The sequence below is a fragment of the Nyctereutes procyonoides genome, unplaced genomic scaffold (genome assembly GCF_905146905.1).
Source record: "Nyctereutes procyonoides isolate TBG_1078 unplaced genomic scaffold, NYPRO_anot_genome, whole genome shotgun sequence".
NCBI lineage: Eukaryota > Metazoa > Chordata > Mammalia > Carnivora > Canidae > Nyctereutes > Nyctereutes procyonoides.
The window spans coordinates 17,625,447-17,769,625 of NW_026575042.1; the positions used below are offsets into that span (position 1 = coordinate 17,625,447).

The 144,179-nt window shown below is 41.0% G+C and overlaps 1 protein-coding gene across 3 annotated transcripts; it reads right to left on the minus strand.

The window, feature by feature from the left end:
* Nucleotides 1–32,219: 32,219 nt before the first annotated feature.
* Nucleotides 32,220–117,200, minus strand: LRRC3B (leucine rich repeat containing 3B). 3 transcript variants are annotated; one of them, XM_055321349.1, is made up of 2 exons: nucleotides 117,052–117,200; nucleotides 32,220–33,485 (listed from the first exon to the last, which is right to left on the minus strand). In XM_055321349.1, the coding sequence occupies exon 2, from the start codon at nucleotides 33,319–33,321 to the stop codon at nucleotides 32,542–32,544; it is 780 nt and encodes a 259-aa protein (XP_055177324.1). In that variant the 5' UTR covers nucleotides 33,322–33,485; nucleotides 117,052–117,200; the 3' UTR covers nucleotides 32,220–32,541. The 3 variants fall into 3 exon arrangements, with proteins under 3 accessions (XP_055177324.1, XP_055177326.1, XP_055177325.1); XM_055321351.1 differs by lacking the exon at nucleotides 117,052–117,200 and adding an exon at nucleotides 114,777–115,040; XM_055321350.1 differs by lacking the exon at nucleotides 117,052–117,200 and adding an exon at nucleotides 52,394–52,499.
* Between the last annotated feature and the right edge of the window lie 26,979 nt (nucleotides 117,201–144,179).

Genomic DNA, 144,179 nt, shown 5'->3' on the forward strand with positions numbered 1-144,179 from the left:
TATAAAACTAATTTCAAAAATGATACCTCTTTTTTACTTTTTTCCAAATGTTTGGCTAAATCTGAACCAGTTGTTCTTTTCACTCTCATAAAGATGCCATGATGGAGTACTCTTGGTCAAGGTTGTTAATTACCAACAACAGAATCCTCTATAGCTATTAATAAGAAAGGCATGAAATGGTATTAAGCAGTTCACTGAAATTCAGGCCCAGATGCTACTCTGAAGAAAAACAGAGTCAAATGGAACAAAGCATACCACGGAGCTCTCCACCAGACATATCACTGCTGATATCACCTACCAACAGCAATATGATGCCAAGGCCTGGACCTTAGAATGTTCCCTATGGTCCAACATAACCATAAAATGGCTTGCCAAAAAATGGCTCTTCCCAATATGAGGTATTGCTTCAATTTTCTCCTTTTTTTTCTAAGACAGGTGGGGTTGCATCTGTGTGATAAAATTTAAGCTTTCATGTGGATTTCTACCTTCCTGACAGTTTTAGAATATAATTTTACTTTGACAGATTCTATAGCTCAGGAAAGCAAGCTAGAACTTGTGTTTTAAACAATCTATAGTATGTGCCATAGGCTTCCCTCTTTGAAGTTTTTTTACCCTAAAAAATTAAGTATCCACTGAACATGTAAGGGAGTGTATTGGCATTCAATGCCAGGTCAATGGTAAAAATTACATGGAGCTTGACTCTGCCAGATCCACAATGATTCTGTGGCATCTCTGAAACTTTGGCCCCACACCAGAATATTCACCTTCATCTCAGTGCAACATCACATTTATCCCACTCCTGAGTTTCAGAAATCATGAGAAAGGTTTGTCTACAAATATTGTGGAATCTATGTCCTAGAGTGAGTGAGGCTAGTAGTTTGTGACAGTGCACATATTTGAAGTGTGTGTTCCTTTTCCCTCTGATCTCTTGTTGCCAGTGAGGACATGAATCAGGCTTGAAACCTGTCAGGAGCATGAAGGAGAAAAAAATCCTATTAATACACATTTAAAGAACACTCATACATTTACAAAGCATTTCTTCATTAATTCTTAAGAGTCTTAGGAGGTAGGCAGTTGAAAGGGAATGGAGGCATGATTGTCTGCCGTTTAAAGTCAGAGAAACAGGCTTATACTGAGTTGTCTGAAATTCATAAAGCTAGCAAAAAGCAAAACTAAAACTAAAACCCATATCTTTTGACTACAAGCTTAATGTTCTTTGGACCACCCAAATTTACATCATATTAAAGAGAAAAGGAGGCACCTGAAACACTTACTTGGAATCTTCTATGTGATAGGCACCATCTTGGATGTTTTTCATTTATTAACTTACATTGCTCAAAACACCTAGAATGGGTATTATTACAGTAAGGACACAATTCGGAATATCCTACAGATGCTAAATTCCACAGTCTGTATCACAGCCAGTCTTACCCAAAGGTTTTGATCTCTACTGAGGAATTTGCTCCCAGATTCCTAGTAAAAATAACTTGACCAGGATATGGAGAAGGAAAAGTAGAAATTCCAAGAAAATGCAAAAGAAGAAGAGAAACAGGAAGAATTGTTAACAAATCATCCAAAGATTGGTATCTGCCTGTGCTGGGCATATCAGCCTCAGGACTCATTCCCTGGGATAACTGCTTTCTTTGCTGACATTTCTTGTCCCACTGATTTCTGGAAGCTGGCACCATGATCTCAAGATGTGTGGGGAACTGAGTTATGGTGAGGCTTTTCCCATCTGTGCTAGTTCATTCTATTCACAGTTCCCTGCTACTGACCAGGTTTGTCACTAAGTTGCTTGAGTATAAAAGGAGGGGAATAAGCTAAACTTACCATTTGGGAACAATATTATTAAAATATGATGATACTTGTATATCTCTCTGATGCCTCAATTTGGGGACTTCTTCCATAAGTTAAATATTTCTTATCTGGCCCAATTCTCCTCTTGTGTATATACCAAAGAGAAGAATTGAAAACAAGTGTCTATACAAAACCTGTACATGTTCATAGCAGCATTATTACTAATAGCCAAAAATCAGAAACAACCAAAATGTCCATTGAATGATGAATGGACAAGCAATATGTGGTATATTCATGAAATGGAATGTTACTTAGTCATAACGAGAAATGAAGTACTGATATATGACATACTATAAATGGATGAGCCTTGAAAACATGCCCAGTGAAAGAAGCCCAACACACAAAAAATCACATATTGTATGATTCCATTTATATGAAATGTCCAAAACAGGCAAACCTATTGAGACAAATGTAGTTTAGCATTTGCTAGAGACTAGGGGAATGGGGTATGCTAAGTTGGGGATAACTGCTCTTGATTATGAGGATCATTTGGGGAGTGATAAAATGTTCTAGAATTATATAGTGGTGATGGATATACAACTCTATAAATATATTAAAAACCACTGAATTCCACTCTTAAAAAAGGTAAGCTTTATGGTATGTGATTATATCTCAATAAAGCTGTTATTTAAAAAAAATGTTGCATACAAAAAAAAAGAAATATCTAATTCCCCAGTTGCCTAATCATAGGGAATTCATCAAGCATATGGCTATAACCCTCTAGTGGCATTTAAGTGCTTGTCATCATCACATAGGATATACAGAATTCTTTTCAGAGAAGTCCATATTTTAAGTCTTAGGATAGTGAGGTAAAAATAAAGTCTTAATAAGATATGCTTTGGAAAAAGAAATCTGTGTCTTAGGATAGTGAGGTAAAAATAAAGTCTTAATAAGATATGCTTTGGAAAAAGAAATCTGTATATTTCTGTCAGCTTGTTTTGATTGAATTTAAATGGCTTGCTTTCAGAATTGTTCAAGGCTTAAGTATTCATTTATTCATCCAAAATATCTTCCTAGAGCAACTACTGTGTGCAGAACATAGAGGTAAGGGCTGTAGATTATTCAAAGAAGTACAAGACAAGGATAATGTTGGGATGCCATAAGGGAGATGCATGTGCCCACAGACTCCTAGAGGTTGGTCCTAGGTGTGGTGTTAGATGTAACTCCTACTCTGGCCACAGAAACCATTGCCAATTAGACTCTTCCCCACAGATTCCAAGGACTATAGTAGAAATCTTTATAGAGCCCTGATCCAGATAGACCTATCAGTCACTAAGCACAAATGTTGAAACTTACCTGAGGGTCAGATTCATCAACTTCCCTCATTAGTTCCAGGGACATTAATAGACTTATTCATAATTTCAAGGCTGGTCAGTGCTGACTTAGAACAAGAATTTAAATCTCCTGATCCCATGCTCTGTGCTTTTACCTGTGAAATGTTAAATATTAATCAATATAAAGTGAATAAAAGCAGGCATGTTAAGTGATACAGAACTTTAGAAGAGGAAAGACAAAAATGGGCCTATAGATTGAGAAGGCTTAATGGTACAGGGCTTGGAAAAATGAAAGGTGAAGAGAAAGCCATGCCAGGCCCCAGAAAATGCTTGAAAAAAAGACTCAAACTGAGGATGACCAAAACATTTGGGGGCGACATAGAGCATATTGCCAAATAGGAGATAGACCTTCAAGTGTGCCAACAGACTCCCTACCCTTCACAAATGCACTTGCTGCCTATTAGTACTTGAAAATTAATTTGAAGTTTTATGCATTTCCATTTCTTCCTAGGAGAAGCAGCACATTGTATTCCTTCATTTTCTAAGTATTTATGGAACACTTATAATATGCCAGGCTCTGGGCTTCCTTGGGCACTCAAAGAAGAAGGGGGGAAGAAAATCTCATGTCAGGTACTTATACAGAGAGACCAACATATATCACTGGTTTGGGGAACCTCAGGGTGAGAGTATTTACCTCTTGCCTTCTTTAGAATGGATTGTGTGTTGAGTGTGGGTGGGAGGAGAGAACATGAATGTAAGCTTCGGTTGGATTGTTGAGGGCATATAAAGTCAAAGTAATAAAATGGAACTTTATTTCATAAACTACAAGAACAGACAATGTCTTATGAACAGACAATCCATGACCTCCATTTAGGAAGAAGACTCCAGAATGATAGGCCTTTGTCTCTTGGTTTCATTGAGGGAATCCACTGACAGAGAAGACCATTTGTCTGGGATCACACTACTAATGAGTAGTTATAAGTAGGACCCAAGTGCCCTGATTTCTGGTCTTGCTTATATTATGCCCTTCACATTACTCCTTAAATGCCTGATGGTTTTTTTTTATAATTTTTTTAATTTATTTATGATAGTCACAGAGAGAGAGAGGAGAGAGGAGAGGCAGACGCAGGCAGAGGGAGAAGCAGGCTCATGCACCGGGAGCCCGAAGTGGGATTCGATCCCGAGTCTCCAGGATCACGCCCTGGGCCAAAGGCAGGCGCTAAACCGCTGCGCCACCCAGGGATCCCATGATGGTTTGTTTCCAAATTTGGCTGAGGGGCAATGTGTTCTAGACACGGCTGGATCTTATCTTCTCACCATCATGTCTATATACTTTCTTTTTTCCATCAAAGCAATTGGCTACAAACAGATAACAAATGAGTGAGCTCCCGAGGAGCTCTCATCACCACATGGTGCCACCTCAAACCCATAGCTTCTGTTTGCCTTAGAGAACCCTTTGGTTGGCAGTGTGCTGGGTCAGTATTCTAAGGGACCCAGTTGGGCATAGCGTGTTCGATGATGCTATTTGTCACTAATGTAAAGAAATGACTCCATATTGGGGGAGCAAGAACATACCTTGGTGCACATGTGCTGGGTTTTTGGTGAAGGAACACTTCCCACAGCTGTAATCATTTCTGCTGGTGTAAAAGAGGATTTTGTGGCCTGAGGTACGCTGGGCTCTTCCACTTCCTCTGGGGGCTCTGGTCCCATTGATCACTCTATCTAGTGGTGTATCCCCTTCAAGAATGACTGAAAGGCAGAATTTGCTGAAATCCTAATCCAAGCCCTTCAGGCAGAACTGAGAAACAACCATGAGACCCAGTTATCAAGTTAGCACAATTTAACGCAATTAAAAAATGTTCTCCCCTGGAGAGAAAAGTCAATCACTTTTTAAAGCAGCACAAGAATTCTGATGTAAAAATCAAGACTTGAGTAGGTGTTAGTTTCTGTGAGTCAAGTGTAGAGAGACCATGAATGAAGTCCAAATGGAAAGGATCACATAGCAATCTTTCAGAGGAACATGTTCTATCCATGGCCAGAACACTTGGGAATGGTGATAAAGAGTTTGACAGGAGTAGGGCAAATATGGAGTATGGGAAGGAGAGCATAGGGTGGCTTACTATAGATTCTGCAGCCATATGGAACCTGGGTATCACTTGGGCCCTTTCTTCCATCAGATATTTTGAAAAATGTGGCTTTCCTTGGAATCTCTGCAGATTCCCAGTCATAGTTCCTTCTGGCACCTTCCACTTTGATCTACTATGTTCAATTTAGACATTGCCTAACTCTAGCTCCTTTTTCAGTTCTACCCTCTGCCATCCTCAGGGCTTGTTGGAGGAAGCCGCCTATGCTTATTAGAGTTCTTTAAGATCCCAGGAGAAGGAGGGCCCATCTCATACCCCCCAACTCATGACACTGCCTGATGAACGCTTGGTCCATCCAACCTCCATGTATCCTACTTAGCCTCTTGTCACCTATGAGATTCCCTTCCCAGGAGATAATGGAGTCCACAGCCATGCCTGGCTGTAAGTAATAGGATGGTATACTAATATAAAATCAAAGAAACTGGCTTATTAAACAAAAAAGCCAAAAATTGGCTTCATTTTATTTGATGTAGGCGTTCATATTATCTCTCCCCTATCGTCAGGAAAGATCATTCTTTGTGATATAGTCAGTGACCTCACTCAGTCACTTCTATGCAGTGATTGACCCCAAAAGTAAATTATTAAGCAGGTAATTTTAACAATGTTTTGAAGCTGCCGTGGGATCATTTCTGAAACAAAACACGATACAAATGAATACACGAATTAATGAATGACATAAAGCTAAAACCTGAGGACTTCAACTCTCCTCCTTTACTTAATACCTGAATTTAAATGTCCAAGTTATCTTTTTAAAGTGAGAACAGGGGCCCTTGGGTGGCTCAGTCAGTTAAGCATCTGTTTTTGGTTCAGGTCATGATCCTGGGGTCCTGGGATTAAGCCCTAAACCAGGCTCTGTGTTTGGTGGGGAGCCTGCTTGTGACTTTCTTTCTGCCCCCCCCCTGCTTGTGCTCTCTCTCTCTCTCTCTCTCTCTCTCTCTGTCTCTCTCAAATAAATAAAATAAATCTTAAAAAAATAAGTGAGGTCAGTGTAACATACATTTCTATTTCTACTGTCTTTTCTCCTCCCCCACTTCCAAATGCACCATGACATGTATGAAAATGTTGATAGACTAGATACATGGAAACTAGTTCCAACAAGAATTCTGTCTAATATTTTACCATTTGTTGTTGGTCTGTGGTTGTTGTATATATTTTCTGTCCATACTATTTTGACAACTTTAACCCTTTTAGTACATTATGACATTTCCCCCACAATTCTGGGTACAAAAAGCAAAAGGTTTTCTCTGTATTTTAAACTCTTGGGGTGTTTATACAATTCAAAATTTAAGTAAGCTTCCTTTTTAAAAAGCCATCAGAAGATAACTGCTCTCCTTGTTCATATATTGGAGACCAGGTCCCACCTTTGTACTCTACATCAGAAACAGATTTTGCAAGGTGCTGGGAGTCCTGCTTTCCAAGGCTTTGGGTGTCTTCAAAGAGTTGCTCTTGATGGACCTAAGACCACCATAGTTAATTTCACTGCCAATAGGAGTGACTACAGTTTGGATTTACATGAATGATGTCCTCCTTATTACTTCACAAGAGAATGAGGCCCAGGGAACATTCCCTCAACAAATATTTATTCATTTTTAAAACAAACATTGACTCAGAGCCTAGTTTAAGCCAGACTCTGAGATTGGCACTGAGGACCAAAAAAATAAAAGTAGGTTTTATAGGATTAACAGGAATTAATGAGGAGAACAGAAGGGAAAACATCTTGAAGTGGCCAGACCAATTAATTTACTTCTTTACAAGCACCACTTCCACTTGGACCACAATACAATCATTCTCTCTTGCAAAGTTTCCCTCTATCATTCAGGAACATGATTGACTATGGGAGGAAACTTCTAGGGGGAAGGTATGTTCTATTTTTTCTCCCAAAGAGGTTTGCTTTGTAAGACTTGTCTCTTTGGGACAACTTTGTCCACTATTAAAGTATTTTTAACCAGTAGGCACAGGTTACAAAGCATCTATGTCAAGGCACTGAGATCCTGTCAAGTTGTCTTTCAATCATATGACATAAAGTAATTGGTCATTTTTCCTCTGGTACCACAGGACACGGACCTGGGAAAGAAATGCTTTTAGACTATTAAATAATTTTGACATAGTTTGGGATCCAAGCCTAGTAGTTAAGATTTTAGTTTGTTGTTGCATACAATTTTGAGTACTTTTCATAAATTTTTTCTCCTATTTCTTTTTTGGTATTCAAGCTTTTTGAAACTGGTATGTTTATCTAGAAATCAAGCAAGCACAAAGCTCAAATAGAAAACTGTGTTTGAGGTACCTGGGTGGCTCAGTGGTTGAGTGTCTGCCTTTGGCTCAGGTCGTGATCCTGGGGTTCTGGGATTGAGTCCCACATTAGGCTCCCCACAGGGAGCCTGCTTCTCCCTCCACCTGTCTCTGCATCTCTCTGTGTGTCTCTTATGAATAAATAAATAAAATCTTAAAAAAATAAAACTGCTTTTTATACCTATAAAGTGCAGGTACTTTATCATGAAAACTTGGGTTATTTTAAAACATTATTTCAAAATTCACAGGTTTGTTTTTAATAAACAGTTTGTGTTTATTGTACTTAGAAAAAGAAAAATTCTTAACTTGAAAAATGATGAGTTCCTTGTTCAACAAGCCCTTCTTAGGCACTACAGAGAATGTTTTTTGAATTTTTCCCTAAAGCATCAATTTTCTCTTTTGTCTACTGTAGTTAGCCTAGTTTTCCTTTGAGTTCACTCCTTTCCTAATCTGAGGAATGTGATTTGGACAAATTTGATCATACCAAACTCCAGAAGAAAGGTTCTGATTGGCTTAAGCCCTATAGCATATCCCATTCCATTCTCCATACCATATTGGTTCAAAGATGGGCAAGTGACTGAAACAGAAGAGGAGACTAGACATAGATGGACATAGATGTTTTTTTCTCTTTCCTGGAGCATATTCCCTCCTTTTCAGAATGCTATATGTTAGAGTAAGAGGTGTAGAATTATTGTACTCATTCTAAACCATAGCTGGAATTAAAACTAAACCACGAGAGGCAGAGTGAACAGACAGAAAGAAACTAAGTACTTGAAGACCATGTCCTTGCCTCTGGATCAAGCTTCATCTGCAGCTAGACTTATCCCTAGATTATTCAAATCTCCTTTACATTTATACCAACTTGGCTTGCATTTTCTACCACTTGCCAAATTAAAAAAAAAAGTCTAACTCATGCTCATGTCTCTTACATAATGGAAATGGGACCACATAGATAAACATAAAATAGTCTTTGACTTCAAATAATGAACAGAGATTTAAAGGAGAGAAAAAAAAAACATAGAGTGAGACAGTACAATGTGATAAGTGCTGGTATAAAATTAATAAGAGGATTTAGAGTAACACAATCAACATATTTAGTTGACAAGAATAACTCCTTCCAAAATGGTTTGGTATAGAGGGATATTGGCTGTAACTGACCCTGAATTGAACTATAACTTTTGGTGGAAGTTGATTATGGGTGTCAAATTCCATCAAGATGGATCTTTTTGGAGCTGACCACTTATTTTTCCTGGTGGATGACCTCCAGCTAAGTTATACCAATCTCTATCCTTTGACCACCTAGCCATCCTGTCAGAAGAATGCTGTAGAATAGAATTTCAGAAACCTCTCAAATGAAAGCAATTTGTCCCTGAGAGGGCATTATTTCTACAAGATTATCATAATTGCCGTAGATATTTTTCTTTCGAAAGAAAGTAGATCAATCTTTGTCCTCCCTAAAGTTTTAAAGTGATGAAAATCATCTAGAACTTTCACAGAAAAAAATAGAAAACTTCCCACCAGTCACTAGTTTCCATTCTCCCCCTTCATCTCCAGATCCAAAGAAGCTGAGAGGTCTTGAAGCATCCTATAACCAAAATGCCACATGCCATTGCAAAGGAGATAGTATTGCATGAGAAGAAGCTGTCTCTTTGAAAATTCAGAAAAAAAGGAGAACACAATTCTCTAGAAATTTCATATGGAATATGCGCTAGGGTGGCTTTGCAGAGAAGCAAAAGGGAAAAAGGAAAGATAGCTGGTAAAAGATAACAGAGCGGGAGGCTGAAAATAGAAAATGATAATGATACACATACTGAAAGGAAGTAATAGGGTAAAATAGGCGATTAGAGGCATAAAACATTTTTTTTTCAAATTGTATGCACTATTATAATGATGGCTACTCTTCCTTGATCTTATTTTTTCGTGCAGCAACATTTTTAAACAGGATAAAATGATTTTAATCGTGTAGCATGTTAGGCATCTTGATGGAAAGAGCTGCTTTTTGAGAATAAGGCAGCAAAACATTATGTGACAGAGAAAAGCTTTTATGAAAGGTTCCTTTTGTGTTGATTGAGGTTTTGCAAATCTGCCCCTAACAGGAGGATTTGCAGTTGGATTAGCCAGATCAACTTGCTGAGCCTAGGAATGGTTTCTTCTTCTAGCCTGATTTTTTTTTAAACAAAATGTTTAAACACAAACCCTACAATGTTCAAGTAGAATTTCTTGAATGTTGATTTAAAGGAGAAAAATTCAATGACTTGGACTCAAGTCTGGGCTTCAGTAAGATTTTTTTTTTTTTTTTAAAGGCTGGTGGATGGGTGAAGGGTTCACTATGAATTCCAGCGCAAATGGTACTGTTTCCAGAATTGTCTGACAGTGATTTTAAGGAAAGTAACTTTTTACAAATGGTTCTTAGCATCACTAAGAACTCACATGTGATAATAATGAGAAATAAAACGAAATAGGATCTCATTAAGAAACTGAACCTGAGCTTCCCTTGCATGGAATGAGTGAAGTATGAAAATGACAAGAAGAATGTTCAAAGTTTAAAATCCTTTCCCTTTTGATTTAGCTAAGATGCTATTTATAAGATGAGATGTTTCAGAAATTTGAGAAGACTTGGCTCCTCCTGCTCATCCAGGCCAGCACAAACCCTAGTCCACTCTGGAGCCCATTGGGTTGAGGGTGGAGGTTCAGCTCTAGTTATGTGGTTGAGATTCATGAGGGCTGTCATTAACTGAAAGGGGTGCATTCCACAAGCTGTGCCCTCACCTTTCTGCTGGAGGCAGAGCAGGAAAGGCAGTTCACTCCAACCCCTATCTCATGGTCCTGAGGCCCACCAGGTAGTACCATCGTCTGGGGTAAGGTGATACAGCTGATTTTCCAGAATGATTGGGTGGCTTCACCCACATAGCACATGCTGAAGCTTATGAAGCCCTAGGATATTCCATGGTCTATTCCAACATTTTTAACCCTGAACTGTCTTCTACATGCCATTATCTCCCAGTCAAATGACCCAGGTTTCCAAGGCTTTATTTTGCCTCTTATATTTTATTTCTCAGTCTCATTTTTTTTCCCCTTCAGTTTTACCTGTCATTCTTCAAACCTGATTGCGGTATCTGCCTGTCAATTACTCCAGCTGCCCTCTGGGACGTTCTACTTCCAAGGCTCTTGGTGACTCCTACCAACTGTAGCCCACTGTCTAGGTGGGACCTTGGGCCCATTTAGACCCTGCTTTTTTTTTTTTTTAGATGTATAGGTTTATAGCTAAAAGAGGATCTATGAAACTTGAATTCATCTTAAAATTATGTATTCTGCTGAGCATCTTTCCATGCTCCTACTCATAGCCATGATCCTACCTATAGCCTTCCTCACAAAGTGTCATCTAGCGCTGACCTGAAGGTCTCTAGCAGGTGAGGGACTCAATAGATATAATGAACTCTCAAACTGTGTGCACTATGGTGTTTTCTGAGCAATGCATTCCCCTTTGGGGCTGCTCTTTTCTGAGCCAGACCTGCCTCCTGATGAGTGACACCCAATGGCCTTGAGCCATCTTACCACAGCTTTACAAAATTAATTCCAACCCATTTCTGAATAAACGCTCTGCCCATATTTGAAAATCACAGCACAGCTTCCCCTAGGTTCTCCTCTTTTTCAAACTTAACCTTATTTATAGACTTGTTCAAATGGCACCCTCCCAAATATCTGTGTTTTGTTAATGTTCCTCTTGAGAACTTTGTCCCAGAGATGAACATGCTCCAGATGAAAACCAAGCAGTGAAGGAGAAGTAGACAAATATGGCTTTGGCTCTGGAGTCTATATTTTGTTTTATAGCTGATTACATTAGTTATAACTTCCTCAAGGCTAGATTATAAATTCATTAAGGCCAGAGACCCTGTCTGATTTTCTGTATGCATAGAGTCTAGCACTGGACTTGACCTAAGTTTTTTTAAATAATATTATGAATAAATGGCAGCAATGGTACCCTATTGACTTAATTTGCATTTACATTCAGCTAAGATATGCAATGTTTTACATTTATTACTCCTATTATAACAAATTCCCCTAACCTAAACTTGCACAATTAGTTTTTTTGGACCTAAGGTGTGGAATATTTTATTTATTATATTAGAAGGTTTTTAAAAGATTTTATCTGTTTATTCAACAGGAAGAAAGTGTGCGAGAGAAAAAACAAGCAGGGGAAATAATAAGGGGAGAGGGAGAGACGCCTAGTTGGTTCAGCAATTGAGCATCTGTCTTTGGATCAGGGCGTGATCCTGGAGTCCCAGGATCGAGTTCTACATTGGGTTTCCTCCACGGAGCCTGCTTCTCCCTCTGCCTATGTCTCTGCCTCTCTCTTTCTGTGTCTCTCATGAATAAATAAATAAAATCTTTAAAAAGAAAAGAAAGAGTGTGGTATTGAGAGGGGCACAGGTTTTTTTTTTTCCAGTTTCATTGAGCTATAATTGACACATGGCTTTGTAATAAAGGACACAACATAATGATTTGATAATGTATATATTGTGAAATGGTGAGTTTTTGTTTTTGTTTCTCTCTCTCTCTCTTTCATTCTCTGTCATCATCTGCAAGAGCACAGGGTCTTCTCCAAAATTCCTAAAGCAGTTACCGACTAGTATATATGCCCCCTGGTGGCTTTCTGACAAGAAAATAGATGAAAGCCTTGCTACTCTTTTTTTTAAATAATAAATTTATTTATTTATTTATTTTTATTTTTATTTTTTATTTTTTTTATAAATTTATTTTTTATCGGTGTTTAATTTGCCAACGTATAGAATAACACCCAGTGCTCATCCCGTCAAGTGTCCCCCTCAGTGCCTGTCACCCATTCACCCCCACCCCCACCCTCCTCCCCTTCCACCACCCCTAGTTCATTTCCCAGAGTTAGGAGTCTTTATGTTCTGTCTCCCTTTCTGATATTTCCCACACATTTCTTCTCCCTTCCCTCCTATTCCCTTTCACTATTATTTATATTCCCCAAATGAATGAGACCATATAATGTTTGTCCTTCTCCGATTGACTTATTTCACTCAGCATAATACCCTCCAGTTCCATCCACGTGGAAGCAAATGATGGGTATTTGTCGTTTCTAATGGCTGAGGAATATTCCATTGTATACATAAACCACATCTTCTTTATCCATTCATCTTTCGTTGGACACCGAGGCTCCTTCCACAGTTTGGCTATTGTGGACATTGCTGCTAGAAACATCGGGGTGCAGGTGTCCCGGTGTTTCATTGCATCTGTATCTTTGGGGTAAATTCCCAGCAGTGCAATTGCTGGATCGTAGGGCAGGTCTATTTTTAACTCTTTGAGGAACCTCCACACAGTTTTCCAGAGTGGCTGCACCATTTCACATTCCCACCAACAGTGCAAGAGGGTTCCCCTTTCTCCGCATCCTCTCCAACATTTGTGGTTTCCTGCCTTGTTAATGTTCCCCATTCTCACTGGTGTGAGGTGGTATCTCATTGTGGTTTTGATTTGTGTTTCCCTGATGGCAAGTGATGCAGAGCATTTTCTCATGTGCATGTGAAAGCCTTGCTACTCTTGAGTGTTGTCCATGGGCCGGCAGCATCAACGTTACCTGGGAGCCTGTTAGAAACACAGAATCATGAGCCCTAGCCCAGACTGACTGAGCTGGAGTCTGCATTTTATCAGCATCTACAGGTGAGTTTTCTGCCATAGTAAGCTGTGAGAAGCTCTTCAGCTATAGGAATAAGACTTGTAACAACCCAAGAAACTTCAAAAATACCATCCCTATAAAATTCTGATTTAATTAGTCTGATCTGTGATCTGAGTGGTGGGATTAAAAAAAAAAAGTCCCAGGTGATTCTGACTGTAGCTCAGTTTGAGAATCATTGCCATCAATAGTGTAGTTTCTTAACTCTGTGTGTGACCACAGGGCTGCCCCCAAACTCTCAAGTTTCTAAGGAATGAATCTGCACTTCCTAGGAGCTTCCTGACATGACAATGAACCTGTGCTGTGGTTCACAACCTTGATTTCACACTGGAATCACCTGGTCTGATGCCCGGGTCCCACCCATTAAAGTGTTGAGTTGTCTGGTCTGGGATGTTGCATAATCATCAAGACTTCTAAAGTTCCCCCAGGTGATTCTAACATGCAGCCAAGATCCAGACTCCCTGGATTTTCTAAAGGCCACCAAGCCCAGGACAGTTTGCCTGAGTCCCTCTTCCCTTCCTCCTTCTTACCCACCTCCTTTCCATGGAATTTCTCTAGATGCTGACAAGGCAGACCTGGTACAAAGACTTTTCTCCCTTTAGAGTAAGATGAGCATCCGTTGTTTAGGCCTCAGACTCATGGGGCCTGGCTAAAGGCATTGATTGCTTGGACAAGGTTTTCCATTTGCTACTTGACTTATTGGTCATCCTACATACCAGGCCCAAACCAATTTCCTCTATTTACTTTTTCACATTGATCCAGTCAGTTCTGTAACTGAAAACATAACTGGAATATTAACCACAGAAGAAACTCCTTCCTCCTCCTTTCCCTGCTCACAGGCTGGCCCTCTAACTATGATTTGTGGGAAGAGACATTGGCAGGTTGGAGGAAGTCAACATTCCTGTGTTTTCACTGGATACTTGGCCTCAGATAGAAGCTCCTCCCTGCCCGGTGCTGGTGTTGAGGATGCTATTTCTGCCCATTTGTGATCAGGAAGGAAGGAAATACCTTCTTCATTCAATAGAGGGCTTAAAAAGTCCCAAACTAAAGGGGTTTGAGGGATTACCCCAAAGAAGTAGAAGACTGAAGTAGGAGGATGAGTTTTTGGCAGCCTGCCCCGCAGCCACTTGTAGGTAATGTACATGGATCAGGTAATAAATACCCTGTACATCTCTGCAAGGAGGTGCCAGTGATGGACCTTCTCGTGACTTGTTTATTTTAATTTTCTTCCCACTTCCTAGTTTTCCCCATTAACACTATTTCATTCAAGTGTCTCCACTGTCCATGTTTTTTTCTTTTGGGAACCACTAGATTTACCAAGAATATAATCAAATCTGAGTCTCCATCTGTCTCTCCCCATGTCCTGTACAGCTCACGTTCTCGGGTATCAGTTGATAATGTCCTCTATCCTCTGCCTAGTTGCCATTGCTCTGGTTTTGGTGTCCAAGGCCCTGGCAGGGAGTGGGCCGAGCTTGGCTCCCAGGCACTCAGGGTGGGGAAATGGAAAAGTCTGGAAGGGAAGGATGAGAGAGTTTTATTCCAAGAAATGGATGGTTCTCTCCAGGCACATCCAAGTCCAAACCTGTCGCAATACTGCAAAGTTGAATTTCCTTCTTGGATTCTCAAATCTGGACAACTTGAAAAAAACCTATTTTTCATATCAATTTCACTTTTACTTTCTTTTTTATAAACCAGTAACTTGGCTTTATAATGACTGACAAGAAACTCACCGCTTTCCCTGAGATATATATATATATATATATATATATATATATATATATAAATCATCTCACATTACCATGACAATGAGACTTTCTAAACCCAAATCACAAATCCCTAAACCCTGAAAAGGCTCAGTCAATGCCACACGACATTAGTCATTTTGTTTTTTTTTTTTTTCACTGAAGAAAGGAATTTTACACTTCAGACTATTTGGAAATTATGAGATATTGAGGCAAATTCATCACACGTAAACAGATATTGTCAGTTTGGCTTAAAAATGAAGCCTCTATTTCAAATTAAAACTAGGGAACAGTGTGTGTGTGTGTGTGTGTGTGTGTGTATGTAGGTTAAAAATTGGTACTCAGAAGCTATTTACATCAATAATAAAACATTTTTAAAATATCAATATGTGGCTTGTGTCTTTCCTATCTACAATGCAGCGGGAACAATTTCACCAAAATACAAAAATTTATTTTATTCTGAAGGTTAGTGACTCTTTTTAGGTTGCTAAAGTGATTTTGTCCATTAATCCAGGCTTCTCAGACTACATTTCAACTTCTGGTTCTAATATTTTGACATAAAACCACACCCCAGAGTAAGAGAGAAAGAATTTGGCTTCAAATCTTTTCCTAAAAGCATGACTCTTGGTTTCCTATTTCTATAATGTGATTTTTTTTTTTGCCAGTTTGAAAGGTACCATTATTTTCGTTTAGTGATCATATTTTATGTCACATTTCAACTTCTGTGCCTCAGATATTTGTCACCTCAACATTGCTTTGTCAAGTCTTCATTACACCATGGCTTCCTTTTTATTCTGCACATAATGAAAAAGAATGTCAAGGGAAAACTGACACTTTTCATGAGTTTATCCTGAGGTAGGGCTTCATTTCCATTGTATCAATGATATTTTAGTATCACACTGAGTACACTAAATTTCACAGACGAGAATGTGCAAAACTGATAATGTTGCCCTTCAAAAGAAAGCTAAATGAGATAAAATTGCTCTCTCTTTTCACAAGAAATCCTTTGATTGAATTTGCATACTTGAGTATGACCATTTGTCATAAAAGCTCACAAGCATTTCCTGTAGGACAACATGTGCTTATTCATTTACATTTTTACTTGCTTCTTCTGAAAATAAGTTGTAAGAAACATGGAAGGTATTCTACAGAGAGAAAGCAGAAGCATCTGTTCACCCCCCTCTGCTCCCAGCTGACTCCATATTTTTGTCCCAGTCTCTTTTCAGACTCCTCTTATCCCCCATGCCCCCCCCCCACCTTCACGTAGCCATCACCAACTCTTTCCTCCCACATTGAGTTCCTTCTTGCTCTTTGATTCTGGATTTTGTCTCCTGAAATATACCATAGTCTACTTAAGCTTAGGGACCCTATTGATTACTTTATAATCCCTTACACTATTACCATGTGCTAGGTGCATAGTAACTTCATTCGACTTTGACATTCGTTCATTCAATCCATAATTCATTTAACTCATGTTTGTTGTGAGCCCTCTACATGTGAGGCATCACACCAAGTGCTATGAAGGCAACAAGGAACAATAGTCACTCTATCTTATTTAGTGAAATGGAAGAGCACTCGGGTGAAATGTTTCTTAGGAAGCAGTGGTAGCCAGCAACTGAGGATGTGAGATCTTCATTTCTGGCTTCCTAAGAGCTCTCAGAAGTCTTCTCTGGCATTCAAGCTTCTCCTCGCCCGCCAGATGTGAGTGTTCAGGCTCCTCACTGTCCAGGAAGCTCCCAGGGTGCCAAGACACGGCAAACACCTAGGATAAGTCTGTGCGTCATCCCACTGAGTTCACAGAGGGGCCAGACACCCTAGAAATGTTGAGAGAATTATAGTGACTATGGAACCTGACTTTCCATTCCTGTTTTCTTTATTTTATGGGCCACACTGAGCAGGAATCATACAGGCCAAAGGCTCCTTGGTTTCTTTCCAGCTGTGGTGCTCATTCCTCTCTCTTGGTCTCAGTGTCCAAATGTCAGCTCTGAGTAATAAAAGACAAAGAATGATCCCCTTTCTCCTTGGAGGAAAAACAATTTCAAGGAGATTCTAAGGGGCTGGAGAACAATGTTAAGGTTTATTTTTCTTGAAAATTATGCTATCATTTACCATTTGTTATTTGCATTGTGTTAAGTATTTGTTTTGATATCTCTTCACCACATTGCTAAGAGAGATTCCTGGACTAGGCATTGTTATGGCCATTTCTAAATTGTCGACCAAACACGAGACAGCCAACACTGAACAGGTAGGGTCAACAGTCGCTTACTAAGTACATATACACACACCCAGGGGAAGAGGACACTGCATGCCATGCAAGGTTACACAGGATTGTGTTTATGGACAGGGCAAAACACCAGCAGCTGTGGGAGGCAAGTTTTGAAGTATCAAGAGGTTGAAGTGCCCCTCAGTCCCATGGGAGGAAGTGATGGCTTGCTTGAATAATTCTGAGGGCCAGCAAAAAAACTGTAGCTCACTATTCAGGGTAAGCAAGGACTGTACCTGGTCCCCTAGACCAATGTTAAGCTCTAGGGGGGGATAAGAAGCCTTGTTGGCTAGGTGATCTTGCCCATGGGAGCAGAGTGTTAGGGAGGGGAACTAGTACTCAGGCCATTTGTATCCTTCCTCATTTTACCAGATGTCGAAGCAGGACACAATATTGAACCTTAATCTTAGGTCTTATATCTAGATATCATACCATGCACTTGACACAATATATCTCATTTCATCCAGGAGGCAGTTATTATTATTTCTCACCTTATAGCCAAAGAAACCTGAAGATCATAGTATTTAAGTCACTCTAGGTGATTCCTAGAAAATGGAAAATCCAGAATTCAAATTCTATCTTACTCTACAGCTGTGGCATATGCAGTGATTCGCCTTGTGAGGGACACTTTGCAAACCATAATAGGCCATACCTCCAATTAACAATGAATTTTAACACCAGGATGTGAATAAGAAAGTGAGATGGAAATTCTTGATTCTCTTGCCACATACTTATCTCTCAATGAGCTGCAGCTCCACTGATGGGAAGCTCTAGGTTACAGTGAGTACCTTCGTTCTTCAGCAAAGTGCTAATTATCTTGCAAAACCTCAACACATTTCATTCCCCATGGATTATATGTCCTTTGAGTTTTATGAATTGCTCAAGCCAATCTTGGGAAGATACTTTATAATAAAATATAGACACATGATTTGGCATGGTTCTAATCAATATTATATATAGTGATTTGGGGAGCTAAACAAAACGTTTACTGATACGCATGCCTACAGTCATTTGCCTTTATGTGAGAATCAAATTGATACATGAGGGATCCCTGGGTGGTGCAGTGGTTTAGCGCCTGCCTTTGGCCCAGGGCACGATCCTGGAGACCCGGGATCGAATCCCACGTTGGGCTCTCAGTGCATGGAGCCTGCTTCTCCCTCTGACTATGTCTCTGCCTCTCTCTCTCTCTCTCTCTCTCTGTGACTATCATAAATAAATAAAAATTTTAAAAAACTATCAAATTGATACATGAGGATGATGTTTTGTTATCAATGAAGGGTTTGCTCAAAGAATTTTTACAGTGGAAAGGTGTGGATTGTTTCTATGCACATCACACACATAGTGCATTTCCTTTTAAAATAAAGTCTGATCTCCAGGCTTAGAACACAGTAGGCCTAGTCTGTTTCTCCCCATCACTGTTGAGGGCCATTCACTTATAGTAGTCAGCAGAATCCTTGAGGACACTTTTTTGCTTATCCTTTTACCTGTAGATGTACTTTAAGGTTATTGCTTATGGATTGTAATGGTCAGCTATGGTTGCCATCATACTGTATACTGAACAAACTAAACATCTCAGTGGCTTAAAGGAGTGTTATGGATTGAATTGTGTCTCCTTAAAATCCATGTGTTGAGAGTCTGTCCACTTCTCCCCACACTGTGTTGGTTTGGGGAGGTAGGGCTTTGGGGGAGGTAATTAAGATTAGATGAGGTCATGAGGGAAAGTCCTCATAGATGTGATTGGTGCTATTATGAGAATCCTGAAAGAATGTGCTTCTTCTTGCTCTCTGCTATGTGAGGATACAACCAGAAGCTGGCTATCTGTGAACCAGGAAGTGGGATCTTACCAGACACCCAATCTGTTGGTGTCCTGATCTTGGACTTCCCAGACTCCAGGACTGTGAGAAATATTTGTTGTTTAAGCCAACCATTCTGTGATATTTTTGTTATAGCAGCCCGAATAGACTGAGACAAGGAGGAAACATTCTTATTTTTCTGGCTCACAGTTCTGAAAGTCAACAGGGGTGACTCTGCTTCAAGCTACCAGATAATCTGTTTGAGGAAGTTCCAGAAATCCATTTCATGGGTCTAGCATGCTCCTTAGCCCAGTAGCTGAGATATGCTTTTCTTATGGCAGGTAGCAGAAGCACAGGAGGGTGAGTGGAAGCAGTAGATGCCTCTTTGAGGCCTGGGCTCTGCTACTTCTGTCCAGAAAGAGGTATGAAAGTCCCTTGGCACTAGATAAGATGTGATAGGAGCATGGTTCGATCTATTACAGGAGCACTTGATTTTTTTAAAAAAATATTTTATTTATGTATTCATGGAAGACACACACAGAGAGAGAAAGAGGTAGAGACATAGGCAGAAGGAGAAGCAGGCTCCCTACAGGGAGACTGATGAGGACTCTACCCCAGGACCCTGGGATCACGACCTGAGACGAAGTCAGATGCTCAACTGCCAAGCCACCCAGGTGCCCTTGTTATAAGAGTATTTGTTGTTCCCCTATTGACTTTTGAAATTATACCTTTTATTCATATATATATATATATATATATATATATATATATATATATATATAAAGGTACTTCAAAATGTCATTTAATTTAGGTAGGGCTAAAGCTCTAGGGGGAGAAAAAAGACTAAAATAATACAGGATTACTCCATTCCCAAAGCTGCTACTTTTCTTACTTTTGATTTTTCTTTTTCAGATGAATCACAAAATTGTGTTTGGGAGACATCTCCCATGTTTAGGAAAAATTTACTGCATACTTTTTTCTCAAAGAAAAGAGTGTATGTTATGGCTAAAGTACCCAACCTGTCATAGAAATGAATGAAATTGGAACATTCATGAATTGGATTCAACATCTACCCATTATGTGATGTGATACATTATAATTTATTGTCTTAAATAAGTCCATTTACCTTGACTATAGCTATTAACTTCTTAAAAAGATTTTATTTATTTATTTGAGACAGAGAGTGAGAGAGGAGACGAACCAGGGGATGGCAGGGGGAGACCGAGAAGCAGACTCCCCACTGAGCAGGGAGCCCTATGCAGGACCCTGAAATTATGACCTTAAACCAAAGGCAGATGTTTAACCTGCTGGGCCACCCAGGCACCCCTATAGCTATTAACGCTTAAAATGGTTGGTAGATTTTCAGTACTGGCAAAGTACTGTAATCTAGGTGAAAACCAGAAATTCATGTAACTATTAAATTTCATAGTCTGTTACTTATGATGAACATGAGTTATTAAATCATGGCAGCTAGGTAAGACATACAAATGTTTAACTTTGATAAAATTCAATCAGGCAGAAATTAAAAATCAATTAAATGAGATGCACTCCAAACTAGAGGTCCTATTAACGGGGGTTAACGAGGTAGAAGAACCAGTGAGTGACATAGAAGACAAGTTGATGGCAAAGAGGGAAACTGAGGAAAAAAGAGACAAACAATTAAAAGATCATGAGGATAGATTAAGGGAAATAAGTGACAGCCTGAGGAAGAAAAATCTACGTTTAAAATTCAATGTCCCTTAATTTAAAAAATGTCCAGCTTCACCTTCCCATGCCGGGTGGTAGCTAACATCAGGCATGATGGCACTGATGGCTTGGAATGGGATATGGGATATTGATGCATACTGAAGTCATGGTCTCTGTTCTGTCTTACTGACTCAGGGACCCTGGTCACTCACTGAAGGTTCTTTTGGCATACATTCTGACTTGTAGAATGAGGATAATAATGATACATAATAAAAAAAAATAATGATACATAATGTTCTCAGGATTAGATGAAGTAAGCCAAGTGTTAATTATCATGATGATGGAAACACATGGACCGTGTCCTCCTGGCATAGAGCAGCATTGTGAAGCTACCTCGTGGCTATGTGGCCTCTGGTGTGGGATTGCTTGCACTGACATCCCTGCTGTACATGGGAGAAGGCATGACCTCATGTGAGTTATTGTCCCTCCTTATTTCAGTTCACTCATTTGTACATGAATCATAACAGTATCTACTTCAGAAGATCGCTCTGAAGAGTTACCAATAAAGTAATAATAGGTGCTTAAGTATGATCCCAGGCACATAGTAATCGCTCAATACATGTTATCAGGGCACCTGGGTGGCTCGGCGGTTGAGCATCTGGTTTCTTCTTTTTTTTTTTTAATTTTTATTTATTTATGATAGTCACACACAGAGAGAGAGAGAGAGAGAGAGAGGCAGAGACATAGGCAGAGGGAGAAGCAGGTTCCATGCACCAGGAGCCTGACGTGGGATTCGATCCTGGGTCTCCAGGATCGCGCCCTGGGCCAAAGGCAGGCGCTAAATCGCTGCGCCACCCAGGGATCCCAAGCATCTGGTTTCATCTCAGGTCGTGATCCCAGGGTCCTGGGGTAGAGTCCACATCAGGCTCCCTACAGGGAGCCTGCTTCTCCCTCTGCCTATGTCTCTATGTCTCTCATGAATAAATAAATAAAATCTTTAAAAAATACATGCTATCAGCTGAAGTGATTGTTTTCATTATTTTGTGGTATTATGTGTTAAGTTTCTGCAACACAAAAGGGTCCCAGAGAATATCTTGTGCCACTGAGTCTTAAAGACAATATACTTCATCTTATTTTTGACAACTAGACAATAAGTCTTTAATAATATAACATTTTTGATTGACCTTTTGGACTCCATGATGTGACATTTGAGTGGCATGGGAAAGCATATTCCAGATGTTTCCATCCACCCTGAAAGAATATCTCCTTTTGTGAGCTCAAGGCACAAGCACCTCATGCCCTAATCTCCTGAATAAAAGTGAGATTGTCCGGCCTCCTACAAAACAGTTCTCCACATATGCAGAGATGTGGGAGGAGCTAGAAGAACAGAGATTCCAGCTGATTACTTTTCAGGTCAAGGATTAGACAAGAAACTTAATAAGCCACATTAACGTGAACTGAGTTATTTCCCTGCAAGGTTGATAAGTGGTTGCAGTTTTTTATTTAAAGCTGTCATTAAAAGAGGTCTTCAAATAAAATGAACTTCATCCTTTTCTGACTACCAGAAGAAAAGATATGAGATCACTTAATCTGTGATGCAGTTGAAAGCAAACCTATTTTGGGCTACAACACGTTCAACCCACAGTGAAGCCATGTGGCCCGGCCAGAACAATTTGGTTAGGTTTTTTGAAGCTTCGTTAATTCCATGTATTTTCATTGAGGCCATTATTTTCATATATAATCCTTAAACGTTAGGCACAGAGAACAAAAGCGATTAACAGCTACCTTGACAGTGGTGAGGATGAGGAGGAGGAGGAAAAGGAAGAGGAGGAAGAAAAGTATGATGATGAAGAGAACAGCATGTAGTACATACCTGAACACATCTCCCAAACATCTCTCAAATCCACCTCTTTCTGGTTCAAATGCCCCAATCCCTGTCCAGGCCACTAGCTTTTTCCACATGAATTTAGTGCAACAAATACTTGAGTTCCTCATCTCTGATCATCCCTTGGCCCCACTGCAGCTTCTCCTGACCTCATCGGCCAGTCAGCTCTCAGAAATGCAAGGCTCTCACACCAGCTTGGAACTCTTCAAAGAATCTCCTAAGAGGCAGGGGAAGTTCTCAAGTATTCATGATAAGATAGGTGGGAACCTAGTGGAGTCAGGGGTCAGGAGGGGGTGGGGGGTGGGGAGCAAGAGATCATTCTGGAAAACTGGACAGGATTGGTCAAGGCATTATAGAGGGGAGGAAATAGGGAGCTGTTAAATGTGTCTGAACAAAATGCATACAATGTCCCTTTTATGTGGAATTTTGTATGTGTATGTACAGAGAGAGAGATGTCCAGAAGAAAGGTCAAAATGTTGAGCCATAACTTCTAAGTGGTGAGATTTGGAGGAATTTATATATTTCTTCTTCATGTCATTTAAATTACTCTCATTTTCTACATGATTCTGTATTCTCAAGTTTTTAAACATCGATATTATTTTTATCTTGCAAGCAAAATAAAGCAAGTCTTGTTTTTTGTTTTTGTTTTTGCTTTTTTTTCCAACCTCACCACAAGGTCAATTAAAACCCTGGGTTAATTGGGCCTCTCTACATGGTAGGCACTCGCTGACAGTAGCTGAATCTGTAGAACCACAAACTGTTTCCTAATAGGCCTCCCACAGTCGTGGCTTCTATGTTTCTTGCCTACAGAAGTCTTTGAGCCTCTTACTAGCTGAACCCCTTCCTGCTGGCTGAGGGGAGCCAGCTGTGTGCAGCAGCCACCAAATGGCAAGCCAATTCTAATTACAGTGTTTTTATTGCTCCCTGAAAGGTGAGAGGCAAGAGTCCTCATTTACCGGGCTGGTCAGAGTTTTCAGTGCCCCTAATCAGAGAAGTGATCATTGGATTGTAAACTGAGCTCATCTACTGTGAAATTACTGGAAAGAAATTGATAAAGCTTCCCATTTTTAGGACCTATTCTTAAGGACAATAATGTAATAGAGTAATCGAGATTGTGGCTCTGAGGAAATTCCTCAGGAAGCTGGGGCAGGAGATGGAGTAGGGATTGGGCTGTTATTACATACAGGGCACCCAAATAATTATATCACTCTTCCAATTAAGATGTTTTATTACCTATGGCCAATTTGCTCTTTAAAATAGTTGGAAATGAAGCACTGTCTGATCATTTATTCATTTTGTTTCTTTTGTTCTCATATATCTACATTGAAAAGTCCTCATTTCTCAGTTATTACACTGACTTTTCAGCATGGGGCATTTCCAGAGCAAAGAGTACATAGGTCCCTTTCAAAAGCAAAAGTGTCCCCAAACATTGAAGGCAATACAGAAAGATCCAGATATGGGGTGACATTAATTAATGGCATTTTCTAAAATTTTCTTACATTGCCTCCAAAGGAAACCTTCCAAAATGCTTCCTAGAAGTCAAGGGTTAATATAATGTATTAGACATCTAGGGCCACCATAACACCAGTCCACAGACTGGATATCTTAAACAACAGAAATGTATTTTCTCTCAGTTTTGGAAGTCCAACATCAAGGCGTCATCAGGTTTGGCTTCTTCTGAGGCCCCTCCCCTTGGCTTGCAGATGGCCACCTTGTTGCTGTGTCCTCACATGGCCTTTCCCCCTGGGCACATGCAGCTCTGGTGTCTCTCTGTGTCCTAATCTCTTCTTATAAGAACACCAGTCAGATTGGATTAGGACCCACTCTAAAGGCCTCATGTTCACTTAATTATTTCTTTAAAGTCCCTACCTCCAACACAGTCACCTTCTAAGATATAAGGATTAAGACTTCAACATACAATTTTTGAGGTGGACATATTCAGCCAATAGCATATGGCATCAATTGAAAAGAGTAAATGGAGAAAAAAAAATAAAGCACTAAAGTATTGCTTGTGGTTTTATAATGTCAGCAATAGTGATAATATTATCTGCCAACTTTGAGTACAGATGAATATGGGATTTTTTTTAACTCTAAAAAAAAAAAAAAAAAAAAAAACAAATGTCCCCTGGAACCAGATAATTACTCTTATTCTTAAAATTATCCAAGACCTCTCTCCAAAAGTGTTCATGCCTCATAAATGAGAAATGGATAGAGCACGGGCTTTGGTGTCAAGAGAACTTCTTCCAAGTCTGAGCTCTTTCAGTTATTACACAGAGATGCCTGGCCAGTCACTTAGCATCTCTGGGTTCCGGTACCCACATTTGGAAAATGATGCTCTCTATCATGCATCCAACGTTCTTTCTTTCTGTAGTGGGTGATGGGGTCACATGAGCAAAGGCCACTTGGGGGCTGTGGGATTCTGAGCTTGACCTTGCATTTGATCCTGAATCTTATTGATTAAGGCATCAGTTCCATAGCAAAAGATAATTGGGTATCAAACATTTTGGGCACACAAAAGCAAGGAGAAACAAATTATTTAAGAAAAAAAATCAGAACTTCAACAGTACTGAATGGGTAATGAGTCAGAAACAATTTCTAAATTTGAGGAGAATGTAAAAGGCAGCAAATAAACATAACCGTTTTCCTTGTGCCATTGTATGAAGCGTTTGAGGGGTCTTGAAGAAATACTTATAGTAAAATAGAAGCATGCAAATAATGCATTTGAAACAATCAGAATAACCGATTACTTACATGTGACAACAGGTGAAAAGCAGGGAATTAGACTGCAGCTGGATGGACCAGGACATCAGATACGGTCACTAAATTAAAAGTTCAGCCTTTTTTGTTTTTCCTTAATTTTCTGGCATGTGAGGCAAAAGACAGCAACTTTTAAGGGTTCAGATGACATTCATTGTCTGTGAGGGGACAGCTGTTCACTTTTGTATGGCAGCAAAGTTTTGCCAAGCATAACATCTGAGAAGAAATTTCCAGGGCAAAATGTTCTCTATGTTGGAGTTACCTGACAGGTCACCCTAGATCTCTCAGGAACAGAGGAGCCACCAAAAAATTCAGAGGCCAGAGCCCATCCTTCAAGGATTCCAGCTCAGCAGGTCTGAGTAAGGCAGTTATTTATATTGTTCAAAAGCTGTGTCAATCCATCCGATCATTAGCTGGGTTTGGAAAGCATTGGTGTAGGGTATACTCGGGGATCTCAGTTAAGGTTTTCCCAGTGAGCAGACAGTGAGACAAGGTTTTGAGTACAAAGTGTTTATTTAGAAGATGAAGGAAATTCAAATAGGGCAGTGGAGAAATAAGACAAGGGAGGAACAATAGCAAAGGAAGTGTGTCATGAAGCCCTTTGGCACAGTGGGCCAGTGGAGCTTCTTCATCCTGCTGGGCACAGAGTAGGGCACATGCTTCTAAGAGCAAGGGAGTTGGGTGTTTCTGCATCAAGTGCCCATTAGTCATGGGTTGAGGGTTGCTCCCAGAGGGTGGCGACTCCCTGGTATCCCCAACTTCCCATATGAGTGGCCGTGTGCTGTGGTAGCCAAGGTAAACCCTCACATAACTGCATGCAGGAAGTGCCAGTCGAAATTTGGTGGATGGACACAAATATGGTAGGATTGAGGTCAAATATAGTGGCCACAAAGCAGTGCCTGAGACACCGACCTCATTACCCTCCTGGTAGCAACTGTGGAACTGGTCACCATCCCCGTCCCGTGACCCAGAGCTATAGTCACATCTGCCCTGCCCAGGAGCATGGCTTACTTTACACATACACGGGATTTCAGAGCTGGCACAGAGGGATGGGTGGAAAATGGTGACAAGCCATTGCAGTCCCCAGACACTAGCCGCTGCTGCTACCTGGCTGAGTGAGCTAAGGCCTGCTGCTTCTTTGGTGCCTTTCTCTCCTGTGCAAATTAAGAAAAATGACTTGCCCTCTCTTTTCTTCATGTAGTACCGTGGGGCTTAAGACAAGACTTCATAAAACTAAAGGATGACACATAACCAGGTAGTGTGGCTTAGGTGAAGTGAAGGACTTTGCAGATAGCTGGACCTTGCTTGATACTGGGTGTTTGCTGTGGGGATTTGGGAGGAATACATTCAGAATCTCAGTTTCTTCATCAGTAAAATGGGAACAATGATAATACCTAGTCAGCAGGGCTGTCGTAAGAAGAAGGGAAGGTAGAAATGAAGCCTGGTCCCATGCCAGGTAAATGATAACTGTTGTTAGGGAAAGGGGATTTATTTGATAAAAGGCTCTTTATCTGTGACTTAGGTGTGCAGGGATTCTTCAGTTCAGGTTTTAAGGGGAAGCTAGGAGGTCTTGTGAATGGCTAAGTGCTGAGAATGGCAGTTTAGGTCAGTTTTGTTTGCTCCCCCAGGGCCTTCATTCAGGTAGTGCTCTCCCTGTTTTTTCTCTTTCATTCTTCATTTTACATTCTCCCCTTGTCACTGCAGCCAGGGAATTGGCAAGACAGTCTGTGAGGATGAAAGACTTTGAGAGCAGACCAGCATCTTTCATATATCTTTCTTCCAGAAGGAATGTGGACAAGCCCAAGGAAGCTGGATTTGTGTAAATTAGCCCCATCCCAGTCCCTGTGGGCCATTTTATTTTAAAATCTCTTCAACAATCAATGCCATTAGCTCAACAGATGGCTTGTTAATCTTTAGACCAACAGCCAGATTTTAAATTGCCTTCCATTTTGCAAATTCTTCTTGGAAGAAAAAAATAAATGTAATATAAGAGGAAAAAAAAATAGAATTTTGGTCCCAACCCAGACCGACCCACAGTGTATTCAGGCCTAACTTTTAAGGTCAGATTCAGCAAACTTTGGTCAGTTAGTTGATCATATATCTACAGGCAAAGAAAGTAAATACATTGATTCTTTTTTGAAAATAGTGAGCAAAATGCAGAACATTTGAGCACAGCTCTCAAACCTGATCAACTCAGTTGCCATTAGTGACAAGTGTGAATGTTTTCTCTGGACCTGCGACAGCCTTCAAAATACATCTGATAATTTCCCTGGAAATCCCAAACCTTGGCCATTACTAGATTAGATTACTGAAAGATTTCATTTTTAGTGCTCTCACTACCTGTTTTCCTGATGCTTTCAAGACCCAGTTCCCCACCATGCTATCTCAATGCACACATGGATGTGCACACGCACGCACACACACACACACACTTAAATAATTTATTTTAGCTTCTGGTTCTTTTAATGTTAAATAAGTTAGAGGCATAAAGTAGGGGTGGGTTTTCTTTTACTGTATCCCACCTCCCCGCCCCCGTGATACTGTTAGACTCTATGTCTGTTTTGTGGCCTCAAGATAATGATTTCCCTGAGCTAGTAGAAAGAAGTCCTAGACTTTAAGAAGAGCTGCCTGCCAGATCCACATGACCCACTAATTCATTTGGTGCATCTGGAACCATCCATAAGAGTGTGTGGCCAAATGATGAATTCAGGTCTTCCTTTTTCCTAAGTCCTGATTCACCTATTTGGATTTGGAAAAGGGTTGGGGAGGGCGTTTACAAATGTGTGGTAAATGAGTTTGCCTTTAGTCTGCTTTGTCTGGGTCAGATCAACCAACCTGAGGAATCAATGACATCACTTTGGGAAGCCAGGTTGATGAGAGCTCTGGAATTGGAGAAGAATATCAGGTAAAGGTAAAGACTTAGGCTCCTGACAGCAGGGCTGCACTTGACTGCTCTTGGGGCTTTATGCTGCTACTCAAGGAAATATGCTAATCAACCTTCCCTCCCCAGGAAGCTGCACCAAATGATTTTCTCCATCTTTCCCCTGAGAAGCCAGATCTTGCAGAGTGTTGAGCATGTTATCTGGGGGCTGTTTGTGAAAGGAAAACAGATGATCTCATCCTATCTTGAGGGAGCAAGAAGCTTTTTAGAATCACAGATATTCTTCATGACAACTCTGTGACAACGTAAGAACCTCAAGTGCCTTCTGAATCCTCAAAGACATTGCTGCTGATAGCCGGGACATCTATTGTTACACTGCCTGTTTCTTTGAAGACGGGAACAACGCATCAGGAGAGGCAGGTGGCGTCCTGTGAAGGACGTTAGGTGGAGAATATGGGCACACGCACGCAAATGTCCAGGGCTGACAGGTTTCCATTTCAGCACCTGTAAAATCAATGGGTGAGATCATCTCTAGGACTCTTCCAGCCCCGAGATTTTAGGAGTTCGCCTATTTCTAGTAACCTGGACATTTCATTAGGCAGAATTTTCCATTCTCTAGCTGTGCCAGATAGATGAGAGAACTTACTGAATGAATTGAATCTCGAGCCAATAAGGAAAACCTACCCACATCTCATACTGCCTTATGCTTGTTGATGTCAGAACAAGAGTCATTGTGGGTAATCATCAAAGGACGTAAAAAAGAACAACACGTACCTAGCAGAATTTGTATGTCAGTGCATTACGATCTGCCAAAGTGTTCTTGAAAGTCAAAGCTTCCATTACATAACTTTTTATCACTTTCTTAAAAATGTTCCAGTTGGGCTGGCATGTTTTATGATTTGTCTTGCTTCAGTGATAAGCACATTGTTAATGATTAGACCAAACTTCCCAGGTGTTTTTGAACGGAAGAGGCTGAGGTTGGCAGAGGGATGCCAAAGGAGGGGGTTGAACAGAGTAGCTGTTATTTAAAATATTTAAAAGGCAAAATGGCACATACACGCCTCGGATAATAGGATGATAGTGAATCTAAAAAATCTTACACTCCAAAATAGGTGGCTCTCCACGTATATAGATACGTACCAGGGTCAGAAACTTTAGCATATTGGATCAAAACCACTGTGGGTATTTTGGGGCTTTTTCTGAATAGCCAGCTGTGGGCCTTAGGAAGCCACTTCTTGGCATTGTGTGCTGTTGGTCCAGTAGGCAGAACATCCCTACAAGCTGATGAGAAGTGTGTTTCCTTCCACTTCTGGTCATGAAGGAGCCTGATAGACTGTTATTTGTTTGTTTGTTAAAGAATTAATTTTCTCCTCCAATGGCCTAACCACTCCAATTCATGGCAACCTAACTTAAAGTTGTCGGGTTTTTTTCTTTTTTTAAGATTTTATTTATTTATTCATGACAGACACAGAGAGAGAGAGAGAGAGAGAGGCAGAGACACAGGCAGAGGGAGAAGCAGGCTCCATGCAGGGAGCCCAATGCGAGACTCGATCCCGGGTCTCCAGGATCACACCCCTGGCCGAAGGCGGCTCTAAACCACTGGGCCAGCGGGGCTGCCCAAGTTGTCGTTTTTTTAAAGCACTCGCACTCACAGCACTATTAACAGAAAATCTACACATAAAATGTAGGCAGGGGAATGATTATTACCCTAGGATGCACTTCTTACCTCTTTGTATGCAGAGAGTTACAAACTCAAAAATGGGACATTGACATTGCCACCTCTGAACCAGTATGTGACTATAACACAACACTCTTCAGAGATTTTTTTTATAGGTACTTTCACTTGACTAATGCAATTGGCCATTAGGAAAACAAAAACAAAAACGAAAACAACTCTTATTAGTATGAATATAAAGGCTACTTTGGAAGAAGCAACCTGAAATGGATTATGTGATTTGCGAATGCTTTTCTAGAATGAATATGACTCATACACTGAAATAAACGCAATTAATTTTTTAAAGGATTATTTTAGCAATGCCTGGACTTTCCTATTCTTTAGGCGAATAAAAAGATACATTCAGTTAGGCATCTCTCTGTGGCAATACTTACAGATATATTAAAATGTTGTCCTCCAGGGGGCGTTAAATCTTCAGCAAAGCTCCAATTTCTCTGGAAGGCGTTCAAACCCAGTTAGCAAAATCAGACAGTCTGGCTTCTTTCTCACTGGGATGCAGAAGTGCTAGAGCCCATATTCTGAACTTCACATCTCTGACTTGCTGACGAGGCCAATCCCGTTGCCCTGGGGTATCTGCCAAGTGTAGCCTGGCCACGTTGCTGAATGTTCTACTGCAGGTCTTGGATTGGCCGACCCTCATGGTCCATGCCAATAACCTTTTAAGAGACCATTGATATGGATGGATACCATTGTGCTTTCCAAGGGCAGAAATATGATTCCTGGAGGCCGAAAGACAACCCAACATGGGTTGGAGAAGGCTCTGTGGGTCAAAATTGCGAAGGACCCATCCTTCCTACTTAAGCCCTGCAAAGGACTACTTTTGCTGTTACATGGTTAGAGACTATCACTTAGGAATCTGAAAACCTCCTGGTCTGGGAACTAGCAACTTCTGTATTAAAGTATTTGACTGTAAAGCAGTGCTGTATAGTGGTTAAGAGATGCGTAAGTTCTAAAATTGACCGACTGGATTTCAGTACCTACTGTACTCCTTTATATGGTCTAGGATCCTGAATTAATTACTGAAATTCCTGTGTCTCTGATCCCTCATTCACTAATAATTAATTATTAATTAATACGTGGATTGATTAATACAACCCAAAGAAAATACTTGGTGCTTTGTGAGTGCTCTATAAATTCTATTAATTATCTTTACTCCCAAGAATTGAGATTCCCCTTAATATGGCTCCAGCTTGGTCTCTCATTGCTCCCCTACACAAACTTCTATAGAATCATCCTAAATACCACCCTATGCTTTTACGTCTTTGCTCCATGTACCTTCCTTGACTATATCACTCTCTGATGAGATCTCATCCAAGTTCCAAGGGTTATCTGTAATGTCACCTCAAAAACAAACAAACAAACAAACACCCCACAATTCCTTACTCCAAGAACGAAATGAGCTTTCTCCTATCTCTGAACAGTAGCAGGGACACGATATCTTGATATATAGGTATATACATTTGTCAAAACTTATGAAACTGTACACTTAACATGGTGACATTTTTTAGCATCTAAATCATACCTCTACAGACCAACCCAGTAGGTACATAATGAGAAGATCTCAGCCTTCGGAGAAAGAAAGACTTGGTTCAAATTCAAGTTCTAGTACTTTCTACTTGGTAGGCCATTGAACTCCTTCCACCTGTAGTTTCCTCTAAATGGGCCAGTTGTCACGTTCTCCTTTTGTAGTGAGGGTTGAAAGACATAATAATTTTATAAAATGCCTTACACACAGTTGATGCTACACTACTGTTAGGACCTTCCTTTTCAGCATAACTATTTCTATGTTCGCCACATACCCCTGCCCACCAAAAGGTAACCTTGAGGATAGAATATGTTCTGTTTTTTTCCATGTTTCCAGTGTAGAATAAAAGTAGTGTGCTTAGCTGTTATCTTATAAATATATTTATATTTAAGTATTTATAACACAATAGCTAAACACACCAACTTTTGGACAGCAAACACCTAGCAGCATCTCAACTGAAGCCTCTGCAGGACGCCACACTGTGTATTATTACTCAGGTTTGCTAAGGCTCAGTACTTTAAAGTCTGATAGATACTTTCCTTGGTTGATAATTCAGCTATGGCTCCCCAGTGTACAGTAGGGCTTAATAACACATCTTTCATTATGATAGTTCTTTAGGTTCATAAAGGTTGCCTATTTCTCTCGAAAGCAATGGAATGGCCGTACCATTTTCTGAACCAATGAGTCACTCTGTTTTTCATGGTTCAAAGTTAAGCTTTTATTTGGTTTTAAATTAAAAAAATAAATTTCATTATTAAATAAGTGAGATGGATCTAACTTATGTTCAGATAGTAGCTTACTCAGGTTATACCACTGGGGGTACATTTCAGGGGTGGGTCACCTAAACTAAAATGAGTTGTTACGTCATCATGTTTGTTAAAAGTTCAACAGTGGCATAATTCAAAAGAAATGGAGATACAAAGTTTTAAATGTTTACAATGGATGGGAGAAGTAAACCACTTATTCTATTGCAACAGCAAACGAATCTCCTTCTCGGTGTCAGTCTGTCCAGACGCTATACCACAGTGCTAATGTCATCGGGCTCATCCGCTTTCTTCTGCCTGCTTGGCAGGGATTTCAAGTATTCAAGGTGTCTCCGGGCATCCTCCTGGTTTTGCCTCACATAATACACCACATAGGAGATCACCATGGTGAACCAGCCAAACATGGTGACCAGCATAGCATAATCGGTAGTCTTTTTCGGGAGGTTACAAAGGTCAGCATCATTGGCAGCATTGAGGAATGGTCTCCCGGCGTGTTCATCCAACACAGAAGTCTTACAGATCACATTATGGGCTGTCTCATGGTTGGATGCCATGCTCCTCAGAACTTGCTGGAGAGTACAGTCGCAGTGCCAGGGATTGTTGGCAATTCTGGCCCTGGCCTTCAGGTTATTGAAGGCATTTTTGTGCACGCTTTGAATCCGGTTGTCAGACAAGTCCAGAGTCTGCAAAGTTTCAGCTACTCCTTTGAAGGCATGCTCATCGATAAACTCAATGCCATTTTTGGACAAGTTGAGAACTCTTAGTTGATGGAGGTCCTTAAAAATCTCATTGGGGATAGAGGTGATCTGATTGGAGTCCAGATACAGTAAGACTGTTTCAGGAGGAAGATCTCTAGGTATTTCCTTGAGATTTGCATTGCTACAGGTGACATTTAAACCCCCAGAGGAAGAACAGAGACAGCCCTTGGGACACATACTGGCAGAATGAAAGCACAGTATCATAAGAACAAAACTTTGTAGGAGGAGACACATGGAGAGGGAACGGGTTAACCACAGGTCTACCAGATTCATGCTGGAATGTCAGCATAATCACAAGCCCATTCCTCATTCACTCCAACAAGCAAGCATGCCAACGGTTCCAGCCCTGTCCACACTGTTGATTTCCTTCTTGCTTGGTTCAAAAGGTTGCAACTAACACACGTGTCTCTTCATTATTCCTGTCCTTGCTTGGGTACCTAAAGGAAAGGGAAACAGATGCAATTAGCTCTTTTGCAGAGGGAGGTACATTGCAATTAAAAGTGCTCTCAGGCGTCTGGCATTCTACGTGGGTAGGAGAGTTGGTTATGTAGTTAATTTTCACCAACAGCACTGGGAGTTATCTGCATAATGGGAGTCTCATCCTCAAATCCCAGGTGTTGGGCAAAAGGACTGTCAGTATACGACAACATTTCCGAATTATGTTGCCTTGGTTTTAGTTGTACAGAATTACAGCAAACAGTCCAGATTTCTCTCATCTCTACTGGTCCTTTCAACATCCTGAACCCCTTCTAAATTAGACAGCAATAAAATTTAATTAGACCTTCCCCCCTTTCTACAGTAACAGATGCATTAGTGCAATTTAGACCTGCTCTTGAGCAGCAATGAGAAATAACACCAATATTTCATGGTTAATGACCATAGATAGCAATAATTGTCATGGCTTTTGAATGGATGTCCAGTTGGAATATTTTCTCTAAAGAAACATCTTACTTGAATTAAGAAATGAATAAATGCATTCCAACTTTCACAACAGACTATTGCTAGGGACTGAGAGACCAGAATCTCCAAAAGAGCTGTCTCCCTGATTCTCTGTTTTCTAAACAAACTATATTCTCCCCAGTAGATCTTTAGATATGACACACACCTCCAGGACTTTTTATTTTACTCATTTATTTATTCATTTTTAAGATTTTATTTAGGGGTGCCTGGGTGGCTCAGTTGGTTAAACATCTGCCTTCAGCTCAGGTCATAGTCTCAGGGTCCTGGGATCAAGCCCCACATCAACTTCCTGCTCAGTGGGGAGTCTGCTTTTCCCTCTCCCTCTCCTTCTGCTGTTCCCCTTGCTTGTGTTCTCTGGTGCTCATGTGCTCTCTCTCTCTCTCTCTCTCTCTCTCTCTCTATCTCTGTAAAATAAATAAATATAATCTTTTATTTGAGATTTTTTGAAATATTGAGATAAAATCTTTTATTTGAGAGAGAGAGAGAGAGAGAGAGCACAAACGGGAAGAGGAGCAGAGAGGAAGGGGGAGGAAAAGGGAGAGAATACCAAGAAGACTGTGCTGAGCAAAGAGCCCAACATGGGACTTGATCTCACAACCTTGAGACCATGACTGCTGAAAGGAAGAGTCTGATGCTGAACAGACTGAGCCACTCAGGCACCCCTTCAAGACTTTATAAGATATAAGAATTCAAATATATTGGCCTCTAAGACCTTCCCAATAGCCTATTTTTTCTCTCCAATCATATATATAAATAGTATATATTTAGTATATATATTATATATATATATATATATATATATATAATATTGTTGGACAGAGCTTCCAAAATGGCAAAAATTGGGACCAGTTCACTGAGGAGGTGAGTAGATTTTGAACAGATTATGTGATTCATCTGAGGTCAAATAGCTTGTAAGTGGTAGAGACAGGATTCAAGTCAAAGGCTTTGTTCTGACTTATTAATCTCCTAATTCTCTCCACTACCCCCACAGATCTCTCCCCATATCATCCGCTCTGTGAGAACAGTCAGTCAGAATCCAGGAAGCATTACTTGTTGTGATTTCTGATGCTGTTACATTGCAGCTCAAACCCAAATGGAGTACCCTATGGACTTCAATGGGGCTCCATGTCTGACTTCAGAGGGTCCTCTCTCAGGATTTGAGAAACAAGGAGAATGTACCTTCCTCTCATTTCAGTGAGCAACAAATCACTTTCTGCATGAGCAACAAATGACTCTCTGCAAACTTATCTTTTCTAAAGATCCCAGATGGATAAATACAGAGGGAAATGACTCCAAATGTTACCAAACTCACAGAAGAGAAGATTAATGTGAGCTGAAAACATAATGAACGGGGTTGTTAATCATGGAAAAAATGAGATTAGCACCAGCAGAATGGAGTGGATGTGCTTTTGGAATCCTGAGGCCCTTAAATGCCAGAGAATGCTAAAGAAGGACCCCTAGGCTTCTTAAGCCATCCATCAATAGCTCATTTCATTTGCAGTGAGTTTCCCTCCCTTCCATGTTTTCCTTCAAAAATGCATTGCATTATATTTGGGGACTCTAGTGACTGTCTAGATGGAGGAGAGGAAAAATAAACAGGTGTGGAGGTGAAGACACTCAGAGAAGAAAGAGGGTGGCAGAAGGATAAGGCAAAGGATGCTAGGATGAGAACATGAGAAGGACATAGGAAATGGGAGACACGGATGTAATTGGAGAAAATAAAAAGAGTCTATGAAATCAATCAACTCCCATCAATTGGGTATGTACCACCAGCCTAGATCCTGCTGAAAAGTGGTAAGCCTTCTCTGGAGGATACTCCACATTCCTCCGGAGATGGATTCAGAGTCTATCTGATGAAAAGTGTTCACCAATTTAGACTACAAGTTTCATGAGGGCAGGGTCTTGCTTCTGCCTCATGTAGAAACAACAGCAAACAATTAAAAAGTGAAAAGTACACTGTTTTGCCTCCCAGCTTTAATCCTTGTTAGTAATAGGCTCCTGGGCAAGTCATTTAACCTCTCTGAACCTCCTTTTCCTTATCTTTGTATAGAAATTATGAAAGAACCCAATTACAGAGTTGATTTGAAAATTATATGAGATGATCCACATAAAGCATTTATCCCAATGCCTAAAACGTAGTAAGAGTTCAATACTTGTTGGCTTCAGTTGCTATTATTATCCTAGATGCATTTTTAAATGCTACCATAGTTCTTGGCATTTGTAAGGGCTAAATAAATATTTATTGTATGAATGACCCAATAAAATATTGAAGAATCTAGCTGTGCTTTTTTTTCCCTATGGTGATTATTTTTATTTTTAATATAAACATTGGCTCATCCAATGTCTATTGGTTTTACATGTTGACATGTGGTCTTTGGAAAAAATAATGAAGGTAGGCTCTTAGTTGATGGAAGAAAGAATGGAACTTTTTTTTGGTAGGCTCCTTGAGACATAACCTTGGTTTCTCCAGAATGATCAGTCCATGGTCATGGATTTGGCTCAAACCAAGAAATGATTAGGATACATCTTGAGTTCTCTTTTTGAGATGGGATCCTTCATGCCCAAATGATCCACCTATACACTGAGGAGAATGCCTGTTAGGAACACAAATGCAAAATATCTTGCATTCAGAGAAGTTGGACTCAAACTAAGCATATCATTTTCTTTCTATGGTGTTTGATTAAAAGAGAAATAAAAGCTCTGGGACTGGCTAGATGATTGGGCTGCTATGACTCAGCCTCCAGAGCCTCCATACTCAGCCAGGACAAAGTAAGAAGAGATGCAAGAAGTAGAGAACTGAGCCCTTGGATGTCTAGGAAGCAGACAGCAAGAACCAAAGTTATTGAGTCAAGGTCATCTGCAGCCGGGAGGATGGAAGGACTGCCTCTCCACCCTATTATGCTGAAATACTATTTTCCAAAGGGATTACCAGCTTGATATTGTCTTAAATTGTGGGATAGGGGAGCCCGGGTGGTTCAGCGGTTTAGTGCCACCTTTGGCCCACGGTGTGATCCTGGAGACCCAGGATCGAGTCCCATGTCAGGCTCCCTGCATGGAGCCTGCTTCTCCCTCTGCCTGTGTCTCTGCCTCTCTCTTTCTCTGTCTTTCATGAATAAATAAATAAAATCTAAAAAAAAAAAAACACCAAAAACAAAAAACAAAAAACTGCGGGATAGGTCAATACAGGTTCTTGGAAAAGGAAGACATGAGGAGACGTGCCTCATAGGAAGAATGGTGGTATTCTTCTGACATCAGTTACCACCCAGCATAGTATAAAGATAAATAGCACCTAACTCTGAAACAAACATTCTAAACCCCAAACTCCCTCCTGCTCTGTTTCAGTTAGGTCTGCCCACAAATGCAAAGTAGCGAACAAACTATCCTGTTGGAAAAATCGAGTTCCTCCTTTCTAACTTCCAAAAGGGTATGTAGAACACAAAGAAGGGCTGGATCACACTGGTGATGGTAAGAATAAAAGCAGCATCACTGCCTGTCCTCCCAATAAGGAACCATACCAGAAAAGGGACAAAGCAAATTAAACAGCACTTTTTTCTATCTCTTGACTCTCCCCTCTGTACTTCTCAACTCTTACACTACCCTCTCCTCTTTCCCTCCTTCCATTCAAATATGTCTGGGGCAGGAAGCTACGGTATTTGAGTTGTGGTATTTAGGTAAGAGATGTGCTCCCAAAGAGGGTCACTTTATCCCCAGACCCATGACTTGCTCACATTTCCCTGTCATACAGGTATCTGAGTTATAGCAATTAATGCCTGGATTGGGTGGCAACTACCAAGTGCTGTTTTCCAAAAGAAAAAAAAAAAGTGCATTCAGTGGACTGCCTGAGAAGACAGATCTTTCGGTGGTTGATTAACAACTCTATCTTTGCTTCCTGTTCCTTTCTTCTCATCAGTAGGGGCCACTCAGGGACACTCAGGGCTTCTAACCCAAAGCTTTCATTAACTCTTCTGAGATAAGTGAGTCCACCGATTCAGGAAGAAATACCAGATACACCGATTTGTCCTGATTCCATTCCATGCAACTCTGCTACCAAAAAGGATTTGATTAAAAAGTACAACATTGCAACACAGGCCTTTCGATTTGGGAAGTAAAATTCAAATCACTGAGAAAAATACCAAACCTCATAAATTTTAAGGACTTGAAATTAAAACTTCCATATGGCAAAAAAGTAAGACAATACACAATACAAAAGGACTGATGATAAAATAAAGGATTGATTTCTTTAATATACAAGAAATTCTTGCAAAGGGATAAGAAACTGATCTAACAGAAAAATGGACAGAAAAATAATGTAGACAAATGACCAATAAATCATATGAAAAGGTCCTTGATCTCACTGACAGTAAAATAGATTCAAGTTAAAGTACCTAACATCTTGGTTAAAATGAGGAAGAATATCTACTTTCACTGAAGGCATAAAAACAAAGCACTCTCAAATACCCGATGAGGAGATACTTAGGGCACTCTTTTTGTATGAGCAATTTAGGAGTATCTATTCAAATTTTAAAATACAAGAATAAGTGAGACTGAATTATATTGATGTGAAGATCTCCAAAGATGACCTCAAAAAGCAGCTTGGAAAAAGAAGTTCTTCTAGCATTATCTTATTTGTGTAAAATTTTGAAAAGGGGGATGTAAATGTGCAAGTACAGGTATAGTATTTATATGTTTCCATATGCATGGATCATTTTTTTTTTTTTAGATTTTACTTATTTGAGAGAAAGAGAGAGAGGGAGAAGGAGCAGGGAGAGGGGCAAAGGGAGAGGGAAAAGTAGACTCCCCACCGGGCAGGGAGCCTGACATGGGGCTCGATCCTGGGACTCCAGGATCATGACCTGAACTGAGGGCAAATGCTTAACTGACTCAGTCACCCAGGTGCCCTGTATAGATCACTTTTGAAAAGATCTATATGGAAGAAAATGTATAAGAAACTATTAATAGTGGTTAACTAAGGACCAGAACTGGGGGGCTGACAGTGGGAGAGAAGAAACTGTCTTTTGATTTTATACCCTTCTGAAGAATTTAACTTTCTATTGTATAAAGGTGTTTTGTGTGTTTTTGCTTGCATAAAATTTTTTTAAAAAGTTAATACAGGAGGACCAGGGATTAACCGGCAAACCAATCTGAACATAATGTCCCAGAAGGTAACTTTTGAGTGCACAAGATATTTGGACAATGGTGGCCAAGAAGGTTGTGCAAATAACAAGACAATACATTTTAAAAAGCGGAACATGTTTCAACTGGAGAGACTCAATATGTAGAGGGACAAAGGTGAGACCATGTAACTTGAAATAGAACTCAAAGTCACAACTTGCTGCTACCAGTCCAGGGAGCCAAACTACAACCTCTGTGGCAATTGTCCCAACTCAGATCAATAACTGCCAGCTTCCCTAATTTTCATTCCTAATTTCCATTTAGGACTAACCAGGGAAAGCCATATCTGCTTCCCTCAGTAATCGCATATGATGCTCTGGCTCTAGCTAGTCTGCCTCCAGCTTTCCCCAAGCCAGCCAAGAGCCACCAATCAGCACTTCCGAAGCCTTTCATTTTCCCCACCATCAAGCTTTTCCACTCCCCTGTCTGTCTGTGAGTCTCCTCCGCCAAATGCAAGGGATGGTGGCTGGCTCCCTTACTATAGAAAGCTTGGAGAACATGGCCTTTGCTTGTTCTCATTTGGATTTCCATTTACTTCCGCAAAGACTACAGTTTGAGTGTATGATATTCTCAATGGAATATTCCTAAAATTAGCTTTATGACCTATTATAGAAATGATATAAGGATTTCTTTATATGCCAGATTTTCCAAAGACTAAGTATGGGTTGTATAAGACATCTGTGAGTATAATTCCAGACCAAAAAAATTAGAGGCCATTGGGATCTGAATAATTTAGGTGAATGAACTATATAGTCACTTTTCTCTACTGCTGCTCTTTGAGATCATGCTCATGGAGACAACATCTTAATTCGCCTGTTTAGCATGGAGTTCTTCATGAACTTTAGTTCAACCTTTCCATTCACAACCACCTCTTGCCACAAAAAGTCCACCCAGGCTTCAAACTGGGCATGCCTAAAAGTAAAATCATTTTCACCCTTCATCCCCACCCAACTACCTTCCTCCTCTCCTATAAACCACCTGTTCTTCCCTCCTGATTTGTTGAGAACAGTTTCCATTTCCATCTTCCTTCCCCCGCTTTTGTGTTTTGGGTCCCCACTGCCTCTTTCCTGTTCAAACCTCCAGCCTCTTGCTCCAAAAGGAAGCAAAAGCATCCTTTCTGGACTGCCCATGTGTGGCTTCCATCCTCCTTTCAAAGCCAGGTTAAAGTAACCATCAGACCATGGATTTCCACTGCTTGAAAAGCTCTAATGACCCCCTGTTGTTTATAACAATCCCCTTTCCCAATCCTTTGTCCCACTGCACTTCCTCACACAGGCACAGAAACCTGAGCTCAATAAACAGAGATCAGCAATTGCAAAGTTGATGATGAACAGCACTTTGTTCAACAAATATGAGATTTATCAGAAGGGGTCCCAGCTAAAGACCTCTATAGCTTGGAATCGCTTTCCTGCCAATGAAGATCTGGCCCAGGAGTCATTTAGGTGCTATCATCCTTTGGTTAAGGATATGAACTGATAAGGCTGATGGATATAGGAGGAACTGAGGATCCTTATATTTAGAAGGAGTTTAATCTGCTTGCAGACCCATAATTTTTAAAGTCAGGAGCTCCTGAAATCCCGAAACTATTGCTTTTGTAATTAAAGAGATCTGTTTATCTTTGCTACCAGCCCAGGAGTTTTCAGAGGGTAGAATCAATGTCTCACCCATTTTTATATTCTCTTATTGCCCATGGTAAGAATTTAATAAATATTTATTGAAATAATTAGGATCCATTCTCATTACATCATACAATAGCTATTGTTTACTCAGCATTTATTACATGCTGGGTATTTATTAAATGATGAACTCATCTAGCATGAATAATAGATGATAAAATTGAAGTTCTGACCAGATCCCTGATTAAATGGACATAGAATTCCAAAGTGAGGGGTCAAGTAGCCATGTGGAGATTAGCTGACAATGTTCTGTGAGTCTAACATGTATGTCTTTGCCCACTTTGAGGGTAAAAGACATCAGAATGCACCTATCATCAGGAGGCACCTATCCTATCACTGCCCCAAGGAGAGAAGAGAGTTATTACAGGATTCCTGGAACTGGGGTATAGTGCAGAATGTACTAGAATAAGAACAAGGTTGACCCATTATTTGGTGGCAAAGTGATATTTTGATGTGAGGGTGAACCTGCACTCCCAGAGTTTGCCAGAAAAGAGATAGAAAACTATTTCCTATGGGTCAGATATGGCCACCTGAGGAAGGAGATCCCCAGTGAAAAGTATCTCAGGTTCCTGCTCATGGTCCCATGGGATTCCTTGGTAGGGCAGGGGGACCTAAGCAACAAGAAACTGAAAGGTAGATGCTTAGATTTGCAGGGAGTGATCATCTGGAATATATCCACCACAGGGGTCAGGGGAGCCATATGGTTGGGGAGGGGGCATGAAAGAGCCCTTAGAGAGAAGCACCAGGTTTGCCTCACTCTACCTTCTAGTGAGCCTCTGAGAAGAGCAGCTGAAACCCAGTTCTGCTGAAGGCCTGGGAAAGGGGTGGGGGAGAGGGGCAGAGGGAGAAATCCAGCTACCCACCATACTCTTTCCCTTTCCTGTATGCCTGAAACACAGAAAAGGGGAGAATGGCCAGAGAGGAGATATCCAGCTACCCACCATGGTCTTTCCCTTTCTTTTATGCCTGAAACACAGAAAAGGGGAGAATGGCTGAATATTAAAGGAAATTCAGAGTATTGGCTAATCTCTTGAACTAGACATTTACATTCTCATATTCAATTTTTACTTTGATTTAAGTTATTTGAGTTTGTGACTATTATCTGAGATTGGACAAAATCATGGGGCTGACTGATGTGTTCTTGAGAGACTAGAGGAAGATGGTCACCTGCACAAACAGAGATTAAACGAATGGTTGGAAGCAGAAAGTGAGTTGCATTTTATTCATATGTCACCTTGTATAATCCTCAGTACCATCCTGACAGGTAGCAATTACAACCCTTGCCCAGATGAGCAAGTTGAAACATAAAGAGGTGATGTAACTTGACTACTTGTTATAGATGTTGAGTAGAAGAGGCACAGTCTGAACTCAAGTCCTTTGGCCTCCAGAGCTCATGTGGTCAAACATGGCACCACACACCTCTTTACAGATAAACTACCATACTTTTTCCCCTCCTTCTCAACTGATTCCATGAAGATGAGAAGCAAGGACCACAACACATTTTACACTGGGGAAGTATTACTGAAAAGGAAGACTAGCAGGATGAGAGGAGGGATGGAGAGAAGCTGACATATCGTTCTGAAAGGGTTCAGAACAAGTCTCCCCAGAAAGCACCACTCTGGCATGATGATTATTTTGAGCTGAAGAAAATCCAGTCCTAAAAGACTCAGAAAGAGCTTTATACTTCCCTCTCAACTGCCTCTAAGAGTTCAGATGGGCCAGGTTTAGGAAGAGAGCTACCACCAGAGGAAAGTACAAAGGGTATGGATTAGGGGTGGTGAGATGCGTGGAGATGGGCAGGGCCTGTTTGTTCAACTTCCTTCCTTTGTCCCATTGTCTCTGCATGGCACCACAAATTAGGTTTACTAAACATTCATTCTTCCCATCTTTCTGTGAATGGTCTTCCTTCCCTTAGAAGCCTCAGACCCCCATCCCCTTCATTTTAGCTCAGAATGGCACACACACCTCCACTGCCTGTTAGGGGGTCTCTCATTGTCTTTGTGGGGCTTGCTGTATGTAATTAAATTTGGTTTTCTCCTATTAATCTGTCTTCTGTCAATTTAGTTAACAGACCAGCCAAATGAACCTAGAAGCATTGAGAAAAAAATCCCCCCCTCCATAATTCTAAACCAAAAGCTCTAAAATTATATTTGCCTTGCATGTGTGAACTCTATTACATTAGATGCTTGTGGGGCAAGTCCATGGATATGTTCTCATTTAATTAACTCTAAATAGCCCTTTTGGATACACATGATAAACATCATTGGTCCTATTTTAGCACAATTGAGGAACTCAATGAATGGAGACACAGTTGGTTAGCAGAAGGACAGAACTTGGATCCTAGATGGCCTGCATAGTAGATCCCAGTCAACACTCATTGGTTTCTATATCTCCTTTACTCGCCAGCCCCGTTTTGATCTGGAGAGTCTGTAAACACAAGTACTGAGTTTTAATTTTTTTTTTATTTATTTATGATAGTCACACAGAGAGAGAGAGAGAGAGAGAGAGAGAGGCAGAGACACAGGCGAGGGAGAAGCAGGCTCCACGCACCGGGAGCCCGACGTGGGATTCGATCCGGGCCTCCAGGATCGCGCCCTGGGCCAAAGGCAGGCGCCAAACCGCTGTGCCACCCAGGGATCCCAAGTACTGAGTTTTAAATGCCAAATCAGTCCTCTGTTAACAGCTTCCTACAAACTCTGGGAAAGTCAAGAACAAGAAGAGAAATTTCTTTTCCCGTAAGAATCTCTTAAAGGCTACTCATACAAAACTTTTATCAAAATGATATGATATCCATCTGTCGCAGATCTCGGTAGTTCAGGCACTGCTTTTCTTCTTTTGAATTTATTTCACAAAATAATTTCTTTAAGCAAACCCTCAATTTATTGGGGAAAAGGAGAAAAAATGCCAACTCTTATGAACACATTGCCTCCTTTCTACATGATCTAATGCCCATGGATCTCCAGGTTGGATTCAAAAAATTCTTCCTATCTTTAAACCCATTGGAAAAACAGAGAAAAACAAAGAAATACACAAACAAAAACCACTTCTTTTTTTTTTTTTCTTGGACCTAGTATCTCTTTCTTTGTGGGACTAAACACAGAATAAAGAAAGATGACACTATGTCTTTGCAAACACCTGTATTTATTATTCAACATGCTGCAAGTTTATAGGGAGATTGAGTGGGAACCCATCCATCTCAGTTTCTTTCCGATTCTCTATTATTACTTCTCAGCAAGTGCCTATGACATTTAACAGTGAGTGCTTTGCAAGCTCTTAACACATAATCTACATAAATGTAGGCTCCCTAAAACTCACCAGGGTCCTGAGCCAACCTGAAAGCTGCTTTTAGAAAACACTAACTTATGGTGAATTCAGTTGCATTTCTGAATAGGATGGGTGACTGTTACCATTTTTTAAAAAACCTTGTTTTGCTTAACTTTATCCATTGACTTGGTGGGAAAAGTACAGGATGGAGATCCAAACCAAGATCTAGAAACTGGATTCAAAGCCCAGCTTCTGAGGAATGAATTCTGGGAATTTAGCAAATCACACATACTTCTAAGCCTATGTTATCCTAGAATAATCAATAACATCCACCTCGTTGGTCTCATAGTTATGAGGACAAAATAAAATATTGGAAATGTGCTTCAGAACTATCAATAGCCATTTAAAGATTACACTCTATTGTGGGTTTCAGTATTTGGCTGTTTTCCTATAATATCAGATCATTCTTTTTCCAGAGACATCATTGTTTTTTTCCTAAGCATAACAGACTGGGATATGATTCTCACATAACCTATAAGAGTATTTATGTCAAAATATATTTAACCTGCATCTAATCAAGAGGGAAAGATTTGACAAATCCAGAACTTGAGATACTTTGGCAAGGTGACTGATCAGAACTTTTCAGTCACTGAAAGGAATCAAAACAACAACAACAAACACACACACACACACAAAACCAAAAATAGTCTGTAGAACTATCACTGATTAAATAAAAAAGACATATGACAACTAAAGGAATGCAAAACACTGACTTATGAATGTGAAAAAAATGCTAGGAAAGAGATTATTGGGATAATTAGGGAAAATTTTGAATACGAACTCTATATTTGATATTATTGTATCAAATAAAAATTTCTTGGGCTTTTTATGATGTAAGTAGGAAGGGGAGACTCCTTGTTCTTAAGAGGCACATACTGAAGTATTTGGGGGTAAAGTGTCATGACAACTGCAACTTTCAAAATACCCAGGGAAAATAAAACTATGTTTTTATGTGGAAAGATAGAGACAAAGTGGCAAAAGTTTAACAACTGGCAAATGGAAAGTGATGAATATAAAAGTGTTCCAATCTTTCAATTTCCAGCTTCTCAAATGAAAATTTGGACAGGAAATTCTATACTTATAAAATAAACAATAACAAAAGAACTTCAAGAGAAAAGAAAGCCCTTCCTGATAAAGCAGGAGAGATTTAGGGATACTTATTAGAGTATGGCTTAACTCCTTTCAGTGACACAAAATAGAAACCCAAGGTGAAATGAGAAACAATTCTTTAAAATTGTATTTCATGTACCCCAAGACTACCAGAGGACTGGCACACCAGCAGATGATACCTGTAGTGTGGACCTGGTTTTAATTAGGTTGCACAGAGATCATGGCTTAGCCACTTACAAATTATGTACCTTCTTTATGCCACAGTCTTGTCAGTTGAACATGGGGTAATAGTCTCTCTCTCAAAGGAGTTTCATAAGGATTAACTGAGATAACACATATAAAACACTTAGAAAAGCTTCTGTTATGTGATAAAGTCTCCATGCGAGTTTACCATTACTGTCCTTTCTACGACAACTATTTTTGTTACTATCATCACCATCATCATCTTACAATTTGTCTTCTCTCTGCTAGGAGAGTGTAGGGCCAAAGTGTGACCCTATCCTTAATGTAATAAAGGGAATAACTCTGATGGTGGCTAACATTTCTTGGACATCGACTATGTGCAAAGCACTGGACAAAACACTTTACTTTGATGATGGAGAGAAATATTGCCCTAGGAGGGTTCATACCCTGAATATTTGGAGGGGTATGTGGTGACAAGTTGTGCAAACAAGAATTGCATTTGCACTTGATTTGTCTCAGGCTGTATAATATTACTACAGAGAAAGAGTCAATGCCAGCTAATATCTAATATAGGCAGAGATGAAAAAATGAATAATCCATAACTATCACTAGGATGGTTTTAGTTAATTAAAGAAATTCCCCTTGATTAAAACTATTCATGTCTTTAAGTAAATGAAAATGAATGGGTTATTATTTTCTTTGAATTGTATACTCTCCTATTTCCTTATACTCAGGTGCCATTTTCATTTTTGATAAGATCATTTAATATCATGATCCTTAAAGACCTTGAAAACCTAATGGCATGGTCAAAGAAAGGGCTGTGGAGTTATGTATGCCTAAGTTTGCCTAATTTTGTCATTCAACCACTTACTAGTTATGAATTAGTGCTAGCAACTTACTATTTATCAGTTTGTTTTTTTAGGGCATATTACTTAACACTGGGCCTCAATTTTTTTAATCTATAAAATGTGCATTATAATACTTAATTTCATGTGCTGTGGTAGGCTGTTTTCAAAAACAATTTCCATTATTCCCCATCCTGTATTATCCATGTCCTTTTGCAAGATAACCTTAAATTACTCCCATCAAGAAGTGGAGTCTAGTTGCACCTCGGCAGCTTGGTTGGTTAAGCCTCTATCTCTTGATTTTGGCTCGGGTCATGATCTCAGGGTTGTGAGACTGAGCCCAATGTTGGGCTTTGCACTCAGTGCAGAGTCTGCTTGAGATTCTCTCTCTCCCTTCCTTCCTCCTAAATACACACACACACACACACACACTCTCTCTCTCTCTCTCTCTATGTAAAATAAAATAAGATAAAATAAAAATGAAATCTATTTACCCCTTCCTTGAATCTAGGCTAGCTTCAGAACTTCTTTTGACCACAGATAAACCAAAAGTGACATTATGCCAGTTCCAAGCCTATGCTTCTCCAAAAAGCTATGCATGCTCTTTCTTTTGCTCTTGGAACCCTCCACCACCTCAAGCCACCATGTGAACAATCCTTTCCTAGTCTGCTGGATGATAAGCAATCAGATAAAAAAGGGGAGGGGCAGTTGTCCTAGTTGGGTCACTATAGCCTACACCTGTCCACACTTCCATCCTAGATCAACAGAGTCAACTTCTCTGACCTGCAGCTGACCACAGACTCATAGGAGATCCCAGCTAAGACCAGGAAAACCATTCAGCTTCCCATGAATTTGTAAGTAACACAAATGACATAGAGTTTGGGGGTGCTTGTTAGCTAAAAGTCAGTTGATACATATGACTATTTTAATAATTAAAAAATTAATATACATGTTTCTTATGACAACTGATTGATATTTGCTTAATGTATATATATACTAATAGAAGAGTATGCTTCTTAATAAAAGTATCATAGTGACATCATTCAAGAATATTATAATTACTCAGAGCTAAAGAATATCAGCAGTTACATTATCAATAGAAATCAAATTATGTAATTATATTTGCTAACTATAATAGCCAATGATATTTGATATTGTTATGGTAACCTCCAAGCAACCCAGAAAAACTGATACATAGATGGAAGATATCCATCCAATTCCTAGGTCAAATGTGAATAACACATTTTAATATTGTTGGCTCATATATTCCTAGTGCCCATCGCAATGGCCAGCATGAAGTCAGTGCTCTATTAGTGCAGCCAGTGGTTAGGAGCAAGGGCTCAGTCTGAACCCCAGTTTCCTTGCCTCTGTTTCCCCCTCTGCAAATGAAGTTAACAAAAGTATTTACTGCTTCTATTTTCAATAAGGATAAAAAGTGATATTATTTAGTGAACTACCTACATGGCACATAGTTGGTGCACAACAGATCTCAGTTATTTCTCTTTGTTGACTGATTTTTTTTTGTTTTAAACATATCCTGGACACAGAGCCTGTGTGGTAGTTCTGGGCATATGTGAGTAGCCATTCTAGCACTTGCTAGATCTCTCAGGCTCTCAGAAGCTATCCGGAAAACACATAGGCAAACATCAAAGAAACAACTACAAAGGAAGCAAAGTTTCTAGAGGTTCAGTGAAGAATTGAAATGTCATGTCTTAGCAATCGTGATGAAACAGAACTGAAATAAATAACATTTTATTAATTCAGGAGCTAGAACCGGCATGCAGACACTCTGAGGTTCTCACCTGTTGTTTGGTCTGCAAAAGATTTCCAACCAATGGAACCCACTCTCCCATGCACTGTCCTGAAGGGCAGAACCCAGAGGCTCCCCTTCCATTTTGCCCATTAACCCCTTAATGAGCCTGCCCAGACCTGGAACCTCAGATATTCTCACCAAATAATCTAGGCTGATGATCTGAGGCTGACACTGGGCTCTGATTTCAATTAAAGGTGAATAGAGAATTTATTTGTACTCAGATTATCCTTCCTTCTAGAACCTTAGGTTTTCCTTTCTAGAACTGCTGTCTTATCAAAGCAAGTAGAATTGCTGCCCCTCTGATCTGTTAGCAGAAACTAAGTGATGTATAAATCATCCCAATCTTCATGTAATTTGCCCTTGATTTCAGATTTAGATTCTTCATTTTTGTGAGGCTCTCTAATGTACAGTTTCAAATTTCATCTTCTCAGACCACCTGGGGATCAGTGAAGATACAAATTTCCTCATTTATTTTATCCTGTGATACGTATTTTTTAAGAAAACCAAAAACATCAACCATTTAAGTTTTCCCTAAAGAAGATGACAGAATGGAAAAACAAACCAGTATTCATAGAACAACAAAGTCATACAAAGAACTTGCCTGGATACTGTCGATGGCAATAATTCTAACAGGAGGATCATCAGGTAGGCTGTCTCCTGTTTACCTAATTATGCCGGTGGATGAAAGAGGCAGCCCAGGTCAGATCAATGGGTTGTATCTCGTCTAGAAATGTTCTTGCCTCTTCCTGTTCTCCACCTGAGCCCTTTATCTTTCCAGGTAAACATAGGCTTCTCTCAAATGTGAAAACAAAACAAAACACTTTCTTTTCATAGTAAAAAAAAAAAAAAAACAAAACAAAAACACAAAACAAAACAAAGCAAAAAAAAAAAAAAAGGAATCAGAACTGAGATCTATGGTTTTATCTTTTCCATACTGTGTAGTTCATTGAAATTGCACAGAGAAATGTGTAGCCTTGAGTTGGCTTGTTTTTCTTTTGGGAATCACCCGGAAAAATTAACAGCTACCCAGGGACTTAGCTCTTGTCAACAACTAACCAAATAAAACTTTCCAAACTCATTTAATTGTCTGCAGGATGCAGTAAGGCTTCCCTTATCTCCTTGCTCAGACATTATATGCCAGTTTAAGTAAAACTGAATTGGTATTCTCCATCTTAGCATTTATTCCATCTCAGTGAACCAACCAGCCACGTTAAGATAAGTAAAAAATAAATAAATAAATAAGGTAAGAATCAATCAGGTAAAGCTAATAAAGTTAAATAGAAAAGAGACAGCCATTCCCAGAAAAAGATAATATAAAATCCCATCTTGTCTCCTCTAAATGCTTGCACAATTAAAAAAAAAAAATAGGCCGACACAATATTGACATATTGTTACAAATTTCATTGTCTACAGGATGGTTTCAGGAATTGTGACTGAAAGCTATTGTATTAACCAATGCCTATACATGTTTAGCTCAAAAAATTTTGGTCAGGAGAGAATGTGTTATTTTTACTCAACCTGTTGGTTTGTTTTTTTTTTTTTTTTGCTTTGCACAGAATCTCAGGAGGTGATAACAGGAGGGGTGGTGAGGCCAAATGGTTGCCCTGATTCCCTGATTTAGTAATACTTGGTCTAAACACAAGTACACAGTCCCTTCACCACCACCCCACACCCAGGCTTTCTTTTCCTTTTCTTTCTTTCCACTTAGGCAATTCCTATAGTCACAGATGAAAGGGCTAGATGGAGCAGAGCCACACTCCCATATGTGATAGGCCTCTGGACCATCTGAGTGTCTCAGCTGTGGGCATCCCCAGAGCTGTCTTAGGCCAATGACAGAGGAGGTGCTCGGGACATGTTTGCTCAGTGAAGGGCCAGAGGAAGTTCCTCAAAGAGTTAAAAATAGATCTGCCCTACGACCCAGCAATTGCACTGTTGGGGATTTACCCCAAAGACACAGATGTAGTGAAACGCCGAGACACCGGCACCCCGATGTTTATAGCAGCAATGTCCACAATAGCCAAACTGTGGAAGGAGCCTCGGTGTCCATCGAAAGATGAATGGATAAAGCAGATGTGGTCTATGTATACAATGGAATATTCCTCAGCCATTAGAAACGACAAATACCCACCATTTGCTTCAACGTGGATGGAACTGGAAAGTATTATGCTGAGTGAAATAAGTCAATCGGAGAAGCACAAACATTATATGGTCTCATTCGTTTGGAGAATATAAAAAATAGTGAAAAGGAATAAAGGGGAAAGGAGAGAAAATTAGTGGGAAATATCAGAGAGGGAGACAGAACATGAGAGACTCCTAACTTTGGGAAATGAACAAGGGGTGGTAGAAAGGGAGGTGGGTGGGGGTGGGGGTGACTGGGTGACAGGCACTGAGGGGGGAACTTGATGGGATGAGCACTGGGTGTTATTCTATATGTTGGCAAACTGAACACCAATAAAAAATAAATCAAAAAAAAAAAAAAAAAAAAAGGCCAGAGGGCTGAAAACACATAGAAGCTTCTCAAGAACCTAAGCCCTGGATGCCAGGGGGCGTGGGGAGGGGACTGCAGGATGGCAGGTGAAGGGTGTGCTGGAGTCCTGAGGATGAGCCACCTTCCCCTTAGCAGGGCAGACTTTTTCACCTCTCATCTGTGTGGCAGTCCATGTGGAAATGTTAGAGGAGAGAAAGAGCCACTTAATTATGAGCTGCTTCTTACGCAATCAGGTTCAGAATAAAAACAGAGCTTCTCACTCTGGGCACCTGGAGAAGGCAGCATCCAATTCATGAAATCTGACATCTAGCAAGATAAGGGAGGGTGGCACCTCTGTGCCCCCCACAGGCACCAGAGATAACTATGGTCACAGGAAGTGTCAGGCTCTGGGAGGGCTCGCCACTGTTTACCATATGGGGATGGATCCTGGTGTCCCAGGCATGCTTTGGGTCTGTGACACTGGCCTGGCCCACGATTTTGAGAAACACATAGTCAAAACATGAAGGTAAAATATTTCTGGGGTGTGAGTGGCAGAAAGAGACTAACTAATCTGTACTAACTGCATTTTTCACTTTAATGTGTAGCATTTCCCTCTTTGCCTCTACTTTGTCTCAGCTCTGGAAGATAAGCCATCATCATCACCCCTAAGGGATATGGAGAATTCGAGCATCTATAAGACCTGCTTGTGTGCAGCTGCTGAGAGCTCTCTGGAGTCCAGGAAAACATGGTAGAGCTACAGACACTGAGCTCTGTGCAGCTGCAGAAACAGCTGGCACCCCTCCGATGATGGAGAAACTTGAGGCCCTGGTCACATGACATGCTGATTCTTGTACTAGCCACACTCTAGATTCTTGTCATTTTGGAGATCCAGCCAACCAACAATGATACAGGCATACCTTGCTTTATTGCACTTCACTTTGTTATACTTTCCTGATATTGCATTTTGTTTTTTAACAGATTGATGGTTTGTGGCCACCCTGAATCAAGAAAATCTACTGGTGCCATTTTTGCAACAGCATTTACTCATCTCGTGCCTCTGTGTCGCATTTTGGTAATTCTCAATATTTCAAACCTTTTCTTTATTATTATATTATTATATAATATGTTATATTACATATAATCATATTATCATATCTGTTACAGTGAACTGTGATCAGTGATAACAACCCGCTGAAAGCTCAGATGATGGTTAGCATTTTTTAGCAATAAAATATTTTTAAATTAAGGCATGTACATTGTTTCTTAGACAAAATGCTACTGCACACTTAGTAGACTACAATACAGTACAAACATAACTTTTATATGCACTGGGACCCCAAAAGATTTATTGGGACTCACTTTATTGCAGTGGTCTGGATTTGAACCTGCGTATTGCCAAAGGTATGCCTGTGTATGGCAGAGGCCATTCTTGCCCTGCTATAGCCAGAACTAAGAGGGAGTGGTTGAAAAGTTTACTCCAGGTAGGAATTGTGCGGGAGGGATGGGGCCTGGCATTATCCAAGGCTGGTGCCCACACATACACCCCTACTAGGTTGAGCTTCCCCATCACCCCCGCCCCCCCCAACCCCGGTACAGAGCAGCAGCAAGTCCTCTTTTTTCTCCCTGTATTCCCCTAAAGGACAGCGCACTACTCTTATGTGCTGACCAGAGGAGGACAGATGGCCAGGTATCTGGAAAGGGCTGTGGACTGATTTTTGAAGGGTCATCCCTTTTCTATTAACCTGTGATCATTAAACTTCTGTGTTATGTCTTCCCAAGTGTACTTGGGGGGTACCTGAGCCTCTTTCTGAGATGACCGAGATGACAGCTCCGACGAGGTGTCTTTGTAGTGTCAACAAAAAGAAGACTCAGACAGAAATCTTTCCAGAGACCACTTGCGGGAGCGGCTCCTTGTTCAGTGGCCACCTGAGATAAAGCTGTGGGAGGAGAAGGAACCAAAGCTAATTCTTGAGTCTTCAAGCTATGGATTATCTCAACCCCTGGATTCCACCCCCCCACTTGCATCTGCCTCCTGGGTCCTGGGTCATTTTCACCGCTCGTTATCACCAGCACCAGAGGGAAGGCAGAGGAAATGAAGGGAGATGAAATTCAAATGAATCGATCCTGCCACTTGTTAGCAGCTTAGCTTGCAAGTGTCCAAGGGGGAGGAGGCTGTAGCTCTTCTGTGGGTTTCAATTCTCCATGCTATTCTGGTCCCTCGTGCTGCCAGGCAATATCGAGTGGGCTGTATGGAAATGATCTGTGGGATGAAAGAAGAGAAGGGAGGGGGAAGCTGCCTCCAACAGGAGCTTCTTCGAATAAAAGGGAAAGGAATTATATGTTCAGTGGCAGCATGCCACACAGAGTAGCCCAAATTTTATTAAACAAACTCATGTTTGGAAGCATCTTATCCCCTCAGAACTGGAAGGAAAGGGATGCTGAGACCGTATTTAGAGCAATTATAATGCAGAGGATGCACTGATTGTCATAGCAGCAAAAAGAAAACGAGAAAGTATTCTTGAAAGATTATGCCAAGGACAGCAAAGGCAGAAACCAGCAAGGGCTGTATCAAAAGCTTGCTAGATATTGAAAGGGAAGAAAAACAAACAAGACCTTTAAACCCACTATCCCCAGGACAAATAGGATGGCATGGGGAGGATGGAACTGTGTTGCAGAAGAAAATCCCCTCCTCTACAAGCTTCTGGAATAGGAAGGAGTAGGACTATAGTTACCAATGTCCTGTCCTCCTCTGTGGTGGGCACTGTGATGTGCCACCCAGATGTCCCTCTAATGAAGGGCTTGTCCCAGCTGCTGGGAGTGCTGGTGGCAGAGAACTTCCTGCTGTCAGCCCTCCAGGGACAGCCCCGTCCAAAGACTGACTAATGTAGGAGGACAAAGGTCTGGCCTTTGTCAGCTCTATCCGGCCAGCTCTGAAGGCCCGGTCTAGCCTCGGAGCTGTCTGAGGGGTTGGCCGAGCTTGCCACTGGGTGTGCATTACAGCTCAACTCTCTCTCTCTCTCCAGTCCATCCCAGCCCACCCATAAATGTGGATCCCAAAGGTACTTCTTAATGAACTTCTCCCATATAGAGTCTCATCTCTGGAGACATCTAACCTGGCAGCTCAACATCAGTGGTCGCCATTTTTTCCTCATCCTTCCTGGTATGTATAGCTGATCACTTTCTCTGAGCTAAAGAACTACTTTTATGTCTGAGATTGACATATATAGGAAGAGAAGTTATGAAACACATCAAAGAAGAAACCCAGGTTGGAGAGGTAGGGGAAGTAGGAGAGAGCAAGATTATGAGTGCACCAAATGGGAGTACACCAAATGGGAGTAGAATAAAAAGACTAGGCTTTGAATTTGATGTTTAGGAAGAAGTTTTGAAATAACCCTACAAAATATTGGGCATGAAGAAGTCACAACTACATCATTTAAGGAATGTGGATGGCACCCATAGCAGGTCCAATACTGGGGAGAGAACAGGGATGGGGACAGCATAAACAGGCAAGAGGCAGAGTCTGCATGAGTCCTATACTGTAGCTGAGTCCGTCCATGGGAAAGTAATGTTTGTGTTTGTTTTCATTTTGTTTTGTTTGTTTTTTGGGCTTTGTTTTGTTTTTGCTTTTATGTTAAGCCTAAGAATATGGTACCTTTTATTTGGGAGAATTATTGGCAATACAGTCTCAGAGAATGCTTGCAATCAGATAAGATCATAACAGAGAGTCTGGACTAAATGACTGATAGATTTGAATACACTTCCCCACTGAATGGTATTAGACACAGTTTTTGGACCCTACATCTGACAGTAAAAAAGCAGGAAACAGCTCAATGGATGGAGATTCATGAAACGAAGGTCTTTCCGAATTGTCTTATAGGAATTTTTCATCACTTGAACTGCTTGAGAAAAGTAAGATACAGCCAAAAAAAAAAAAAAAAAAGAACAATATGTAACTATTTTTAAAAACAAGATGGATACACACATACACACACATGCATACAGGCACACACACAAAGTCTTACATGTCTTAATATTTTTTTAAAAGCTAGTTACAGAACAGTGTGTGAAGTGGTATAACTCCATTTGAATCAGCAAATACTTCTATGGCATCAGGTACTACATCTGATAATTTCACGATTATTATCTCAGCATGCATAACACTTTTTGAGGAATGTACAATTATTTTTTATTTTTAATATATTTATCTAAATTCAATTTGCTAACATCTAGTGTAACACTCAGTGCTCATCTTATCATATACAATTATTGTCCCCATTTGCCAGGTGATGAAGTTGAAAAACAGCGAAGTTAATTAATTTGCCCAAGCTCACAGTTAGTAATGGATAAAACCAGGATTTGAATAAAAATCTATGTTAACCCTTATGTTGCGCATTCTCTCATTTATCATGTCTGCATAAATAAAGAACATATAGAGGTTAATTTTAAAAATCTCTCTCTTGCATCACCAAATTGAAGCTGGACCTTGTCAAGAGTAACTACAGTGATACCATTTTTCTGGGTTGATCATGCACTGTACAGAGATGTGGCTGCCATTTCATGCTTTACAAAATTTTCACGGCTCCGTCTTCTGGAAGATGGTAAGATTGCACTTTTCCACCCTTTCTGAGGTGAGCTGTGGCCATGTGATCACTTTAGTGAATTCTGAGCGGAAGTTAGGCGAGTTTTAAGGCTCTCCTGCCTCCCACCTCTGTCTTCCTGGGTTGTGAGTAACTAGGAAGACCCCTCCCTGACCTATGCTAGACACGTGGTGTGAATGAGAAATAAACTTGTGTCCTTTTACCCCCCTGAGCTATGGGTTGATACCGTTGCTTTCCTCTTTCTGTAGATAAAGAAACTAAGGTTCAAAGAAGCCTCATACCTTGTCCACAGTCACATACTAGTAAGATGTGAAGCACTTTGATAGAGAGTGAGGGGCAGTATTATTTCAGAAAGGAAGAGCAACTTTAGCAAAGTCAAGAAGGTAAAAAAAGTATATTTGAACAATTGCAACAATTGCAAGTATTCCATTTTTTTTCCCAATGGAGAGCTTCTGACCTGAATAAAAGTAAAAAATCACAGTTCTGAATGCTAAACGAATAATGAGTTCATTTAAAAAATATATTATTTATTTATTAATTATTTACTTATTAATGAGAGACACACAGAGAGAAAGAGAGCGCAGCAGAGACACGGGCAGAGGAAGAAGCAGGCCCAACGTGGGACTCAATCCTGGGTCCCCAGAATCACGCCCTGGGCTAAAGGCGGTGCTAAACTGCTGAGCCACCTGGGCTGCCCCAATGAGTTCATTCTGAACTTCTTAGATCTGTTTACAGGAAGTCAGCAAGAGAGCTACAAACAAAGGACCAGAAGCTGTCAGAGGAAAGAGAGAAAAGTGTGAGCATGGATGCGGTTTATACTATCATCAAGGCCAAGACATCATCAAGATTTTCCTACAACCTGCCCTGTTCCTGACACTGTATGGTCCTTGCAATGCCATGTAGACTGAAATTCTGACTTGATTTCCTGGGAACCAGCTGGACTGACCAGTTCCATGCAACTGGCTTTCACCTTTGGTTCCTCTGCTGCCATCAGAAAATGTAAAACCTTCATAGAGTGTTGGAACTTTCCTGCCTTTGTTTTAAAAATAGGAGGAGAGGGACCCCTGGGTGTCTCAGCGGTTGGGTGCCTGCCTTTGGCTCAAGTCGTGATCCCGGGATCCGGGATCAAGTCCCGTATCAGGCTCCCTGGAAGGAGCCTGCTTCTCCCTCTGTCTACGTCTCTGCCTCTCTTTCTCTCAGTCTGTGTCTGTCATGAATCAATAAATAAATCTTGTTCTTCCAGCCATGATCCTGACCAAATAATAAGCAAACCATCTAAATTGGCGGATTCATCAGCAGAAACGAGACAAGGCCACAGTAGACACTTGAGCCAGAAGGATCTTGAAGAAATACCAAGTAGAACAAGCCCTGTAGACTATGGGTCAGCTCCTGTCAGACATCACTATGCCTTACACTCAGAAAAAAGTCCAAAGAGCTGGTGCCACAGTTTGCCTGGCAAAGTGCTGTGAATTAAGAAGAGGTTTACTCACAAGAAATCCTGCCATGAGTATCTCAGGAAAAGTAGGCATCCCAGCTCTGCACAGATAAGCAGAGGGATACAGAACATGGAAATGTGGAGAGGCTGCCCTCTTGAGCCAGAAGAACAAGTAACTTCTGGATTTGACAGGCTAGTGGAGTTGTCCTGCTTTGAGTAGGCAGTAGTTGAGGGAAGGAATCCGGGATTAGTTTCACTGCTGAGTCTCACCCACGTGTGGGTCTGCATAGTCACTGCCCTTCCACATGGGATCAGGCCTTTGAAAACTGATGAGCTTTCCTTTCTGATCTGCATCATACAGCCCCTGGTGGGGCTCCACCATGAACCTCTCTGTGCCTGGGGGATCCAACTCCATGCATATCCTGGCCAAGCCCTTCTTTATTTCTCTAGACTTGGCTACAGCGTCTGCTTAGTCAAAACCAGTGGAACCCCAGGAACTATAATACTGTACTGCTCAAATCTGGCTCTGCCAACATTTGGAGATTCCAGCTGGGTGTTGATGCATCCTCTATCAAGCCAGTTTTTATCATGCCCCCGAAGGGTGATTTGAATTGCTGTCCCCTTCCCAGATGGGGTGAGGGAAGCCCCTAGCTACTTTAGCTTCACTTCCCTGGATCCCGACCTTTCTTACCCTCATCCCATACCCACAAGGTACTTCTGAAATTCCGGCAGGCCTGGGAACAAAGCATAATTAGAATAATAAAAGACTCCAGAATGGAGTTGCTTGGGTTTAACTGGTTTAAAAAAAATGCAGACAGAATTGTTTTTGCGTGTCATTCTTAATACATGCTGCAGAATGCCTGTGCAGAGAAATACAGGGTGTAAATTAGGAAATCTCAGATGTTGCATTGTTTTGGGTAAACACAATGGGAAAGTGAAAGAGGGAATACAGAGCTAATTGATGTAGAAGAAGGAAAAACAGCAATCTTTTGATGCTAATGTTCTGTGCATGAATGCCACAGGCACTGTGCAAGGGGAAGGGGAAATACCATCCCACCGGGGTAATAACACCCCTGGAGCAAGAGTCCCGATGCGGGGCTGCACAGAGGTCCAGTGGTGCTTTTAAAGTGAACAATGTCACTGCCAAAAGGAATGTTTGATTTTTCTCTAGGCTGGGGACTGTCTTTCCCGTGGCACTTGGCCAAGAAACATGTTTTTCCATCTCCATGACAGGACTTCCTGGGGGTAAATAAATAGCTCTTCCCACCAGGAACAAATGCAAATGAAATGTAGTAAAGGAACAAACCAGAGGACAAGAGAGCAAGCAAAGAACTTCTCTTCTTCAGGTGACCAATGTGTGTGCTTGGAAGGTTTGGAGAAAAGGGGAAAGAGAGGAGTGACTTTGCGAGTTTGCCAGAGAAAGGTGACAAGACACACATTATGTGTAGAGGGGTCTCAATCCTAGGCAATGTGCAAAAAGAACAAAGTAGGTGTGAAATAAAAGGGTTGGACAAAGGGAAAATGCTAGCTATACCACCCTTGCCTGAGTGAGAAGGGCTTGGGGTTCACTGACCATCTGGTTGCAACTCTCGTGCCAGACAGTGATGGACATTAATGAAAATATGATGATAAGAATGACGATTATAATTGTAGTGGCTGACATTTAGTTAGCCTTTACATTGGACTATATGCTTTATACACACCATCTCATCCTATTCCACATGCAGAGATACCTGGGATTGTGTGAGCTGCTATGGTTCCCTTTTACAGATGAGAAAATCGAGGCTCAGAGAAACTTGCTTGAGTCAGGTGCACAGTCTGGATTTTGATCCAGATCTGCCAGTTTAAGTCTGAGCTTATAAACATTAAAGGATTTCATCTCTTGCTGGGCAAAACTGATGGAGTTTACACCTATTCCTTCCTACTAGACTGTGAGGAAGAGTTTCATGTGCTACAAATATGTTCTCATATATTTAACTGGGCTTTAGTTTTCAAATAAGTTCCCTGCTACAACTACATATTCAATATTACCCTTTTATTAACCATAAAATCAACACCTATAATTGTGTTTCTTAACACAGTTTAGTGGGATCCCAAAGGGTTGATGTTAGAGTACCTGGGGCTAAAAGAACTTCCATGAACGCAAAAGAACAACAACCAGAAAAGGACAAGTAAATGCCAATGAGAACAAAAACTATATATTAATTATTTCACTTTCCAACCTTTCCTGACTGCTTTCTTGCTCCCTCAAAAGCTTTTTTTTTTTAAAGCCTGACCCAGACCACAGTATTTAAATTGTCTTGTGTAGTATGTATGTCACAAAAATACACATTTGGGAGAAAAAACAACAGTTTTTCTTTTCTCTGCCCAATGATACCTTTGGGTTTTAGGCTACAAAAGAAAATCCTATGATTAATAATGAAATAAGAAAGATAAAGCCATCTTTCTGGTTTAGGATACTTGTCTGAAATATTTGGAGATCTGTTTTCAGATATACCAGGATAGATCCCCTCTCTGGGCTGGACTATACCTGGATTCTTTTAACCACAATGAAACAAAAGATGTTGAGCCCAAGAGGGAGAAGCCAGCTACAGTTTCCTCTGCCAATCCCAATGCCCAAACAATTTTTGCATATTACCCATAGGCTCTCTGAATTCCATTTGAAAGTGTGAGAAGTCAATTGTTTGAGCAATTCTGGGCTGCAGGGTAGGAACTGCACATTCCTGAGTTGGGGTGACATGGAAGCTTCAGGGAGCTACAGAAGTGCCTTATGTGTGACATTTCTGGGATAATCTTCCAGCAAATGGATAAGATATAAAATCCTATTTTCTTGGCATTGGGAAATTCACAGTCTCTGCCCATGGCATTAGACTTCATCCAGGGGAAATCCTATCAGAATCTTCTTTTATTTCATTTGTGAAAGAAAGACATGGTCCAGTCCTAAGTAGATTAACAAGGCATATATTTCAAAAGTGCAATTTAGCAGGATTCCTCAACATAGAAACTTCAAGAGAATTTATCATATATATATTTTTCTCCCTCAGAGAATATTTTTGACTGGAAAAGTTCTTGAAACTTTGGGACAATCATCACATTTTATTGACACCTTTAGATTAATATAAGAAGAAAAATCTTTGATATGGCAAGAAGCAGGAGATTCAGCTTTTTATGGAAATTTTCCCAAGGATATTCCATCAATTTCAGTTAATTCTAAAGCTCTGTGCATTCATTTCTCAATAAAAAAGAAAAAAATAGGCTTAAATATCAAACACATTTGACATTTCTTCTATAAAAACAAAGTTGTCAGCTGATGCCTGAATCTGCTAGTTATCAACTGTGATTTTCAGAAAGTTACTTTAACCTCTCTGTAACTCAGTTTCCTTATCATGAACTGCTTTAGCTTTAGCTTCCAGAGTCTTATTCTACTACTCTCCATTTGACTCTTAGGTAATAAGAGTAATAAGAACAGGTGATCAAAGCCTGTAGGTGAAATGGAAGAGAATCTCATGTTGGCCAAGTAACCTTTGCTACTCTTGCAAAGGTAGTGTTCAGAACACTCACCTCCCAGAAATAAAAAAAAATAAACAAGTTGCAATGAAATGGATTTTTAGGGCAGCTGTTCTTTTCTGCAGACTGCCAAATATAACATGGTCATTATCTGTACTAATCTAATAATACATCTTTCAAATTATATGAGTATGGACTTTCCTGCAAAATTGTGATGGGTAGGTGGTAAACTGGTGTCTGGTTTCTAAATTCCAGTTTCTCAATCATCCATAAAGTACACCTTGTTTCTCTTCCACGTATCTGGCTGGGGAGGGGTAGCAGTCAAGGAAGGGCTAGAGATTTCAAATATGGAGTCCTGACTGAGGATGCCAGGCACAACTTTGAGCCTCTTGAGTTAGGAGGGGAGAAGAGAACCCTGTAGAGGACAAGGAGGATGTAAAACCCTTCTGGAGGGAAAGAAGATGACAAGGGAAACATTCATTCTCTCATTAGCACAGATGTCACGGCAACCTGGGAGTCCAGACAATCTTCCACAAAATGCAATGCTCACCTTAGCAAATGGTAATGACATTCAGTCATTCAATAGCCATTTACCGGGGGGCCTGTTATGTCCCAGGCATTGATTAAAGAGTCATGGGTGCAGCAATAAAGACAACAGAATGAGCCTCTGACTTCACAAGTTCTACAGACACCATGCAAGCAGCAAGTGACATGGACACCACCTCCTTCCCTATTCAACCATGAGTTCCTATGTTCCAGTTTTAGGGACCACAGACGCCATGGGGAGGAAGGGTTTGAGTCCAGTCTCGGCAGTGTGATTCTGGGCAGGTGACTTAACCTTTCTAACATTCTGTGAATTAATTTTAATTTTCAAATGAAAGCAAAACCATTATGGTTTCTAGTGTATCTTCTTTAGTCTCTCTCTTCTGGTTAATTATAAATGAAATGCAGAGAGAAGCTACTTTCTTGTTCTGACAAGAAAGTCTTCAGGACTACCAATACAGGATGTTTAACACTATAGATATAGGATCCCTAACACTATCTAGCACAGGGTCGTCATTTTGTAGAGGAGATCACCCACTGTCACATTTCACTGCCTACCCCAGGACTCTGAACTGTTCCAGAAATTATCTAGTCATGCTAGCACAGTACCAAATGCATAACCAAACTGTCACAGTAGGCATCATTTCCATAACCAGTAGAAACAGAGTAAAAGGGATAAATAACTTTATAAATTAATATCAAAATGCATTAAAGAACTAAAAAGCTCTTTTGTTATCTTGACTCTTCAGTAAAGATGAGACACATGGAAACTGAAATTATACAATTTGGAAGGATGGAGGAGGAGGACTTAGGACAAGCAAAAGAGCTCCTCCCCCCCTTGAAATGCAAAACAACACCTGGGAAAGCATAGTTTATTATTATTTTTTAAATAAATAGAGTCAAGAAATCCTAGAATTCGAGGTAGTCTGGGTTTTGTTATTTTATAATTTCCTTGACCTTTACTAACTTTCTTAAGAATAAAAAATAGCATGGTGAGAGATCCTCGGGAGAACTCATTCCGGGGAATTTACCTTAACTATCCTGGGTGAGAAGTCGATTCACACCTTCCTTAGGTTCTCCCTTTTGCCTTTTACTGCTCAGGATGCCACATCACCTGAAATCCAAAGGTGGGGACAGAGGGTGGTGGGCGGGACCAGGAAGGCTGTTTTGTTTCAAGCCTGATGAGAAGTCACTGGAGGATTGTGAGCATAGAAGCAAGACTGTCTGATTTATACATCAAAAAGGTTACTCTGGCTGGTTGTGATAATACCAAAGCCATTGGCCATCACCTCTCTTGCAGAAGCACCTACAATGCCACAGATTGCCCATCCCAAAGGGTTTTATACCTCTTGTTCAAATATTTGATGATTGGGTCAAAAACTGAATGAATGAGTGAGTGAAAGGTTCTGACTGCCCAGATTTGGGCTACCCAAAGCAAATAATCCTATGCTATGCCATATTCAGAAAGATCTTTCCTCACCATATCTACTTTGATTTGCTATAGGATAACAGACATATTCTCAGAAGAAAGCCCACCCAAATATTCCTGGAAGATCTGAGCTTTTTAGAGAATTCTAGATTTCTTTTTGTTTCTAATGGGAGACTGTGGAAAATACACATTTCACTCATAGGCAGAACTTAAGAGAGAAATTCCTAGCAGAAAGGTCCTTATCTCAAAGACTTTCATTGTAACCTTCAACAGAATGTGAATTGGGTATCAGTTGACCTTCAAAGTCATTTTTATCTCTGTTTCTATGAATCTATGAATCTATGACTTTATGTTCTCTGACTATAGTGCTTTTCCAACCTTTCTTCCAGAATAAGCTTCAGGAATCAGCATCATGATTAGCATGTGGCTTTGAGGGTCCTCTGGCTCTTAGCTACAAAATCTGTTTCCTCAGACACCAACACTGGCCAACAATCTCTACCTCTGCCAGACATTCACAAGTTTCATCAGAAGCCTTTGCTTTTGTATGTACCTCAAAGAACCTTTAATAATCCTAATCTGGCCATTTATCATTTTGGTAGCTCAATTTTGGCTAACAATGATAATGTGTTACATGTGTACCTGTGTTTCTCTGGAATTATAGTATTATTGTCCTTATGTGCTCTAAATAACCTTCACATTTTTATGGCATTAGCACAGGGGTGCTTCTAGTGTCCCTCAATCAACTGGCCCATGAGCCAATCTGCTTTGACTCACACAGACCATCCTTCCTTCACATACAAGCCCACTAGCTCCTTCAGAGTGGGCCAGGACCATGGTGGAGGAGCCTATCTCCTGGCAGTAGTGCTAGCTTCATGATAGGCCTATTACCCAACACTAACCATCCCTCATCATTGTGACCCATCACCTTCAAAACCTCCCTTATATTTGCATTTATGTGGAAGCTTTATGTGAAGTACAGTCTCTGCAGAACACAGTATTGGGAGTTAGTCTCAAAAGCAACCTATGCATTTCCTACTTCCTCAGAGGAAAATATGGCTTCCTTGTATGATGTCTTATTTTTGTATAATCCTCTACAGTTTTCAAAGTAATTCATGCACATTATTTTCTTTGATTGTCAAACATCCCTGTGAGTAAGGTAGACATAGTTTGTATTTTCAATTTGTAAGTGAGATTAATGACTCACCTTCATGACTAGTCAGTGATGGAGCTAGACTGAGAAGCTCTTCTCTGACCCCTAGACGAGTGCCCTTTCCATCCCACCAAGACACCCCACCCAAGTCCTACTTTTGGCTGTGATTTCGAAGCACAAACATCTCTATTCTACACACCCCTTCAGTCAGTGCCTGCACTAAATCCGAGATTCCCACCTTCCAAAACCATCTTCTCGATCAGTGTTCATGGACATGCAAAACACAAACATGAAATAAACTAAGAATTTATATAGTGCTGCCATATTTTATCTTGCCAGCTACCACCATTATTTCATAAAAAGAGTGACAGCTTCACCACAAAAATAGAAAGGAAAACATTTTAGAACATGAACTAGTCTTTCCTAAGAAACAATCATTAAACTGTTTTATACTAGTCTATTTTAAAAAATATAATTATATTTTCAAATCTAAAATGCAGAGAAATGAAAACAATTTTCTTTAACTATACTCCATATGTAATTATTAATTGACACAGTTTGTCAATCCAAGGGTGTCTCTCTCTAGATATATTCAACACTGCAAGGAAAAACAGTTATTTCAATTAACTTCATTTCTATCAGTATTATCAAAACCCCAGTTTCACATACTATTATTTAGTAAAAATGGAAATGACACTCACTAGGGCTTCTTCACACAACTTGGAATATTCTGGGCAAACTGATAGAATGAATTGTTTCTATGCCACTAGTTGCTTTTCTGACTGTCTCTCCCCCTGGAACTCCAAAAAGACAGTGGGTAGTTGACAGGGTGTGCATCTACCTGAAAGTAACAAGCACTGCAGGAAGGAGGCTGTGGCACCTACAGCCACTGCTAACACCCAGAGCTGATGACATAGGCCTGACTCTCAACCCTGCCTGTTGCAAATCATCTGACTAGGGTATTGCAGGCCCTTGCATTGCAGATCTGATTTTAAGAATCCTGGCTGTGTTTACATGCTATACCGGAACATCTCCATTTTACTTTAAGAAAATGATATAAGTTCCTACTGTATGGTTATATATCTACCTACACAGGTATCTTCCTATATGCAATAGAAATTAGATGGGCAGACCCCATTGGGAAGACATTCTACAAAAGTACAGAGAAAACACATGTTAAAGACTAGAAAACATCAAGAGAAGGATTTCTTGGCCTTTCTGCTTGTGACACCCCAGGGTGTTTCTAATTACTTCAAGTCAAGTCATGGAATGTCAACACAATAGCCCAATATACAATGATGTTAAATCCATTTTAGATTAGATTTCAGCACATGCTATTTGAGAGACAATGAGGAGTGATGATGAATAGGATTTGAAACATGCTGACACTCAGGTCAAACCTGGTGACTCTTCACTGAGAAAGAAAATATGAGAGGAGTTATGTTGTAGGTTGGAGCAGATAAGGAAGGGGAAAGCTTAAGCTCTGTTAGAGGAATGCTTAGTTTGATGTACCTGTGGGACTTTCAGGTTGTGAGGTCTCATAGGTAATTTATAATCCATTTAATCATTTAAAACATTTTATTATATACAGGTGATCCTTGAACAGCACAGAGGCTAGGGGTGTAAACCCCCGATGTTGAAAATCTGTGTGTAACTAACTCCTCAAAAGCTTTATGAATATCCTATTATTGACCAGATCCTCACTGAGAACATAAACAGTTGATTAGCATATATTTTATATATGTATTATATATTGTATTCTTGTAATAAAGCAAGCTAGAGAAAAAAATGCAAAGAAAATCATAAGGAAGAAAAAGTATGTTTACAGTACTGTATTGTGTTTGTGGGGGGAAAATCCATGTATCAATGGACCTGTGTAGTTCAATACATGTTGTTCAAGGGTCAACTGCACGATGAATGACTGACAAACACTGCTCTAGGCTCTAAAACAAGAACATGTGCCCTGCTTCCACAGAGAATCTATATTTTAATGGTAATGATTTCTGAAGTTACTGATAAAATGCTTTTACTCTGAGAAAACTTGTTCTTAAATATATATGTAATTCATTTGGAAATTTTAAAGAGATCTTTTTTTTTTTTTAAGTAATCTCTACACCCAATGTGGGGCTCAAACTCATAATCCCAAGATTAGGAGTCACACACTTAACAGCTGAGCCAGCCAAGCACCCCATCTTCTTCTTCTTCTTTTTAAGAAGAACGCAGGAATAGAAGTCAAGTGCTGTGACATTTGCGTGATTCCAACATTTTACTTTTGTTATTTTGATCTGGCTAACTTAGTCAAAAGCCTACATTTTATTTCAGTCCATTTAATTTCATCTTAATATTTTTCACATTCATGAATAAATGTATTTGCTTTTGTTCTATGACAGTATGACAAAATATATTTACCAAATATTCATAATGAACTTATGGAATTGGATAGTGCTACCTCCCACAGGCTTCAAAATATCTCCATGAATTAACTTTGGGAGATGGTCAAAGTTACAGCCACATTTCTTTCTTTCTTTTCAAGATTTTATTTATTTATTTATTTATTTATTTATTTATTTATTTATTTAGAGAGCAAGTGGGGGGAGAAGCAGAGAAAAAGGAAGAGAGAGAATCTCAAGCAGACTGCTGAGCATGGCTTGATCCAATGACCATCAGATCATGACCTGAGCTGAAATCAAGAGCCAGATGCTTAACTGACTGAGCCACCCAGGCACCCCAGAGCCGCATTTCTGATAGTGCTCCATCATAAATCCACAAACTACTCCCAAAGATCTCTCCTGTAAAATGCAGAGTATGCTTGCTTCAAAAATTCAAGAGGTTTAAATGACTTCTATTAAATCACGGAATTGATTTTGTCCAAAATCTCATCAGCAGCAAACCTATTTATTTCTTTGTTACTTATTTATTATTATTTGTTATTTACAATCTCCACAAGGCCAGAAGATGAGATTCGGTCTCCTACAGCCTGCCAGCTTTCCATTCTGGTGCACAATTCAGGGTTCATTTCCAGGGATGTGCTATACCTGAGTGTCTCTATTTTATTTTATTAAAATGGCTCAAATTCCTACCTGTGTGATGTCTATCTACCTATGCCAGTATCTTCTATGCCATCGATACAGTCTGGCAAAACAGCCAGAGACCTGAGCCAGGAAGCAAGATTGAGAGCATAGCTTTTACCCCATCCTGTGCCAGGGAACTGGCTCCACTGGGATTCTCTTCTGTCTGTATTATAGGCTGGGAATAGGTGTGGAACAGGCAAGCACTCACTAGTAAGTGTCTGTGTCCTCATCACACTGTCCCATCTTCTAAGACTGTCCCTCAAAATCTCCCTACACAACTGAGAGAACTTTAATAGAGTCACATTTTCATTTACTGCGGCTCAACTCTGGTGCCATTTTTTCTTCTTATCTCCATATTTTGCAATAACCCCTTCAATATCTTTGGATTTTCATCTCACACAAAGTATATATAGAGACGCAGCACTATAGTTCCTACTTGAAAGGAAAACCTTAGTGTAAAAGAAATAAAAGACCACATAAGCTCAGTTTTAGATACTTCATGTCCTCATTTTTTAAGGATATGATTTCCATAAAAAAAAGGGGAGGCAATCTATGAACACTTTTTCTTGATTTGACATTTGTGCAAAAAATACCACTCCCACTGTAGCAGACCTTCTTTTGGGCTATTCAGGAGTGATCTCTTAAGATTCATTTCATGTGGCAAGGTTTACATTTGCTGAAGCTAGAACTGGGATTCCAAATGCTACAAAGCAGGGCAAGTAGTGTGAAGCTTTAAAACAGTGAGTAAACCTAGCCTGCCGCCCAGCATCCTCATCTCATGTGCAGCTTTGCTGTTCTCACAGTCATCCTTTACAGTCACTTTGGTGACAAATGATAAGGAATATTGTTAACTTTCCAAAGAGTGGCCCCTAAAAATAGTATGCTGTGAAGTTGTTTCTGAATTAGGATGTTCAAAAAAGACTTGGATATATTCTGTTCAAAATGGATTGATTTCAACGACATGAAAAGGAGAAAATATCAAATATGCTGAATGCAAAAATCTTAAGTAGCTACTAGCTTAACTAACTTCAGTAACTACTGGTGTTGCTACTATAATTTGAGCAATAGATTTGAGGCTGACGTTTTAGTCTTTGATGGAAATGGGATAATCGATTTGAGATTTTATGTCTCATAATGAAAATGTTAATACCAATAGGCTGATCAGGTTGGAGGTTGGGAGTGGAGGCTCAATGAGCTGCCAATCCAGGAAATGCATGCTAAATCTAATGTTCTTTTTCAAAAGGCAGGTGGTCTTCCTGAATAACCACCCAAGTGAAGGGTGGTCGCCTTCTTTCTTCTTTCTTCTTTCTTCTTTCTTCTTTCTTCTTTCTTCTTTCTTCTTCTTTTCTTTCTTTCTTTCTTTCTTTCTTTCTTTCTTTCTTTCTTCTTTCTTTCTTTCTTTCTTTCTTTCTTTCTTTCTTTCTTTCTTTCTTTCTTTCTTTCTTTCTTCTTCTCCTTCTTCTTCTTCATCTTTACAATTAACTGGACATTACAGGAAGATATTCCCACACGCTTGTATCACAACTAGCTTTCATTGAACAATTAAGAACTGACCTAGCAACTAGACAATGACAAGAAATCAGGCTGACAGCTACATGGTATGTTGCAACAGACTCATCACCACCTCTTTCCCTCAAAATTACTGACTGTGATTGCCAGGATATCATATAATTAAAAGCTGTGTTTCTTCTTCCCTGGTATATCTTCGGCTTTGCCCTTTGAAAAAAATCAAGAATATTCTTTTCAAAATGCATTTTGTCTTCCAAAAAACTTACTTAAATTTAAATTTAAGGATTCCATTTAAAAAGACTGACATTGCCATACCAATGTGTGTGTGTGTGTGTGTGTGTGTGTGTGTGTATATATATATATATATTTCTATTTAATATTTTTCCTGTAAATCCAAAAATATGTACAGAGTGACATAGTTACATAACCAGAAAGCAAAGGTTTTTCGCAGGGGATGGACCTCTTGGTTACTGGACAGTAATTTATTTCAACTAGTTGAAGCTTAGAGCTGGGGCGGGGGGAAGAGGTATGCGCAATATACCATGTGTTTGAAAAGTCTATAAAATGAGTTTAACAATGAGTCATTGTTACTGTAGTGGTTTTTCAATCTTCTGGGGACAAAACAGACATTGTGTTTAAAATCTACAACATTTATATCTTGGCCTTTCTGGGTGAGTTTTCTGTTAGGGAAGGATGTCAAGCTCAAGTTTGCAAATACAGAAGAAAGAATTCTAGGACACAATCTGAAGACCTAAAAAATGGTCCCGATTAAAATAATCTGCTTCACATCCCTGAGCCTCAGTTTCCTTTATCAGTAAAATGGAGCTAGTTTTGGTCCTTTAAATAGAGATTTTTTTTTTTTGTAAGATACATGAGAAAAGGTCTCTGTTCACCTCTCCCCACCCAGAGCCCACTACGATGCACCTGACATAGGATATAATGAACATCCCTTGAATGAAAGAACTGAAATATCAGAATTCTCCTTGCTATTTCTTTGTATGTGCTGATAAAGACATTAATGGTTACTGAGCTTTTATTATGTTTCTAGCATCACATTGAGCTCTTCATGTAAATTATGGCTTTCCACTTGCCTAATCTGATGAGGTAGTAGTTATGATTAGCTCCATTTTATGCTTGGGGAAACTAAGACACAAAGTGGTCAAGTAATTTGCTCAAGGTGACACATTAGTAGGACTGGAAATTCATACCCAGGCTGGTTATCTCTTTGGATGCAATAAAGAAACAAGAAACAAATGACTTTTCAGCTTGTTGATAAAACCTTAGATTCCTGATATTATTATAGCACCTGTGGTGTTTCATGGGATTCCCAGAAAACCTTCGAGTATCAGGAGCTTTATTTGATGGATTAAAAGACCCAAAGCTCAGAAAGAAGAAAAAATTTGCGCAAGGATCTTAATAGTGAACAAGAATCCAAGCTTTCAAAATAATAACACAATGAATATTCCCTGTATTGCCCACCATGACCTTCTATCAAGCAATGGGGTAGGAGGGAAGGGACAGGAGGCCAAACTAAAACCCTTCAGTTATTTTGGGAAGCACAGCACTAATGTGTCTGTCCATATTCTAGAAGACTGCCTCACATCTCTCACTTGTGAAAGGCAAGGTGATGAAATGATTTTTCTTCAGAACGGAGCATCCACCAGGAAATGTACCTCCTTTTGTTTTGTACCTCCTTTCTTAAACCACCCTCACTTCTCCTGTGATGAAAGAAATAGATTAATTAACAGCACCCACAGGATAAAAATGAACAGGACAAAGGAGAGAAATGATTAGAATGAGGTGCTAACCTGACGGCGAACTCCATCAGGTGCAGAAAGAACAGGAATATTAATTCAAATCACCTAAAAAGAGAAGGCTAAGTAGGGTGGAGAGGGGGGAAAAGTATTATATTAAGCTTGGGAGAATGTGATCACATTTGGAATGCACTGGAGTGGATGAGGAAGACTTGACCTTTAGCCTGGGAGCCAGTGTGCACCCCCAAATAGCAGAACTGAACCCAAACAAATGAAACTAAATTAAAATAATTGGTTTGGAAAGGGCATCGGTTAACACATCCTGCTTATGGAAAATCCAAGGAATCATCTTTCACCAGCAACCGTATAACTTTAAGTTAAGACTGAACTTTGGGGAGAGAAAAGTAATGAAGTGTGAAATCATTTTATTCTTCAGAATGGCAAATAAGAAACCTCCTTTATTTTCCAAATTACTGGTTGCTCATTTCAAAGAGAGTAGATTTCACTAAGAGAGTAAATCCTAAATAATAAGAATCAAGCAATTAGTGAAAGTTGGGGATCAGTACTCTTGGGATCATCGGAGATAAAATGGCAAAGATCGTCTCCTTATTTTACAAATGTTAGTACATTTAGATAGTATTTTTGCTTCAATAGTGAAATCTTCATTTTCTAGCTAAGCCAGTACAAGTTTGGTAATACAACTATGGAAGAAGGACCTTCCAACTCAGAGTGATTTGCTTCTTCTCAATGAAAGAAGCAGTAAGAAAAGCAAAGGCAAAGGAGGTGTTCTGGAAGCCTCTGACTGGCATGGAAACAGTGATAGCTACACAAGTCACTCATCCCTCATCACAAGCACAAGGACTCCTTTGGAACATCAGTACATCTATGTGCCCTCTATACAATCACTGAATTTATTTAATATTCATTGACTGAAAAAATAACTAATGGCAGTAAGCTACACTAAATTCAGTAGTGCTTTTGAATGAATTTGCATTTATTAATCTCAATGAAGAGTATCTTTGTATGTTTACCCAATGGTTGAACATATGTGTGTGTGTGTGTGACATATTAATTTGTTCCACCTACAGATAATGCTTGATAAGCGTGCAGATTCGAGGACCCTTATGAGTAATTCGTGGCTCCCTGGGATTCTTCAGCTGCCAGATGGGAACTACTAAACCCTTTCTCTTCTACTAAAGACTCCATGGACTAAAAATAGACTTTTAGAAGGCATTCCAGCATGTTATCCTGCAAAAATTTGCAGTCTATCTGTGTTGAGAAAGAGCCAGAGTACCATACACTAAAATGGTAACAGTATTCATTGCTGGCTACAATAGTTTAGGGAGGTTTATTTGCTTTTCTGTATTTTTCAAATTTTCAACAGTAATTATTTATCCCTTTTGTAGTAAAAACAAACATCAAAAACATCCAACCAAAACTCAACAAAAGGTCCCCATGCCATGATATTAGGAAAGCCCTAGCAGTCCTCTGTAAACTTAAAAACCCAGATTCTTGGAAAACATCCCTAATGACTGCTCCTATTTGCTCCTGGGGACCCATTCCTGCAAAGCAATGTGGGAAACTATGAGAATGTAAGAGTGCATTTTACTACCACAACATATCCCACAAAAACTGGGTTTCTGTCAAAAACTTCATCTTCAGCACAAAAATAATCCTGCCATGCTTCTACTTACATCCTTCATTGGTCCCCCATTGACCTGGAGGGAAATTTCAAAGCCCTCAGAGCTTTCTGATCCTGCCCCCAGTTGAGTAACCAACTCTGGCTCAGTCGGTCATGGCCTTTCCGAGCCATCTTGCTTGCTATTTCTTGAAAGAGTCTAGTCATTTCCCAGGACACATCCTCTGGAACAAAAGCTCTCTGATTCATTTACGGAGGAGAAAAGACAGTTCCACTATTCTATGCAGTCCCAAGGTAGATTACCAAGACTACAAATCCAGTTTATTTAGGATTTAACCACAATCTAGATACATCCCCATCATCTAGTTACCAGAAAATTATAGGGCCAAAACAGAATTTAGGCAAAAATTAATGATAGGTCCAATATTGAATCTAAAACCTCAACCATTGATGCTACACTGAATGATCTGTGTTTTCATATGCAGGAGGAATTGTACAACATTTTAAGTGTGGTGCTGACCACTATTTATCTCCCAATTTCCAGAGATATTCGATTTTTGCTAGGTATATGACCACCTACAATAATAATCATATACCCAGCCTCCTTTGTAGTTAAGAGTATTCATGCAGCTAAGTTTTGGTCAAGGAGATATAAAGAGAAATCGTTGTGATATATTTCTAGAAATCTTATAAAGGAGAAGGCACAGCTTTTTTTTTTTTTTCTCTATCCTATTACATGCAATATAGATGTGATGAACAGAGTTTACCAGTCCTTCTGGACCAGAAGAATGGGGCCACACTTTAGGGATGACAGAACAGGCAGCTGAAGGAGGCCTATGTCCCTGAGTGAATAATTTCTACAATTCCAGTTCTGGATTGTCTACTCTGAATTATTTCTAGGTGAAAAAATAATAAATGTTTACCTTCTTTAAGTCTCTATATTCACTAGCCATTTATTTTAAATCTCTGTGCATACAGACCAATCTAATATTAAAAGATAAATGAAGCTTTGTACGACAACCAGACATTTTAGCAGAATGCAGAATTAGAGCCCTTGATAAACCTAATAATTCACTATATTTAGTTAGTTGAATATCAAGTGTTAGTGATCCCTAAGAATTCACTTAGAAGGTTAGCATCCTCATCAAATCTCCCATACACATATAGAATTGGGTATACTGGTCTAAACTAAGGTGTATTTCTTTTTCTTGAAAGGGAGGTCTTAGTAACAGTGAAAAAAATCACAGAAGGAGCATTTCTGGAATTCAAAGAGCCCAGGCATTGCTAGAAAACAGTTCCTTCTTAGTTTTCAATGTTGTTGCTGGCAAAAGATATTACTGATACCTTTCTTTTCAGCCCAAATCTTTATCTTTGATGAAAATGTTATAGTTGATACATTTCTATTAAAAATAGCAATTTTGGGGATTCCTGGTGGCTCAGTGGTTTAGCGCCTGCCTTTGGCCCAGGGCGCGATCCTGGAGTCCCGGGATCGAGTCCCGTGTTGGGCTCCCGGCATGGAGCCTGCTTCTCCATCTGCCTCTCTCTCTCTCTCTCTCTCTCTCTCTCTCTCTCTCTCTCATAAATAAATAAATAAATAAATAAATAAATAAATAAATAAATCTTTTTTTTTTTAAATAGCAATTACAATTCTACAAAAACACCTAACCAGTACTCTTGAAAACTTCCAATATCATGAAAAACAATGAAGGATTGAGAAACTGGCATGGGCCAGAGCAGTTGATAAGGGTAGTGTGGATCCTGGATTGGATCCTGGAAAAGAAAAGCACTGTGGTGACATCCAACTCAAGTCTGGAGTGTGATAGTGATATGCTCATACTGGAGTTTTCATTGTGACAAAGTAGACTAACAGAAGATGTGAATAATAGGGGAAAGTGGATGAGGGTATGCATACAGGAACTCTGTTTTATCATTACTTTTTTGTGCATCTAAAATCATTATAAAGGTTAAAAATTTACTATAATAAGGGCACTATATTGTCAATAGTCTGGTAGGTTGGTTGTGGTAATAGGTATAAAATCATGGACTTGTAGAAGGGATCCAAAAAGTAGTAATATCCTTCCTTCCATATAAACCCTTAAAATCCCATCAACTCTTTAATTATTAGACAAATTTTTTGACATACACTTTTTCTGACTTGGCAAACCTGAAAAAATTATTCTCTTATCATAAACTTACATAACTTTGAAGATGGTTATGTTTTTCTATCCTTTCCTTCATCACCAATTACCTATTTGTCATTGGCTTTTCCTCTTATACTTCTTTCTTCCTTGAAGTCTTTTTTTCTTTGTGGTCTTTCTAAGTTTTACACATATGACTGAACTTAGGATCCAAATCATACTAAGTGCTTTCACAAAGCTTCCTACTAAGAGGCATAGGTCCTCCTTCCTCATGGTTCTCCCTCCTCCTCTCCCTTCCCAGGTTCTACACAGAGTAGGTTCTCAGTATGTTTCTGTTAAACTGACTTAAATTAATAAACAAGGAGTATAGTGAAGGGACCATTTCATGATTCCTGAGTGATTTATTACCTTTGCAAAGATTCCAGCATGATGTCAGATTTAATTACAACACTAAACTTTTAGCTCTCTCATATTTATTTCAAAGCACCAAGTTAGACAGATTTTCCAGTACATAATGAGCTACTCTGTGAATATCAGATGCCTCTGGGAACTCCATGAACTCTTTCAAACAACCAGGATAAAAACAGGGAAGGAAATCCTCTTTAAGTAAAATAAAATCATACCTAATTTTGACCAAAATTCCCAAAATTGCCAAGATTCCACTTATTTACAAAGAGCATTTGGAAAATCAACAAACCAATTTCTATTTTTTTTAATTCTAAGTCCTTTTTTGCTGATTTAGCCTATTTTAGTGTCTGGTTATTTAATTCTTATACAATACTTTTTTCTTACAGTGTATTTTTAGTTTGTTGCATCAACTATTTTCTATATTACTTTACTCTTTTCTGGTTAGATAACAACATTTTGAAGTTTGTTTTGGTAAATTATAATAAAACTGACTACACAAAGAAGTCGGCTGGGAAGAAAGACATGTCAACAAGACAATGTCCAATGGTACTACCAGGAAGCAGAACTTAATGAGGAGGACAAGAAGAGAACCAAATATGATAAGAAGAAATAGTTTAGTGTGATCTTCCAGTACAGCAAAGTGAAATTTGATTTAAAAGTTAAATATTCACATTAGCCAATCCTTCAAATTGGGACCTGGCTTTGGAATAGAAATGTGGCCAGAAACATTGTTCTGGACAGCTCAGGTCTTCTCAGGCATTAGTCAGGGCCCTGGAAGCAGATGCTACTGATGCTCTATCCTTATTCCCTTGGATCCCTTGATGATTCTGGTGCATTTTCATTCCTAGCAGCCTGTACTCATGCCTTTATTGTAGGATGACCCTCAGGCTACTGTAACCCACTTTGCTTAAATCAGTGCTTCTCAAAGTATGATCTGCAAATCAGAGCATCAGCATCACCTGCGAACTTGTTGGAACTGCAAGTTCTTAAGCCCAACTGAAGATGCACTGAATCAGCAACTCTGGGGATATGGCTCCACAATCTGTATTTTAATAAGGCCTCCAGGGGATTCTGACACATGTGTCAGTTCCACTGACCTATTCATACATACTGAAAGCCAAGTGACTAAGAGTTTATATTTTGAGGGAGAAGCAATCTATAGCCAATGTTGATAGATGTGAGTGTATCCAACACGCCAGATACCCCACCCCTGGTAAGGACAAATCAGAGGCAGGACCCAAACTGTCTCTAGAGCTCCCCTGTAGAATGGAGAGAAAATTACTCTCTGTGAGACTCTCTTGATAGCACTACCATATTTGGCCTCCTTCTCTTTACTTCCCTGCCTCACTGCCCTACTCCTTTACTAGTTTTTTTTTTTTTTTTTCCCTAGGACTACTTCCTAATAAATCATTTTCACACGATCCTTCAGCTCAGAGTCTGATTCTAGGGAACTATACAAAAATATATCCTATAGTGAAAAAAAAAATCAACTTCATTGGTCATAGCCCAGAACTCCGGCATGACATTATCAATTGTAACTAGACTCCAGGCACTATGCTAGGGGCTGGGGATAACAAGATGAATGGGGTTCTTTCTGTCCTCAGAGAACTTAGGTGTAGCGACAGTAGTGGTGGGCAGCAGACACATGAATGGATATTGTCAATAGTTCAATACTGAAATTCTCAACTGTGCTAGGAAAACACTTTCCCCCAAAATTCCTGAAAGAGGCAATAGGCCAAGCTAGCTGCTGAGTGTGGATGAGGATTTGTGAGTCAGGATATGGAATGTGAACAAAATATTCCAGCCCAAACCATGGACTGAGACATGAACCCGAGCAAGAGAGAAAAAAAGTACATGATTCGGTGGTCATGTGGTGTCGAGTTCAGATTGGAAAGGGGCAGGTGATGAAGCTGAAAAAAAAAAAAAGGGAAAAGTACTGAAGCACAGGAAGACTTCCAGGCCTTGCGAAGTAGCATGGCCTTTTGTTATAGATGATGGGGTGTCTGCTGAGAGCTTTTAAGCATGAGAGCAACTTGTTCAGAAGTGCATAGAGAAAAAAAAAAAAAAAGAAGTGCATAGAGAGATCCTTCTGGCTGAATAAGAGGGCCTATTCCAACATCAGGGAGACCAAGTCAAAGACTGTAGGGAATAGTCCAAGTGAGACCTACCAGGGGCCTGAGCTGGAGGAGGATATGTAACCCAGGAAATATTTAGGGGGTGAAATTGGCAAGATTTTGACTATATAAACGTTGTACTGAATGACGGGGAGGAGCTAGGTAAGGACAAATCCAGGTTTCTGCCTTAAATGATGCAATTAGCTTAGAGTCATAATCATTTCCATTTTGTCAGTTCAGAGTGAGGACTAAAACAGTCATGCTGAGAACTGCTCCCCTACCTTGGGAAAGCTAGATAACGACTAAGATTCTAAATCAACACAGTTGATGGAAAACTTCATCAGCGCAGACAGACGCAAGGCAGTTCTGATTAGCACAGATACAGAATTGCCTCATCAACAAAAACACTAGGCACAATTAATACACAAGCCCTTTCAGTTAAATGCAATTTAGGCATGATTACTTAAATGGAAAGTTTATGGAATTATCCAGTATTTCTTAAGTAATTAATAAAATTTGAAGTCTGGAGAGAATTAGACATAGATCCATGCAAAAGTTTCCTAAAGAATAAATAAAATGCAGATGCATGTGTGAGTGTTGGTGTGCAGGGAGCAAAAACACAATTAATGTTTGCTATCAGCAAGGCAACCTGCAAAATGAATTCCACAAATTACTACCTGGACAGAAGCACACACAACACCTAATTTTGGTACATAAGTATTACCATTAGATGTCTCCGTTCTCTCAAAGCCAGAGCTTTCTACCTGCAAGAAGGGAGGAGTTTGCAGAACTGACATGGAAGAGGTTTTTACTGATGCCATTGTACCCAGGAGGGCCTACAGTGTAACCCAACCTGGCTGCATCCTCTTGCACGTGGTACATTGGGAGCAATAGTGACAGAATGGCAAAGCCAGTGCAAGAACTCAGCTCCCGTTCTAAGTGTCCAGTCTCTTAGGAAGGCCCCCTGGGTAATAAAGATGCACGGATTCACATCTCTCCTTCCTGTTGGCACCCATTGACTTCAACTCCTTGGTATGCAAAATGAAAGAAATAGCAATAGGAAAGATTGGTTTCAGGCTTTACTAGAAATAATGGAGATGCCAGTTGGCCTCATCATCCCACCATCAATCTGAGAAAAAAACTTCTTTTAAAGAAGTGCTCTGGGTCAGTGAAAGCAAGAGACAGTGATGGGAATCAAATGCTATCCCTACCACCAAAGTAGCTGCATTCTTTCTCAGAAATTTAAAAATTCTAATCTCAGACTGAATAAAGCAAAGGTATCTGTCTTAGAACATAAGCAGAAATCAGTCAGTATGGACACTGCCATAGCTACAGGAGAGTCGAGAAGCTACATGGCACAGAGACTTCAGTGGAGGGGCTGGGGCTGTCAGGATAGAGAGGGAGTTGGAGAAAGTTAAAGAGTGAGAGGTGGCCCTTTAAGGGGACAGAGCGGTAGAAACTATTTATTACTCAGTACTAATGCATTCAATATTTCAATGACAGATGTGCTGGTACCACGTGGATCAGATGAATATCAGTCCTAGCAAACAAGAACACTTTTCTTGTATTAAACTCTCTAAATCCCAAAATGTGGAGCATAGGTAGGGCATGGCAGAGAACTTAAGGACAGTAATTAATTAAATTGACTATAATGATCAAGGGGAAAAAAGATAAGGCAGGCTAGCTTTAATGGCTAGAAGAAATGACTTAAATTATCTAACTCAAGAGAAAGAAAAAGAAGGGATTTAGCTAGAAGATCTGAAATTCATATTCCTGTAAAGGTGAAGTTCATATAACTGCTTTTCTGGGACAGGTAACAGAATGCTGGGGTGATAAGTTAAGGACAGCAGCATTTCTTTTTCTTTTCTTTTTTTAAAGATTTTATTTATTTATTCATGACAGACACAGAGAGAGAGGCAGAGACACAGGCAGAGGGAGAAGCAGGCTCCATGCGGGGAGCCCGACGTGGGACTCAATCCAGGACTCCAGGATCACACCCTGGGCTGAAGCCAGTCGCTAAACCGCTGAGCCACTGGGGCTGCCAGGACAGCAGCATTTCTCAGAAGAGTGTCAGGATCCTCAGATAATTACTAAAAGTTTCTGAGGGATCACAGGGATCACAACCTGTAACCCCAAGAATATGGTTGTCTGAGCAAGATGAGCAACCTCTCTCGATTCCAGACCTTTCTGCACTTTCCTGACCTTCTAGCCTTAAAAGACACAGAAACATCAGAGGCTGACTTTGGGCTTTGATCTTGAGCTGAAGGAATCTAAGAACAACAGGAGATACAGCGTGGGGGATCGATGGCAGCTGTGTGAACCAGGTTCCAACTCTAATGACTTGACGGATCTGGCATGTGCAGGACGCACATGACCATTGTCACAAGTGCTGCAGTGTCAGGATGAAAGCAAAGAACTGGGAAAGCATAAGTGCTTTACCCTACAATGGTGGCTGGACAATCGACAGCACATACATTCAAGGTGATGGTACGTAGCCATTAAAATAACCTTCATAGGGATGCCTGGGGGGCTCAGTGGTTGAGCATCTGCCTCCGGCTCAGGTCATGATCCCAGGATCCCGGGATCAAGTCCCGCATCGGGCTCCCTGCATGGAGCCTGCTTCTCCCTCTGCCTGTGTCTCTGCCTCTGTGTGTGTGTGTTTCTCATGGATAAATAAATAAAATCTTTAAAAAACAACCTTTGTAAAGACACTTAATGATGTTTTTTAAAAAAACATAATGAAAGGGGAGGATATAAAATGAGCTTGACACCAACTAACAGTTTGACACCAACTAACAACAACAAAACACCTAATGTCAGAAAAACCATCAAATATTAATAAAATTTGGGTGTGGGGGGGACACTTGGGTGGCTCAGCAGTTAAAGTTCCTGCCTTCAGCCCAGGGTGTGATCCCAAAGTCCCGGGATCGAGTCCTACATCAGGCCCCCTGCGTGGAGCCTGCTTCTCCCTCTACCTTTGTCTCTGCCTCTCTCTCTCTCTCTGTGTGTGTCTTTCATTAATAAATAAATAAAATCTTTAAAAAAATTAAATTAAATTAAATTTGGGTGTGGGGATTGAGATTTTGTGTGGCATTTCTTTACCCTCCCATTTATTATTATTTTCCTAATTTACTTTAAATAAGCATTTGTTAACACAATGAATTAAAAATAATAATAATGTGCTTTGGATGAAGTGTACATACTTCCATGGATTCTACAGGTAGTAAATGTGGTCTTCTGAGAGGAATTATCCTTGGGTTCCAAATTAGAAGTTATAACAATTTGTATTCTCTTCTCAGGAGACCTTCTAAACAAAGGCCAATGTTAGTGTGAGTGTATGTGTGCATGTTGTGTAATGAGGAGGCTTGTCTTTAAGGATACACACATTTCGGGGGGGGGGTAGGGCATTTCTATGGACTGGTTTGAAAGGCGTCCATAATTCTTTCAGAGTATTTTTGAAATTGTTCAAATGTTTAAGACAAATTATTGCAGCTATTATGGTCCACATTGATTAATAGCAAGCCAAAGATAAATTCATTTCAAAATTAACTTTTATCTTGACAGTTTTTATTATTTTTTAAAGAAATATATGGCATTCCACACAACACATTGGTAAAGTCACCACCATAACCCCTGAGGTAGAAACTATTATCATTCCACAGAAGGATGAAGGCTTAGGCAAAACAAGTCATTCACTCAGGGTCATGGAGCTAAGAAATGAAAAAAAAAAAAAAAAAAAAAAAAAAAAAAAAGCAGGATCCAAACTGAGTGTGCTCTGACATCAAGGTCTGTATTTTTGACCTATGCTATCTTGTCTGCATTTTTTGACACCAGAAATAGACACCTAGATACCTTGGAAGTCAGTAGTACTCACAGAGCATCTTTCTCTGTCAATGTTCGTTCTAGAACAATACCAGAGAAGACAAGCCATGTTGGGGAACCGACACGTATTAACTACTGGAGTTTCTTATACTGTCCACTTCAGAAATCTAAATGAACCCTATCATAGAAGCTACAGTTAAAGGAAAATGATGATGTCATTGTCTGATGGCTCTCCTTTGATTAAATCAGCTTTAAAATGTTACCTCCTTGCACACATAAAATTCACTCCTTCTTTGTTCTGTTTCAAATTTGCTAATTTATTTAAGAGAGCTAATCGTATCTAACTCTAACATTTACTCTGAAAGACTTATCATGACCTGCTGCCAAAAAGGAAACACATTGTGATCCAACAAAATTAAATGAAATAGAATAACATTCTGGTTTAAAATTCACTTGCTTGACTTCCATGGCTTTCTGACAAAAAAAAAAAAAGAGAGAGAGACAATTAATCTCTAATTGTAATCTTTATACTTTAATAATAAGGAGACACCTCCGTCACACTAATGCAGGAACCAGAGGCATAGAAATCCTGGCCCCAGCAACACAAGCAAAGGCCCTGTGATCTCTCCTTCTGAGAATTTGTATTCTCAAGTCCCCTGAATTCTTGGGCAGAGGAGGGATGTAGTAATACAATTATGAGGGGAGCCCTATATTATCTCTTACTAAAATTCAGAGGGAGAAAAAAATGTGTGCAGCTGAAACATTAAAACTCTAAGTGATGGCTTTTGCAGAATGAGAAATATGCTGGCACGAGACAAGGCAACAAGAAAAATCATGGACTAAATCTGAGTGCAAAATTCTATGGTGAAATGGATTTCATCACAGAACACCTTTCCAAATGAAGAGCTTAACTCTAGAGGCCTTGGAGAATCATTGCAATCCAGATGGGCTGACACTTCAGAGATGAACCTACAGGGAATAATACTTCACAAAATAGGAATGAATGAAATCAGCTGATGGGGTTTCTATTGGTTTTTCGCCTCTGCAGAATATTCTATTTTCAGAAAACCTAAAGAAAGCAAATGCAAAAAGATTTTTTGTTGTTGTTGTTTTCTGTTTAAGTGTCCAGGCAAAACTAGTTCTTCCTGAGGAAGCAGCAAGAATATAAAAATAGAGACTCAGGAAACATAAGTTGCATCTTTACACACTAGTATTTAAAATATGCCAATGGTAATTGAATTTGGCCATCAAATCTTTGAATTTGTCTTATATGATCTATATAATTCAATGCATTAACTTATCTCAACTTCCCAACAATCCTGGGAAGTTGAAGGACATAATTAGGCACATTTCACAGATGATGAAATTGACAGAGAGAAACCAAAGGGCTTATCAAAGGACAGATGCAAATGGCAGAGTCTGAACTTGAACCCCCTGTTCTTGCCATATGTGAGCCCAAGACAAGCAAGATGAGAGACAGACAACCTGCTCAGATTCAAAATTTGAGCTCTGCTGAATTGGAGACTATACTTAATCTCTCTGTGACTCAGTTTCTTTATCTATAAAGTGGAGACAAGGACAGGATTGTTGTGAGGATAAAATGAGTTAATATGTGCAAAGTACCTGGAATCCTGTAAGCACCATTCTCATGGTTGCTATCATTAACTGTGTTAACTGTGTTAATGATAGCACTCTGCTAGCTGTTTAGTGGGCAGGGAAAGTCAAGATTTGCCTCAATTTGATAGTCCTAGGATCCATCTCAGCAACCATTCTAGAACTAAAGACAGTCAGTTTGTCCCTGATTTGCTCTACTGTCTCTTGTTATTTACTTATTAAAACTTCAAAAAGCAGATGCGGCCTCACCTCCACAACTCAGAAAAATAAAAGAGTGAGTCATCCCACTTCCACAGTTAGAAGAGCCACGCTGCTTGTCCATGCAAAGCTGGGTGAGCCCAGGAATGAATGAAAGGCCCAGGCCAAACAGCCCTCTGTGAAACTCAGCTCAGAAAGCAACCTCTAATGTCATGCACTCCTTGGCCAGAATTTAGAAGTTTCAAGAGATTCCAACAAGAAAAAAAAAATGATTAAAAAAAAGAGGAAAAGGAAAATAAGTTAATGAATCACTCTGTGGTGATACTCAACGTAGAAAAGAAAGTCTGAGTCTGTTTAAATGACTAATGCCACCTTTTAAACCTAAGAATGTATTCATGAAATTATGTCTCCAATATTTATATCTGGATATCTCCAAATTCCCAACATACTATGCAACATAATTAGCAAGTTAGTATCTTATCCCAAGTCGGATCCTTAGTTTTTTATGATCCTGATATACCCCTGCCCTTATAGTTCACCATCTCTTTTGTTGGGGAATTGGTTGTAGTCACGCTCATATCACCGCTCAGATGGAATGGGATCCATTATTTTCCTGTTTATTGCCAGTGTAGACACAATCTTAGAACTGGAGCTGCCTGAATTATGTAAACTCATTCCGACCCAGAAGAGGCACTTTGTAAAATATTGTAGATTTAAAAAAGTAAATAAATAAAAGATCCTACTTTCCTCCTGATTGCAACTTTTTATCCATTTTCACAATTGCAGCCTGGTTATTATTCCTTATCGCAAAGACCACATCATCTGAAAATATTTTGTACAAAGGATGAGGCCTTGCAGCACCTACCAGTTTGGCCTTCTTAAATTACCCCAAATTTCAACTCCCAGAAATTGAGTGTTGGAAACAAAAAATTCCTTGGAGAGCTCATTGTCACTAGCTATTTCTGATGAATGGCCATTATTCTCTTTAAATTTTAATACATTCAGAGGAAATAACCATTCTGTAGGAGCTAATGAAATGTGCTACATGAACAACATACTTTGAAAAAGCTGAAACTTAGAGTTTGCTTTTGGAATTATCATAACTTAATTTGACAGTGGTTTAAGATACAGATAATAATAGCTGTATGTATTAAGTATTAGTGCTATGTGATGCTCCTAGCTTACAGCCAGTCAGTGAAAATGCTCAATAAACGTCTATTCCTTCTCCTTCACTGCCCTCCTCCTCCTAAAAAAAAAAAAAAAAAAAAAAAAAAAAAAAAAAAAAAAAAAAAAAAAGTCCTGGTAAGAATGGTTTCAGCCTCATCAACTCTCCTCCTCAAAGAATGGTAGCTGGACCAGCAGCATCCCTGGGGACCTTGTTAGAAACGCCAAAGGCCCCACTTCACATCCACTGCATCAGACTCTGCATTTTAAGATGTTCTCAGGCAATTCTTATGCACATGAAAGATTGAGAAGCCCAGGGCTACCTCTCTGCAAGAATTCATTTGCCACTCATTTTCTCTCCTTTCCCCTTTATTCCCTTTCACTATTTTTTATATTCTTCAAATGAATGAGACCATATGTTTGTCCTCCAATTGACAGGATGAGCACTGGGTGTTATGCTATATGCTGGCAAAACAAACTCCAATAAAAAAAAATACAAAAAAAAATGTTGAATTCAAACCTGTGAATTCAATATCTTCAATATCCAATACTCATTATCTTGATATATCATTAACTGTGATTAACTGTGCTTATTGGACATGAAATAGACATTCTCTGGTTAAAAAAAAAAAAAAAACTTCATTTGCAATTTTCTCTTTCATTGGAGGGGCTACTCAAGGAATGACACTCTGCTAGCTGTTTAGTGGCAAAGTCAAGATTTGCCTGAATTTGATAGTCCTAGGATCCATCTCAGCAACCATTCTAGAACTAAAGACAGCCAGTCTGTCCCTGATTTGCTCTACTGTCTCTTGTTATTTACTTATTAAAACTTCAAAAAGCAGATGCGGCCTCACCTCCACAACTCAGAAAAATAAAAGAGTGAGTCATCCCACTTCCACAGTTAGAAGAGCCACGCTGCTTGTCCATGCATAGCCGGGTGAGCCCAGGAATGAATGAAAGGCCCAGGCCAAACAGCCCTCTGTGAAATTCAGCTCAGAAAGCAACCTCTAATGTCATTCACTCCTTGGCCAGAATTTAGAAGTTTCAAGAGATTCCAACAAGAAAAAAAATGATTAAAAAAAAGAGGAAAAGGAAAATAACTTAATGAATCACTCTATTTGTGGTGATACTCAACGTAGAAAAGAAAGTCTGAGTCTGTTTAAATGACTAATGCCACCAATTCAAAGAAATGATTTAGCAAATAAGAACATGGGAATGTGATCACTTAGGATAAACTACTCTCAAAGAGAGAAATGAGAGCTGCCAGAGTCCACGTTATATCTCAGGGTAGTCATTCACTATTATTATACCAGCTCCCTGGTCATTCTGTCTTTGGCCAGAAAGTATATTTTAAAATTAAATGTAATGCAGTAAGCACCAATTAGGAGGAAACTATATACCTGGATGATGGGGATTTCAAATGTGGAGGTGATTCACACTGTTCCCTCAGGAGCTTACAATTACTCATGTGTGTTGACAGTGGGCATCTATTTCAGTCTTTTGAAAAAAGTATTTTTACACATAAATGTTCTACTTCAGGGAGGGTGGAAAAGGCAAAGCATGGAGCAGGGGTTCAGAAAGCAATCTCTAGGTAATAGGCCCTTAAAAGCAGAAGTCCCCAATGTTATATCAAAAACAAAATATTAAATGCTTTAATTATCTCCTTGACATTTAAGGGTTCTTCAAACACTTTCACATAGGCTACTGATTTGTATATGTTCTGGAACCCTACAAAGAAGGTATAAGGAGGTGCTTTTCCTCCTAACTTAACAGAAAAGGCTCTACAGCTCGGAGAGCTCAAATGAGTGAGTCATGCTTATATCACTAGAAACTGGCAGAAAAAAAGAATGTGAACTTGGATTCTATAGCTCAATCTAGGTCTTTGTCTACTATACCATGCTAAGTGCTAAGCATATCCACATACCTTATTTCACTCTAATTTTGATCTTAAATTACCCTGTGGAGTGGAAAGCAGCAGGGGCGATTGATTCTGATTCTCAGATGAAAAACTTGTCAAGTGGCTCTTAGTAATGGGTCATCAGGACTGAAAACCCAATCTTTGCATTCCTAGACTGGGGATCTTTTCTCTGCTCCCTTGATGTGAGTATTCTCAGCAATTCATTTCCTCTTCTTGGAAACCTGGCTTGACTATATTCACTGCCTTTCCTGTAATTAGGGGTAGCCAATTGACTGAATTCTGGCCAATATAGTAGGTGTTCAAGGAATGTACTCCCTTCATAAGGCCTGATCTATCAAAGTATCACACACACACTCCTCTAAACCTCTTTGCTCCTGGCTGGCTGGAATGGTGAACAATGGCAAATATGGAAGCCATGTACTGGTGATAACAGAGTTGTAGTCAGCTGAGGTCCCTGAGTGACTCCATGGAGCAAAGTCACCTTTCCCTCCCACCTTACCATCAACTTCAAAGTGGACAACCGTGTGATTAAGAAATAAAACTTTTGTTATGTTGAGTCATGACATGTTTGGGTCAATTTGTTCAGTTAGATTATCTTGGCTATGATATACAACCAGCCTCCCTGCATGCCAGCTCATTTGGGGCAGGAGCAGCAGCAATGTGAATTTTGCTCGGTTTCACAGAGACGATCAAAACCTTCCCTGCAGTGATTGTTCAGGATGCTCATAAATCATTGAGCCAAAATAACATGGGGGGATGAGCAAATAAGCATCGCCATTTGGAGGCAGTGTAGAGAGGCAGATGAGGTTAACTCTGAATAAACCCCAGTCAGGGACTTGCTCTGTCATTTACTAGCTATGCAAACTCTTGGCTGGTCCCTTAGTTTCTGATTCTTGGTTTCCTCATCTACCAAAGGGTGATGATAAGCAACAATAATGTGATGGGGAATTTTATGCCATGTTAGAATTTAAGTGATATGCTTGGCACAGACCCTGGCACATGAAAGATACCTGGTAACCAGCAGGCATTATTAATATTTAGCATGTACACTGCTGGGCTTTTCTGCCCCCACAACACAACTGGAATTACAGCTGAAGGGGATATGGGTAATTAGTAATAGAAAAGCCGAGATATGAGCTCTGCTTCATTTGGTATTCTAAAGAGGACACAGCTACAAAGGACAGTTAAGACAATTAAAAAGATACAGGTAGTTGCTGCTGATGCAAACAGGGCAGATGAGTTAGTGAAATGAACAGAAGCATATTTGTCTCCAGCACTACTGGGTTTTACTCATAATCCTAGGTCAACCTGTCAAGTAGACCCATTTATCAGCAGAATGCCTTAGTCATGCAATTGTAGCAGGCTCTAGATTGGATTCTACTAATAGTCTACATAAACAAAGCAGCATGTAACTCAAGATAAGGACATTATCATGCCTCTCAAAGGCTTTAAGAGAACTCCAGAGGGTTAGCAAGAATTACATTTCCTTCTCCATTGGTCACTGGCTTAAAAGATAGGGTCATAATGTTTGCTCTATGACTGCAGGCTTATTTCTCTCATTACTTTCTTTGCCTAGTAATTTTGAAACTACTTTGGAAAGCTTCCATTTACATCGTGCTTAGTGAATATAAAACACAGACACACAGTGGACACCACAGCATTGCCATTGCTTCAAACCTAATCAATCCTTCATGAAAATAAAATGTGCCCATATAAAGCTATAGCCATGCAGTATGCTATTTTCTAATTCCATGGCATTCCAAATTCTCTTTATTCTCTTATTTTGTATTGCATTTAAAAAATGACAATCATGGGGTCCTGGGTGGCTCAGTCAGTTAAGCAGCCGGCTCTTGATTCATGATCTCTGGGTGGGGACTGAGCCTCTCATGGGGCTCTATGCTCAGGAAGTCTGCTTGAGTTTTCTCTCTCCCTCTCCTTCTGCGTCTCTCACCATTCATGTGCTCGCTCTCTCTCTCTCTCTCTCTCTCTCAAATAAACAAATCTTAAAAAAATGACAATCACTAAATCCAAGTATATCTAGTTACATTATATGTTACCAGTTAAATTCATTTACATTGTCAGCAAGTATATCCTTCTTGGAATTATCAAACCATCGGGAACTGCCTTTTCTGCAGGCAGAGTTAAAGGCAATGATTAGATCTGAAGGAATCCTCAAAGATTCATTGTTGTGATTTTTACCATGTTTCTCAGCCATATCCCTTATAGGAATTTTATCATCCAAGCTGACACATGGCAGACAGTGAGTGTACTCTCTGGGGCAACACTGACAAAACGCCCATTGCCCCCGAGCAGAACCAACAAGGGCCACTGGCTGAAGACTGAGTCCATCTGCCTCGTTTCCATCCCCTCTTCTCCAGACTCATGGCCATTGCCCTGCCTGGTGCTGTTCTGTCTTTAATATCTCTTGCAAATCTTCCCTTTTCCACAAAGAGCCAGGCCTCAAAGTTAGGATCATCAGCAGGTGAGAGGATCTATCAAGAAGTGCCTTTGTTTTATTTGTATAGTATTGGTTCCTAAGGTTAAACTTCTATTTATGAAAAGTGCTACTAGCTTTCCATTAAGGGAGCTGTAGATGTATTGATAAAGATACATATAGATACATATTCTTTATATGTCTATTTAAGTAAAAAATAAGTCCATTTAAAGAGAAATTGTAGGAAATTATACACAAAAATCATGCAGATGTAAGCTAATGACTAAAGTTAGGAAATGCCACTTAAAAGCAACATAAGCCCTCAAATGTGGAAGGTTATGGTTTCTGCTTTCCTGTAGGCACTTGGAACACACCGATGTTATGTTCATTAAAAAACAATAGAAGAAAACATCTGCAAATAGGAGTTGGAGAGGCTGCTGGGAGCCTCTGGTTTCTGTTTAACATGCACAATTAGCAGTTTTAGGAAGCAGCCTTTTGGAGATGAGTCCTGAAGTGTACCCTTTCATTTCTTTTAAAGCTGCACCTACCCTGGCTCATGGGCCACAGTGCACTGGCTCTGCTGGCCCTGGAGGCCAAGGATGCAGTAGCCCGTCTTCGAAGGCAGGCATTCTGCAAGAAATGGCAGCTGCTTTTTCCAAGGAAAATGTGGTTTTTCCCAGCTTTATTGAATGTGGAGCAAATTTTTTAAGTGGCTAAAAACAATAGGTTTGGTTGTTATGGTTGTTTTCTTTTCTCTCTAAAAATGGTTTCCTGGATGGCAAAGGCAGTGCACATACCGCTTGGCTCAGCCAAGTTGCAAATGAAAACTTCAGATCTACTCCCATGTCCTCACTTCTGCTGCAGCCTCAGCCCCTCACGCCCACCCCGTCCCAGGACCCTGCTCTCATCAGGAAGGAATTAGGTTCACAGACAAATACGCATGAGACAAGGTGCCCAGGAAGACTGAAAAAGAAAAGAAAGAGTTTTCTTTTCCTCTTTTTTTTTCCCATAGTTGATGGGAGGTTAAAATATAACCAAATGGTCCCGTTTTTCAACAAAAATGAGTTCTACCAGCCATAGGAGGTCTTGTGAACCAGATGCCACTTCTCAATGGTTTAAGAAACATGTGACCTGAAGAATTACCCCTGTAACATGGGATGCTTTTATCTGACCTGAACATCAAAGAGCTATCATAACATTTAAATGGTATCTTTAAAGTGCCTGTGGTTCTCAGGGGGTGGGGAATGGTGTGTGGGGTGAGACTAAAATAAAGCATCCAAAAATGAATGAAAACAAACAAACAACCAATTGTCTCCAATGGTTACCTTTTCCTAGGAAACTACGCATAAGATTTCATCTGCCTGGTAGCCAACTCCCTTTACAGCATATCATGATACTAGGTTATATTACTGCCTGCTCTTCCCTTGTGTCTCCAGGCCACAGCCAAGCAAAACAAACAAACAAACAAACAAATAAACGCCCCCCCAAAAACAAAACAACAACAACAAAAAAACCACTTTGTACTTTTCCACTACGGGCTTTCTCATCTCTGTGTTTGCTTATGCTGTTCCCACTGTCTGGAACACCCTCCTTACTCCCTGCCAGGGAAGTCTTTGCTATTTCTCTTTCTTTGGAAGTACAGCTAGAGTATAGTGACATTTCTTATCAGCTTTTGTTATTGTATAGCTGTGTATAGCCCTAGCCTTAGAAATTCTGATTTAATGTGTGCAGAGTATAGCTTAGAACTTGGAGGATTTTAGAAGCTCTCCAGAAGATTCTGGCATATGGTAAAGTTTCAGAACCATCGCTATACATACTTAAAATCTTCTCTAGGCCTCTGATGCTGGACTGTGAGCTTCTGATGTTTGCCCACCTTGGTACAGATGGATGGCAAGCTTCCATTTCAACATCCTGAACAGATCTGGGCCTGGGCTTGCTAGAGCCTACCCTGGTCTCATTCCAGGACCCCTACATTTCTGATGGATTTTTGGTCTGATTCTATGACACTATTATGCAAGTTATTAGAAACAGACCACGAAGAATAGGAAGGCATCACAATTCAGCCAGGCTGTGGACTGCTTCTGCATCTAGGAAATGTACCATGCAGGCTATTTTAGGTTCTTAATTAGATGTGGAAAAAATAGCCATCTGGTGCCACCAAGTATGGACACTACAAACTTTTTCCCCATATCCACATGATCTAATTGGCCTCTTAATAAACTAAATGGCACCCATGAGATGAACCGCTGTTTCCAATACAGTATCTTTCAGTATGACCATGCATAACTGTTTCATGACACGTACACAGATATAATCTGTTCTCAAAAACAAGTGAGTGACTTGTTCAGAGTGACTTTAAGTGAGTTATAATATAATTCATAGGAAAATCTAACACCTGGCCCTGAGTGGTAATCAGATAAATGATATAAGGGTCTGAAATACCCAGAATGATCAAGAGTTCTCAAAAATCTCTGCTAGACTTCAGGTTATCTTACTGTCATTTAAAGGACACTGTCGGCTTCCTTCTCTGTCAGTTCTTCTTTCTGACAGTTTGCATGTTTTGTTTTATACTCCATCTCTCTCATCTTCCAAGAGGCTTAAATCACTGAGAAATGGCACGTCAGTTTCTCCTAAAACATTATTAATGACAGACCAATTTCTGCAACATCTGAATTCATATGTATATCCAAGCCCATCGTTAAGGATATTTCAAATCAGTCTTGCCACTGTCTTTGTTACTCTGCCCGAAGAAAAATGACAGGAATTCTAGATTTCCTGGAGAAACTGCCCAGAAATAGGCTATGGCTAATACAGAGCAACTGAACTGAATGTCAGGGAGATGCAAGTCATTTTCCTTTCATTAATTCTCACTAATATTTTCTTCTTATCTCTTTTCCCCTTTTCTACCTATATCTGTTTTTTTGTTTTTTTTTTTTGTTTTGTTTTTTTTTTTTTTAATCCACTGCTTAGGCATTTTTGTTCTCTCTTCCTTGGTCTATTCCCTGACATCTCATTCATTTTTTTTTAATCTCACAAGCTCAGCCTCTGGTTTTGGGGTGACCTCTCTATATGTGAATCTACAGGGAGGTTGTCATCCTTTCACCTCCTCCTTGACCCCAGCCGTGTCCTGCACTAGTGACAGTGGAAACCACATCTCCCTCCAGAAACAGATTCCAGCACATTCCAGATACAGGCTTATGCCAAAATAAAAATGTGGACACAGACAAGAACTGGAAAGGGAAGAATCCAGAAAAAAAATGAAAATGTTTTTTAGAATGGTGAAATTTTGGAAGGTGCTTTGTTTACTTCCCTTAGTAATGTGCTAACGTTATTATGGCAGTATTTTCTAAGAGGAATTTAAAGTTTCAAATTAAAAAGTAGGCACTTCTTAAAAAGGTGACTTCAGATCTCTTTTGAATTGTTGGGGAAAAAAAAAGTGGGGTTGAGGGGTGGGTAATTCAAAGAATGAAGCAGAAAATAATAGTCTCTTTGTGGAGGTATTCTTAGTATGTGGACATAGGGAACTGGCCCATCCTCCTTGTGCACACTTGACTCTGTGAACTAACATATTTCTACATATTCTTTCTCCCAAGGCCTATCTCTTTTATTCTCACAGGAGATGCTGTTCTCCTAACCCTCTGAAGCCCTGCATTTAGTCCCCTAGCTCTTCTGTGCTACTCCTTCTGCTTCTGTCTTCCACCCCACTTCACAGCTGTGCGGTGACATCTAACACTTCCCAGCAGCATATGCTGGCAAGAGCAGGTGCCAAAGCAGTAGAGATTGTGAGAAATGGAAAGGACCCTGTGACGGTTGGGCTCTGCCTCATAGGGCCCAGCCTTCCTTCCTCCTCTGTCCCAGGGACAGAGCAGGTCCAAATGATCACACTGGTATTATCATTTTCTCCCCTATAAAATAGTTTTTTTTTTTAAATAAGAATTCATTGAGATAATACATATTAAATGGCCTATCTATAGTAAATTTTCAGTATCTTACTTTTTTTTTTTTTTTTTTACCTACTTCCTTCTGAGTTAGACCTACAGGTTGAACCAATGGGTAGAAAAGGTGGGGGCAGAATTCCATCAACTTTAAAAGGAAAAAAGGCATTTCTGTAACCCGTTTGAAGGTCTGCTCATTCTCCCCACTCAGATGAATTCCAGGGAGAAGAAAATAAGTAAAAGGTCTCTGTGGGGGTGTATAATGACACTTTGCTCATTCATTCACTTAACCAATATTTACTGAGCATTGACTGTATGTCAGACTATCTTACTGATGTCTAGGATACAATGTTAATAAAGCAAATTTCCTGGCCCTATGGAAAGTGAGAGTAGCAGAGAAGACAAATGGTAAATAAGTGAGTAGACACACACACACACAAACACCCCACATAATATGCTCACATATAATGTATCAAGGGGTGAGGAGTGCTATGGAGGAAAACAATCTGGGGTAAGAACGATAGAGAGTTGGGGCAGGGGAGTGACTCATATTGGGAATGGTTGCTCAGAGGAAGCTTCTCTAATAAGGTGACATTGAGTGGAGCCTTCTATGGGGAACTTCTAGGAAATTATTCTTCAGTAAAACAAACAGATCCATATATAAGAATTCTCAGTATATAGGACACTTGGACTAAATCATTTTTATCATACTCTTTCTTTTCTGCATGAAAAAAAGATTTTCAGGGATAATTATGAAATGGGACAAATATATTTATTTCACGTAAAGATGCACTTCAATATGCACTGATCAAACAAAATCATGTACTCTGGAGTATCCAAATGCTAAAAACAAACCAACAAACAAAAACCACAAGTGATCATATAGGATGAAAGAATTAATGTAACTCAAGATCTATTCCTTTTAAGATCATTCTTCTCCATTGCTAATTCCAATTCTACTATTTAAATGCAAGAATACATGATACCCTAGGGGCTGGGGACACAAGCTGTGCCTGAAGCAAGGGAAGGATCCCAGATCTGTTAAGTCATTTTTATTAAGTGGACACCTGAGGCCATGTGTGCTAGTCAGCATACTGGGGACTTCTCCAAATTAACATCCATGAATAATTCAGCATTTACAAGATAATAATAATAATGTACTAATTTGCAGTGTACATATATTATTAAAATTGAACAGCAAGCACAGGAACACGTTATTTTTGGGAAGAAAGTATTTTATCACTGACGTTGTTTAGATGTGCTAGTGTTTGGTGAGAATAAGAATCAAAACCACTCAGTAGGGTTTTTTTTTAACGATTTTATTATTTATTTATTTGAGACAGAGAGAGTAAGAGAGAGAGCTCAAGCACAAGCAGGAGGGAAGGGCAGAGAGAGAGGGAGAAGCAGACTCCCTGCTGAGCAGAGAGCCTGATGCCAGGCTCTATACCAGGATCCTAGTACCCTGAGATCATGTCCTGAGACCAAGGCAGACACTTAATCAACTGAGCCACCCAGGCACCCTGCACTCAGTTGGTTTATGACAGTTTTAAATCCTCTGTGCACCTGCTTATTGGCTGATCCCAGGGTATGGCACTCCCTCTGTCCCACCCTAGACATGCCACTGATGGGGTGAGCTGAGTGACCCCTCTCTCCTCACTTCCGGATCTAAGTGTGGCCTTCTAAATATGTTTTACACTCTTCATTCATGAATCGTACAGGCCCTGGAATACAACAGCCTGTATCTTGGAAATAAAGTGACATGCTACAGTCGCTGAGGCTCAACAGAAAAGCCTGTTTGATGCCCATAGAAATGGAGCTACTCAGCCTTTGTGTTAATGAGAAAGAGCATGATCTCACTCTTCAGAGTAAATAACAGATATTGACTGAATATTTATTTATTTATTTTAAGATTTTATGTATTTATTCATGAGAGACACAGAGAGAATGGCCAAGACACAGGCAGAGGAAGAAGCAGGCTCCCCACAGGCAGCCCAATGTGGGACTTGATCCCTGAGCCAAAGGCAGATGCTCAACGACTGAGCCACCCAGGCATCCCTTGACTGAATATTTATAATGTGTAAGATGGCAAGCTAGGCAGTGAATAGGGGTCCACAAAGTTATAAGACATGATCTTGGGACTTAAGACATAACTTGGACACAGCTTATAAAAGGCAAAAAACATAGAGCAAATCAATTCAAGAGATAGAAGCTTATTAAAAAGGAGGGATTACTTTAATCAGAGGTGCTCAAGGCAAACATCTGCCTTAGTGTTTGACCCAAGCCTCAAAAGATGCAATGAGGGGTACCTGGATAGCTCAGGGAGTTGAGAGTCTGACTCTTGATTTCAACTCAGGTCATGGTCTCAGGGTCCTGAGAACGAGCTTACGTTGGGCCCGCACTCAGTGCAATGTCTGCCTGTCCCTCTCCCTGCCCTTTTGCCCCTCTGCGCTATCTATCTATCTAAAATAAAAGCATAAAATCTTAAAAAAAAAAAAAGGATGCAATGACACTGGATGAATAAAAGGAAGAGGAGAAAGAAAATCTTCAGTGCAGACTATATCAGGGGTGTAGAAAATGCAGTATTAAATAGTCATGTCCAACATGAGCCCTGAGATGCACCATGGAACACATACTAAGGGAAAGAGAATGGTGCTATCTGTGCATAACCATGAAAGACAGGTTAAGAAGTTTGACTTTATTGACACCCAAGGGTCACCAAATGTTTTAAGCAAGGGGGTAATAACCAAATCAAAGTGGCATTTTGGGAAAATGAATCTGGTGGTAATATGAAGTAATATGAAGGACTGAGATAAAGGAAGAGGATAGAGTAGGAGCAAATTTGGATACTGGTGTAAAGTCATAAAAGAATTTAAGGAAATTCTCCTTCAAACACAGTGTAATATATGACATTAGACAAAGGGTCAAACATCACAAAATTAAAACTCAGAGTTTGGATTAAATTTTAATTTGAGGAATGTGAAGATATAGGTCAAATTCCCTTATTTTTGCTGACATAGTATTCCAAGCAAAAGACTCTGAGCTATATTCCCAAAGAAACAATATAGAAAAGTCAGAGGGGCGAAGGGTTCTCTTTCAGTGCGAGAGCTCAAATGTTAGTTTCTCCACAAAAGCCAGTAGAAGCTTTCCATCCTCAAACATAAGCAAACAAACAAAAGAACCACTTGCATGAAACTCTAATAAAATTACGTCTGGTGGTTGGCCCCACTTGGGACAGCCTGGCCCTAAGTCAGATGATACAATATGAAACCCTTTAAAAATCTAAGATCTACCTTCTATTTCTAATTCTTTTCTTGAAAACATAAGTGGCTTCAATTATAAACACTAAAAAAAAGAAGAAGAACAAAATTAATCCTCCGAATGAGTCTATTTCAGGGCTGCATTTAATTTGTGATTTCTCTTGTGCTACTTAATTCACCTCTCCTCTTTAAATAAAGCTCCCTACAAGAAATCTTCAGCTTTTCAAAATAAAAAATGCCTCACTCTCATTTGTGAGTTGTTTTAAGGGAGAGATACAAGTTTAAGAGATTCTAGGCAGTCGTTATAATTGGTCTTTCTTATAAATAGTTTTCTGATTTTAAGGCATGGTCTATATTACAAATTTCGTGTCCATTCTTCAAGTCATTCAAATTAAAAATAACATAATTGAAATATTTTTCATCAAGCATCAAAGTCCTTGATATATGTATTCAGTTGATATGAGCATTTGTGTGAGGGTTTCTCTTGGGAGAATAAGACCCCACATCCTAGGAGGTGAGGGTAGGATTCTGATCTTCTGGGGAAGGGAAGGGAAAGGAGGAAACAAACTAGATATTCCATCTCCTCTTCTGACTTAGCTTACCAAAATCCTCACACTTTGAGAAACAGGGAGAACAGGTACAGGTGAAGTATTTTTTTCCCAACAGTATTCAAGATTTAGTTTCAGTTTCTTAAACTGGAGATTTCAATTTCCACTGAAACTTAAAGAAGCCCTTTTGGGATGCCTGAGTGACTCAGCAGTTGAGCGTCTGCCTTCAGCTCAGGGTGTGATCCTGGAGTCCTGGAATCGAGTCCCACATCGGGCTCTTCACAGAGAGCGTGCCTCTTCCTCTGCCTATGTCTCTGCCTCCTTCTCTGTCTCTCATGACTAAGTAAATAAAAATCTTAAAAAAAAAAAAAAAAAAAAACTTAAAGAAGCCCTTTTAATGTCCTAATGGAATGTTTAATGGAAACAGTGTCGGGAGAGGAAAAGGCAAGCATCCCTGTATATTGTGTCCACAAAGTGGCAGAGAGAGGGGATTTCGCTGTGAAATCAACATTGTTCACTTCCTGATTCAGTCTCTATCAGGATGGTTTTCACACTTTCAAAAACCCATCTTTCTAAACATCATGAATAATGGATTGAGATTTCTGAAGCCCCTTCCTTTCCTTCCACAATTTAAATCAAGCTCTTTCAAAGCCAACATACTACATCTTGATTGAAGCCTGAAAAGGTTATAAATAGTAAAGGTTGAAAATTTTCCACAAAGGTAGATAGATGAAAAAAAAGAAAAAAACCTTATACCATACACAGGCAAGATGTACTCTGCAGCTCATTATCAACACTGTCCTCCTCATCACTGCGCTGATGGCTGATGTCTTAAAAGAATGCAAGGAACAAAGAGGGGCCATGGCACCACTGAGCTTTCCTCCAAGCTGAAATCTCTGCATTTATTTCCTGCCTCCCCAAAATCAGGCATATGATGCCATTTGCTTTAAGCTAAACTCGGCCCAGAGAAGCTGTGTGTAACTTGAATTCTTAATACTGTCTCCCTCTGCTGCTGGCCATTGTTTGAATGCTGCACGCTCTGCGCACTCTAAAGGATTGAAGCTTACACCTGTAAACTGTTCACTGAGTACCAATTTCCAAGCTGGAGGAATTTTTTTTTTCCCTCTTGCTTTGAATTCCTCTAGGTTTCATGTGAAACTCTTGCCGATGTCACAAACACCGGATCTTTACAGAAAGGCTGTTAGAATATGAAAAGGACACTTCAGGCTGGGGCAGTGGAAGGGGTTCTTCAAGGATTAAGTGGAGAAGGCTTAATAATAATTTTATGTGCATGGTGTTAAATTTCTAAAGGATTCTCAGAAACCTGTAGCATCTGATCTTCAGAATAGCCCTGTGAGGCTGCTCCAGTTCTCAGGGTGTCCTCAGTGACTTTCATGCAATAAATATATACTGAGTGACCAGTATGTACCAGGTGCCGCTATGCCCACAACAGTCAAGGCATCTGCTCCCATGGAGCTCAGGGCTCAGAGCGAGACACAGGCAATAAACATCAAACACAAATGAATCCTCTAGATAACTTAAGATAGTGAGAGAAGCCATGAAGAAAATCCCCTGGGGTGATATCTTAGAAACAAGGAGGCTGCTTTTAGGGGTGACACTCCGCAAGCTGAGAACTGAAAGAAGTAAGTAGCAAGCAATGGGGTGGTCTGAGGGAGGGGCATGTCAAGCAGAAGGAAGTGCCATTCAGCAACCTTGAAGCATGTCCTACAAATGGCAAAAAGGCCAGCTCAACTGAGGGGAGCTTTGGAAAGGATGGTAAGAGATGGGTTGGAGTTGGAGAGGTAGGAAGGGCCTCCCTACTTGGAAGCAGATGACCATGCAGAAGAGGAGGAAGGGGAGGAGGAAACGGGGCTCATATTTGTTGAGTGCTTACAATGGGCCAGGCTTTGAGCCAAGTTCACAGTCATAAGTGGTGGGGGCTGGGGCTCACACCAGGTTCTCGGAGTCCAAATCCTGTATGTCTTATACTATGCCATGCTGCCTGGCCCACACCCTGCCATCTGGAAGGCCAGCTTTGGTTCACCCAGGTGGAAATGGGAAAGAGAAGGAAAAATGATATTCTGAATCCCACACAGGATCCTTTTTACCTGCTGGCCTGTGTCCTGAGTGACTTCCAACGAGGGGCATAATTTTGGCCGGAATTTTAAACATTACAATTTCTCTAAATGCAAAGGAATATTGTCTTCACTTCCTATCTTTGGTGGCCTCTGGTCTAAAGAATCAGCTGACTGTCTCTACACTCTGAGGCAAATTCAAGCACTGAAGACAGAATATGGTTATCAGATGAAACTAAAAAGGTGAATGGAAAAGAGAAGACAAAACTTAAGCATATTTAATGCCTCTAGGAAATGAATCCAAATGGATCTTGATTAGTGTTGCAAGGAGAATGCAATGTAAGTTCTTTCCACCACCTTCCTTCAAGCAGGTTTGAATACTCTCTCTGACACTGCTTTTACATGTGCTCAAATTACTTTAGAAACCTGTCATATTGAATTAGCAAAAGAAGACAGTAATTCAGAGGGGTGCCAATGTGGCATTATTGAAAACTGCTGGCTGGAAGGCTTCCTCTGCAGGATTATTTGGGGACAGTAAGTCACTTTCATCACCATGTGTCACTATGACCAGATGATGGGCTTTCTGTGGCTTTTGGAGTCAACCTTTTAAAAAGCCCACTATACAGATGAAAAGTGTACAGAGGACACCTGCACTCACCAACAAGGGAATGAGGACACCCACAACAGCAAGAGCACAGGCAAGGGTTGGCTTCATTCTGGCCACTTGGCAGGGACCAGAGCCAGAGACACTGACCTTGTGGCAACCCAGAAGAAGAGTCAGGTTTCAGAAGACCCTTGACCTCAACATCAAACTCAGAGGCTGCAAGAATGAGGAATAAATGGCACAGATGTATGACATAAAATACTCCCTGTCATGATCCCAATGATGGGCCACCTCTTCAGAGAAGCCTTTCACGACCATTCTACCTCACCCGGCTTCATCACTCCCTGTCATGTTACTCTCATAATTTTCTTTTTCTTGATAAGATGAAACAATTTTTGAAATCCCCCAATTTGTTTCCACTACTCGCCTGGCTACCCCCCACCCATCCCAGAATATGATATCCATGAGAAGCAGAATTCTAGCCACCCTCCACCAGCCCCTGGGAACAAGGCCTGGAGCATAGTAGGCACTCAAGAAACATTATCTGAAAGACTTTTGACTTCACAAAAATCTCATTCTACAAGAGCAGAGGCTATTCTGTGTTCAAGAGTGCTGTTTTATCAGCTGTAACAGCGAAGCCTATGCAAGCAAGAATCCATGCAGTCATCATGAACCGTCTGGTGATGAGATATTGACTGTATGTCTTATGGTTCCTTGGTGGAGGGAACCTTAGCAGTGGAATAGTTGCAGGGCGATTTTGGTTCTCCACACCAAGGTAGCCACACTCCTTAGGGAGCTCAGGAAAAATGTTATCCAACCCTCCAACACCTACTTTTTGATTGGCACAATGAAAATTGTACATTATCTTGAGATTTCTCTACCTCAGCAAGTCTAATCTTTTTTGGCAGCTTTTTATTTTGAAAATTTCTAAGGTGTAAGCCTTCAGAAAGGTGCAAGAATTGCACAGTGAACACTGTAGCCTGACCAGCTGTAAATATGCTGTCACAGGGCACCGGGGTGGTTCAGTGGGTTAAGCATCAGACTCTTGATTTCAGCTTAGGTCATGATCTCAGGGTCGGGAGACTGAACCCCACATCAGGTTCAATGCTCAGCAAGGGAGTATGCTTCAGATCCCCTCCCTCTCCCTCCACCCATTCCCTGCTCTCTCTCTGTCTCTCAAATAAATAAAAAAATCTTTTTAAAACATAAATAAATATTCTGTCACATTTGTTTCCCCTCTTCTTGTACATATGTGAGCATGCATGTGTGAATGTGTGCATGCGTGGCTACGTGTATGCACAGGCATGTGTGTGGTGTATGTCTATGTATGTATGTATATGTATATATGGGCATTAGGTAAACAACTGAGTATGTATATTTGGCTTAAATTATTTGAGAGTTAATTGCAGACATTAATATATTTCATTCCTAAATACTTCAGCATAAATCTCCTTAGACCAAGAATAGCTGCCTATACTGCAATTATCACACTCAGGAAATGTAAAATTTATAACTCTACAGTTTTCTAATAAGCAGTTAGTTTCAAATCCCTTAAATGTCCCCAAATGTCCTTTATAACATCTTATTTTTGATCCAGGGTCTAATCAAGTATCACGCATTATATTTTGTGGTCATCTTTGTTGAGTCTCCTTTAATCTAGAATGGTTCCCCAGCCATGTTTATTTGTTTATTTTTGGCCCTTTATGACACTGGCATTTTTGTAGAGTACTGGGCCAGCTGCTTTACAGAATTTCCTTTCATTTTAATTTACCTGCAGGTTAAAGTCTCTCATTCTAAGTACCTAACATGACCAACATCAATGTTCCCACAAGGAATAATATTTAGGCTGAAATACCAAACCAATGAAGAATAAGAACACTTCTGTGTTTGAGGTCTCACCTGGTAGGAGACTCTCCTCAGTCTGTTAAGTCTCATCAGCGCCATCAAGTTAGCACTGCCCACATACTAGTCGATCACATACTACCTTCAAGAATTCTGTTAGTTCAGGTTCTACCTGTGTTAGCATTTATGCAATCTTTTACTTCAATTCAAATGATTTATTTAAACAATTATCCTAAGAAATAACATCCATAAAAACAGTTTTGCTATGCTTGCTATATTTTTCTAATACCTATCAAAGCACACAGAAATACCCCAAACAAATGTATGCACATCTAAAACTATCTCCCATACCACAGTGGGCTTCTTGGGGAAATACTGAATAGAGAATGGTCATACTGCTGTGTGTGTGTGTCGTGCATGCGTGTAGACAGAGCTGGCATAAAAGGCCTTCTTAAGAACTAAGGAAACAAGAAAAGTATCACGGTTGTCGGGCCAAGCCAGGGACAACTTCCAAACAAATGACAAGACCTGCAATGTCTGAGAGGCACAGCTGCTATCTCCAGTCCCCTGACACCAGATTGATTGCTTCTCTATTCATTTCCCAGGCCCTCAGTAGGCAAGATTGAAAACAGGCTCAGGAAAATGCTACTCAGGCAAACTCTTGACACTGCTGAGAGGAATCAACGTGTCCTCCAGAAGATCACTCTTTGTGGCCTGTAAGATATGTATACTGGATCACAGGATTCTTGATGTTTCATATCCCTCTATGTTTGCCCGAAGGAGACTGAGGCCCAGAGATCCTGGGTGGGTTGTCCAAGGTCACACTGCTAGCTGGTGGCAAACCAGAAGGTTCATCTACAACTCCAGTTCCTCAGGGGCAGCTCATCACCTCATGAGCTCAGGCTTCCACAGGTCTGTTTCTCCCTCTTCTGTCCACAGCTCACAGAGGTCAGAGACAGAATCTCACAATCTACATCTTTGTATCCCCAGTCCCTGGAACAAATGCATATTTGTTAAATGACCTGAACACAGGGGAGGTGGGATAAATGTGACAGTGGAGTTCTAAAACTCAGACATGGGGGAAAAGAATGAATGAGAAAAGGTGGGATCAAAGAATCTCATATGTCCAAATTGAGGAGGTGTCTGCATAAAGCACTGCCTTTTAAAGTCACTAGGCACAAGAATTAGTCAAGGAGCTTGTTAAAACTGCAGATTCTTAGCACCACAGATGCAGCTATTCTGACTTTGCTGGTTTGGGGCAGGGCTTAGAACTCTTCAGTTCAACAAAACACAGGGTATTCTGATGAAGGGGGTCCTCAGAACACACTTTATGAACCACTAGCAAAAATAATACAGTGCAGGGGTGCTCAGGGCAGTAGGTACTAGATTAGGCTGGGCTGAATCACCTGGGAGGGGAATGTATGGAGAGCAAGGAAGATAATGAAAATGCAGTTTCCCGAGCTCCACCCCAAGTCTTCAGAATCAGAACTGGAGATGCATGGGGGGGGGGGGGTGGCAAGAGTCAGGAAACTTTGCTCCTGTGGCTAAGTGCTTTCTTATAAGAACCTGGAGTGGGGGTATTAACTTCTTGTCTTCATCCAATCACCTCCACTCATCCCCAAACCTCCCATCTATGAAACAGAGACCATATGGCTCTCTCGGATGTAAATGGTAAATACTCATAAGAATAGGCCCTTTGGAGGGTCATATAAATGGATTCTAAGGAGAAGATGGGGAGATTTGGGGAAAATACTAGATTAACTAAAAGACCAAAATAACTATTTTATACACAGAAAGGTAAGAAAAACTGGAAGGATGAGCATCGCCCAAGAGGTTTTTTTTTTTTTTTTTTTACGCCCAAGAGTTTAAATGTCCACACTGTGTCTATGGATTCTGCTCCCATTATATCCCCATATAATCTCACAACCGGATACAGTGATCACTAGTTACCAGTGGCTATTGAGGACCTGAAATGTGACTCCCATGATTGAAGAACTAAATGTTTCATTTTATTTGTGATTAAATTTAAAACCCAATACACCAGTTATTAGAAAGCATTTAAGTGTATTTGAAACAACATGGATATGTGAATCTGCTTTTTCAATTGTCAGTTTTTTGAAATCTGAACATAGGTCAGATTTCTGGTGAAAATTCAGTGTCCAAAGTGCAATTTGCTGTATAAAATACACATTAGATTTCATAGGTTTGGAATGAAAAAAAAAACCAATAAATTTTAACTTAATCACAAGTTAAAATAGCAATCTTGGATATACTGGGTTAAGTGAAAAACATTATTAAACTTAATTTCACCTTTTTCTTTTTACACATTTAATGTGGCTACTGGACAATTTTAAATTCTGTAAGTGGCTAGCATTATATTTCTATTGGAGAACACAGTTCCATTCAAGATGGTACAGAATGTGACTATTGAATGTTGTCATTAAATATTTTAAAACCATCTTGGTACATTACTTTATAGAGGGAAATGAGCTTTCCTCTATAAATTAGTCACCCTGGGGACTGAAGGCAGATTCCAAGGATGCTATCATTTTAGAAACTCAATCTTTTCCAGATCTCATCCCTACCTTGCCTCTACCACGATGGAGCAGCTTCCAGAAGAGATGATGAGTCCCTTCTGAAAAGAAGCCTCCAAATTTTCAACTGCCAGTCTGGTGTTTACATACCCGATCACCCTCTACATTCAGCAGCCTTACTTCAAGTGACTTTGGCTTACTTCAAAACTCCAGACCCACCCTTAAACAGTTTAATAATTCACACTAATGAGACCATACACATTATGCCACTGGCTCTCAAAGAAGACCCAATACTCTACTGAATAAAGGCTACAGCATCTCTCTCCAAAAAGACTAGTTACTAAGCCAACCATGTCAAATTCTGGCATGTTGGTTAAATAAATTACCAGGTGGTGACATTCTTTTCTAACCCCTTCTGTGGGTTTTTCTGTCTGAAAACTGCTTTCATGGTTATTTTTCATGTTATCAGTTTGACTCACCCCTTGAGACAGAGGTTTTTGACTTGGGGTCCACAGTCCCCCACTGAGAAGCCAAGACCACAAAGCAGGGAATCCTTAACTGTAGAAGGTCTTTTCTGCCTTTTTTTTCCCCCACTGATCAACAACTGAAATTTGGCATTTTCTTCAATTTTATTTTCTTCAATTTTAAAGACAAACAACAGACTACACTAGTGCCATTAGTATCTGTGACAACACCAAAAAAAATCACAGCTATATATATATGGCAATACAATTATTCAGAAATCCTGAAATATCATTTGTGCATATCAAACTTTATTTTTTAAATTTTATTTATTATTCATGAGAGACATAGAGAGTCAGAGACACAGGCAGAGGGAGAAGCAGGCTCCCCACAGGGAGCCCGATGTGTGACTCGATCCCAGGACCCCAGGCTCACATCTTGAGCTGAAGGCAGACACTTAACCGCTGAGCCACCTAGGCATCCTTGCATAGCGCAACTTTAAAGTCATAATAGTTAATTCCTCCTGAGCACAGCCATTCCTAATACAGAGAGACAATTATTGGTCAACTTCTCACCTGGTAGTCATTCAGCCACAATAGGGAAAAGGTGCGTCTTCTCACCCAGTGATCCAGATATCTGGGTTACTTTTTTTTTTTTTTAAAGAGTCACACGTCTCTCATTTTATTTATTTATGATAGTCACAGAGAGAGAGAGAGGCAGAGACACAGGCAGAGGGAGAAGCAGGCTCCATGCACCGGGAGCCCGACGTGGGATTCGATCCCGGGTCTCCAGGATCGCGTCCTGGGCTAAAGGCAGGCGCCAAACCGCTGCGCTACCCAGGGATCCCTATCTGGGTTACTTAATGGCCGTCCCTATCTACACTTATTTATTCTTCACAGATAAATAGAAGTCAACCATTTAAATTATTTGTTACAGTTTTGCAAAAGTGGACATTCTAAATGAGAATGTTTAATTCTCCACAAATTAGCACTGTCTTTTGAAATTTGACAGGTGTGGGCTGCAAGTCTAGACCAGGCAAGTTCAAACACATCTGATGGTAAAGCTAACTATTGAAGAATATTATTTGAAATGTTTTTTTTTTAAATACTGATGACAGATCAGGCAGTGATATAGGTCATGCATTATACTCTAAATACAGTGTGACAGAGATTCCAAGAATCCCTGAGAATCCACGCGTTTCATGGGTATTTTTGCTGTGGTGGTGGTTCTTGGTAATCTTATTTATTTTTTATATTTAAAATATTTTTAGATTTAATCTAGACAAACTAAAAATGTTAATTTTACATTAGAAAGTAAGAAAGAGCACATAGGTTTTACCAGACTTCCAAAAGGATATATAATGAGAAAAAATGGTTAAAAATCCCTGAACTAGGCATTGCCAGGACCCTGAACATCCATGTGCATTTGCTAGAAACATCTAGATGGAATGCACAAATGTTAACTGGTCACAGTCATGTTCAGTCACCTCTTCAACTCTACCCATAACCAAGGAGAAAGATTTCTCTGTATTAGTCTCTACTGTGATCGGCATCAAGAAAAGATAAAGAACATGACTTTTTAATAAGAAGCAAAAGTGCACACTTTCACCTGTTAAAGACCTAGAGGTTGATGATGAGTTAGAGGTTTTGGAGATTGGGAAGCAAACTGTAACTTCTTAGTGAGTGACTCAATAAATTACCATTAATTTTTCTGGAAATTGGTTGGCTCTTCCACCTGCAATATGCAAAGTGAATTAAAATCTTGCCTGTTATTACTGAATCTATTTCCCTCAGTTAAGTACAATATGAATGTATATTTAGAAACACTGCAACACCTTCCAGTTTCAAAGAAAGCTATGTGGGGCTTCTAGGCTAAAATCAGGCACGCAGAAGAAAGCGACACTCAGTGAAGACCCATGTTTCTCAACGCTGTTGTCCCAACATTTAGAAACACCCCTGGCATAAAAACAATGCTGTCACTTGGGGAAATTTTGTTCTCTTTTTTTTTAACACCAAAAGCCAGATTCAGCCCACAATTTAATATTGTCAATACATTTTCTTCATTACACAAGTGGCACGCCAACTGTTACCTAAGCACTTCACTCTTCAAATCCCACACCCACACATTCTGAACTCATCTGCACCCAGATATGAATAAAGATGAATAGCATCTTGAGGAAATAGCTTCTCCATTCTCAAATGGCAAAAGCTATGGAGCAAACACCCCACGGTACCTGAGGGATTTCTCAGAGGAACAAGAAAGAACCCTGAAGCCACCATTTTGTCAGGAAGATCACATCCTTCCATGGCTACTTGCCCATTGGGGAATCTGAAGAGCAAAGGGACATCAGAAATCCTTTTCAATATTGAGGTTCTGTGACTTTCTTATAAAGAGAGGACTTTTTTTTTTATTTTACTAAATTTCAGATAATTAGGTTTTGGTAGGTCAACAGCCCAACTCAGCATCTCTTTATGGGGAATGGTTCTAGGAGACCTTGATGAAATTGCAAATGCTTGGAAATAGTCACTGGCTTGCATGCTGGGTAAATAGGAAAGCATGCTGACTGTATTTATTTTACTATCATTATGTCTCCATGGGGTGGGCTAGTAAAAAAGTGCAAGCTGTTAACAGCTTGGTATATACATACACACACGCCCCACACACACTGTATACTCTAAAAGAATTTATTTTTCCTTCATCTAAAACCGTGACTGCAGAAATCCCCAATACGCAAGTGAATTGTTTTCCAAATGTTTATAAATGGGATGTTTTGTCAGTCTGTTCATTAGTGTTCGTTCATTTGACAAGTTGTTAATGAATGCCTACTATGTGCCAGGCTGGTGGTGAACATTACAGACAGTGGTATAAACACAGGCACGTCTTTGCTCAAAGAAATGTTTCACAAGGTGGCTAGGTGCCCAGACTAACCTATAGTAACCTCCCATATTAAGCATCTTAGGCTGCAGTAACAAAATACCACAGGCACGGTGCCAGCATGGCCAATATCTTGTGAGAGATCTCTCCTTGGGTTGTAGATGGCCTTGTTCTTGCTGTATCCTTATGAGACCATTCTTCAGGGGATGTGGATGGAAAGAGAAGAGGCAAACTCTCTGGGATCTCTTCTTACAAGGGCACTGATCCCATGACGAAGGGCCAACCTTCCTGACCTCACCTAAACCAAATTACCTCCCAGAGCCCCCATCTCCAAGTACAGTCACATTAGGGGTCGGGGCTTCAATACTGCTTTAATATCAAATGTGCTGTGTCACCTATAATGTTGATTCAATAGACCTAAGTGGTTTCAAATCCATCTCAGAAGAATACGACTTTGGTTCCTCTGTGATTTGGCCTCTGCAGGGACCCCAGACACCAACAGAGGATGAGAACCACAGTAGCATCATACACCTGAGTCCTGAGGACCCAGGTGGTTTGGGGTTTAGAGGAGAGTAAAATAAGTTTTGAGGCTCAGGTCAGCATCTAAAGCAGAAATCATTAAAATCTCTACAATGAAAAACAAAATAAAATAAAATAAAAAAATAAAATCTCTACAATGAAATCAAAATCCAGAAATGTTATGCTTTTAAAAATCAGGTGTCCTGGGATCTCTGGGTGGCGCAGCGGTTTAGCGCCTGCCTTTGGCCCAGGGCGCGATCCTGGAGACCCAGGATCGAATCCCACGTCAGGCTCCCGGTGCATGGAGCCTGCTTCTCCCTCTGCCTATGTCTCTGCCTCTCTCTCTCTCATTCTGTGTGACTATCATAAATAAATAAATAAATAAATAAATAAAAAACCAGGTGTCCTTACTTCAAAGCCTGCCTGCCTCTTCGAAGCATCTTATGATCAAGTCCAATCAGCCAACACAGCAAAACAAATAAAAATAACACAAAATCAGAATAACAGCAAGATTCAATGTATTATACTAGGCCTGGGGCTTTCAAAAAGCTGCATTCACAGAGTACTCCTAACCAGGCCTGAGGAAGTAGGCTAGCTTCATGTTGGCCCCTCTGCTGTGGGAAAGCCAACATCCATTCAGCCCCATCCCTCAACAGGAAAGGATCTGACTCTTCCAAGGTTTGATCATTTCCTTAAAAGCTTGTTCAAAGCCAGCCTGGAATGGACAGGGATCGATGAGAAGAAATTCCAGAAATCCTCTGATGAAAACTGTGTGCAGCTGACTTCCTTCCAGACAAGCCTCTGCTACCTCAAAGAAACAACCAGCACATAGCACAGAGGTGGAACGCGCCTTTCCCCATGGTCCAGAATCCATGCAGAAGCAATCAATAACTTTTAGCTGTATCTCTGACATACAGACTTCCAAAATGGAATGTCAAGCTCCCTCACGTTTTTCATAGAACGAAGGGAATAAAACACTCCTACATTTCTCTTCCCCCATCTAGTGTCAAAATTGAAAAGGCAGGTAAGGACATTCAGGTACCTTTGGGTGACTTGACTCACTCTTGGGGCTGTACCGAATTGTGTATGGCTTTGCCACAGCACAGAGGGTCTGGGAATATGTCTAATGCATGTCTGGTTCTTTGCAGGGGCTTTTATTTCCATAGTCCAAAAGGCTCCTCACAGCAAGTTACATAGAACAAGAAATATGACAGCCATTTGGCAGGCACCAGGGGCTCAGAGAGTGGAAGGGACTCTCACCTTTGGTCACACAGCTAATGACAGAACCCTATTCAACATCAGGAATTCCAAGTGCAGATTTTATCATCTTCATACCAGCTTGGGAACTAGATCTCCATTCTTCTGCAGGAGGCTGGGTAGAGCCTGCGGGATGTGTTCTGTGTTTTGTTTTGTTCTGTTTTTAATTGAATTAGTTCAACCATTAAACGTCAGGAGCTTTCACATAAAAAATCTGGATTTCTGACTTTTTTGGGGGAAAACCAAACAAAGCTCAGATCCATCCTCACACAAAGGCAAAAGAACAGAGCTAAGAGGAGACTGTAGCTCAATTCCCTGTGGATCACCTATAACCCAAACATGATCAAAGACTCCTTCTCCCTCCATGGGTTCATGCTCAGCTACACAAAATCCTAGCAGGTCATGCTGTTCTCCCTTCCATGCCCGTGCTCACGTGACTTCCTTCCTCTGCAATGCCTCTGTCTGTCTTGCCAATTTGGTGGGTGTATGGGATCAATCTTTCAGGATTCATTTCGAATGCCCCTGGCTCCATGAAGTCAGGTCTTGGTATCCCTGGAAAAACTAACCGGCTGTCGAATATTTTATGTTTATTTTATTAAACCTGTTTTCATTTGTGCATATTCAGTGTTGGGCACACAGGAGGCAATGAACAATGTTTTGATCAATACTAAAAACAAAGAATTAAATAGTACTTATCACGTGCCAGACACTGTTCCAAGCACCTCATACATACAAAGTCATTGAACCCTCACAACAGTTCACATAGAGAAAATGAAGGCATGTTAAAGGTTAGGAAATTTTCTTGGTCTGCTATGAAGTTGCAGAAGGGGAATTAGAACCAAGTCTGGCTACCTCCGGATAGATGGATGGGTGGAAAGACAGAAGGAAAGGAGAGATGGAAGAAAGGAAAGAGAGAGGGAAAGGAGGGAGAATCAGTCAGGTGAACTGTCAAGAATAGGCAATGGCATGTTCTGTGGCAGGAACTGCAAGGCTGCTGGTGGAGTGGGCGTAGGGGCAGTGGTATGTGCTGGCAAATTTTAACAACAGATTCCCTGGGGATGAAAAACGCTGCTTTGTAGTGTCTGTGAGTTGCTCTGGTGTCAGTAATCCTACCATAGGGAATTTTAGCTACCAGCATGATATCACTATCATTGAACGCAGAGCTGGAAAGAGGAAATGTGACCAATTGGCGGTACTACCCAGTATTACCACCTCAGCTAGAACACACCAGGCAGGGCACAGGATGTGCCCAGGAAAGTGACTGAGGAAGAGACAGGCAGGACCAGGTGAGGAGGGAGCTCTCAAACCATACTAAGGAAGTAACTTCCTCGATGCAACAAGGGGTAATTTGAAAGTTTTTAGCAGGAAGTGATACAGCATATCGTTACAAAGATTGGCACATACTCAAAACTTCAGGAACCCTCCTTCATCTTTCCTACAACTTTCCTGAGTGACAGTTATTGCTGCAAGGAAACTTATCGATGCTTCTACCCTTTTCCAACTCTATCCTTTTACTATATGCTGCTATACTTCCCTCTACCACTGCTCCTGACAATCACCACCATCCCCTTATTCTGGGCTCCTGGAAGTGCTCTGGGTGTCAGCAGACCCTCGGGACTGTAGAGTGCCTCCCTATCAGTACTGGTTCTGGGGTATGTCAGGGGTGGAAGGCCTAAGCAAATAAGTGAGCTTGAACCACCTGAACAGGAAAGTCATCATATGGAGTGTAAATAAAACAAATGCCAGATGCACCCTTGACATTATGGACCACAGAGCTGGTAGGAGCTCTAGAAAGCCTCCTGTTTACTGGGGAAATAGAGCAGAGGACAGTGAACTTACCCAGCCCAAAGATACCAAGCTGGTTAAGGCCAAGCTAGAAGTAGAATGAGGTTGCCTGGTTCCCAGGCGAATACTCTACCTGCATATAAAAAGGATGTTTTCTGAAATACTGCCTCCCTGCTGAAAAGTCAAAGGTTTTCTTAGGAGAGCTTTTTCTACTAAGCAGGTTCTATTTCACCAAAGAGAACAAGCAGAAACATGGTGATCTCCAAGATCAGGGACATCCTGTCACCTCACAACATAGGACAATATGAACCATCGATTTAGAAAACACTATACGACCACAGTCCCCTCTCTATCACTCACAGCCTTATTATTCAGCTTAAGAATTCTCCAGATCTGGACCCTTTCCCATGGCTCTCCATCCACCTGCCTGCACTGAAGCCATTTCCTGAAAACCAGAAGTGGGTAGGGAAAGGAAGTGAAACTTTCAAAGCCATTGTGGCAGCTCTACTTTAGGAGGAAAAAAATCATTGGAGGAGGAACTTAAAACTTTCAGGCTGAAATGCAATGTAGTCAGATAATACAACCTTACTTCAGGTGAAACTAGCCAAACCTACAGGGCATGTAGCCAAGGCAGCCATCCGGACCCAAAATACAGGCCAGTATTCATCTAGCCAGGAGCCAGAGGCTGCTGCTGCTCCAAGGAAGCCCATTTTCTAGTTCTTACAAAGGCATCCCATAGCCTGCCCAGGCCCCTGACATATGACTCTCTTTCCAATGAAGGTCTTTATTTGCCGATGCCCACCCATCTCTACAACCATAATCCCTAGGAATAGGTGGGGTAAAGCCAGTTCCTTGGGCCAGAAAAATGAAAATTGTTCCAGAGAGAGAGAGAGAGAGAGAGGTCCCAGAGAGATAAAAACAGTTTGGAGGACACTCTTACAATTTGCCCACGTCTGTTCCAATGCACACCTGCAGTGTTAGTTGCAGATACTAACTGCAGATACTAAGTATATGGGTCCAGGGTTCTTGGGGTCACAAACACCTAGGGCATTTATCAATAGAAAAATAGCCACAACTTTGTTTACTAACGTTGAACAACCATTTAGTATTTCATTCCGTTATGAATGCAGGCTGCAAACCTGACATGTAGCAGCAGTCCGAGCAATTTTGCCACTGATATAAATCAGATATTCTCCTATCAGGACACAGCTGTAGCTGTTATCTCAAAGCAGCATTGCTGCTGATCCCTACTTAGGAGAGATGGTAGCCATCCATCCGTCCTACCAATAGATCTTGGGGTTACACGTACATTAGTATGTCACAATGGTGTGTGTGTGTGTGTGTGTGTGTGTGTGTGTGTGTGTGTAGTGTTATAATCATCTGTGTTGCATTTTAAGCATTAAATACATAATTCTGGGGGCCCTAAGCTTGGCAGACTGCCAAAGGGCCGCAAGGCATCAATGAAATGAAGCACCCTCGGCCTGGTGATTGAGGAGCCACATTAACAAGGAACAGGGGGATGTGAGTATGAGGCATGCCTGCTGGCTGAGATGCCAGCCTGCCTTTGTGTTGACCTAGACCTTGAGGAATTATTTGGGTGTATTATTTTTCCTTGTGCACTTCTTTAGCTCTTTAACACTTCCATTAGCTTTATCTTCTTATTTTTATGCCTTTTTAATCTTATCCTTCAGGTCTGGTTTACTATCAATCTCATTTAATCTTTCTGTACTGATGGCTGGGTTCTCTTCCTTCAGGTGGTCTGTTTACCCTCTCGGACTGCCTCTTTTACCCCCTCTCTGTCCTACGCCTCCCTCTGCTGCAGCTTGACTACCTCTCTCTCAGCCCTCTTGACCTGGGTGGCTATCAGTCATCAGTCATCGTCCTTTCTTGGGTTTTGCAGTAGGTGCTTTGGGCACCAGGGTTCAACCCTATACCTTGCATTAGGGAAGGGAATTAATTTTGTCTACAGGACGTGTTTCTAAAAAGTAACCAAAAAACAGACTGACCACCTGAACAATGACAACAAACATTCCATGGTAGGAGGGTACCCACCTTTGCCAACCCAAGCTTAAAATATAATTTGTAGGAAGACGGAAAGCATTCCTGCTTGATAATCCCTGATGTCCAGAGATGCCTAGGGAAGGTCAGAGGACTGGACCAGGATTCTTCTCAGTGCATGAATTCCCAAAGCGGCAAAAGGAAAGTATACTGCTGTGTCACTGCTAACAAGGTGAGCCCTCTGTAAGCAGGCCTATACCAGCACTGCTTTTTCTAAATCGGAAAGGTTACACTAGAGGGAAAGCTGGTGTGACTTCCTGACCTTTGTGCTTTAGCTTTGGACAAACATACAAGTGCACTGTACCTCCTCTCTGCCCTCACCAGGGGAAATATTTGTCCTGAAATAGACAACTCTCCCAGCAAAGTATTAAATACTCACATGTAGACTGAAAATTATATCAATGGCCTACAAGAGAAAGGAAGAAAGGAAAAAAGGGAAGAGTGCAAGAAAAGAGAGAGAAACAAAGAAACTAATCTGCATTTGAAAACATGCTTAGCTTTGTCAGGTGCTTATTCTGTGTCTGATCATGGCTCACAATATTTTATTTTTTTGTATTTGTTTCTGACTTCTAAGAAAAGGCACAGGTCTTTAAAAAAAAGCTGTCTGAAAGTATAGTGATACTTGCATTGGATAGTTAACATAAAAATCAGCTCAGAGAACTCAGGATAAATTGAAACCACAAATTTTATAAATCTCACTGATCTGGGTGGTTCTTTTTCAATATTTGTTCATTTGTTTGTTTTAAATGAATTATATAGCCTTTATGATAAACTCATCTCCTTTGAGAAAATAATGCATTCCAAGCCTGCTAGCTCTTGAGAAGACCTCAAACTTCATTCTCACATACAATGGCCATTTCATAGGTCATGTTGCAAGGTATTAATTCACTGGCTTTTTATGTAACATGTATAGTTATATACTAATATGTATGTCACACTATAAGAGTTTCCATCATGGTTCCCAGCCACTTGTAGAATAAAGCTCATCAAAGTCACAATCTGCAGTTAAAATATTAAATTTATTGATCATATGGAGCATTCAAATTTAAACATGAATTAAGATATTAGATATTTATTTAAAACAAAATTGATGAGGTTAGTAAAGCTTCTCAGGTTCTATTGATTCTTTTTTTTCCCCCTGCCAACATCTTCTTCAAACTCCACAGAAACTTATGTGGCTTCTCTTGCTGCTAAAAGTAGGTCAAGTTCAGATGCTCTGGTCCTTGCTTATGTTTTTGTTTTCTAACCAAAATATCTAACCCAAACTGAGAAGTTTAATTCATGCTATGTATTGCATAAATGCGTTTACTCATTGTATTCTGAACAAAGGGCTTCATTTTTTTCACAACCTTTTCCCCAGAACATGCTGTTTAACAGGAATCATTATTCTGCCAACAAACTGATATCAGTTTATATGGTTTAAGATAAATACATGCAAAAAGAATTGTCCCAGCAGAAATGCTGTGTGGGCCCTTTAACACTATACCACCTAGGAGCCACAGCAAAATAGGTAGAGAGGATGCCCACCATGACCACCACATAAACAGGGTGAAGCTCCAGGTAAGTCTCCTATTGTCCCTGAAAAGCTAGGAGATGGGAACCAGGATGTCTGCCCAGATCAAAAAGGATTCTTCTTTCTGTGGTCCCTCAAGGAGAGACTCTTTCTTTTGGATTTTGTCATACTTGATTTCAGTGTTACATCTTTTTTTGCTCTCACATTGCTATAATCTAACTACACCAGAATCCTTACCTCCAGAAGGTTACTCTTCTGGGATAATTTGATTTTTTCATAGTTCTCCCTGAAGATTAGGGTAACTGTGTATTTTTTTTTCTGACTTACATAAAACAATATTCATTTCTAATAAATTCTCTAGAAAGTGAATGCTTCCCTTGAGATAACTGGGGACTCTGGGGTTTAGATCAGTCAACCCAACACATATGGCCAAACTGAGGTGGTGGGGAGGCAGGGAAGGGGAAGAGTATCTCTTAGTGTAGGCTAACCATGGCCATTCCTGTCACCCCTAACTAAGCCCTTTCTCAGCCAAGCCTCCATGGATCCCTACCCCAGGTTCTTGATAGCACTGTTCCCCCACCCTCATCTTTTCTTCCTCCACCCCCAGTTACTGCCTGAGGGCTTCTGTCCTGGCTTGTCACAACATCAGGGATGGAAATCCTACTCCAGGCAACATAAAAGGCACCAAGTTTCTACCATCTGTCTGCCTATAATTCTTACCCCTCATGTGATTCTAAGAAACAGGCTTTTCCCAGTCCCCCTCTCTGTTTACTCCAGCTGACTTTTTCTTGATTTGTCTCTGAGGGCAGGACATCCTGATACTATAGCTTCAGATAAAAGACATGGAATGTTCTTAGAAACCAGAATTCTGTCCTACAAGAATGCCTAGGGGTATATGGAACCCCTAACCTGCTGGAGAAGGTCCCTTTGTTATAGGGGATCAGTGGGTGAGAAAATGGCAAATAACTATTTTCCCCTTCATAAGTCCCAAGTATGTGCACGGGAAATATACTGTTTTGCCTCAGATTTGCATCAGCTAGGTTGGACCCAAGGGTCAGAAATCCAGAAGAAATAATATCAAATCATTTCACTGTATTCAAGAGGATTTCTCTTATCTTCCCGAATACTTGGGGGTGAAGCCAGACAGAGCTACTCAACTTGACAAAAAGACAGCTAAAATGATTGAAAATCCCATTTAATTTTATTTAGAGTCATCTAAAGGTCTGCATGGTTAGTTAGATCTTGTTGATCTGAAGGTGTATAAGTACTGGGTTGCAATTTTTTGCAAGTGAGGCACATTTGTGCTGATTTATCCGTTATAGGATACTTTTCCTAGTTATGCCGATTGAGGCATTTATGAAAAAGTGAAGTTTTTTGATAAACAGTTTTTCCCTAATTGATTTTAAGAGGCTGTAAAACAATAGCAGACGGCATAATCTATTTATGCACCAACATACTTTCTTTTGACTAAGAGTCAGAAGACAGTGCTTCTAGTACTAGCTATGCTAGGAACCTCACATTGAGCCTAGAGCACATGGCCCAGTATCTTCCCTGCCTCTGGATTGGGACCAGTGCTATCTGAGATCCCTTTAGCTCTAATATTCTGTGATTCAATCACTAGGAAGGGACTCATTTGCAAAATACAGCTTGTGTAGTTTGTGACTATAGAATCTCTGCTCACCTTTGAATTCCCTCCTTGCCATTTCTCCTCATATTTAAAAAAGGAATGTCTACCAAAAGGTCCAGAAAAGAAGTCCATTGACAGCAGCCAGTTCCCTAAATTTAATTCCAAAACCAAGATCTCATCCTACCCAGATGCACCTCAACAGACTTCTCAGAGGGGCGATATGCACCTTCAGTTTCCCGGACCATAGCAAGGACTGGCACGTATATAGTATGTTTCCAGGATTTGGAGTAAAGGGCTCACCTCACCTCACCCTCACCCATACTTTCTTGTGGACAAAAGGTCTTTACCGCCAAATAGGGCTGGGAGCTGGGAGCACACCCAGTGTTCTCCACCCACAAGAACTAACTAGCTTCACCACTTACTGCTGGATGACAAAGAGCCAATAACTTCATTTCCCCATGGCTTAGTTTTCTTACCCATAAAATGGGGGAAAAAATAACTTAGTCGTCCAAGGTGGTTGTGAAGAGTAAAACTAAAACAGTTCACGCGAAATATCAAGAAGAGTGCTTGCCTGGCACAGAGTAAGAGTTCAATAAATACTAGCGCTGATTATTATTACTACCTGTTTCCCCCCAGAGCTCAGCAATGGTGGGAGGGAAACTCTGGTGTGGATCTGAAGTCTTCCTTCAAGAGTTCCCCAGGGACATGTTCCAACCTGTTTCTACATGCAAAGGGAAGTGGCCTGAGCACAAACCTAGGTAATAAGCATCCAGAAGGAAATGGGCCCAAGGGTGTTGGAAGCTAACTCTTCCCGGGGTGAGGGACTTAATTCTGGGATCCTACCTCAGGTGTCCAGGTAGTTCGGCAGAAGCCCACGCTCTATCCCCACGTCGCCTGGCCTGTGAGGGTGTGGCCTTTGTGCTCAGGAGCTGCACCCGGAGTCTGCGCTGAGGGAATCCCCGTTCCCGCTCCTTGGGGCTCTGGGAGTTCGCTGCTCCAGGGGTGCCCCAGGATGGGAGGGACCGACCTCAGGATTCCTCCCCGGAGCCCTGAAGAGTCCACGGTCTCTTCCAGAAGGGTCTGGCCCAGGCGTGGCGCCCAGGAAAGGGGACTGCGCTGAGCTCTGCTTTCTGCCAGCTGGTTACGGAAGAGCAGCAGACTTATACAGGGCAACCCGCAGAGACGGCTGTGCCCCAAAAAGCCTGCACGTGGGAGGCCGGAGCAGGCAGGGCCAGGGGGCTTGAAACAGCTCCAGACCCACGCAACCTCCAAATTCTCCTGTGGGCCAGTGGGAACCGGGACCGGACTCCCAGCCAAAGGCGCTGCTGGGAGAGGGGCGTGCACCTCTTCCGAGAGGGAAGGGTTAAAAGAGGTGCTTCCGGGCCTTCGGGGGCCCTGTGTGCTCCGCACCTGGACGCCGGAGCCCGGGGGCCGCCCGTTCATGCCACAGCAGTCTAGGCCCCCTCCCGCCGGCGGTCTTGCGTTCCGGATTGCTGGGGTGCAAAGGAGCAAAGAACCTCGCCTTCCTGCATCCCGCAAAGCGTCTGGAACAACCAGAAGGATCTATGTAGGGGCAGAACGCGGACAGACCCACCGCTGCCCGGGGGGCCCCGGGCCTTGAAGCCAAGTCTGCCCTCACCTGATGCCCACACCCCCTCGCCCTGCTCCGCACGCCCGCCGGCTCTGCGCTCCTGGAGCCTGCGGGAGCAGCGCGGGGCTCCCCCACTCCCTCGCTCCGCCCAGGTGCGATTGGCGGAGGGGCGGGGGGTGGGGGAGGAAGGTGGCTCCCGCGGCAGCCTCCGCCCCTGCGCTCTCCTCCAAACGGTTCGAACCCCTGCCTACTCGCGGGGCGCTGGGGACTCCCCCCTACCTAGCGCACGCCTCCCCTGGGGGCCAGGAATCCCCTTCCCACCCTGCGGCTGTGCAGACCGCTTTGGTTCTCGAGCGCCCGGCAGGGAAGGTGGGCGTGGGTCTACCGACCTGGCTGCGGAGATCGAAGGGTGTATAAGTGGGTGCGGGAGAAAGAGGGGACTAAGGTCCTCTTAGAGCCAGGGAAGGCATCCCCTGGTCCAGGATCCGACCACTCAGTCACCGCCTAAGATGCTAACGCATTCAGAATCTCGCCGGGAGGTTTGTTTCTCCTGGAGAGGAAGGAAGATCGCCCCATCCCAGGCACCCAGAAGCCGGCCTTCCCCAGTCCCCCTCGGGCGCGGGCATTCCTGGGCTCCATTCGGCCTCTCCGCGCCTCCCCAGGTGCCCAGCCCCTCCCCCGTCTGTATTTACACGCCCGGCCCAGAGCCCCCGGGGCTCAAATCCCTTTTCCTCCACGTCAGGTGACGGCTCAGGGTTGGCCCCTCGCCCACTCTAAAAGCAGAGCCCATTGGCACCCTTTCAACCAGGTGTACCCCCGACCCTCGGTTTCCTCCCCCACCCCTCCAGCAACATTCCCCTCCCCGAACGACTTACTTCACCCACCCGCATCTGCACTTGCCGTTCCCGCGGCACACAGCCGCAAGCCACTCCGAGGGTTTCATTACCGAGTTGGGGGTGGCATTCGCAAGGATGGACCGACTCCCGCCGCGCTAGGCAGAGCCCCAAGGCTAGCCGCAGCCTCCCCACCCCAAAACGTCCCACCCCTCCTATTTCATTCTCTCCGCTCCTCTCCAGCCCCCCACGGGCAGGATAAGCATTGCTGGGTCCCAAAGCCTCGCCGCTCCAGCGGGAGCTGCAGGGAGTGGAAAAGTCGACCAGCAAGAACACCGAGAGAGAAATGGGCAGATGCAAACGTCAGGGGGTGGTAGTGGGGTAGACTGGGGGAAGGGCGCACCGAGAACTAGACGTGCAACTTGCTCGGCACGAGGTGAGCACCGCGCAGGGAGGGGGGCACAAAAGTTTGCAGACTATTGCATGGCAGCCGGCTGCACGCGAACGGAGGGGTCGACTCCCACTCGCCAGGAGAGGTCTCTTCCAGGGTGTGCGCCCAGGGGGCCGGGGGTTTGGGCATGGCTCTGACCTGGGGTGATAGTTCCCCTCTACTTGTTAGGAAGGGGCGGCCTAGGCACCCGGGCAGAGGGACGACACCGCGCTTTGCGAAAAGCAACAGGCGGCTGCACCTTACCTTGCGCCAGTCCCGGGCCGGCGTGGCTGCTCCATCCTCCTGGCGCAGGGAGGAGGCGTTGGATGCGTCTGCCTGGGGGTGTGCGCTGCCAGAACTGCGGCGGCCGCGCTCCCCACCCCGCGGCTGCCGGGCCGCCCACCCCAACCCGCCGGCCGGGAGGGCTGGGCCGGGTCGCGGCGGCGGCGAGCGCGGGACGCGGGCGGCGCGGGGCTGGCTCGCGGGGCTGGCTCGCGGGGGCTCGCCGGCGTCCTCCGGCGCCTCCGCCGAGCGAGGGTGCGGCCCCGGGCGGCCGCGCAGAGAGAGCCCCGCTGGGCTCCGGCGGCTGCGGCGGCTGCTGCAGACCCTGCGCGCGGCCCCGGAGCCTCGCAGGAGGAGGAGACAAAGACGCGAGGGAGGCGAAGCGCCGCTCGCCCAGCTGCGATCGTCTCAGTCACTAGAGGGGAATCGCCTCCGAAGCCCGGCTGGGGTGAGGGAGGAGGGGAGGAGGGGCGAGGAGGCAGGGGATGGAGAAGCAGCAGCGAATGAACGTGGCAGTGGGAGCGCGGCCGCCGCCGCGCCCGCGCTGCCCTCTCGCCTCCCGCGTGGAGGGTCCGGAACGGCCGCTGCGGGAGAGGAGCTGGGGCGGGAGCACGACGGGCTCCAGCCGCCTCCCCGCCGGCCTGCGAGCACCCCCGCCCCGCCCCGCCCCGCCCCGCGGGGGCCCAGCTCCGCGCTCAGGAAGCTACGGCCCCATTCTTTCTCCTGGTTTTCTAACTAGTGAGATCCGAGCTGAATAAAACCGGTAGAGGAAGCGTGACAGGGTGATGGGTTGCCTGTCCTCCAGGGGGGAAAAGGCGGATGCCTAAAATCTACTTGACAAATGATTGCCGGTCGGGTGCCAAGCACTGCACTAGGCTGTTGGGGGTAGGGTGAGCAAAGTGAGGTATCCCCCCTGAACGCTCCGTGATCGAATATCAGAACGATCCCCTGCAGTTCCTGAAGCCCAGAGTTTGGGGGATGAGTCGGGGCCCCTGATCCCCACCCCCAACCAGTCCAGTTTCCTAAAGCAGAAGGTGTTTGGAGAATTGGATTTGCCTTCCCATTGCAGGGAAAACTTGGAATGTACAGCCAAAATGGAGTGTGTAGTGTATAGAGACCCTAAGAAAGTATGTGTGTGTGTGTGTGTGTGTGCGTGTGTTTGTTAAGATTAAAGCAAATTACTGCTTTTAGTAGTTCCTATGTCATGATTTAAATTATTCATCAGATCCGCACCTAACTAGATAATTGAATACACAAACAAACAAGCAATTTGGGTCAGATGAACAAGCCTTCCAGCATCTACAAATGCCACCTTCTTTTTACCTAACCCCTCACTCCAGGCAGAATCACTTTTCCCTTTCTCTTTGCTGCCACCATCATACTTGCCAATTGCTTACAGAGTTCACATACTTAGAGATTTTTTTCATAGATTTCTGCTGCTTTGCTCACTCACCTGTATTACCTCCAACCCCGCCCCCAACCCCCTTTTAGGATTCCACTGCGACATCCTGCCTGGTTTTGTAGCTAATGGGTACTCAAGGAAAGCTTAAGCAGTTGCAGGTTGTTTCCTCCTTTAAACACAGCTAAATCTCAGTGTCTCCAGAATTAAAGGAACTTGTGTGATGAATTTTAAGTTTGTGGCAGAGGAGGACACATATATAGTTCTACTCACAGCCCCCTTGACCTAGAAACGTAAAAGGATGTAATTCATTTGTGTTTCTAGACAATTTTCTTCTCCCACTGACCAGCCTACCTCTGCTTGCTGAGTTCCCAGAAACAAGGGAAACCATGCTGTTGGACAACTGCATAGAACAAGAGATACATACTCAGCCGCCAACGCCTAGAGCAAACTCATTCCAGGTGGAGAATGACCAAAAAATCTTTAGCATCTCATGACCTGTGTCAAGTATGTTGAAAGCCTGTCAAAGTCTCCTCAATTCCAATGAGGGTCTCCGTGTGGATACATTTTAAAGTAGTTTGGACAGCTTTTCATTGCAGAGAGGTGAAAAACGTGCTGTGAAGTTTAGGGGTATTTAAAACTGTTCTTTATTTTCTGTGCCACTTTCTAAGCATTGTAGGACAGGTACCCTAGATCAGGGACGCTCTATCAAAGAGGTCCATAATGTGTAGGACATTAGAAAAATGACTGCTAAGGTATCTTCTGTCTCTGAGATGATACGGTGATTGGAAAAGTCGTGTTTTTCTGTGGTTTTTGTTTATTTATTTTGTTTTGTTTTGCTTTTTAAGTGAAGTTTTAGGACCCAGACAGAGGTACGTATGGATGGAAGGTATGTAATTTGGTGTAATTTTTCTGAAGGGAAACATGATGTTACTCTTGAAAGCACAAAATTTTTGCATGGCGCTGTACTCCTAGAAATTCATCATTAGGAATAAATAAGGATGTACGGTAAGATTTATCTACAAGGATATTCATTGCAATGTTGTTTATTCTCATAAAAAATCGAAAATAAACAAAACCAAATTGAAATGTCTAATGAGATAGGAATGGTGAAATATTTTGGAACTCTGTAAATGGAATATTGGTTAGACATTAAACCATGGTTATAAGTAAATAAGTGAATATTTCAACAATGACAATTACAATTTTAGATGTAAAAAAAATCAGATGCACAAGATGAGAGATACAGTAATAAAAATTAATATCTGTAGTCAACAGATGCAGGTTTGGAGCTAGACATTTCTACTTGATAGCTATGTGATCTTAGACTTGAACTTCCAATTCCTCAACTATGTAATTGGTTGGGATAATTTACTTCATAGCGTGTTTTAAATGAAGTAGTATTTGTGAAACAGTACAGTGCCTGCTACATGGTAAAATCTTAATGCCTTTTTCTCTTGGCAATCACTAAGTGTATAAATGTGAATACCTGAATATATTAAGGCTCATGTCTAGAGTTATATACATTCTAGTATTAATAATGGCTATCCCTGTAAATACAGGAATTATGAGTATCTTTTTTAAAAATATAGGGCAATCAAAAGCAGAAGAATTTGTTTTTAATTTAGTTTTCTTTTAATTAAAAAGAATGATTTCTAACTATTGACACAGGAAAACTCTAGACTTGGATGCTTTCTGCTGTAGTTGATTCACATGATCATCAACAAGACTTGCTGACCATTGGTGTCGCCCATGCTATAAAAAGGATAAATGACAGGGCATGGAGTTTGTCACCTCTGATATAAACTTAGATTTGTTTTGTAGCAACCAGGAGTCAAATCCAGCTCAGCAAAATATGCTGTTTAATACCAGGAGCTGATTGGTTGTTTCCCCTGACTTGTCTTGACAGCCTATTTAAAAAAAGAAGAAGAAGAAGAAGAAGAGAAGAGAGGAGGTATCAGAAGCTATGTTTGCAACTTGATTAGTTAATTAAGAAGGAAGCCTAGCATTGAAGGGCCATGGGATTCAATGACCTTCACATCTACAGCAGTGGCCCCTCTGGGCCAGAGGTGGAGCTTTGTAAAATTTATTGTGTGTGTCGTAAGTGTTACAGAAATGTGGAGGAAAATATCATTTTCTCGTGTTTTCAGTTTAGCTATCTTTACAAATAGGGTAAGCATTGTTTTAAAATCAATATATTCCAGTAATTTTGCATATTAAGGAAATCCCTTGAATTTTGAATTGTATTCTCCATCTGAAACTCTCTAGAGAAATGAAAATGCATCTCTCTGAGCCCCTGAGTTGATTTTCTGAAATCTGAATAGTTGCGGTACCTTAAATGCATGAGATCAAGGCAAGAGGATGTTAATATCATGAATCCTTTGTGGAACATGTTCCAGTTAACTATTCTTCATAACAAACTACCCTAGAATTTCTTGGCTTAAAATATCAACATCTTTTCTTGGCCTGAATCTGGAATTTGGACAAAGCTCAGGGACAGGGCTCACTTGTGACCCTCTTGGTGTCAGCTTAGCGCCACTGGATTCAGAACTAGAGGATTCACTTCCCAAATGACTCACTCACATGCTTGGCAGTCTTTGCTAGCTATCGGTGTTCATAAGGGCTGAGAGTCAAGGACCTCAGTTTCCACATGGTGTCTCCATGTGCACTTCTCCATAGTTTCTCATAGATTTTCTTGTTTCGTGGCTTTCAGGTTCACAAAGACAGCCCCGATAGGAATCAGACCTTGTCTGAATAACGAAAACCTGAACAGTTAAGTGTTGTTTATCATACAAACATTCTAGTCTTCAGACAATATTATAAATATTAATCCAGAATTCACTGGGCAAAGTAAACCAGTGAAACTAACTCATCCTTTGGATTATTTAGGTAAATAGATCCATTCTTCTTCCATTTACTAAGATCATTTGGAATGTGCATTAGTGCACCCACAATGGGAAACAATATAGAGATTAATCAGGAAATTAAAGATAGAACTCTTGTATGATCCACCAATTTTACTTCTTGGTATTTACCCAAAGGAAACAAAATCACTATCTCAAAAATATATCTATACCCTCATGTTCAGTGCAGCATTATTTATGATAGGCAAGATGTGGAAACAATCTTAAGTGTCTTATTGATGGATGAATGGATAAAGAAACACACACACACACACACACACACACCAGAATATTATTGAGCCTTAAAAAAGAGGGAAATCCTGTCATTTGTGACAACATAGATGGACCTTGAGAGCATTATGCGAGGTAAAATACACCAGACAGAGAAAGACAAACATTGTATGATTTCACTTCTATATGGAATCTAGAGAAAGAAAACAAAAAAGAAAAAAAAAAAAAACAAAACCTCTTAGATACATTGAACAGGTTGATGGTTGCCAGAGGTGGGGTTGGGAGAAATGGTAGAAATGGGTTTATTGTTTAATAAAAATAAAGGAATTGGAGCATCAGCTATTTATAAATTCATAATAATTTCTGTGTGTGTCTATGGAGATATGCATATAGTTTAATGATGGTTCCACGTAATAAAGACCAAATTCCCTGTGATGGTTTTCATGGGCCTTTGCAATTTAACTTTCTTTCTAGCTCCATCTTATAGCTTCCCCTAGCTTCTCATGTTTATCCATCTTATCTGGGCCTTGTGTTAATTCACATTTGATCTAGCTATTGACAAGTTCACCTCTCCTAGTAGACTTATAGTAGGAGACTAAAGTTCCTTGAGAGCAGAGATTTTATTCCAGTTTATGCCCCCACTCCTGTCAGCCTAGCCATGCAAGGAGTGGGTGCATATACATGCTTATGAAAAGATGAATAATTCAACACCCCTTGCCTTTCCAATTCAATCATTCTATCTCCAAAATGGCAATATTGCTCGTGAGCTGCTCCACAGGGGAGCTAATTAATTCTCTGAAACTGGAAAATGTTTTGAAGTTCCACAGTACTTTGGAAGCACTCAAGAACATTAATATGTGCAATAAAGACATTATTATTACTTCCCTGACACATAAATGGTGAATAATCCACTTTAATGTGTTTGTTTTGAATACACTCAACAAATTTGCAAGAGGTAATGTATTGTTGGCTCATTTCTACTAATGGACACTTTGTGTGGACTGAATAAGATGTGGCCTCTTCTGGCTCTATTGTTTGTTCATTTCTCTAGCTTTCAGAGCTGTTATTATACATGCTTCCTGCTAGAAAGGTACCCATGATATGACAATCAGCCTTCTAGAGGTTCCATGTCTTGACATGTAGGATGGGTACTTATGAGATTCTAGGATTGTACTCTTAGTCCCCAGCCGTATAATTTCTGTAGGAAATGTAACTACAAAACTGAGTGATCCAGTAGATAATTCCTATCAGCTGGAACTATTAGTCTTTTCCTGGAATTTTGGACAAGAAAACTGGGAAGATTGGGCTCATCTCTCTGAGGCTAAAGCTACAAGATGTAAACCATCAGAGCCATGAGCAGGCATGATATCTGCCATGTGGAGAAGGCCACACTGCAGTGTGAATAATAAAGCTGCCACACAGGGAAAGATGTTAGAGGCAGAGTGATTCTCTTGTAGGGTCTACTTCCCTAGGTCCAGCCATTTGGAAGTTCAGCATGTCTCTGCTTTTCCCTGCTTTAATTCATCCTCTCTTTTCAAGAAATCACCTTTTTGACTTAAACTAGTTCAAATTTAGTTTCCATCGCTTGGGACCAAAAAAATTCCAATGAATGCAACATCAAAGAAAGATTTGAGAAATGCTTCTCAGAATATGTTTGATTAAAGGTTGGAGAGAGAGTAATTGGGGATACTTTGAGATGAGGCTTATATTTTAAGAAGTTAAAAGCTCAGTGAATAGTATAAATGGAACCCTGTTTTCCCAGATAATAAATATAGGATCTTACATGTAAAAGCAGGGTCCCAGTGTTTATGATTTACTAGAATGTAGGCTTCCTGAGGGTAGAAATTTGGATTCTTAACAACTGTACACTCGTGAATACAATAGAATTCTGTACATAGTAGGGGTTTAATAAATATTTGTTGAACAAGTTAATGCATTTATTTGTTGCATCTCTTCCTTACTCCTAGTAGAGGTATGAAAAATGTCTACTTAATTGACCAACTACTGTGTTCAGTGTCATCAGACTTGTCATTTAGTTTATTACCAGACCTTGTAGTGGAGTTGGGGGAGGCCTATGGATTAAGAGAACCTGTTCTGAGATTAAACAGTTTGTTCAGCTTGCATGCAGACTTTATATGTTGAAGGTCAGAATTTGAACTCAGGACATCAGTCTCCAAAATGTGTGCTCTCTCTAATATACCACATTCACGTATTAACATACTGGGCAGAGATTTCTTCTGGAGCAATAAACTAGAAGGGGCTAGGGTTGGACTTGAATGCTGCCTTATATATAATTCCAACTCTCATTATCAAGGATTTAGTGAACACAGAATTAGTCCTTATTTTACAGACAAGTGAGTGCAGGTTGACAGCATTGCTTCCAGTACTCACCAGTCAATATCTCCTTAGAAAGTCTCATTATCAAGATGTAGGCTCCCCTCTTAATCCCCTTATCTTCCCATAAGGGAACTTCATTACACTAGGAGTCCCTGATAGCTATTGGTGCTCCACTGCATCACTTTGGCATCACCGTTCCTAATCTTACAACTTCCTATTGCAAACACCTGCTACTCTATGCCTGGTCCCTTGAAGGGGAACCCTGGAAGTGTCCTAGGGGACTTAGTCCTTACCCCCTAAGACTGATGGGTATTGACCGATAAATACCCTATACACTACTCCTCTTTTGGTTTGACTCTATGGCATGTTCTACACTGTCTCCGAGAGGTCCTTGGTGGGATTGTGCCCCAATTACTCAAAACACTAATTGGCTCAAAAGTAAACCCTTTATTGATTTTCTCCCCTCCTGTGTCTCATTTCCTTAGACCTCTCCCAGATCTTTCCAAATAAACTATTTAAACTCTCACCTTTATCTCAAGGGTCTGATTCTGGGCTAACCAGAGTTAAGTCATCTCTCTGGCCCCGTCATCCTCATCCTGAAGGGAGAGGGTCAAATTATGTGACAGATGAATCTGAAAGAAACTGATCACTATTACTTCAACTATTTCCAAGAGGGCAAGTTCATAGGACATGCATATTTGGACTACTCTTTGCCATGGGCTTAAAGGTTTGCCTTCATGGGAAGGTCTTCAGTTAGTAACTGGATGGATAAGTCAGTTTAATTCAGGAGTAATGTATAGGACACATCCCAGGTCCTTACAGATCTAAAAATCGTGCTCTCCAATCAGCAATGTAGTGGACATTTTGATTCTAACAAGATTAGATTCACATGATTCATAAAAGCCAGCATGTAGAAACAACCCAAATAAACATCAATTGATGAATGGACAGACAAAATAGGTTATATTCATGCAATGGATAATTATTTGGCCATTAAAAGGCATGAAATATTGATATCTGCTACAACATAGATGGGTCTTGAGAACATGATGGTAAGTAAAAGAATACAGTCACAAAATATCGCATGTCACATGATTCCATTCATAGATAATGACTAGGAGCTCTGCAGAGACATAACATGGATTAGTGGTTGTTTAGGGCTAGAGTGTGTGGAGGTGAGTGGGGAAAGGAGGAGACAGCTGAACCGGTGCAGGGTTTCTTTTTGAGGTGGTAAGAATGTCCTAAAATTGGCCGGATGGGGGAATCCCTGGGTGGCTCAGCGGTTTAGCGCTTGCCTTCGGCCCAGGGCCTGATCCTGGAGTCCCGGGATAGAGTCCCATATCAGGCTCTCTCTCTCTCTCTCTCGTGAATAAATAAATAAAATCTTAAAAATAAATAAATAAAATAAAATTGGCTGGATTGATGGCTGCCCTTATCTCTTAATATACTAAGAGCCATCGAAAGGTACACTTTAAATAGATGAATTATTTGGTATTTGAATTATATCTCAATGAAACTTTCAAAGTTAGGTTCACACCATGATGCAAAACCGTAACATAAGGGGAGGATGGGTTAAAGGTATATATATGAGAATGCTCTGTACTATCTTGGCAACTCTTCTATAAATGTAAAACTATTTTAAAATAAACAGTTTTTAAAATTGGATCTAAACTTGGGAAGGTCCTAACTTAGAAAGGTTCAAAACTTCTCTGACTCAGCTTCCCTACCTTAAGGGAGTGTTCTGTTGTACTATAATACTCATCTCATAAATCGAGAAAGCATGTATAACACTCACTATATCTGGCAAATAACCTCTCTCTCTCTCTCTTTTTAAAAATATTGTATTTATTTATTTATTCACGAGAGACACAGAGAGAGGCAGAGACATAGGCCGAGGGAAAAGCAGGCTCCCTACAGGAAACCTGATGCGGGACTCCATCCCAGGACCCAGTGATTACAATCTGAGCCAAAGGCCTAAGCTCAACCGCTGAGCCACCCAGCTGTCCCCCTCTCTCTCTTTCTAACTAAAATCAAGACCTGGGTGCATAAAGCAGAATCGTCAATGTATCTCAGGCATCCCATTTCCTACCCCCACCCCCACCCCAAGATCTCCCTTATCCTCCAATCTCCCAATTACTTTTCAGATACGAGGTTTGGGCTGACAAAGTATGGTCAAAGGTCCACGTTCTTATGACTACAACTTAACATCTATAATGAGCCAACTCAGTTTGCCATGCCAGAGATTTGGGGCAGGGGTGGGGAGGGGAGAAGCTGGGTGACACTAACAATTGATGCCCAAGTTGCCCTCCTTAGCAATTAGCGGTTCTTGTTTCTTTTGCCTCCCATCATAGCTATTTTTGTTGTTATTTGTGTTTTGTGAAATGGTATCATTCCATCAGACCCACATGTAAGCCTCAAGTTGCTGAGGCAGGCTTTCCTTGCCTCCTTCAGTAGCACTCATGGAAGCCAGCACAATATTTCTGCTGGCTGGTCTGGAGTCAGTTTTGTATCTAATTATGGGGTTGATTTTCCTCTTTTGTATTCAAGTTGTCTCCACCCACTGGGGGTGTTAGAGATTTGACAAGGAAGCTTTCCCTATGGTCCCTGTTTCATTGTAAGAAGCCAAGGGCGAGGGGAAATGCCCTTGTTTGGAGTGGAGGCTGGGGCTGCAATCCCTTCTCTAAATTTAAGGGACAAAGGAAGCCTGGGACAAGCCATTTAATTCCCCAGCCTTCGGTGTCTCCTTTATAAAATGAGAGGATTGGCTTGAATCCTGTCTTCTGTAATTCTTAGTTCCTCCTAGCACTGACATTCTCTAAAACGCAAGCATTTTCCTGAAGTTTACTGACAAGTAGTTGCCAAACACCAGAGGAGTGCTGATATGTTGTTAGCTAATATTATCTCTCATCTGTTTGCAGCATCTTGATGGGAAATCATCCCCGGGAGCAGCCCTCTGTTCTGGTGTCTGCTCTGAGAACAGATTTAGAGAACACAGGAAGAGGGCATTATGGAGGCAGTGGATCCCTCCAACATGGACAGGGATGGTGGCATTCTGTTACGGTTCCAAAACTGGTACAGAGAAACCAATGGAAGGCAGGTCTTAGAGCCTGGAAAAAGGAGTATTACATAAGTGCAATTTTACTTTCCGCGTTAATCTTTGCTGAGGTAATTGCCTTTATTCTATTTTCAGTGTGTTGTTGGCAATGCTACGTGGCCTACTGACAGTTGTTCAATAAAATTAGAGATCATACCCAAGAGGAAAAGTGCAATATCCACTCATGGCCAAAGTTCTTTGAGCCACAGCACCCCATTCCTCAAGAGTTATATGGGAGAGAGGTGCTGGCTAGCATTTACCAGGAATCGAGATTGAGTCACGTTTTTAGGTTGTTGGATGTATCTGGCACACACCTTTGGACGTGAGGAACAACAATTTCAGCAAGGGGAGTGGAGGAGCTTTTCATAATGAAGGAAAATAAATGTCCTATTCTCTTTACTTACCACATATTCACCCTCAGCCCCCCTACACATCACCACATAGAACTAAGTGCATCCCCTAAATCTCTCTCTAAAAGTCCACACCACACTATCAAACCCCTTCCCCCCCACCAGTGTCGTCTTGATTCAGAGAGCTACCATTTCTCACCTGGATACTGTACTACCCTCCAAAAAGGACTCCCTGTCCTCAGCTCTGCTCCCAAACTCTCTTCACTTTCAGGTCTGCAGTGGGAGCGATCCCCTGGCCTTCCAGAGTGTTGGTCACACACCTTGCTCAAAATTCAGTGGTTCTTAATCAAACCTGAACTTCTTCACACAAGCTCTGATGTCTCACTATAATCTGCCTGCCAATTTCACCAGCCTCACCCTCTGGCATTTTCTCTTCTGGGGTCCTGCCAACCTTAGCTGTTCATGGTTCCCCCAAATTTACCACACTCTTGTGCCTCTTGCTGGGATACTGCCTGGCATCTCAACCCTTGCTTCCAGCTTCTCCTTAACTTTTAGGTGTCTCTCTCACCAACATCCTCTCAAATTGCCTGTCCTAACTTACTAAGGACAACTCCTTTCCCATTTCCAATGTTCCATGTATATACTTTTAATATGGCTATAATCAAAATAGCATTTTCAGGGTGAATTCAAGTGTGATCATCTAAAGGCCACGTGGTGGATATTCAACTCCCTAGCACCATACCAGATGAGAGGTACTCAATGTCCTAGGATGAGAATGAAAAGAGCATTTTCTAAGCACTTAAGATATGACAGTCTCCATGTTTGCTTTTGGGGACATATAGGACAGGAAAGGAAAGTAAGCAGCCTATGACTTACATCTGAGAGAGTGATAAAAATAATGAGAGGATGGGCAGAGATATTAATAATAATAAATCATGCATAGCGAAAAGTCAATAAGCCAGAAAGTCCTTGAGTCTTGGGTAAAATTTAATAAATCATAGAAGGAAAAGCAAACTAAGGGTATTATTAAGGAAATAAGAACTTTGACTCCAAATGACTCCCACTCTCTCAGTGAATGGAAGGCTCCTGGGGTTCTCACTATTAAAGCTTGCTGGCATATTTGAGGATGGCCATGGTAATCAAGCATCTAGCATATGAAGTGTATCAGAAAATGTAGATGTTCCAAAACAGGGAACTCTCCATAATCATTTCTCATAATCTGAAGAGATATTAAAAGGAATTCTTAAGTAGATGACTTTATACCTATAGAATTTAATCATTTCTCATGATCTGTAGATATATTAAAAGGAATTCTTAAGTAGATGACTTTATGCCTATAGAATTTAATCATAACTCCCAGCAAAATTATTCTCTTATTCTCCTTAGCATTGAAGACTGACTTTCAGTGGGGGAGTGCTGGGAGGTGAAGCAAAGCAAGTAACAGATAGGAAATTATAATCAGACTGCAAGATGGGTGGGAGGTATAAATAGAGGGGTGGGGATAGTGAGAGCATGTACGACTCCAGGACAATAATCAAGGTGAGAAACATCAGTGTTTAGAATCAAGACAACAGAAGGGTAGATGGGGAGACATGTTCCGACAGAGGAAGACAATTCTAGGGTAAATTAAGGCATCCAATGTTATCTACATGACACATTATATGATGGATTCCAATTTCCCTTTCTGTGTGCTAATTCAGTGGGGTATTCCCAGCCTCACTGTGACAAATACAGTCGACTGCCCAGCCAAATGATCCTTCTCCCCACCATTCTTACAGTGGAGCCCATACCTCACTCTAGAAGCTGAAAACCTACTTTCCCAGCAGAATTTGCAGTAAAAGGGTGGGCATCAGACATACTTGCAGTCCAGTAGAAAACAAGGGGAAGCTTGCTGCCAGGACTTTTTTAGTAAAGGCTTTTCTCTCTGTAAAAAGAATCACAAAAGGAACAGTGTCTTTCTTTTACTGGTCATGCACCCTGTCATGCCCATGTGTGATGCCTCATACTGTGGCAGCCATCTTGAGACCATGAGAGAAAAACATGAAGACAGAAGTCATTGTGTTGAGGATCAGGGAAGAATGGAAAGAACCTGGTTCCTTATTGATGTCATTTGAGCTTTTAAACGCACCCTGAAACCACCTACCTTCAAACTCTTTTTTTATATGAAATACTACAAAGCCTTGTTTTAAAAGTTCTTGCTACTTGGGTCGCCTGGGTGGCTCAGTGGTTGAGCATCTGCCTTGGCTCAGGTCGTGAACCCCGGATCCTGTGATCATGTCCCACATCAGGCTCCTTGCAGGGAGCCTGCTTCTCCCTCTGCCTATGTCTCTGCCTCTCTCTCTGTGTGTGTCTCATGAATAAATAAATAAAATCTTTTTTAAAAATTAAAAATAAAAGTTCTTGCTACTCAAAGGGTGGTCAGTGGACCAACTCTATCAACATAAACTGGAACTTTAAAATGGAAAAATCTTTGATACTATCCCAGAAAAACTGAAACAGAATCTACATTTTACATCACCAGGTTAGGCTACTTTTAAAAGAGTATTCTGTTATTTTCCCTTTGAAGTATCCTATTTAATAAACTCACTACATACAGCTGCCTTTATAACTAGAATTAATTATACTTTCTTCTGTTATTCCACAATATTTGCCCACCCCTCCATCATGGTATGTATTTTATTTTGCCACATATATGTAGTACAGTTAAAACCATCTGTGGCATTCTGACCCATACAACTTCACAAATTCCTTCAAAGTAGGCCCTACATCCTACTGACTTTCCTGTTCCCCTTTCTGTCCAGCATTAAGCTCCACAAAAACAAATATTCAAATATCTGTTGAATGAAAGAATAAAAGGAGTAATAATTTCTTTTATAATTCCTCTGGCCAATGAGAATTTGAGAACCTCTAATAGGTAGATATACTAGACTCAAAGGAATGCTCATGATCTGCCTTGAGCTATAAATGTATTGTTCTCTTATTCAACCATTTTTCCAGGCAAAGCCTTGCTCAACAGAGCTCTTTGGAGGCAAAATGCTCAATAAATCTTGAGTCTTCTTCTTGGTGGGCCACATCTTTGTCATCTTCCAAAGCTTACTTGCCTTATTGTCGCTGGAATAATGAAAATCATCTCAGGGTTGCTCCACTCAAAAGTCATCATATCTGGCCCTGTTGGGACCACTCTATCCATTCACTGATGAATTTAAAGTCATCAATGCTACAAATTAAGCCATCTTTTAGCAGCAATTATTGACCACTGAATATGGCCAGGAAGGAAGTTTCTGGCCATCCAGAACTCAAGGAAAAGCCAAAAAAGAAGCAGGCACATTCAGCTGACTCTGCTTTCCTTAAAAGGCTCTGGCAAGCTTAGAGAAGCTAGAATGTGGGGATAAATATAGAAAATTGATTTATCTTTTTTCATTTAATAAAAAGTATCCGTAGATTTCATAAAGTGGAAACCCTGCATCTAGGTCATCCTAAGAGAGGACACACACACATGAGAATAGCTTTGAGCCATTTTGCAACACATACATAAATCTATAAAAACGTGGTTTGGCTTTCAGTTTTATTCATGATTTTGTAAACACGCTTGCACAGCCCAGCGCATAACTGCATGCTCTTCTGCTCCCTCAATATCAGGCAAAACCGTAGTCATTGTAGGTGTGGTAAGAAAAACCCAAAACGTAGGGTGAAGAGACAGGATCTGCTCCCAGCTCTGCACTGGTTAAAGAGGAGAGGTGAGCCTGTCCCAGCCTGTTTGTTCAAATGAGTGCCATCCTTTTGACTATGAACACTCCTCAATCTCAAATTGTAGAGTGGATAAGAAAACTGTACACTGATTTAGAGGAAATAGTTTCCCAAAATTTAGGGAAGTTATATGAGATAATTTAGAAGGGGTTTCACTGAATTTTCCTGTTTCAACTATTTCACTTATTTATTGACAGCTCTAATTGGGTAAAGGAGCAGATGTGATATAGCAAAGTAATCCCTAGCAGTGCCGGCCATAATTCAATATTGTCGACTGAAAGCTAAACTTTATTGGACCAAATTGCTCAATAAGGCCCACAGAAAATCACACATGGACAGCTGTGGTTTTAAGTCCTCAATTGACTTTGCAAATAGGAAAATTGCAGAAGCTATTTCAGAATCTGGGAATGCTTATTAGCAAATTTTGCCTGTTCAAATTATGGCCTAGATTGAGAAAATCAGTCTTATAATTGTTGGGGGCATTTTTTCACTCCCAGAAGAAAAATTAATTTTATGTTTATATTAATAAGATTTTTTTGAGACACTATTCATTTGAAATTCACTGGAAGTTAATTCCCCAGAAAGAAGTTGGTTAACCAATTTATAGAGTTTCCAGTTTGGGTTAACAGACATCTTACTCATACGTATGATAAACGCACAGCAAGAAGTAGTGCCCTGAACAGTTAGTGGCTTGCCCAAGGTCACTCAATTAGAGGCAGAACTAGGACCACAGCTTCATTACCCCTTTTAGAGCAGTAGTACTTAACTGGTGGTAATTTTGCTGTCCCTTAGAGACACTGAACAATTTCTGGATACATTTTGGTTGTCACAGTAGGAAAAAGGTACTACTTACACCTAGTAGTCTGGGCCAGGAATGCTGCTAAAGAGCCTACAGAGTACAAAACAGTTCCCCAGCATAGTAGTGATAAGGCTAAGAAACTCAGGAGAAGTATCATTTAAATGATATTTGCGTACACACACATGCATGTATTTTGTGCAAACACAAAAATGACCAGAAGATAAGATAGCTACATTATCTGACACTTGTTTATAAGCAAAATGAGAAGAGTAATGACTGTTCGAGATTTTCCATAACACTTCTCTTTTGCTCATTTCACTCCCAACACCAGCATATCCTGCTAGCTCCTCTATCAAATAATATTCTCAAAATAGCTGCTTTGGGCCACATCCACAGATGCTTCCCAGCCCCGGACATCATTCTTTTTCTCCTGGACCACTGCAACATTCTGCATGGTTCTCTTCAACTCTCCACCTATTCAATCTGTTTTCTACTTGGCACTCACAGCGACCTTCCAAAGTGACCCTGATCATGCCCCTTCTTCTTTTTGTTTTTTCAAGATCTTATTTATATATTTACAAGAGACACTGAGGGAGAGGCAGAGACACGGGCAGAGGGAGAAGGAGGCTCCCTGCCAGGAGTCCAATGTGGGACTCAATCCCAGGGCACTGGGACCATGACTCGAGCCAAAAGGCAGACACTCAACCACTGAGCCACCCAGGCATCCCTATGTTCCTTCTTTTCATAGAGCTTAGTCTCCAGTGGGATTACTTCCATATCTCAGCCTGCTGTTGGAAATGAGTAGGACCAATTTTTGGTTGTCATAATAGTACTTGGGGGCAGAGCAAACGTATTGTCCTGTGACAGGAAGGATTGTGAAGAACTGACTTGCCCAGACTGTTTAACACCGGTGATACAATGCAGTAGCCTCACTGTCTGCCTAGCTCTCCAGCTTGCTCTCTTTGCTCTAGCCTGTGTGCTTGGTGTCCCTTGAAACTGCCAGGCATGGTACATTCTCAGGGATCGGAAGACGAGTTGCTCCCTGCCTCAAAAACTCTGCCACAAATATGTGTTGCCTTGTTCTCTCACTTCATTCTGGTCTCACCTAAACTGTCATCTGATCAGAGAAACATTACATCACCATCTTATCTAAATTAGCATCCTCTTCATTAAGGTGAGATTCTATTCTAATCAATGTTTATTCCTTTCATTTATCAATATCTGACACCATGATATAATATATATTTTTCAGTGTATTCTGTTTCTTATCTGTCTCTCCTTTAGAAAATGAGGTCCTAGAGGGCGGGGGGGGTGGGGGGGGAGTTGTCTGTTTTGCTTATCTTTGTATCGTCAGTACCGAGAATAGTACCTGGTACATAGAATATAGACAATATCTGAGAGATGAATAAATGAATCTATGCCTTTACTTAACTAGAAAATTATCCTTTGGAAATGTGTGATCACATTTCCAAAGGATATGTGAGAGAACAATCATCAATTTTCCTTTAATTTGACAGCTGTATATATTTTTAAAAACCAAATATTACTAGGGAAAAAAAGAACCCTGCATTCACCAACGTTTGCTTGGAAAATTATACTTAGGAAACAATTTTAATTGTTGTTTTAATTATTTGGTCACCATAATCCGTCTTTGTGGACTGAGAGTATAAATAAGTCAAGCTATTTCTCAAGAACTTCAGGAATCACGGAAGAAAAAGAATAGAGAAAGATCTATTCACATAAGATATAACTGATGGTCTTCTTAAGGGATGCAAAGTTTCATGGGTTATTTTGTGCTGACAATCGTAAACATAGAAATTCAACAAGAACAGTGAAGAAGCCTTCCTCATTAACTCTGTTGGGAGCCAGGCGTCTGGCAAAACTGCGATTGCCCTGAAGCCTAGTTTCAGGCCAAGGAAACAAACTGCTTCTCTCAGGGAAAAAGATGAGTCTGGAGAGAGAGTCCTTTGATCAGCTTCCGTCCTGATCATCTTTCTGAGCTCTGACTAACTCCCTGTGTCTCCCTCAGCCTCCTGGCTAAAGAACAATAGGGATGTAGCACAGCAAGGAAGAGGTTGTCCTGGGGAAGGAAATACCTGTAATATTCATTGCCATTTGAAATCATTGACACCCTGTTTTTCGAGTCCTGTTCCATAGACCCAGAGCCCTGGTGGGTATTTCTGTGCAAGTGATTTATTGGAGGCTCCTCTCAGGAGGACAGTAGAGGAAACTGAACAAACTAAGGGAAGAAATCTAAGCAAGGATATAATTTTCAGCCAATTCCATGGGAAGATCTGGAATATGAAGTGTACCATGGGGCAAGGAGACCCACTTTTTATAACCCTTTGTTAGTCAGTCTTGGCCTATGACTGCTCAGTAGGATGGGACATGACCCCCCTGGGGACAGCCGTGCACCCTGAGTAGCCAACAATCACAGAGGCTGCAAGTGGGGTGTTCCTATCCCGTGAAGGGGATTTAGATGAGACACCAACAGCATTTGCTTTATGTCTGCTAGAGTCCAAAAGAGACATGAATCACAGTTTAAAAAAGAAAAACAAACCCCAAAGCACTTTCTCTAAGTATCACTGCTTGGCACAGCATTATTCATAGTGGCCTTGAGAATCATGTCTGGCATCTTGAGTTTCTTCTGAGGGAACTCTGCTAATGTAGGGCAATGCCGACATGGTATTTGCAATGCCGAATAACAAATATCTCCTTTTCTCCTTGAAATATTCCAAGCATCTTACAAAGAGCCATATTAATAAGTCTCAGAGAACAGTGGACGAGGTTAAGAATATAGACATTAAAACATCTAACTTAAAAATTTGAAAAAGGAGTTCATCTTATCAGCAAATTTGAGTAATAGTCAACTGAAGTCATTGCAGCAAGTCCTTCAGAAATGTTGTTTGCATATATTTTCTTTTCACTTTTTTTCTTTTTTAAAATTATTTATTTATTTGTGTGAGAGAGAGAGAGAGAGCCACATGAGCAGGGGGGAGGGGTAGAGGGAGAGGGAAAAGCAGACTCCCCACTGAGCAGGAAACCTGCCATAGGACTCCATCCCAGGACCCTGAGCATGACCTGGGTCAAAGGCAGACCCTTAACTGACAGAGCCACTCAAGGAGCCCCATTCACTTGTTTTCCTTAAACAGACAAACAAACAAACAAACAAACATATCTCTGAAGCAGCATGATCTAGTCCAGGGTTCTCAATCCTAGCACTATTTACATGTTGGAACAGATAATTTGAGGCTCTTCTGTACTTTTCAGGATGTTTATGAACATCCTGTCCTTTACCTACTGGATGTCAGTGGTATCCCTGATCCATCTCTACCCCTCACATTGCCAAATTTCTCCTAAGGGCAAAATTGCCCCCACTTGGGAACCATAGGTAAAGCTAAAGAAACTCAGGATAATCTTTGGAATCATGGCAAGGCCACAGACTTAAGCAAATTTCTTATGTGTCTTAAGCAAATTTCTTAGAAAGTTATTCTAAATTGTGGTTTAATCATATGTGAAATGAGAAAAATACCTCTCTTATGGGACTGCTATAATAATTTCAATGAAAAACAACAGTGTGGCACAGAATCCAACACATTAACCAGTGTGTGTATAGCTCTCTTCCTTTCCTTCTGGACTAAAATACTTTTAAAAGTGTTTATTGGATTCTTATGGGTAGAAGAGCAATGAAAGAATCACTTTATATGAGTTAGGTCACAAAATACGGTTGCACTTCAAAGATCTAAGGTTGAGAGAGAAAAAAACCCTAATTCCTTCTAATTGGAAAAGATGTCATTCCCACTTGCCCTCTTTCAGTTTTAACTGAAAATTCTTTGGGGAGAGTATATTGGAAATTTAAATAGACACTTACAATACCTAACCTTTTCTGAATGTTTGAATGTATACCAGATACTATTTTAATAAGTTTATATGGATTATCTTTTCAATGGATACTAGGATATCTACTCAATTTTTAGATGAGAAGTGGAAGAGAAGGGTGAAGCAATTTCCCCAAAAGAAGAGAAAATAGTGGCACTGGGATTTATGTTGAAGAAGTCTGTTGGAAAGTAGAAGAGCCAGGTCAGCATCTATAAGGACAGTTGGTAGTTTGAGAAGGAGAACACACCAGGAACTAGAGCTACAATAAGTTGCCAACTCTTTGTTGACCTACCTCTGAAGTCATCCCAAAGGCACACTTCTTAAATTAAGATGTTAGAGGGCTTAAACATGGAAGAGTTGCTGCCACATGCCATATGCAATTCAAATTAAAACTAGGGATCCCTGGGTGGCGCAGCAGTTTAGTGCCTGCCTTTGGCCCAGGGCGTGATCCTGGGGCCCCGGGATCGAATCCCACGTCGGGCTCCCAGTGCATGGAGCCTGCTTCTCCCTCTGCCTGTGTCTCTGCCTCTCTCTCTCTCTCTGTGTGACTATCATAAATAAATAAACATTTTTTAAAAATTAAAAAAACAAATTAAAACGATAAAGAATATGAAATTTAGGAAACCCCAAGAAAGTCCAATTTTTCCCACAATGAATATATTGATGCTTTCTTTGAAACATCTAATATCACGTTTTTGGAAAAATATTTTTCCCCATATTTAGCTTGTCTCCTGTGGATCTTGTATTGATAACTCTGATTTTTTTCATCCTCCTACAAATGTCTTGATCTTGAATCTGTGATCTTGACCTTGATCTTGGATTAGAAAACTTCACTTTACTCTCCTAAGCTTGGTCAGACACCCTCATTTGGACTTTCATATTCCTTTTGATCTAGGGCAGACTTTTCCTTCAAAGGCCTAGCTAGTAAATGGATTAGGCTGTGTGAGCCATGGGGTGCGCCTCAGTCACAGATAGTTCTACCACTGTGGTTCAAAAGCAGCCATAGACAGTATATAAAGAAATTGACATGGCTCTGTTCCAATAATGTTATAGTTACAAACCAAAAAATGAAGGTAGTGGTGGTCTAGAGCTGGGCTGTCAAAAACTTCTTCAGTGACACAGAAAAAGATAGGAACTTACTAAAAATTGTGTCACAATTTACATATGTCAAATGGTTAAGAAATACACAAATACTGCAAGAAATATTGAAAAATGTCTGAGGTTTGCCTGTAAAAAGGTACTTTGGAACCACTATACTTTGTAGTTATTGCAAAGTGGTAGAAAGAGGATTGTGGGATTATTCAGAAAGTTGTAACACCCGATGCAGATAGGTGTGACTCAGGACACATATGGTTTAACCCAGAGTACCTGGTAGATGAGTGAGGTGGAGGGCAGGGGGCGGCGCAGGGAGGGTTGGTATTCCTGTGTGGCTTGGTTCAGCTGGGTACAGTTTTCTGCATTCACAGAGTGCTTCTTGTAGATGAAATCACACATGAGCAAATACAAAATTCTTGTTATGCTCAAATTGTTCCTTAATATATTACTATCATTGGAACAAAGTCAAGGCTTCAAAATGAGTGTTATAGCAAGACTTGATGCCTCACAGGCATCTTGATGCTAACACATCAGACCATAATATGTCCAACCATTTTTCTTCGCCAAGTCTTTACAGAGAACATAGTCTGTTGATGCCATCAACAACTATCCAACCTCCTTTAACAAAATCTTTGACACGATCTTCAACTACTTCTGTCTCACTCGCTACATTCAATTAGTCATCAGCTGCTGTCAATGTTACCTTAAAAATGTGTCTCAAATTCATCCTCTCTTTTCCATTGAGAACATGTTAACACTTATCATCTCTAACCAGCACTTTTGCAAGTCTTCCTTTCTTTTTCTTTCTCCCTTCCTTCCTTCCTTCCTTCCTTCCTTCCTTCCTTCCTTCCTTCCTTCCTTCTTTCTTTCTTTCTTTCTTTCTTTCTTTCTTTCTTTCTTTCTTTCTTTCTTTCTTTTTCTCCTCTTGCTTCCAGTCCCATTTCCCTGTACCTGCTATCTGTGTAACCATCATAGTGATCATTCCTGGAGTAGGGGTTTATAAGAATAAGGGCACTGAGTTTAAGTACTAACTTTGCTTCCCTATCTATATGATCTGAAGTAACTTACTTAACTTTTCTACCCTCAGTTTCCTCATCTAGAAAATGGGAATGCTAATAAATCTTGTGTCATAGGACTGGTGTCAGGATGAAATGTATAAAATCTTAGCAAAGTGTCCAGAATATTATTATTATTATTATTATTATTATTATTATTATTATTACATACACTCAGTGAATGACAGTTGTGATCAAAACCATTAAGATTTTTAATTTTATTTATTTATTCATGGGAGACACAGAGAAAGAGGCAGAGACATAGGGAGAGGGAGAAGCAGGTTCCTTGCAGGGAGCCAGATTCAGGACTTGATCCCAGGATCCTGGGATCACAACCTGAGCCAAAGACAGGCACTCAAATACTGAGCCACCCAGGAGTCCCTGATCAGTACCATTAATATGGTCATTAATGTCATTTTTATCAGCATCATTATATCCATCATGAGGATAGCATCATTCTGGGAGAGTTTCCCCATGTGAAAAATGACTTTAACCCTTTATGTCATTTATTTGAATTCAGTGTAAAGTAAATGATAATTATTTAGTGCCTACTGCATACAAACCAGCATCAGTGTAAATAAATACTCAGTTGAAGGTTATCACCTAGGCTGACAAAAATATCATATTAATATCTCCCATTTAAAGCAGATTGTCATGATGACTATAAATAGAGTACAAAGGGAATACAGGCAACAAGAAATTCTTGTTGGAGGATTTGGGAGGGCTCTGGGGGAGAAGATAGAAGGATTTGACTGGTCCTGAAGGGTGGGTAGGGTCTTGAGAGAGTTAGGAGGGATATGCTCTACTTGGAACCATCCAGGGTTGGGTATGGCTGGAAGATGGAAGGTTTAGAAAGGAAAGATCTTCTGTTGTGGCTGCAGTGTATATGAGGTGGGAGGAGTTGGGATAGAACATGGTTCACTGATGGACTAAGTTGCAGTGAAGGGTCAGTTGGTACTGCTCACTCTACTTGGAAGTAAAGTTCAAGTCCACTCATTCATCTTAATTTCCACCATTGGGAAGTAGGCCAAACTTTAGCATTCTCTGGGGATAAGGTATTCCAGGTGGAGGAAGGTATAGGCCAATGGTGGGGATATGCTGTGACTCTCTGTGGGTTGCCTCTAAACTGGAGTGGCTTGAGCACAAGGTCCAGGGGTAGAAAAGGAATATCTAGGATTAGGAGTTATTATTATTATTTAATTTATTAGACTTTTTAGAAAGAAGAGTAAATGCTGAGAAGATGATGTCATGCCTAGCTCTTTCCAAACCTGTTGAGTCAGGACCAGTCCACAATAATCAGTTTCTAGTGGGTGATGGTGTTGCGCTGACCTCATGAGCTACTCACTCCCACCTCAGTGAGTGTGCCCCAGCCTGAGAGCAGCCCCTATATCTTGCTTCCATCAATTTTATACTGAGCTCATCAGAAAAGTCAGCCCCAGGGTTCACTCACCAAAGTCACTTCCAGTGAGACTCAGCTCCAAAGCATTCCTGAAAATGTGTTTGCCATTAGCAACTGGACTTCTGTATGAGATGGGCTTGCCTCATGGATGTTTGCTTGCAACAGCATATAGAGAGACCAACAGAGAACAGATTGTTCATCCCGAGAGCCTGGGGGATACTCTGGGTTACACAGGTGTCAGGATTGAGTCAGACAGGGTCAGGCAAACAAGTCTCTGATAGTATGGCCTGAGGGCACTGTCCTATTTTAGAACCTGTTCAAACTGCTTTCTGCAATAACAGAAGATCCATGGCTAAGAGCTGACAAAATTCATTAGCCTCTAATTCCTAACCTGGATAAACCAGAGCTATAATAATTAGTAACCAGGGACTGAAGTATGACAACAAAGAGGGATCCTGGCAATATTGCTTCCTCACACTGGGGAGAGAAGCAGACAGACATCGTGCCTGACAGGGGCTCAGCAGATAAACACCACCCAGCGTTCGTGCCCCTGTGCAGAGATGGTTCTGAGTTGCCCTGCACTGTCTCCAGAGTTCCAGAAGGGTCAGACTTCCACAGCAGGACCCGGGTAGAGAACTCACCCTCTGCTGACTGCCCCACTTCCCCACTGTCCTATCTTGCTTTCTGATGTCACCTCCCAAATAAACTGCTTGCCTTCAAGTTCTCACTTCTTCCAAGGGAATCACCCAGCACAGCTAGGTAGAACCTGGCAAAGAAAACTTGTAAGAGGGATCTCCATGTGGCTCAGCGGTTTGGTCCCTGCCTTGAGCCCAGGGCATGATCCTGGAGACCCGGGTTCGAGTCCTGCGTTGGGCTCCCTGCATGGAGCCCACTTCTCTCTCTGCATGTGTCTCTGCCTTTCTCTCTGTATCTCTCATTAATAAATAAATAAAATCTTTTTTAAAAATGCAGTTTTTTTTAAAAAAAAGAAAGAGAACTTGTAAGAAAGGAGAGAGGGAGGCTTTGGCTGAAAACGTAATAGGAGCCAGGTTCTCTGCCTGACACTTGCCCTGTATTCACTCTGTCTACCCCCTCAATACTCACTCCTGCACAGCGAGACCACTCACCACAAATTCCTTCCACCGCTGACCAAGGCTAGACTTTCCCAGCTACAAGAACACTCTCTGCTACAATCTGGACAACTCAGAGCTGAGACAGAATGATTGCCATCAACCCTTGATGGATGGCAGCCAGTCCCACACCTCTTAGGAGACATAGCTTTCAGGCATGTCTCACCCTGTTTCCCAAGATCCCTGTAGGGCTGAGTCTCCAAGCCCATGGCGGCGACTTGACCACTAACATGCACTTTGAAAGCTGCCTTTCCTTCCCCCTCCCACTTCCTGGACCCCTACAGTACCTCATGAGACCACCTCCCAGACAAAGCCCTGCCAGGGGATCTGCTTCTGGGGAGGCCAGGATGTAGTAATAATGACGATTATTCATTATTCTAAGTGTTTTCTACAAATTAACTCATTTCATTCTTACAAGACCATAATGTCCTGGTACTAATATTTTCTCCATTTATAAATGAGGAAAGCAAGGCATAAAACATTGATTATCTTTCCCAAGGCCACATGACTGGTTAGTAGAGGAATCAGGTCCAGCAACCTGGCACAAGAATTGATGCCGTTTTTCATGATAAGGAATCTAGGCTCAGAGAGGTTAGTCAACTTACCAAAAGTCACACAGATGGCAAGTGAGAAGGCTGACATCAGAACCCATGTCCATCTGCAGCCAATGCACTTTACTTACTAATTAACAAAAATCCGGGCAGCCCGGGTGGCTCAGTGGTTTGGCATTGCCTTCGGCCCAGGTTGTGATCCTGGAGACCTGGGATCGAGTCCCACGTTGGGCTCCCTGCATGGAGCCTGCTTCTCTCTCTGCTGTGTCTCTGCCTCTCTCTCTTGCTCTGTGTCTCTCATGAATAAATAAATAAAATCTTTAAAAAAAAATTCCTCCTGGAGGTCCTTGCATGCATTCAGCCTCCCACTTGATTTTCTGAAGGAACAAGCCTGGACATGTCACCTAGAGCCCCATGCAGTGGTGCTTTGCCTCACTCCACTCTATACTCTTGTGCTGAGAAAGATGCAAACCCAATGAGGTATGATAGGAGGGAACCCCCAAGCCACCATGCAGCCTGAAGCTACCTCATGCTTTCACCTGGATGTCTTCCAAAATGTGAAATTGCTTAACAAGAATTTGCTTTCTTACATATTTCTGATCCTTGATCCTAGCCCAACAGCTGGCATTTGATGAATGTACTGTTCTTCCAAAGCAAGGAGAAAAAGAATAAGGTTTGTGCTTTAAGAAAACATCAAGGCTTTTGTCTTTCAGAATTGTTCTCTAAGTCACTCCTAAGTCACTAGCCACATGAGTAGGAAGAAAGGACTGAAAAACCAAAGCATATTGCAGTGGGATGCCTGGTTCAAGTAGGAGCTATGGTACTTAACTGCGAATTTATGGAAATCGCTTCACCACTCTGAGCCTGACTTTTCACAAATGAGAATAATAATAGTGCTGGTTATATCAACCTAAGGTGAGGACTATCACGGAGCAAGGTATAGGAAAAACTTTGCAAATATTAAGATGCTGTAATGTACTAGGGACACTGCAATATTGCAAAGCAGGACTGTGTGTCTCTTCTTTTAATTCTGCCAATATTAACTAAGGTAATAAGTATTTATGGAGTACATATGAAGTGCCACACTATTTTGTAGGCTCTGAGGACACAGGGTAAGTAAAACAATTTCTTGCCACTTACCCTAGTGCAACCAAAGTAGGTAAATACTTAGTTTGTTAGAGGGTGGTAAGTCCTAAGGGGAAAAAGAAAGCAAGGAAAGGTAGAAGAAGTATTGGGGGAATTATTGCACTTTTAGATCTAGTGGCTAGGGAAGATCTCTCTGAGAAGGTTACATCTAGGTCAAGACTTAGAGAAATGAGAGTGTAGACCACAGAGGAATAACTCAAGGCAGTAGGATACTCTGGGGTTCCAAGGAACACACTTTGGTAAGTACTTCCCTGGTGGCCAGACCAACCTCTTGCTCTCTATGATTATGATCCTTTAGAAGAAGCAGAGTGTGCTTCAGTTGAGCAAAAAGGAAAGTGACCTTAGATGCTCTTGTAAGTTATGGGGTTCAGGACATGCTACCCCCAAATATGGTAGCTTGGCATATTAAATATCTGAAGCTGAAGGATTTTGTTTTTTTAAAAAAATGACAGGAGCAAAACATTTTCACCCTTCTTTCCTGTAAGCAGGAGATAAATCCTTCACGTGAAAAGGTACGCTACCTGAATCTGGAGAGAGGGAGACATTCTTACCACCAGAGATGGGGAACTGAGGGCTAAGAAATCTACACAAACCTTGTTAAACTCATTCTTATCTTCCTGGTTATTTCTTCACCATTTACTACCCCTGGCCCAAATGCCTCTGTCTTGTTTATTTTTTATAAATTTATTTTCTACTTATCTAAAAAAAGCTTCCTGCTTGGGGTGCCTGAGTGGTACCATCACTTAAGCATCTGACTCTTGGCTTCAGCTCGGGTCATGATCTTAGGGTCCTGAGATCAAGCCCTGTGTTGGGTTCTGTGCTCAGTGCAGATTCTGCTTGAGTGTCTCTCTCTTTCCCCGCCCCCCTCTCTCTGTCTCCTTCTTCTGTCCCTCCTGCTCATTCATGCTTTCTCCTCCCTCAAAAAGTAAATAAGTAAGTAAGTAAGTAAGCAAATAGATAAATAAATAAAGCTTCTTGCTCTGGCCTCTTTGGGTCTACATTCTCTTGTGAAGTTTCTCATGTGAATGCAAAAATTCAAGGAAATGGAATATGCTTTTCTCTTGCTAATCAATCTTTGTCAGTTCAATTTTCACACCCAATCAGGGACCCTAGGGGAATTGAGGAAAACTTTTTCATCATCGCCATAAGCTACTTGCCATCTAATAGTTTCTCTTATCTGGAATCCCAGTTCAGGAAACCTGAGAAAATAACCCATAAAGCTTTCATGAAACTGGCAGCTCAAGAGAACCACTCTGCAAAGCCTGCTAATTCTGCAGACTCTCCAGCTCCCATTAGAGCTGTTAATTAGAAGAGAACATTCGCTAGGCAGAGGGTGAGTGCAGAGTTGGCAAGTTCTGCCCAGTACAGGGTCCCCCTGTCATCAGAAAGTAGAAGGGACCTATGAACCCTTTCACAAGCCAAAATGGCATAAAGTGAAGCAATTACCATTAATTTATATGGAAAAGTTTTTGAACATTCCTAGACCCCCTCCAAAAATAACCTCTTGGGCTTTTCTGATACCTTAGGACACATCTTGCTAATGGATGCAGAAGATAAATTGAGATAAAGCACAGATGCTCAGAGACACAGTACAAAGCCACGCTGGCCTGATGATGCTGGGATGCCGAATGTAGTTCCCAGGGAAGGGATCGGCGGGGGCGCTGTCACTACTTAGGGTGTATGCTGCCTCTCTCGCTGCAAAACAAATACTGAATGCTATTTTCACTTTTTGCCTTTTTTTTTTTCATAAAAGCAAAAACCCTTTCTGGATTTCTCTCGGCTTTCAAAAACAGGTACTAGCATAGGTCTTTTGTGGCATGTCACAAACTTTGAAAAGTGGGGGCTCCTGCACACTTTCTGCACAGGGATGCCAGCTGCGTTCCAGCCAATTGCTTCTGATGGCAGACGCTCAGCAGCGGCCGCAGCGCTGGAGAACCAGGGCAAACTCAGCAGCCTCCTAGGCATCGCGGAGCTACCGAGGGTCCCCGATAGCAC

Excerpts from the sequence above, each read along its gene's own strand:
- LRRC3B (XM_055321349.1), bottom strand. The coding sequence starts at position 33,321 with ATGAATCTGGTAGACCTGTGGTTAACCCGTTCCCTCTCCATGTGTCTC.